The sequence below is a fragment of the Peromyscus maniculatus genome, chromosome X (genome assembly GCF_049852395.1).
Source record: "Peromyscus maniculatus bairdii isolate BWxNUB_F1_BW_parent chromosome X, HU_Pman_BW_mat_3.1, whole genome shotgun sequence".
In the NCBI taxonomy this organism is placed as follows: domain Eukaryota; kingdom Metazoa; phylum Chordata; class Mammalia; order Rodentia; family Cricetidae; genus Peromyscus; species Peromyscus maniculatus.
The window spans coordinates 57,586,484-57,728,021 of record NC_134875.1 but is presented as its reverse complement, the minus strand read 5'-3'; the positions used below and the strand labels follow the sequence as shown (position 1 = coordinate 57,728,021).

At 43.4% G+C, this 141,538-nt stretch overlaps 5 protein-coding genes and 1 non-coding gene across 10 annotated transcripts; 2 read left to right on the top strand and 4 right to left on the bottom strand.

Moving 5' to 3' along the window:
- Positions 1-41,393: 41,393 nt before the first annotated feature.
- On the bottom strand, positions 41,394-44,462 carry Timm8a (translocase of inner mitochondrial membrane 8A). Its single transcript, XM_006986430.4, has 2 exons — positions 44,235-44,462; positions 41,394-41,720 (listed from the first exon to the last, which is right to left on the bottom strand). Exons 1-2 carry the CDS (start codon positions 44,364-44,366, stop codon positions 41,559-41,561), a joined length of 294 nt encoding a protein of 97 aa, XP_006986492.1. The 5' UTR covers positions 44,367-44,462; the 3' UTR covers positions 41,394-41,558.
- A 754-nt stretch (positions 44,463-45,216) lies between these two features.
- On the bottom strand, positions 45,217-87,429 carry Btk (Bruton tyrosine kinase). 3 transcript variants are annotated; one of them, XM_076561848.1, is made up of 19 exons: positions 87,410-87,429; positions 79,920-80,089; positions 78,606-78,704; positions 73,650-73,718; positions 69,937-70,018; positions 60,540-60,668; positions 60,065-60,132; positions 57,931-58,118; positions 57,470-57,532; positions 56,300-56,354; positions 55,962-56,041; positions 55,660-55,787; positions 54,080-54,154; positions 53,212-53,383; positions 52,308-52,524; positions 50,308-50,372; positions 47,979-48,097; positions 46,852-47,009; positions 45,217-45,700 (listed from the first exon to the last, which is right to left on the bottom strand). In XM_076561848.1, exons 2-19 carry the CDS (start codon positions 80,058-80,060, stop codon positions 45,629-45,631), a joined length of 1,980 nt encoding a protein of 659 aa, XP_076417963.1. In that variant the 5' UTR covers positions 80,061-80,089; positions 87,410-87,429; the 3' UTR covers positions 45,217-45,628. The 3 variants fall into 3 exon arrangements, with proteins under 3 accessions (XP_076417963.1, XP_006986493.1, XP_015860496.1); XM_006986431.2 differs by lacking the exon at positions 87,410-87,429 and adding an exon at positions 87,081-87,218; XM_016005010.3 differs by lacking the exon at positions 87,410-87,429 and adding an exon at positions 87,070-87,196.
- A 4,210-nt stretch (positions 87,430-91,639) lies between these two features.
- Rpl36a (ribosomal protein L36a) lies at positions 91,640-94,772 on the top strand. Its single transcript, XM_006986432.3, has 5 exons — positions 91,640-91,775; positions 92,136-92,241; positions 92,582-92,649; positions 93,805-93,927; positions 94,656-94,772. Exons 1-5 carry the CDS (start codon positions 91,665-91,667, stop codon positions 94,674-94,676), a joined length of 429 nt encoding a protein of 142 aa, XP_006986494.1. The 5' UTR covers positions 91,640-91,664; the 3' UTR covers positions 94,677-94,772.
- Positions 94,773-96,746: 1,974 nt separating this feature from the next.
- Positions 96,747-108,488, bottom strand: Gla (galactosidase alpha). The gene is made up of 7 exons (XM_006986433.4): positions 108,227-108,488; positions 102,781-102,955; positions 101,666-101,843; positions 100,831-100,922; positions 99,321-99,482; positions 98,094-98,291; positions 96,747-97,292 (listed from the first exon to the last, which is right to left on the bottom strand). The coding sequence occupies exons 1-7, from the start codon at positions 108,418-108,420 to the stop codon at positions 97,032-97,034; spliced, it is 1,260 nt and encodes a 419-aa protein (XP_006986495.1). The 5' UTR covers positions 108,421-108,488; the 3' UTR covers positions 96,747-97,031.
- Positions 108,489-108,662: 174 nt separating this feature from the next.
- Hnrnph2 (heterogeneous nuclear ribonucleoprotein H2) lies at positions 108,663-114,905 on the top strand. Of its 3 annotated transcripts, XM_042269686.2 has the most exons (4): positions 108,710-108,832; positions 110,155-110,224; positions 110,386-110,430; positions 112,711-114,905. In XM_042269686.2, exon 4 carries the CDS (start codon positions 112,764-112,766, stop codon positions 114,111-114,113), a length of 1,350 nt encoding a protein of 449 aa, XP_042125620.1. In that variant the 5' UTR covers positions 108,710-108,832; positions 110,155-110,224; positions 110,386-110,430; positions 112,711-112,763; the 3' UTR covers positions 114,114-114,905. The 3 variants fall into 3 exon arrangements, with proteins under 3 accessions (XP_006986496.1, XP_042125620.1, XP_076417962.1); XM_006986434.4 differs by lacking the exon at positions 110,386-110,430 and having other exon boundaries at positions 108,663-108,832; XM_076561847.1 differs by lacking the exons at positions 110,155-110,224; positions 110,386-110,430 and having other exon boundaries at positions 108,734-108,832.
- On the bottom strand, positions 111,727-111,829 carry LOC121825955 (small nucleolar RNA U13). The gene has a single exon (XR_006068316.1). It is a non-coding gene; the product is annotated as a small nucleolar RNA U13 (small nucleolar RNA).
- Positions 114,906-141,538: the final 26,633 nt, after the last annotated feature.

Below are 141,538 nucleotides of genomic sequence, written 5' to 3'. Positions count from 1 at the left end.
TCCAGGTCCTGGCTATTACAAATAATGCTGCTATGAACATAGTTGATCAAGTGTCCTTGTGTTATGACTGAGCATCCTTGAGTACATGCCCAAGATTGGTATTGCTGGGTCTTGAGGTAGATTGATTCCCATATTTCTGAGAAACCGCCATGGTGATGTCCAAAGAGGCTATACAAGTTTACACTCCCACCAGCAGTAGAGGAATGTTCCCCTAGCTCCACATCCTCTCCAACATAAGTTGTCATCACTGTTCTTGATCTTAGCCATTCTGACAGGTGTAAAATGGTATCTCAGAGTCGTTTTGATTTGCATTTCCTTGATTACTAAGGATGTTGAACAATTCTTTAAGTGTATTTCAGCCATTTGAGATTCTTCTGTTGAGAATTCTCTGTTTAGATCTGTACCCCATTTTTAATTGGATTGTTTAACATTTTGATGTCTAGTTTGACTTCTTTATATTTATTTTTTGAGATCAGCCCTCTGTCAGATGTGGGGATGGTGAAGATCTTTTCCCATTCTGTAGGCTGATGTTTCGTCTTATAGTGTCCTTTGCCTTACAGAAGCTTCTCAGTTTCAGGAGGTCTCATTTATTAATTGTCAATCTCAGTGTCTGTGCTACTGGTGTTGTATTCAGGAAGTGGTCTCCTGTACCAATGAGTTCAAGGCTACTCCACACTTTCTCTTCTATCAGGTTCAGTGTAACTGGATTTCTGTTGAGGTCTTGGATCCACTTGGACCTGAGTTTTAGTCAAGGCAATAGATATGGATCTATTTACATTCTTCCACATGTCAACATCTGGTTGTGCTAGCACCATTTGTTGAAGATGCTTTATTTTTTCCACTGTACAATTTTGGCTTCTTTGCCAAAAATGAGGTGTTTATAGGTGTGTGGATTTATGTCAGGGTCTTTGATACAATTCCATTGATCCACATGTCTGTTTTTATGCCAATACCACGCTGGTATCTTACTGTCTGTAAAAATGTCTGTCCTGGACTTTCTGGCCTTCAGAGTCTCCACTGAGAACTCTGGTGTAACTCTGGTAGGTACACCTTTATATGCTACTTGGCCTTTTTCCTTTGCAGCTATTAATATTCTTTCTTTATTCTGTACATTTAGTGTTATTACTATGTGGCAAGGGGATTTTTTTTTCTGGTCCAATCTATTTGGTGTTCTATAAACTTCTTGTATCTTCATAGGCATGTCATTCTTTAGGGTGGGAAAGTTTTCTTCTATGATTTTGTTGAATATATTTTTTGTGTCTTTGAACTGGAATTCTCCTTCTATACCTATTATTATTAGGTTTGGTCTTTTCATGGTGTCTCAGATTTCCTGGATGTTTTGTGTTAAAAATTTGTTGGATTTACGTTTTCTTTGACCGATGAATCTATTTCCTCTATGGTATCTTCAGCAACTGAAGATGGTATCTTTCTTCCATTTCTTGTATTCTGTTGGTTAGGCCTGCATCTGTAGTTCCTGTTCATTTACCCAAATTTTTTCCTCTCCAGAATTCCCTTGGTTTGTGTTTCCTTTATTGCCTCTATTTCAATTTTCAAGTCTTGAACTGATTACTTCACCTGTTTTTTTTTTCTTGGATTTTGTGGCTTTCTTTAAGGGATTTATTGATTTCTTCCAATGTTTTTGTTTGTCTTTTCCTTGATTTCTTTAAGGGAATTTTTCATTTCCTCTTTAAGGGCCTCTATCATCTTCATAAAGTTATTTTTAAGGTCATTTTCTTCTGCTTCATCAGTGTTGGGATGTTCAGGTCTTGCTCTTGTAGGACCATTGAGTTCTGGTGGTGCCACATTGCCCTTTACATTGTTGAATATATTCTTACACTGGTGTTTACCCATCTGTTCTTCCAACTGGTGTAGATGGTGCTTGTGCCCATAGGGGCTGCTGTACTTCCAATTGGTGTGAGTGGCACTTGTGCCTATAGAGTCTGCTGATGGTGAGGGAGAGGGCTGTCTGAGGGGAGGATGCTGGGGTAGGTGTGGTTGGGCGATGAGTGGGTTTTGTAGGAACAGAGTCCAGGTGGTGGCAGCCGCGGTGGTGCAGCCTACCTGCAGGTCTCTCACCTGCTGGCTGGCTGCTGGGGACTGCACCAGAGCAGTGGAGTTCCACCAGAGTTGGAGGCAGGGCCCAGCTGCCTTGCGATGGGAGAGGGAGGGGCCCAGGATGTGCCTTGAGGGTTAGATCCTAGAGATTGAAGCAGTTTATCTAGGAGACCAGTCTCTCACCTGTTCTTCCAAATGGTGTAGGTGGTGCTTGTGCCTATAGGGGCTCCTGTTATGGGGATGGTTGGCCAAGGGGATGATGATGGGGTCTGTGGGGCTGCTGTTATGGGGATGGTTGGCCAAGGGGATGATGATGGGGTCTGTGGGACTGCTGTTATGGGGATGGTTGGCCAAGGGGATGATGATGGGGTCTGTGGGACTGCTGTTATGGGGATGGTTGGCCAAGAGGATGATGATGGGGTCTGTGGGGCTACTGTTATGGGGATGGTTGGCCAAGAGGATGATGATGGGGTCTGTGGGGCTGCTGTTATGGGATGGTTGGCCAAGAGGATGATGATGGGGTCTGTGGGGCTGCTGTTATGGGGATGGTTGGCCAAGGGGATGATGATGGGGTCTGTGGGGCTGCTGTTATGGGGATGGTTGGCCAAGGGGATGATGATGGGGTCTGTGGGGCTGCTGTTATGGGGATGGTTGGCCAAGGGGATGATGATGGGGTCTGTGGGGCTGCTGTTATGGGGATGGTTGGCCAAGGGGATGATGATGGGGTCTGTGGGTTTGGGCAGTGGAGAGGGTCTTATAGGAACAGAGTCCAGTGCGTTCCAACGGTGGTAGTGAGGCCTACCAGCAGGTCTCTCACCTGATTGCTGGCTGGCCATTTTCTTTCAAACCACCACAGTAAGAGTTGTTGTGATCCTGCCGGGCGGTGGTGGCGCACGCCTTTAATCCCAGCACTCGGGAGGCAGAGGCAGGCGGATCTCTGTGAGTTCGAGGCCAGCCTGGGCTACCAAGTGAGTTCCAGGAAAGGCGCAAAGCTATACAGAGAAACCCTGTCTCGAAAAACCAAAAAAAAAAAAAAAAAAAAAAGAGTTGTTGTGATCCAACTCCAGAGAGGCTAGCTAACAAGGAAAGACCCTAGAAGGGACACATGGATGACCATGTGAAGGAGAAGTGGAGGAGATCTACAGGAGTGGACTGGGTGTGTGTGGGGGCTGATAGAGGGCGAGGAGTGGGAGATGAGAACATAGGGAAATGGGAGGGTCGAGCTGGAACAGGGACAGAGTGGGGGGGGCAGGGAGGAAGATACCATGATAGATGAGGACATCATGGGAATAGGAAGAGACAGGGTGCTGGGGAGGCTCTCAGGAATCCACAAGGTTGACCCCACCTTGGTCTGCTGGCAGTGGTCCAGAAGGTACTGGGACCAGTCTACTCTGGTGACCAGCCTAGCAAATAACCTAGCTGTCATCATAGAGCCTTTGTCCAGTGACTGATGGAGGCAGATACAGAGATCCACAGCCAGGCACCAGGCTGAGCTCCGGGAATCCAATTGATGAGAGAGAGGAGAGATACTGCAGGCGAGGGACGTGGAGATCATGATGGGAGGACGTGCAGAGATGACTGGCCACACTAGTGGAAGCCCATGAACTGTGGACTGGTGGCTGTGGAGTCCCCATGGGACTGGACTAGACCCTCTAGATATGAAAGACGTTGTTTGGCTCAAACTGTTTGGGGAGCACCCAGGCAGGGGGATTGGGATCTGTCCCTGGTCTATGGATAGGCTTCTGGAACCCGGTGTGACACCTTGCACAGCCTTGGTGCAGTGGGAAGGGGCTTGGACCTGCCTAGGCTCAGTGTACTGGGCTCTGCTGACTCCCCATGGGAGACCTCGATTTGGGGGATGTGGGGATGCGGAGTGGCTTGGAAAAGAGGGCTGGGGGTTGGAGGAGGGAGGAGGGGGATCTGTGAATAGTATGTGGAGTGAGTAAAAAAATTCTTAATAAAGAAAAAAAAGAGTTGTTGTGATTTTGGTGTCTATTCACAGCAATAAAACCCTAACTAAGACAGCCCCTAAATATTTAATATCCAATTTTTATCCTACAATACTAATTTTATTCTTCTCAATTTTTTCTTTTTCATATTATTATCCAACTGAATACAATACAGTTTACTCATACCCTATTATATTCTTCCTTTATTTTCTATGGTATCCTTTATTGTCTATGTCCCATAAAAGAAAGAAAAAAGTGCTAAGAGCACTGTAGACTATGGAGGCTCAGCTCAAGAGATGGCAATAATATTCGCAATTGAGTTTGAGGCCGTTCTTGTGATATTTTGGCTAAGAATGTGGCTGGGTTTTCTTGTTTGCTTGCTTTCCCTGGCATTTCTCTTAGAGTCTGCCTGAGGCTAAAAATGGAAGAGCTTCTGAACTAATTTTGTGGGCAGAGGAAATTTCAAGAAGGCCTCATATTGACTGTATTGTGTGGTTATTAGTGATCACTCTTACGCAGATTTACAATGAAAAAGAACAAGCAAGGCAGAAAGAAATATAAAGTGTACAATTGCAGATAAAAAAGAACACCAGGGAATTTAATGCCGAAGCCAAGTCTTGTGCTCAAAGAGATGAAAAGTTTTAATAAAGGTCTGATAGGAAATGAAATAAAGGAAGTGCTACCCCGAGAGCAAGACCCCCCACCGAGCTGAGCTTCCAACTTGTAAAAAGGAAATGTGAAAGGAATCTTCTGCTCCAAAAGCAAATGAAAACTGAATTCAACGGAGGACAGAATCAATAAATCAAAGCTTATACAAATGTAGTTCAAGGAACGGGGCCTTTTACATCCAAATCAGGCCCTAGAACTTGGCAGCATTGGTCATGTCATTCTACCTTTAGAGTCCCGAAGGATACAGAAGTAAAGGATTGTAGAATCTTCCTCTGAAGTTAAAAAAGCTGCTGAGGCCAGATATGTGTGGCAGGGACTGTAGCTGAAGTTTTCTCCAGTCCTGCCCAGCCCCATGGACCCAGCAACCGCTTATAAAATAATCACTTAGAGGCTTATATTAATTAAACTGCTTGGCCATTAGCTCAGGCCTACCACTAGCTCTTACACTTAAACTCAGCCAATTTTTGTTAATCTATATGTCTCCATGTGTTCCATGGCTTTACTTGTTGCCTTTACATGTTGCTCCCTGGACAGCAGGCTAGTGTCTCTCTCCCAGCCTTCCTATTCCCACAGTTCTCTTCTCTGCTTGTCCTGCCTATATTTCCTACCTGGCTACTGGCCAATCAGCATTTTATTTATACAGAGCGATATCTACAGCAAGGGACATCCTTGAATGGAGACCTGAAGAGACCATTATGTGAAGCTGTGAAGGTAAAAGTTGGGTTGTGTTTGAGACCCAAAGATGTTGCTGATTCCAGAGCCATGAGATTTCTGCCAGGGGAAGCTGGAATGGATCCAGCCCAAGAGAGAGGTGTTTAGTGGTTAGAAAAGCTGGAAGTGTGGAAGCATCTAAGTACTTTAACATCAGACATGGTGTTACAGGCTCTGGAGTTTGTCTTGGTGGGTTTTGGTCTTGCTTTGGTCCAGCATTTCCTTACTATGGCCTATTCCTCCCTTTTGGAATGGTAATAGATAGTCTGTTATTGTACGTTGGAAGTATGTAATTTATGTTTTTTAATAGAAAATTACATTTAAGAGATTACCTTGATTCTCAGAAGAAATTTTGGACTTTAGACTTTTAAACAGTCTGGAGATGACATCTTTGTTTAGATTTGAGAATTTTTCTTCTATGCTTTTGTTGAAAATACTTTCTGTGCCTTGACCACGGTTTCTTCTCCTTCCTTTATAATACTATTCAGAGGTATTATCTTTTCATAGTGTCCCAGATTTCCTGATTGTTTTGTTCTGTTTTTTTTTATTTAAAAAAACATTTTTCTTTGATTAAATAATGGATTTTTTCTACCCTGTCTTGAGACCTGATATATTTTCCTTTCCTCTTCATCCAATCTGTTGGTTAGGCTTTCTGGACTTTTTGCTCGACTTTCTAAATTTTTGAATTTTATTTCAGGTTGGGCTTTCTTCTAAGTTTCTATCTCTTTATTACATTTTTTTCATGTTGAATTTTTTCATTATCTTATTTAAATGTTTGTATTTTCATGTTCTTTATTCAGGCATTTTTTCATAACTCCTTTGAATTTCTTGAACACGCTGATAATTGCTGTTTTGAAATTCTTACGTATCAGCTAAGTTGCTTTTTTTCAGGGAATATTATATTGGGAAGTTCTGGTTTCTGGAAAATGCATATTGTCTTGGCTGTTCATGTAGTTTGTGTTTTGCAATGGAATCTGGACATCTAGAGTTAGGATGTTTATGGTAGTTCTTGGTCTGTATGTCTAGTTTCATCCTTGTTGAGTGTGTTTGGATATTTGTTGTTACTCCACTTGTCAGGTTGTGGACCAGCTGAATGATCCTTGGTTTTCATTCTTGGGGTGCTCTGGGGTTCTAGTGTCATGACGACTACAAGTGATTCCAGCTTTGTGTGGTGTATAGGTCTGTGTATAACTTACTTTTCTACTGCTTTGATAAAACACTATGACCATACAACTTATAAAAACTTTATTTGGGCTTATGGTTCCAGAGGGACAAGAGTGGAGGCATGGGATCTGGAGGTGCGAGCTGAGAGTTCACATCTTCACCTGCAAGCATGAAACCGCGTGAACTTTAAATAGTGCATATCCTTAAACTCATAAAGCCTGACTCCAGTGACTCCTCTAATGAGGCTCCACCCACTAAGTCTCCCAAAAACATTATCATCAACTTGGGACCAAGTGTTTAAGAGTACAGAAGACATTTCTCATTCACCCTAATAGGTAAGCAGGGGAAGAGAGAGAAGAGTGGCGTTGAGTGTCTCTAACTGAGGTTCTGGGTTGGGCTCCATGCAGTCCCAAGGCCCAGACACTGCCGAGAGTCAGGTATACTGGTAAGCTGGATCTGGGTTTCTTCCTGGAATTTGACTTTGGACCCCATGTCCATACTTCAAGTTGTCCCAGATCAGCATGCTGAGTGGAGTGGTTGACAGTTTTGGAAAGGAGTATACTGACTGGCTCTTGGCTTCTGACCTGAAGTTTTAGTTCAGATTCTGGGTCTGACTCCAAGCTGTTTTATCTAAGCTTGGTGAGGTAAATGAGGTGGCTGACAGGTAACCAGGTGGGGAAGAGGGAACTTGACTCAAGGGTCTCTATCTGTAGTTCTGGCCAAGGTCTATCAATGGTAGTTGGGTGAGAGCTGGGCAGGTCAAAGTGGTTAAGGGGTCTTGAAGTAGGATTCTTGATCTAGCTCTATTTGTGAGGCCCTGTGGTAGATGATGTGGATGACAGGGGCAGGTGAACTGGCTCTGGGAGTTCCAACCCAAAGTTCTGGTTCAAACTCTGTGTTCAGACTCCAAGCAGTCCCAAAGTGGCATGTTGGGTGGGGTGGTAGGTAGAGGACCAGGAGCAAATTTTCATATCTTTTAAGTTTCACATACAAATTGAATAAAATTTCAAGTTATTATATCTTTTTAGGAATCTATGGTACATATGGAGCCACAGGGAGAGGATGAGGATGAGCTTATGACAGAACCCTATAGAATCTTCTTATTTTGACTGATATTTCTGTATCCACTGACTCTGTAACTAAAGATTGGAGGTTAAATTTGCCCCCACTACACTGATAAGGAATATAATGGAAAGGATCCCACACAGTTACCAACACCTAAGATATCCCAAGATACCTATGTGTTCCTTTCTGTTAGATCTTCCATTCTCGAAAATGCCAAATGTCTTTTGGGAGTTTGGAACCCAGTCCATTCCCAAGGTCCCAGTGAACTTTCGAGTCAGTTATAGCTATGTTTGTATCTCACTATTTGCAGGCTGACTCTACTGTGCACCCACCTAAATTAGAATCCCTGTCAGCAGTCAGACAGGTTCAAAAGTACACAAAAGAGCCAAGGAAGTTTGTGCTTATTGAAGAAGGTGTTTCACTGACAGGGATCCAGGTACCTGTTGAAGAGAACTGGCTATCACACATTTCATAATGATTATAACCTGAATGGGATTACAATCACATTTTCTATGCAGAGTTATAGATAAGAGATTGAGACTCAGGAGAGAAGAGCAGGCTGGAAAACTACCAAATCTTGCAAGCAAAGGACAACCTGGATATGCTGTAGTACAAAACATCATTTGGTTAATGATGGTTAACAGAAATAAGGTTCAGATAAGAACTCTGGCCTCAATTCCTTGCCATGTAGTTCTCTCTAAGGGCTACTTGAATATTCATACAATGTTATCAGCTAGCTTTATCCAGAACACGTGGGGAAGAGAAGATTGAAGGAAGCCATAGTGCCTTCACTGAGTAGTACATAGCCATCTTGAAATAATAATTTTTTTTTTTTTTTGGTTTTTCGAGACAGGGTTTCTCTTGTGTAGCTTTGCGCCTTTCCTGGAACTCACTTGGTAGCCCAGGCTGGCCTCGAACTCACAGAGATCCGCCTGGCTCTGCCTCCCGAGTGCTGGGATCAAAGGCGTGCGCCACCACCGCCCGGCTTTGAAATAATAATTTTAATTGGTATCTTAGAGTTCTATTGAGTGAAGAGACAGCATGACTATGGCAACTCTTACAAAGCATTTTAATTGGTTACAGTTTCAGAAGTTGAGTCCACTGTCATTGTGGTGGGGAGCACTGACTGCGTGCAGGCAGACATGCTGCTGGAGAAGTGGCTGAGAGTTCTACATCTGGATCCACAGGCAGCAGGGAGAGACACTGGGACTGGCTTGGGCTTTTGAAAGCCCAAAGTTCACCCCCATTGACACACTTCCTCCAAGAAGCCTAATCCCATTCAAGTAGTGCCACTCCCTGATAACCAAGCATTCAAATACATGAGCTTATGGGAGCCATTCTTTTTCAAACCATCACAATTGATAAATCATACATTTTGTAAAACATTTTTGACTGTTTCATTTACTTACTTACTTACTTACTTACTTACTTACTTACTTACTTATTTGTAATTATTATAATAGGGCCCCAGACCTTACGAAAGTCACCTGGTCTGTCACCTCTGGAGGTAAGTCTGATTAAGGCACCTTCTGTTTGGACACATAGGAGAGGTCAGATGCAGCCGCTGATTCAGTCACCAGGATCCATTTGAAACATCACAAGATTCATCCTGTCTCCTTCAGGTGCATGAATGTGTGGTGGGCATCCCTGGTTGTCTTTACCGTGTGTCTTTCTATGTGTTGTTCTATGTATTTCTGTCGGTTCTGTTTCCCTGTATTGACCAATGGCTTTCTCTGGTGGAAGACACACCCCCTACCCTCAGCTTTAGACCTGTGTCATTCCTGTTGGGAATCTGAATCCTTTTGGCTCTTCCAGGTCACCCAGAGAAACCAAACCCAGACTCCAACCAAAATAACAAAAACCTCCAGCTGTCTGACTCTGGAGCTCTTGGTTGTTTTGTGTCTTGACTCCCACTCATGGTCCAGGTCCTGTGTGGAGTTGGGGAGGGGCCAAGCCTCTCATTCAGGGCCTTATAACCTCTAAGCAAACTGCACACAGGGAGGGGAACATAGTTCCCCAAGGTGTGCATTTCCCTGGCTTGTCCCAAGCAGCCCCAGGGAAGGGGAAAGTTTCCCTTGGCTGTGCCTGGGAGGAAAAGACGTTTTACTCATTCCTCTTTCATGATTTATGCCTACTTTTCAACTATGATCCATAAAACTGAAAAAAAAATCAAAACCCACCATTCTCTGAAAAGAAGTAGAATCCCAGCACTCAGGAGGCAGAGCCAGGCAGATCTCTGTGAGTTCGAGGCCAGCTTGGTCTCCAGAGTGAGATCCAGGACAGACTCCAAAACTACACAGAGAAACCCTGACTTGAAAAAACAAAAACAAACAAACAAACAAAAAACCTGCTGCTGTGCTGGGCAGATGAATGGCTGACAGACAATGCAGCCTGGAGAGAATGAATTTCCCTTCGGTCCAACACTGACCAAAAGGACTTTAAACAATCTTTACTAGGTCCTTCTTAGAAGGATCAAAGACAGCTGCTAAAAAGATTTCTTTTGTCACACAGATGGCTCTAGATATTAGGGAAAAGTTATAAAAGGTTTAATTTTTTTTAATTAAAGGTATAAGTGCATCCCAGTTACTGGAGGTTGCTTAAAAGATATTTAACAACCAAATACTGATTGAGAGACAAGAACTTTTTCATAAACTGAAAGCCACCATCACTTTCTCTGATAACAGGTATCCAGCAAGTTTTGGTGTCTTGCCCTCTGTCAGAAGAATATCTCCTAGCTGAAAATCCTGCCCCTAATCAAAAGGTACAGTTGGACTACAGAACAGATTCCCAGGGGAATGGGCAGAAAACACTCCCCCCCAAGACTTCCCCAACACCAAGTTCTTATAATTGTTCAACTAACCTGTTCAGCTGCCTCTATCTAGATTAAACAATACCCAACGACCCTGGAAACAAAACGGGAAATTACAGTTCACATTGCCTGGCTTAGAGAGACAGTCATCCTGGTACCATGCCAATCATCCTGTGTCTTAGTTAGGTTTCTATTGCTGTGAAGAGACATGACCATGACAACGCTTATAAGGGAAAACATTTCATTGGGGCTGGCTTGCAGTTCAGAGGTTTAGTCCATTATTGTCATGGCAGGAAGCAGGGTAGCATGCAGGCAGACATGTTGCCAGAGAGGCAGCTGAGAATTCTACATCTGGATCTGCAGGCAGCAGGAAGTGACAGTGACACACTGCCCAGGCTTGAGATCCTGAGACCTCAAAGTCCACCCCATAGTGACACACCACCTCCTCCAACAAAACCCCACCTACTCCAACAAGGCCACATCTCCTTAGGGGCACTCACTATGGGCCTATGGGGATCATTAGGCTTCTAACCACCACACCCTGGAATATACCTCTCCTGCCTGTGAAGAAATCTGGGACCTCTGATTCTCACGAGTCTGATTCCTCCAGAGAAACAGGTGTCTTGAACCAGAAAGATGCCTTTTTCAGCCTCCCATTGGCAGAGGTGAGGCAACCCATATTTATTTGCCTTTGAATAGACAGACCTAGAGGGAGGTTACAATGGGTAGCATACCTGGGCCAGGTTGCCCCAGGATTTAAAAATTCTCCAACTCTGTTTGATAAGACACTAAATGCTGATCTCCTACCCTTCTGTCAGAGGTTTCCTGGGACCATGCACTTACCATAGGTAAATGACCTCCTCCTACCCTCTAAAACTAAAACAAATTGTAAAAGGGCCCCTGAGAGAACACTGCAAGAGCTACAGACCTTGGGCTACAGAATATCAGCTAAAAAAGCCCAACTTTGTCCATCAGAGGCTACCCATCTTGGCTACCAGCTGAGAGGAGGCAAAAACGAGCCTGTTTTAGATTAGGACTGCTACCATCCTAATGCTTCAGATCCCAACTCCAAAGACTAAGAACAGATTCCAGAGTTCCTAGCTGCCTCTGGATACCAGAGTTTGTGGAAATAGAAAGCCCTCTATAGATAAGCACAGGGGAGGGGCACTGAGCCCCTAATCTAGACTGAGACTAACTAAACAAAAGACATTTGAGGCTTTAAAAACAGCTCTAATTTGGCTTTAGCCCTAGCACTTCCAGATACCTCCAAACCTTTTCGTCTGTTTGCCCATGAAACAAAAGACATTACCAAGGGTTTTTTTTTTTTTTTTGGTTTTGGTTTTGGTTTCTTCAAGACAGGGTTCCTTTGTGTAGTTTTGGTGCCTGTTCTGGATCTCTCTCTCTCTCTCTGTAGACCAGGCTCACAGAGATCCGCCTGGTTCTGCCTCCCGAAGCTGGGATTAAAGGCGTGTGCCACCACTGCCCAGACACAAAGGGGGCAGTTTTAACCAAAACTTTGGGGCCATGGAAATACCATGTGACATACCTGTCCAAACAATTGAACCCTGCAGCCACAGGATGGCCCACCTACCTAAGAGCTATGGTGGCTACTGCTAGTCTAATGAAAAAACCCATGTTGTGGTTGAGGTCCTCCAAGGAACACCAATGTTGGCTGTCTAATGCCTGCGTGCCCAGTATCAGGCCCTACTCCTGGACCACCCTCCAGTCAGATGAGATAAACTCACCGCCATCAAACCTGCTACGCTCTTGCATGATGATGACCTGCAGGTGCTCATCCATGGCCATCACAAGATGAAAGATGAAACCGGGTAGCTGGAAGCTGCACTAGTTACTTTAACTGGAACGCTTTGGGCCCACGCCAGGTTCCTCAGCTCAGAGAGCAGAACTGATCGATCTAACCCAGGCTCTGAGATGGGGAAAAGGGAAGTTCACCACCATTCACACGGACAGTCGCTGTGCCTTTACTACTGTGCATGTCCACAGTGTGACTGATAAAGAGGGCCTCTGACCAATGGGGAAGAGGACATTAAAAACAAATGAAACAAAAAAAATCTTGACCCTTCTAAAGTCCATTTGGCTTCCCCTACAATACTCCACTTTGAGGACATCAAAAAGGTGACTACCCTGAGGCAAGACATAACTTGACCACTGTCCTGGCAAATGGCCCTAAGACCAGTGGGGCCTGTTGTATTCTGAGGACATACCCTGACCTGGTTGCCGGAGATTCCATGGTATAACCAAGAAGAAATAGAAGATGCAAAAAGAAAAAAAATACACAGCTTGAACCTATAGGCTGATAGAGAATACTAGAGGAAAAGATCATTCTCCCAGAAACAACTGGCAGGTAGGTCTCTGGGAACTGATCTTTATCAGGCCTCATCTGGGGTCCACAAAACTTTCTCAGTTGCTTAGACAAAGGTATGTTATACCTAGACTAGACAGCCTTGTTCAAGATGCCAGGTTTGTGTTCAAGTAAATCCAAACAAAGAGCCCTTACCCAGGTGTGGTGGTTTGAAAGAAAATGGCCCCCAAACGGAGTGGCATTATTAGGAGGTGTGGCCTTGTTGGAGTAGGTATGGCCTCATTGGAGGAAGTATGTCACTTTTGAAGGTGGGCTTTGAGGTCTGTTTCTCAAGCGTCATTCAGTGTGACAGTCAGTTGACTTCTTGTTGCCTGCAAGATGCAGCGCTCTCAGCTCCAGCACCACCTCTGCCTGCACGCTGCCATGCTCCCCACCATGATGATAATGGGCTGAAACTCTGAAACTGTAAATGAGCCACCCTAATTAAATGTTTTCTTTATAAGAGTTACTGTGTTCATGGTGTCTCTTCACATCAATAAAAACCCTAAACTAAGACACCAGGGATCTGGCACTGGCCTCTGTGGGTATACACGCAAACAAATGTACTTGCCACCCCTTCCCACACACACACACAGGGACACAGATGCACAAAGAAAGATCATGCTATCTCTAAGATATGGCAATTAGTTCTATGAAATCCTTCTGAAATGCCAGCATGAGGACACTACTTTGTCCATCACAAATGTCATCAGGCTATTTTGCACCAAGAGCCAGTTTATGGGGAGAGGATACAAGTACTTGCTAGTTTTTAAAGATAACCATTTCTGAACAGATGGAAGTGCTCTGCATTCAGACTGAAACTGCTCAAATAGTAGCTTAAAAGCTCTTCCAGGAACTGGTCCCCTGGTTTGGCCTCCCCCTAGCAATGGAATCTAACAATGGCCTGGATTTTATAGCCAAAATCTGTAGCTGGAGTTATCTCCTGTCCTACTCAGGCCCAAAGCCACTCAGACCCAAGTAAACACACAGAGACTAATATTACTTATAAACTGTATGGCCATGGCAGGTTTCTTCCTATCTAGTTCTTATATCTTAAATTAACCCATTTCTATTAATCTATAAGTTGCCACGTGGCTTGTGGCTTACTGGTACTTTACATCTTACTTCTCATGGTGGCAGCAGCTTGCAGGGTCCCCTGACTCAGCCTTCCACTTCCCAGAATTCTCCTCTCTGCTCATCCCACCTATTCTATACTTCCTGCCTGGCTACTGGCCAATCAGCATTTTATTTATCATTCAATCAGAGCAGCACATTCACAGCATACACAAAGACATCCCCAACAAAAATCTCTCAATTAATAACCATGTTTAAAAAAGAAATTCTTAACAAAACTCTCATTAGAGTCCAGCAAAGGATAGATAGGCCTCATTCCTTTGCTTTGCTTTGGGCTCTCTGTACCCCATATAGGGAGAGATTTACCCCCCTATGGGATTATGTTTGGAAGACCTTCCCCACTGCTTCCCAGGCTCAGAGGCCAGTAGTTGGAAACCTCTCTAAACATTCCTTTCTCAAGTCACTACAGGCCCTCCATTCCTTCATAGAGGCTAAACATTGGACTATCCAAGAGACCCAGCTAACCTCTGGAGAACCACCACCAGTTTCCCCTTGTTCAAGCCCAGTGATATTGTCTGGATCAAGCAGGTAGCTAAAGGGGTGATGGAACCAACTTAGAAATGACCCTACATGGTGATTCTCTCTAATGCTATGGCATGAAGGTAGCTGGATTCACCATACCCAAGTCAAGAAAGCAGAAACCACACAGAACAATGCCAAACAGATTGTCTCCAAGACAGACTATGGAGCTATTAAAACTCAGGTTTCATTGGGCCTTGGTCCCTTCCATTCACCTCCCCTCTACCTCTTCCTGAGTCTTATGTTTGGTATAAATACAGGGTTATGGTCCAATGCCCACCACCCTCAGGCCTGGATCTAGAAACTGAGGAAGACAGATACAGGGCAAGTATTAGCTAGTGTGACTACAGACCAGCAAACCCATATTCATCTTGACCTTTTCTCACTTATGCCCACTTCCAATGTCTGTTTATATTGAAAAAAAAAGAAAAGATATGGGAGCTTACCCTTTGAGTTAAAAATACAGAGTTTATACATGCTCTGTGGCTGGGCCCCCTAGTTGGGCATCATTTCCAGACAGAAATAGACCAGGACTGATGGTTGTTTAGACCTCTGGTCCCCATACTACATAGAGATAGGAACTAACCAGACTGTCAGCCCATTGATTGACAAAACTTAATGTGACTTCGGTGAAGCACAAAATCAATGCTAGAGGACTTACAAGGAACTGAAACTTGTCTACTATCCAAAACCTTTAACCTAGGCACTTCCCCCTATTCTGACACTACTATTCTGCTTTGTAGGTTAATTCATCTGGATAACATCAATATTACCAAGCCCCTGAGCCTACTTGGCAGACATGTACTAATGGTTTAACTAAATATGCCTCTTCTGATGGTTTCCAAACTGAGAAATCCATTTTATACATCTTTGTACATATTTGTCTCTGGTATACCTATTGTTTTAGTGAGGATTTTATTGCTGTGAAGAGACACCATGACCATAGCAACTCCTATGAAGGAAAACATTTAATTGGGGCTGGCTTACAAGTTCAAAGGCTGAGTCCATTTTCACCATAGTGGGGAGCATAGCAGCGTGCAGGCAGACATGTGTTGGAAAAGGAGCTGAGAGTTCTACATCCAGATCTGCAGGCAGCAGGAAGAGAGAGCAATGCTGGGCCTGGCTTGAGCATTTGAAACTTCAAAGCCCACCCAGAGTGACACTCTTCCTCCAATAAGGCCACACCTCCTAATCCTTTCAAATAGCACCACTCCCTATGAGCCTGTGGGAGCCATTTTCATTCAAACTACCACACCTATATAATTGGAAAGAAGGAAAAGTACATTTCAATATGGACCCTGGACTACAAAAAAAAAAAGAAAGGGAGCTAGTTGGAACAGGCACAGCTAGCTCACAACAGTCACAGGCACATCAACCTTTAACATAGGAAATAAAAAATTTTAAGAAACTAAGGTTGATCAGAACCTAGAGGTAATGAGTTTCCATTTCTAAATTAAAACAACAGTTAGGTTTCTTTACAGAAATGGTCCTACAAAATCAGAGGGCCTTAGACTTACTTGTCATGGGAATCAGGGGACTATGTATGGCTTTGAGAAAAACCTGTTGTTTCTATGCTAATTGATTAGGTGTAATTAGAGAAAAATCTCACCATGGTTGGGGAAAACTACAAAAACAGAAAGAGACAAAGACATAAATCAAAATTGGTGCCAGTCTCTGTTTTCTTGATCCCCCTGGCTAACTACTCTGCTGTCAGAAGTGGCTGGATCTTTAATTCTCATTCTAATTGGATTAATTGTGGGGTCCTGCATCTTAAATTAGATGGCCAGTTCTGTAGAATTCAGTAAAATTAATGGTCCTTAGGACTAACTACCCTCGTTATGGCAGGATCAGTCCATGATTTGACTCATTCACTAAGACCTGTGGGGAATGTAACAGGGCCCCAGACCTTGGTAGGCCCACAGACCTCAGCACAACTGACTCCATGGTGGAAGTACCATTCAGGCTGTGGAACTAGGCACGTGGACAGCACCACGTGACAAAACTAAAACAAAGACCTAATCCATCAAAGTCCATCGTTCTGGGAATGTCTCTAAGTGTATTAACCTTGCTTTTTGGCTTCTATAGTTCTGCTTCTGGCTAACCATTCTTATTAACTGAAGAATGTCAACCCAGAACATTGCTTTTGTGCTTAAAAGCTCACCCTGAGAAAGGGTGGGGGCTACGCTGGGATCCTGAACACCCAGTATAATCACCGGCCAGCTAATAAAGACTTTCTATTGGCTTAAACCTATGTCCAAGCAGTCTTCTCGGGTGGATACCCCACAATAAGCCTTGGTTGACAGAGTTAGTTCCAGGAGAGCCAGGGCTATTTAGAGCCCTGGGTTCTATGAGCCCAGTGCAGCCATGCTCATTCAAACCACCACAACCACGTTTGTGCCCACTGCCAAAGGAGACCAGAAGAAGGCATCAGACACCCTGGAACTGGTACGGAATTTGGGTGGTCAGTAAGGCAGCAAGTGCTCGCTCTTAACCACTGAGCCATCGCCCTGGCCCCTCGTAAACTGTCACACTTCTTGACTTATCTAAGCCAGTTAAAGTCACTGCCCTAAAGAGCTCATTTGACACCCCCATGTTTGTAATCCCAATACTTGAGGGGCTGAGACAGGGTACATTTGAGTTCCAGGGGAGCCGGAATTCCTGTCTCCATTAATTCATTTGAAGTTCACATAATATTTTGTGTACAAAGATACTCTTCACTGGGTCATTTGGGGATTTTTTTGTTTTGTTTTGTTTGATTTGGTGTGTGTGTGTGTGTGTGTGTGTGTGTGTGTGTGTGTGTGTGTGTGTGTGTTTGGATTTTCGAGACAGGGTTTCTTTGTGTAGCCCTGGCTGTCCTGGAACTCACTCTGTAGAACAGCCTGGCCTTGAACTCACAGAGATACGCCTGCCTCCACCTCGTGAGTGCTGGGACTAAAGGTGTGTGCCACCACCTCCTGGGTCATTTGTAATATGAATAAACGGAAAAGATCTGAATTGCAACAACTGAGAAATATCATTTTGCTTCATGAATTTTGTATATTACTAAGACATTACAATTATATAGATTGACAATGGGGCAGAGTGGCACATGCCTTTAATCCCAACATTTAGGAGGTAGAGCCAGGTAGATGGATCTCTGTGAGTTTGAGGCCAGCTTGATCCATATATACATTGGCTGGAAAGATGGTTCAGTGCTTAAGAGCTGTCCTGGGGTTCAATTTCTAGCATGCACATGGCAGCTCACAGTCATCTGTAAATCCAGTCCCAGGAGATCAGATGCCACATTCTGGCCCTCCATGAACACCGAGCATGTATAAGGTACAGACATATGTGCAGACAAAACACTCATACACATAAAATAAATAATTTTTAATTATATATATATTGTTGTAACATAACAATAATAGCATTAAGCTTCAATTAATCAATTTGTTTGTTTCTTTATTTATCCTTGAAACAAGCCCTTACTTACAAGCCCTAGGTTAGTCTAGAACTTGCTATACAGCCCAGGCTGTCCTAAAACTTGTTATACATCGCAGGCTGGTCTAGAACTTGAAGTCCTCACACTTCTGCCTCGTAAGTGCTGGAATAATGGGTGTGCTCTATCACGCCCAGCAATGACATAGATTTTAGAGACAGATCTGAAATCAAGAGCATTGCTGAGGCCTAACAATCTTTCTAAGACCCGTAGAATAAAGGCAAGAACAGTTTGTTCTTGGGGTTCTATGACAATAAAATGAAATTATATGTGTATTTAGCACAGGGCAAAAGAGATCTTTTTGTAAACAGTGACTCACAATAACTCTAGGATGGAGCTGCTTACTATTGAGGAAATGGAATCAGAGTGAGGGTAAGTCACTTGTCCAGTTCTATACATCTGGGACGTCGTGGGCTGGGATTCAAACCAAGTTCAATACAAAATTCCAAGCTCATAATCAATAAGCTGTTAGCTGTTACTTACACTTTCGCTACTGCTCCTGCTGAATATCATGAGGGAAATTCTTCTAGTTAAAATGAGGAGTCAAGATAAAAGGAAGGCACAGGATTGTGTATAATGCTATTCTGCTTTTGTGTTCAAGTTTTTGTGCTGCACATAAAATTAAAGATAAATATACTTTCAAAAATCATTGTTTTGGCTGGTGACTTGACTCAGTAGCTGAAAGCACTTGCCACACAAGTCTGCCAACCTGGCTTTGAATCCTGGAACCCAGAAGTGAAGGGAAGATCTGAGTCCCAAAAGTTGTTCTCTGACCTCCATACACACCATGATACATCTACTGTCATACACACACACACACACACACACACACACACACACACACAAATAATAATAACAACAATAACAAATTTGAATCACTATTTTTGAGTAATGGCACATATCAAATGTTAATTATTGTCATAATAATAACAACTTATTTTGATGCTTTGAATACTCATCAGTTTCCCAAATGTGAATTTAGTTGTATTTTCCATGCTCAGGAGTCATACTTGAATTTGAATATTTGAATTGTGAATGCAATACTTCTGGGGCACCCTCAGCTGTCACTTCTTTCTGTATCTCATGTGGCCTCTCTCATTTGTCTCTTTACCTTTCCTTCAATTGATTTTTATTTTCCCCACTGTCCACGCTGCATTGTGTCTGGTTAGCCATGCTTGCTATGTGGTTTACTATAGCCATTGAGTTTGTAGTGGGTTTTTGTGTATTGTTATTTTTTTTAAGGTCTCACAATGTAACCCCAGTTAGTCTGGAACTTGTTATATACAACTCAGGGTGGCTCTGGGTTTGCAATCCTCCTGCTTCATCCTCTAGTTTGGTAGGATTAAGGCATCAGTGCCAAAGAACCAGCTTCAGCAGGTCAGAAAAACTGGAGAGGAGGCGTGGAGTAGGCGAATAGTAAACACACACACACACACACACACACACACACACACACACACACACACATAGGAGGCTTATCTGAGGGGCAAGGCTTAATTGTTCATTTTATTTCCACCCCTCCTATTTGTGGTGATATTTTATTTGTACTGAAATGTGATTTTAATTTTATGTTAATAAATAAAGTTGCCCTGGGGTCAGAGCTATTAGAGCCATAGCAAGAGCATGGTAGTTAGAAGAGCTAGGTAGATTTCTGTGTGTTCAGGGATACAGCCAGTATTGGAGACATATGCCTTTAAGACCTGGAGGGCGGTACTTACAGGCAGTGATGAGGCAGTCATGTGGTTGGGTTTACAACCAATGAAAAGACAGAACAGAAAGATTATTTAAACAGAAACACAGGAAGTACCTCCCTCTCTCGGGGAAGCTAGGAGCACTGCAGGAGGTAAGATTTTATCTCTGAGCTCTGACCTCTCGGCTTTCTCTTTTACCTTGGCTCTGTGTTTCTTATTTTAATAAGACGATTGGTTACTTCTACACCTATTTCTTATTATTTTTCTCTTATCCCTTTTATACCACCTAAGACAAAAACCTCTACATAAGAAGGAAATCACCTCACAACCATAAGTTACGTATTTTCCAAGAACAAACAAAAATCTTTACAGAGGAAGAAATCACATTATGATCATGTTGCATGTTTTTCTTAGAAGCCCACAGAAGTTAAACATTTTTCTTGGTATTAATTTACCCAATATAACATCTTCACCCCAAAGCAATGATTCTTTTATTATTGATTAACTAAGTTTTAAGCAGGCCAAGTCTATTTCAGACGGTCCTTTTGTGCTGGCGGGAGGCTGTCTGCGGTTTCAGTGTAGCAGATTCCTAGCCGATTTCTATTCTAGGAAACCTTAAACAAGTGGTCAGCTAGCCATCTATTTTTCTTTTTTCTTTACACACAACGGAGTCATTTCATTTCCTTTCACAGCTTTGTTTTTTCAAGGTGCCTACAGAAACCTGTGATTAATTCTGTAAACTACATGACCGAAGAATTCAGCCCTAACCTTGGGTGGAGGAACATAATTGCATTCTTTGCCCATCAGCCTGTTTTTCCCCAGGCAGAATTCATGGGTCTATAAGGCATGAAACTTCCATGCTCTTGTTTTCCATCCTCCGCAAGTCTCAAATCTAGCAAAAGGAGGGTGACTCTAATCTTATTTCTGTCTTTTGCATGCCTCATTGGAGTGATTGACAGAGCAGCCTATAAACCATTTCCCTAGTCATCTTTACTAAGGGTCCCAGCTACCTGCATCTTTAAATCATTGAACCAACTAAGCGTCATTGATCTATAAAAATCATCTTCATTATGATCTGCAAGTGAATTGCCCAGTGAGGAGTAGAATTTTCCCATGAAACACCACACCATACTACATACAGTGGGATCCTTTCACACAGTAACCACACTATGCAGGGCAGCAGCAGACAGCAGGAAGCAGGGCAGAAGCCATGGGATTTCTGGAGGCAATCTCCCTGCGGCTCTACCTCTCCGGGCTTCACCCGTCATAGTTTTGTTATCTGGTGGGTTGTATTCCGAAAGCTCCATTGCTGACTGCAGCTCTTCCGGCATTGGCCACTGGCACATAGGCCACCATACCTCATGAGTTTGTCGTTTTAAAACTTTGTTTCCATTTGCAGAATTAGGGTTTTTTTTTTTTGAGATAGGATTTCATCTAACCCAGGCTGACCCCAAACTCATTATGTGCCCAAAGATGGCCTTGAATGTCTGATTCTCCTTCCTCTACATTCCAGTAATATAGTATGACAACTATATGTGTGTCATATGGATTTTAGTATTTTCAGAGGATAAGAGACAATCTTCCATGAACACAGAGGGACAACTGTACATCATATTTTGAGATTGTCTTATTAATTACATAAAAAGAATGTTATATTTTCTTCGTAATATAACCATCATTTTTAAAAACAAATGTTCCCCTTAGTTCATTTTAATCCTTAATGAAATTTTGCCGTCTAAAATTGATAATGGAAACTGAACAATGACTGATTTATTTCATTTCTAGGAAATGAATGCATAATACAATATGGAAAAGAGCAGGTTGTACATGATGAATTTTCAGTGATTTGTTTCTTCTTACTACTTACATTTAGTCTTGAGAACCTACCCTATGTATCTGGAAATTTTACCACTACCTTAAAAGTCTACCAGGAGACCAGTGAGATGGTTCAGTGGGTAAAATTCTTGCCAGCGAAGCAGATGACCTGTTGGATCCCTGGAACTCATGTGGAGGTGGAAAGAGAGAAGTGAACTCAGCAGGTTATCCTCTGACCTCCACATGAGTACAGTGGCCTGCCCCCGACACATACAAAATAAATAAACATTAAAACAAATCTTAATCTACAAGATCTCTGCTGGATCTTCAAGTTTTGTCCTTTTTCAGTGCTTAGTACCCATATAATTATAATCTTCCTAAAATACACAAATAAAATACTTTGAAGGTTGCTTTCCTATCATCTTAAAAAAAAAATCCAGGGCCTGGAGAGATGGCTCAGAGGTTAAGAGCACTGGCTGCTCTTCCAGGGGTCCTGAGTTCAATTCCCAGCCACTTCATGGTGGTTCACAACCATCTATAATTTGATCTGGGGCCCTCTTTTGGCATATAGGTAGAACACTGTTGTTGCACGAATTCTAACATGGGTCTTTTTGTCTTTCTGAATCTGGGTTACCTCACTCAGGATGATTTTTTCTAGATCCATCTATTTGCCTGCAAACCTCATGATGCCATTGTTTTTCTCTGCTGAGTAGACAAATATGGTATGTACTCACTCATAGGAGGATACTAGATGTGGAACAAGGATGACTAGACTGCTACTCACATCACCAGTGAGGCTACCTGGAAAACAGGACCCCAAGAAAGACACGGGGATCATCCAATGACGGAGAAATGGATGAGATCTACATGAACAGCCTGGACATGAGTGGGAGCAATGAACGGCGAGGGTGGAGGGAAAGAGAGCGGGAGATCCCACCTGGATCAAGAACAGAGAGGGAGAACAAGGAATAGGAGACCATGGTAAATGAAGACCACATGAGAAAAGGAAGAAACAAAGTGCTAAAGAGGCCCACAGAAATCCACAAAGATACCCCCACAAAAGACTGCTGGCAATGGTCGAGAGACAGCCGGGACTGACCTACTCTGGTGATGGGATGGCCAAACACCCTAATAGTTGTGCCAGAAACCCCATCCAAGGACTGAGGAATCTGGATGCAGAGATCCAAGGCTAGGCCCCGGGTGGAGCGCCAGGAGTCTAATTAGCAAGAAAGAGGAGAGTTTATATGAGCGAGAATTATTGAAACCAAGGTTGGATAAAGCACAGGGACAAATAGCCAAACGAATGGAAACACATGAACTATGAACCAAAGGCTGAGGGGCCCCCAACTGGATCAGGCCCTCTGAATCTGAAGGTGAGACAGTTGATTGGCTTGATCTGTTTGGGAGGCATCTAGGCAGTGGTACCAGGTCCTGGGCTCATTGCATGAGTTAGCTGTTTGAAACGTGGGACTTATGCAGGGATGCTTGGCTCAGTCTGGGAGGAAGGGACTGGACCTGCCTGGACTGAGTCTACCAGGTCGATCTCAGTCCTCGGGGGAGGCCCTGCTCTGGAGGAAATGGGAATGGGGAGTGGGCTGGGGGGAGGGGGAGGGACAGGAAGGGGGAGAACAAGGGAATCTGTGGCTGTTATGTAGAACTGAATAGTATTGTAAAATAAAAAATAAAAATAAAAATAAAATGGGTCTTTTAATAAAAAAAACCCGGAGCCAGATAGTGGGATAAATGCTGAAAGGTCAGAGACAAAGGAACAAGTCACTGCCATGTCTTACCTTTAGGACTCCTCACCCTGAAAAGCTTCCTCAGCCAAAAAGCCTTTAGTTCCTGTCTCCTTACATCTTACACACCTTTTTCTGCCCAGCTATACCACTTCCTTCTTAGTGCTAGGATTAATGGCATATGATTCTCCTGGCTCTGTTTCTCTCCTAGACTGAGTCAATCTCTTTTAGTCCAGGGCAGCTTTGAACTCACAGAGATCCAGATGGATCTCTGCTTACCGAGTGCTGAGATTAAAGGTGTGTGCCACCAGTGCCTGGCATGTATGTTTAATCTTTTGGCTTATTCTATTCTCTGATCTACTGACAAATTTTATTGGGGTACACAATATATCACCACTGTATGTGTGTGTGTGTGTGTGTGTGTGTGTGTGTGTGTGTATAATAAATCTTTTAAAAAATAAAATCCAGGATAGAATCCAGAGGTTCAACTGCTAGCATTGCAAAAAAAAAAAAAAAAAAAAAAAAAGTCCAAATTCCTTAACACAACATGATAGTATCACACATGTCTACATGCCTCTATTTGCTCTCCATGTTCTGTTTTTCACAGACAGAGTCTCTCACTAAACCTGGTGCTTCCCATTTCAGCTAGGCTGGCCAGCTGGCTAGTGACTAGTGAGCTCCAGGGACCTGCCTGTTTCTGCCCACCCCCTACCCACATCTCGTGATTCTCAAGATTCTCTGGAGTTTATCTTGCATTAAAATTGTACCAGACTGGGTATGGTTGAACACACCTTTAACCCAACATCTCAGAGGCAGAGGCCAGCAGATTTCTGTGTATTCAAGGCCAGCCTGGTATAGATAGCAGCTCCAGGCCAACCAGAGCTACATAGCAAGACCTTGTTTCAAAACGAAGAAAGGAGGAAGAAGAAAGAGGAGGAGGGAGAGGAGGAGGATGAAAGGAGGAGGGGGAGAAAAAGTTGTAGTAGTAGTAATAGTAGTAGTAGTAGTAATAGTAGTAGTAGTAGTAGTAGTTGTTGTTGTTGTTGTTGAGGTGGCCGTGCTGGAAAGATGGCCCAGCAGTGAAGAGCCCTGGCTGCTCTTGCAGAGAAACTGTTCAATTCCCAGCACCCATAGGGTGGCTCACAGCCATCTGCAACCCCTGATCCAAGGGATATGTTGCCCTCTTCTGGCCTCTGCAAGCATTAGGCATCCACATGATGTACATACATGAAAATAAAACCCTCATACACATAAAAAATAAAAAATTATTTTTAAATTGCACCAGAGTTCTGGAATTTATCCTGAATTCTACACAGACCTAAGTTTTTATATTAATAAAATATATTTGATGTGTGTGTACTCCCATTCAAGTCAGGAAATCAATGCTTAGTAAATTCCAAAGCAGGCATGATGGTGCATATCTATAATCTCAGTACTTGGGAGGTGGATGTGAGAGAATCAAGAGTTTGAGGCCAACCTAGGCTATGTGAGAGTGAGATCTTGTCTCAAAAATAAGTAAACAAACAAATAATAAAAAATGTCCAGCTTAGTTATAATTGACCTTCTAAAATGTAATTTCATTTAGATGTAATTTTAATTATTTTTGTTTTATTTTTAATTAAAATATAATCTGTCATTTCCCCTTCTTCTCCTTTATCCAACCCCTCTCCATCCTTCTCTCTTCTGCTCAAATTCATGACCTGTTTTTAATTATTATTGTTACACACACACACACACACACACACACACACACACACACACACACACAATGTATAACTACAACCTACTGAGTCTACATGTATGTATATGCTTTTAGGGCTGACTTATGTTAAAACTTGCAGAATTTAATTTGAAAACAAGTCACATAGTGAAAGATCCTAACCCTTCAGGCTTACACACACCCCCAAGCCCCAGGAGAATGAGGAACTAAAAATCTAGTTCCAAGGGCAAACTGACTCAGCCATTACTCAACTACCCCTGCCACGATGTAACAAAGTAAAGAGATTTCTGTTAAGAGATGCACTCAACTGGGACTGAGATAATTGCAAGTGTTCCAGGAAAGACCACTGTAACCTTTGTGTAACTCTCACTCCCACCCTGATACCCCCCTTGAGGTTTCAGAAAGAATGTGCATGCGGATGTGAATGTACCCACCCTGTGATCAGGCTATGATCTTGTGAAATTAGCCTCTAGACATAAATCAATCGAAACGAAATTGTATAGGAATTATAATCTTTATGGCTTTTGTGGGTTTTTCCTTTAAAAGTACCCATGTGGCTGAAGTAGGCGGGACTCTTGCTCTTGGGAGGAGAGTAGCCCAACTGTACAGCCGCATCAATAAACCTCTTGCTGTTTGTTCAACTGGATCCAAGTCTGGGTTCTTGGGGTGCCCACCCGAGAAGGTAGTACCCTGGGTCTGGGGTCTATCAATAGTTGATAATAATTGAAATGCTTTAAAGTTAAATTCTGTTAGTCTTAATATGTCTATTTTTCAATATTTTTCAACTGCTTTTTTTCCCTGGGAATAAATTATTTACTTGTTTATCATAAGTAAGACCACATAACCATAATACACAGCAGACACTTTATCATTAAACAGACCAATACACACAGCAAGTCTGGACTTCTACATATAGTCTGAACACAAGTACTTAGCTTGTTCCATGCACATGCTTGTAATGCACAGAAGTCCTGTAACCAAACTGGGATAAAGCACACAAAACTGGTTTTTATTTTAACACAGCATTCAGAAGCATATGATTTTTTGTGATTTTATTTACATAAATATTGTTTTTAAAACTGCTTTAATGGCCTGGCATGCTATCTCTCACCTTTAACTGCAGTACTCAGGAGGTAGAGGCAGTTGGATCCCTTATCTTCTGAGACATGAGTCTCTCACTGAACCCAGTGCCTACCAATTGACTAATGGTCTCCAGGGATCCACATGCCTCCTCCCAGCCTTGTTAGGGCTATAGATACACATGACTACCCCTGGGTTTTTATGGGGGTGCCAAGAACTGCAACTCAGCTCTTCATGCTGACACAGTAGGTACTGAGTCAAACCCCAGACCAAATTCATACATTTTTGATGGTCTTGGGGTGAGCTTAGTGGTCAATGTGTTCTTGGAATGGTGATCCCTGGGTTTAATCCCAGTACCACAAATAATGATAATAAAAATATTATTTTGAATATGTAATTCAATCATATTCTTAAAGAACCTGAAGCATAACAAAAACCATATAGGAAAAGTGTCCTTCACATTGCTACCCTCAACCAGGTAGACTTCTTTCCCCACATGGAACCAATATTAATAATATCCTTCAACAGATCATTTATGGGGGCTGGGGAGATGGCTCATTAGTTGAGAGCACTGGCTGCTCTTCCAGATGACCTGGATTCAATTTCCAGCACCCACATGGCAGTTCACAACTTCCAGGGGATCTACTAACTTCACAGACATACATGTAGGCAAAAGAACAATGCACATAAAATTAAAAAAAAATAGATCTAAAAAAGAGATCATTTATGATTATTCATGAAAATAGGTATATATTGTAATTTTCATTTTTACACAAAATAGTAGCTGTATCAAGACTGATTCTTAGAATTTTGATTTAACAACATATACTGGTATACTGGAGCTCATTATTTATTAATATATCAAGAGGTGCTTCATTATGTTTATTGCTGCATAGTATTTCAATATTTCAATACAGGATTGTCCTGGTTGGTTTTTGTCAACTTGACACAAGCTAGATTCATCTAAGAACAGGGAATCTTTTTTTTTTTTTTTTTTTTTTTTGGTTTTTCGAGACAGGGTTTCTCTGCGTAGCTTTGCGCCTTTCCTGGAGCTCACTTGGTAGCCCAGGCTGGCCTCGAACTCACAGAGATCCGCCTGGCTCTGCCTCCCGAGTGCTGGGATTAAAGGCGTGCGCCACCACCGCCCGGCAAGAACAGGGAATCTTAATTAAGACAATGCCCCCATCAGATTGGCCTGTAAGCAAGGCAACAATTTCTTGATTAATGATTGATATGGAAGGGCCCAACCCACGATGGGTGGTGATATCATTTGGCAGGTGGTCCTGGGGTACATAACAAAACAAACAGCAAGCCATGGAGAGCAAGCCAATAAGAAGCATTTCTCCACTGATTCTGCTCTAGGTTCTGTCTTTGAATTTCTGTCTTGGCATCCCTCAATGGACCATGACTAAAGATAGGTAAGCCAAATAAAACCTTCTCTACTGAAGTTTCTTTTGTTCAGGGTCTTTATCACAGCCATAGAGAGCAAACTAACACAAGGATTATTCAATTCCTACCTTATTGAGAGTCCAATGGGTAGGCTACAGTTCCTCTTTATTACAAACTTTCCTGTGTGTCAGTCTTTACACATGGGTACATTCACAGGATGAATTCCTAGAGGTCAGATTCTGGAATGGAAACTGTGTACATTTGCAACCTGTCAAATGCTGTTAATATGCTGTCCGTGGATATAGTACCAATTTACAATCCCACCAGTATGGTGATATTTTATTTGTACTGAAATGTGATTTATTTGTATGTTAATAAATAAAGTTGCCTGGGGGTCAGAGCTAATAGCAAGCCATAGCAGAAGCCGAGCGGTGGTGGCACACACCTTTAATCCAGATCACATGAGAGACAGATAGATCTCTGTGTGTTCAAGGATACAGCCAGCATGGAGACACATGCCTTTAATCTCAATACCAACCATAGAAGACCTGGAGGTCTCTATAGACAGGCAGTGATGAGGAGGTCATGTGGTTGGGTTTACAACCAATGAGAAGGCAGAACAGAAAGTCAATAAAAAGACAGATACACAGGAAGTAGGTCTCTTTCTGAAGGAAAGGACAGAAGGGTAAGAAGGCGATTTTAAGTCTCAGCTCTCAGCTACTGCTCTGACCTCTTGGGCTTTTAACTCTGCATTTGGCTCTGTGTTTCTTATTTAATAAGACTGTTCATCTACACACTGGTAGTAGGAAAAAGTATCTGTTTCCTCACACCCACACATCACAGGATGGTATCAGATTTTTGATTGTATGTTCTAAATATACAACCAAAAATTTAAAAACCAAAAGAATAAAAAGTGACATATCTCTGTGGCAATTTTTAAATTTCTTTTAGACATAAAGGACTTTTCTCTTTGTTGTGGGAAAAGGAGTGGGAAACGCCACACCCAGAACATGCACCAAGGACTGGGGGGAGAATTGAAGCAAAGTATTCACTCTGACAGGGACTCAGGAGAGGAACTTCCAAAAACTTGAGCACATGGTCCACAGTGTCTTGGACTAGGTTAGCCAGCATAATTTCTGACTTCTTTTGTCATTGGTGGGTTCAAATCATAGCCTATTTGACTGAGGACCATGCATGAGAACTTAGCCTAGATGACTGAGGATGAAGAATGGGAAATTCCAGAAGGAAGCATGTTTACAGCAACGGAAAGAGGGGCAGATGGGGCAGGTCTTTTACAAGCAGCTGCAGATCTGAGATAAAGCCCTGTGCTTTATCTTCCTGACTCCAGTCTTTTTTCAGTGGTCAAGAGTCATTTCCATTTCCATATATTTGAATTGTTTCATCTGTTAATGGTTGATTGTATGTTGACTTGAGTAGGTTAAGGAGTACCCTGAGAGTTTGGAAACACTATTTCTGGATGTGTCTGTCAAAAGCGCTTCCTAAAGAGATAACATTAGAACCAGTAGATGGAGCCAAGAAGACCCATGTTTATCAGAATGAGCAGAAATTCTCTCTGTTTCTGAATTTTGTGTTTAGTGGGAAAGTCTGATTGAAACCCACTCAAATTAAAAGACTGAGAAGGATTGGGCTTCCTGTTGTTTTGCTTTGGTTTTAAAATCATTTTTATTACTGTAAGGGGCATCATGCCAGAATGTGCACTTGGTGGTCAGAGGAAGAATTTGTGGTGTCGGTTCTCTCTTTTCACCAATAAGTAGGATTCAGGGATTGAACTCTGGTTGTCACGCCTGGCATCACAAGTGCCTTTGTCCACTAAACCATTAGCCTTACCTGCTTTTATTTTAGAGACTCGGCAGGCTGGCCTTGAATTCATGATCTTCTTGCCTCAGCCTCCTGAGTGCTTAGATTTCAGTGCTTGGTTCCTGAGAAAGATCCATATCAGTGAGGAACTGAATATGAATGGAGGTTGTCTATTAAAAATGTATGTACAACCTTGGAGATTTCCCTTATGAAGGAAAATGGACTTGGAATTAAAATACTAAGAACCACTGACTGGGGATAAAAGTCAAAGGGAAGAAGAACCCTAAAGTGTTGGCAGCGTTGAAGAAAAGCAAATGTCCTTAAGACCTGCCTGAGAGAAAGACAAATCAGACAGCACATGGAAATAGAAATCAGCCCTTAAAGACACAGTGTGTCCTTCTACACAAGGATGGCAAAGAAGAGCTTTTCCGAAGATAATTAGGCAGTGTTGATAATCTTTGCTTGGTAGCAACAATGTTAGGTCATATTAGATTAAATTAGAACAAGAGTGCCTTAGTAAATCAAGCCAGTCATATTATGTAGCAAGTGGTCTAACCCTTAAAGAAACAGTAACTGCAGACTGAAACACAACCTAACAAATAACTGCTGAGTCCCTGAGGCAAGATACCTCAAATACAGCCTGCTAAAGACAACACGATGCAGGTTGAACATACCTAATTCAAACTGGGAGACTCTGAAGTACTCTGAAACTTTCTGTGTGTTGCGCTGAGACCCAAACCCAGGGTCCCATGCATGCTAAGAACTGTTTCTTTACTTTTTGTCCTATTCTTTCTTCCTTTTTTATCAAAATAAAAATGCTAAAAGTTGTAGTAATGCTGGCCTGCAGTCTGAACACTTAAGCAGACAAGGCAGGAGGATTAGGAATTCAAGATTTTCCTTGGCCAGCTTGGGTCATATGAGATGCTGTCTCAAAACCAAACAAAAATCAAATGATTGATAGTTCTACCTTTTTTGTTCTTGGCTTGCTTCTTAGATTTTCTGTTAAAATTTTATAGACTATTGTGAGTTACCTTTTAAGTACTTCTGAATGTAGGTGTTTGCATCTGTTCCTTGAGTTGTAGGAGGCACTAAATGACTTCAGGGCTTAGCCGACTGTGAGACTGACTCCATGTGGCCCACTCATCTCGATTAGCTGTACCACCCTCCTTTCTAGGCACGTTAGTTTTCATTCTCACTGGCACATTCCTCTCCAACTTATCTCTTCCTCTGCTTTTTTTTTTACAGCAGTAAGGATTGAACCCAGGGCTGTGTTCATGCAAGGCAAGTGTTTTACCACTGAGCTACATCCACAGTCCCTTTTAAATCCTTTATTTGGAACCAGGGTCTTGTTATATTGCTCAGGCTGACCTTGAACACGCAACCTTCCTGTTTCAGTCTCCAGAGTGGCTGGGATTACTTCCCAGCTCCTACTCCTTTTCTATACCGCCTGCCATACTACCTCACTCCAAATTTCTCTCTCATAGCTTCTTTCTATTCCTAGTACTGCTCCCTCTTCTTCATCCCCACTTCTACCTTAAGCCTTCCCTGTTTGCTCTTCTCTCAACTAGTGAAATATTCTTATTACTATTTTCTCTTTCTCCACCCCAATCTATGTACTGCTGCTAAAGTGATCTTTCTAAATGGACATGTAAGGGCAAGTGGAGGACTTTCATTTACTTCAAGTAATTCTATATAGTTCTTGAAAGTTTGAAAGCATGCATGGAGCCAGGCATGGTGGCACACACCTGTAATCCCAGCACTTGAGAGATGAAGGCAGGAGGATCCAGAATTCATGATCAGCGTAGAGTTACAGAGCAACTTTCTGATCAGGCTGGAACGACATGAGAACATATCGAAAAATAAATAAATAAAACAACAAAAACAAACAAACCAAAGGAACTGATTACATCTGTCATTAATGGTTTCTTATGCCCCAGTGGATGGCCTCATACCCATGCTCATATGATCAGCACACATTAGAATAATAATAATAATGAAAAAAGAGGTCATGAAGTTGGAAGCAGGCTTGGGGGGAGGAGGGGATTGATAAAATAAAAATACATTGTATATATGTATGACATTTTTAACAATAATTAAAAATATTATTCAAAATGCAAATATTATTACTCCACTGTCTAAAATCTCCCAATATCTTTCCATCGATTGTAGGGAAAACTCCAAAGTGTATACATTTTATGTGTATGGATGTTTTGTCTGCATGTATGTTTGTGCACTACTGGTGTACCTGGTGCCCACCAAGGGTGTCAGATCTGGAACTGGAATTATGGCTGGTTGTGAGTTACCATGCGGGTGCTGGGAATTGAATTCAGGTCCTCTCTGTAAGAATAACAAGGGGTCTTAACAACTGAGAAATCTCTCCAGCATCTCAAGATCCCCTTTTTAAAGGTTTCTCTTGGCTCACAGTTCCAGGAGAATTGGTCCATCACTGCAGAAAAAGCAGGAAAGAGCTGGTCACATTGCATCCACAATCAGGAAGCAGAAATCAGACTCTAAACTCAAATTCTTAACAGAATTTTCCATGGTTAAAAGGCTTCCTGCTCTTCCAGAGGGCCTGAGTTCAGTTCTCAGCACTCACATCAGGGGACTGTGACTCCAGCTCCAGAGGCTTGTATACCTTCTTCTGACCTCTACAGGCACACACCCACATGTAGCATGCAGACACACAAATGTAGCTGGAGTTTTTCTGGTCCTGCCTGGATCACAGTCAGGACAATCAGTGTTTTATTTATTAACCAATCAGAGCAACACATTTGACATACAGAACATCCCACAGCACTTGCCCTTTTTTTCAAAAAGGAAGGTTTTAACTTTCATATAGTAAAATTACAGATTACAAAACAATTATCAAGCAAGAATTACAGTTATAATATCTAGTCTATTTATAATAACTAGTCTATTTGTCAAAATTAAAGAAGATATCCCATCTATCTTATATTTGTGAGTCTAAGGTTTCATATCTAACTTATCTTTTATCATAACTAAGGAAAATTATAACTCTAGTCTTCAACTACATCAGACACCCCAGAAGGATATACTATTACCTGAGAAACGGGAGAAGGATGCAAGCAGCTTTCAGGAGTCTTGCAAGAGTAGATAGAGACAGCTGGCAGCCTGGGCAGTCATCCAAAGTTCTTTTGTAAAGCTGGGGCATCTGTCTTCAGCCCACAGGCCTAGACTCTCTCAGTCACTTTTCTCAGTGTCCTGTAGAATATCTGGCAGTTTCCTCTATGACTGCAGGAAAGGTCTGAACTGGATTTGCTGTGGGGGCCGCCTGAGGTCCCTCTGGGAGTTTCCCAAAGACCAAGGCAAAGTATTACCTTGCCTGTCCCTTGTTGACCTACATTCGTTGGTCCAGTGTTTTCCTTTACCACACCTTCTACATACTCCAGAAGGAAGGGGCATTCTGTTGCCATTGTTCCTTGAAGAAACATTGTTTCTAGGAATGCCCTGCTTATAGTCCCTTTTCAAATATCCTTGCTTTCCACATCCAAAACATATGACATTCCTCAAACCTCCTGAAATTGCTTCTCCTACCCACATATCATCATGGTCATGAGCCTCAACATTAAACGTGTATCTAATCCAATCTTCCAAGGGTGCAGATCTTGCCTTTAATGGCCTGATTATTCTCTTGCACGCTGCATTCGAGTTCTCAAAGGCCAAATATTCGATTATTAAGATAGAAGAACTAGGTAACAAGAAGCCTGCCATGGCCATACAGTTTGTAAGCAATATAAGTCTCTGTGTGTTTACTTGGTTGGGTCTGAGCAACTTCAGGACTGGCGGGTGAGAGAGATTTGTCCTGACTGTGGGCCAGGCAGGACTGGAGAAAACTCTAGCTAATAATGGCGCCCAACAGGTTGGGAGGAGTTTCCACCTAAAACCTAAGAAAAAAGATTATAAAACGGAGCTAAAAACAGCTTCCTAGTTGTCTCTCTCAAGTTAGTGGCAGCCTGCAGATTTGAGTTGCTATGGTGGGTTCCTGGTGTTTGCACTTGACCTGCAGTATGGCGGGAATGAGGCATCTACAAGCCACACATTATGCTGCTGCATGGTGGATTTAGCCTTTGCTAGTTAAAAAAAAAAAAAGGTTTCTGGGCTACACACTGCTTTGATAAAAGCATAGACCCACTGTTTCCAAGAGTTGATGGCTCCCAGAGCTGGTGGTAAATGTACCACTGCCATGTTGGGAAGCTGAGGTGGGCGGAGCCAGCAGCCATAGTGCCCTTTCAGTCTTAGAATGCTGCAGTTAAAGCAATAGGTTCACAATAAGACAGATTCAGATGGAATAGTTTACAATGTGTGTAAAATATACATAGGCTTGAAAGAGACAAAAAAAGGAATATATACAGTTATATAAAGAAATACATAGTTTTAAAAAGTAAAGTCTTTAAAGAGACAGTAATGGTAGTATAAAAAAATAAGCCACATAAAGATGGATATTACACAGAAAATCTGGATTGTGTTGTCTTTGGGATTTTTAACTGCAGAAAAACATTTGATCATAAAAGCTGTTGAATTAAACCAATATGTATATTTTAAAGATACCTTGACTTCAAAATTTGGATGTAAGCATATATTGCTTTGGAAAGGAGGCTCTGCCTTTGTTTCCACAGAAAGCAAAAGGCTATGGATTTGTTCCAGATTAAGATACATCAGGTTTGACCAGCCAAGACCCCCTGAAAGGTCTCCGATGACACCAAGGCCCAGATGATCCAACATCCAGATCCGTTTCAAGGCAACTGGCTCAGATGATGCATCCTCATGGACTACTCCATAATCCTAAAATTTTCTTTGTGTCCCCATAAGATACAGTGCCCCCCTCCAGCAGGAAGTAGTAAGAGAAGTTATACCTAAATTCCCAAATATACCAAGCAGGCTTTGGAGATGGAATTGGCTCACTCCTTCTCTAAACCCAAGCATATTCCTAAAATAAAAGGTTAAGAGATTCTTTTGTCCCATATCAGAAGAGCCCTCTGGAGTGGGACAGAGTAAAACCAACATTTTTATTTAAAACAGGTTGATTATAAATGAGATCTCTTTCTAAAGAAGAAAAGGGGATATGATATAGATATATAGGATATAGAGATGATAGGATGAAAGGGTAGATTAATGAACCTACTTTTAAGAGCAACAACTTGTTTAAAAATGTTTTACATTGCTATGAATTTTAGTTTATTGATACAAATTTAGAGTTGATTTTGTTATACTGTATATATATTTTTACTCTCATTTGAGGTATTATGTTTATGTATCTCATTTAGATTGTGATGGATAATTAAGAAATACAGATTAACAATTAGTCTTCGATGATAGTCAAACTTATAGTCATGTTAAGTTTTCTAGGTATACATAGATATAATTCAATTAGGTAGGTAATCTTCAAACACTTCAAAGGCCTACAGAATATGGCATTTAAAATATTTTAAAAATTTAGACTTTCTGGACAGTGAGACATGTCTGCTCCTGGCAGCACCGATTTACTTCAGAGAGGAGGATGAGCATCGAAGACACTCCATATGGAGTTTATCTTCTTCTTGGCAAAAATAGCCATTTGGGCAAGAAACTGTTCTTGCCTGGACTGCTTGATCAACTGGACATGCAGGACCCATGGAAAGGTGACTACTGAACTTTGCTTGGTGAAATGGTCCTTCAGGTTCCTGCTTCACAGAGGAGACGCTGCCAGCCACCACCATGAGTACCAACATGTAAGATACTGGTAAGCCATGAGCCATGTGGCAAGGTATAGATTTATAGAAATGGGTTAATTTAGGATAGAAGAACTAGATAACAAGAAGCCTGCCATGGCCATACAGTTTGTAAACAATATAAGTCTCTGTGTGTTTACTTGGTTGGGTCTGAGCAACTGGGGGACTGTCGGGTGAGAGAGATTTGTCCTGACCGTGGGCCAGGCAGGACTGGAGAAAACTCTAGCTACACACAGACACAGACACATAGGTAAAAATAGAAAATAAAATTGTTCTAAAAACGTTAAGATATGCCCTCATGTAGCCTCACACTCACTATGTAGCCAAGGACAAATCCAAACTTCTCATTCTTCTTTGTCCATCTATTGAATGTGGGGATTGGCGCCACATGCTCCCAACACCAGGCTTTAAAGTGACGACTTCTTTTTTTTCTCCTTTTCTCCCAAGCAATCACTTTGCCCGCATTATCAAAGACACTCAGTTCTGGGAAAATGCTACAATGGGCTTTCAATCAAATTTGTTCTTGAGCCAGTGAGACCGATGAGCTTACTGCCAAATCTGACGTGAGTTCAACCCCTGGGACCTACATGGTGGAAGAAGAGAAATGAATTTTGGGTCCTCTGATCTAAACACACACACACACACACACACACACACACACACACACACACCTCCACATATACAATAAATAAATAAATTTAAGATGCTCAGTTCTAAGCAACAGTAATAACAATAATCAGCCAGCATTTACATACAGCATGCCAAGTGCTTTTCATGTTATCTCATTTTACAACCCTGTGAAGTAGATATAACTATCTCAGTTTAACAGATGAAGAAATTGGTGATAAAGAGGGCTGGGAGATAACTCAGTGGGTAAACTGCTTGCTGCACAACCATGAGGACCTGAGTTTGGATCCCTAGTAGCATGGAGGTATGTGCCTGTTACCCCAAAGCTTGGGAAATGAGACATGCAGATCCCAGGGACTTGATAGCCTGCCAATCTAGCCAATATGGTGCTCCGGGTTCAGTGAGAGACTCTGTCTCTAAAAATAAGGTAGAGAATGATACAGAAAGATAATCTCTGGACTCCATGTGGTCAGAGGCAAGGGCACCTGCATACACACACACAAACACACACACACACACACACACACACAGAGAGAGAGAGAGAGAGAGAGAGAGAGAGAGAGAGAGAGAGAGAGAGAGAGAGAGAGAGAGAGAGAGTTGGGCTAATGATGTAGTTCAGTTGTTAGAATGCTTGCCTAGCATACAGAAAGTTCTGGATTCCATCTCTAACACCATATGAGCCAGCTTTCATTTGTGCGTTTTTAAAAATTATTATTTTATTAATGGTAGTAGTAGTAATGATAGTAGTAGTAGTAGGTGTGTGTGTGTGTGAGAGAGAGAGAGAGAGACAGACAGACAGACAGACAGACAGACAGAGTGCAGGTACACATGTGCTATGGTATTTTGGTCAGTGTTCTATTACTGTGAAAAGATACCATGACCATGGCAACTCTTATAAAATGAAGCATTTCATTGGGAGTTGCTTAGTTTCAGAGGGTTAGTCCATTATCATCATGGCTGGGAGCATGGCAGCAGGCAGACATGGTGCTGGAGAAGTAGCTGAAAGTTCTCTAACAGGATCTGCAGATAGCAGGAAGAAGGAGACTCTGGGTTTGCAATGGGCTTTTTAAAACCTCAAAGTTCACACACCCAGTGACACACTTCCAAGAAGGCCACACCTCCTAATCCTTTCAAATAGTGCCACTTACTAGTGACCAAGTATTCAATCTATGAGCCTCTGAGGGCCATTCTCATCCAACCCACCACACATGGTATATGTGTGAAATTCTGAGGACAACATTTGGGAGTTTGTTCTCTCTTTCCACCATGTAGGTCCTAGGGATCAAATTTGGGTCGCTAGGATTGGTGGCAAGCAATTTTACCTGCTGCGTCATCTCAGACGGTATTTGGGGTTCTTGACCAGTATTTCAGAACTCGGTTTGCCATATCCTATTGTTCCTCCAATAAATTTCTGTGCAGCAGAGACTGCCACGATTATGCTGCATAGGCTTTCCATTTGTAAGACTGATTTATGCTAGATGTAGGTTTAGATACACAAGTATTTTTTTAAACCAGTTCATACATGAATTGTCCAAGTGTTCAAATGATGCTCATTGATTAAGGTGCTAAGTAATCTACCAAACTACTTAGGCTTTCTTATTTAAGAATTAAAACAGCAATTCAATCCCTGTATCACAGGAGTCATCTTTTTGGCCCTGGGTGTAGTAGTCGGTTCTGCTTTACTTGTCCTTAGTGAAACCTTCCTATGGCCAGGGTCACTAACCTAATCCCTTTGGATATACTTATCTGCTTTAAGAGGGCCCACTTCATGCTAGGTGTCAGAAAGTTGGGCATCATCTTGAAAGTGCCCGCTATTTAGGAAAGCTAATTAGCAGCACAGGCCCTATCCTGGATGTGCTCGATTTGTCATGTGATCGTTGTAACCATTTAAATGAACTGTCTAAACCATGGCTTGGATATGGTCAGTACATCTGCAGTCCTTCCTATGGCGTTCTTTTCCTAACTCAAGCAATAGCAACCTATGCTATTAGAAATGTCATTGGTACTTACTACCTGTGGTGTCCTTTACATATTTTTAGCTTTTTTTTTTTTCTATGCCTTTGGATATGTTCCTTTTAGTCCAAACCTGTTGCATTTTGATAATACAGTAATCTGGGCTTTTTTGTTTTGTTTTTTGAGAGGGTTTCTCTGTGTGACCTTGGCTGTCCTAGAACTAGCTCTGTAGCCCAGGCTGGCCTCGTACTCACAGAGCTCCACTTGCCTCTGCCTCCCGAGTGCTGGGATTAAGGGTGTAGGCCACCACCGCCTGGCTTGATAATAATGTTTTTTATTGCTCTAATAAAATGCCCCTAGCTGGCTAACTCTGTAAAGAATGAGATGCATTTAAAGTTTTGGAATCTGAGTGTCCAAACACAACCCTGGCTGTGGCAGGGGCTCCCCTTCAAGCTGTCACTCCATGGCAGGTGGCAAAAGTGGGAGCACGGCTGGGGTGAAGAGATGACAAGGACAAATAAGAAGGCAAATAGCAATCTGGGTCGGGCTTGTTCTAGTAACTCACTCTCTGAAGACCTCAGTGGCCTCTGAAAGGTACCTTAACCCTACCCAGGGTCAGCTTCGTCAGTGACTTAATGACCTGCCCTCAGCTCCAACCTCTATTGCTGTTCTCTTTGTTTTTGTATGAGTGTTTTGTCTACATGTATGTCTAAGAGTGCCTGGTGCCCACAAAGGCCAGAGGAGGGAGCTGGATCCTCCGGAACTGGAGTTATAAACAGTGTAAACCACCGTGTGGGTGCTGGGAACTGAACCCAGGGCCTCTTCAAGGGCAGCAAATGCTCTTCACCGCTGAGCCATCTCTCCAGCCTGAAGGTCCCACCTCTTAGATGGCCCTTCCATTATCACCACACTGGGCCCAGGCTTCAATACATGAACCCACGGAATACATTCAAATATATCTAAACCGTATACCTGAGATGGATGAATCAGAATAATACCCACATGCCTACATAGATGAAAGACGTAGAATACAGGACATTCCTCCATCAGCCTTTGATTCGATTACGTGCCAATAAACACAAGCCTGAAAGGAAGTTTTAAGAGATCTGTCCCAGTGCATAATCTTTGAAATAACTGCTCCCTACTCCAAGATTGTTTCAGTATTTTATCCGAAAAAGTTTGGTGTTACAATTTTTGTTGTTTTTGTTTTGGTTAAAGAAAGGGCTATCAATTGTTTCCTTTGTCTCTTGTAAAAACTTTACATGGGTTGGCTTGCTACATTTTAGACTTCAAACTCCTTATAAAGATGCTTATTGTCCTCATTTTGAAGTCCTTGTTTCCCTTCTATCTATCTTTGCTAATTAATATTAGTTCATGGACTCAGCAGTGGGGACTTCAGAGACAGGCAGGATGCTTGGGAAATCTTTAGGGCCTCTAAGACAATGTCTTAGGCTCCGGTCAATATACGGGCAGACGAGGCATCAGGGGAGCTTCCAGGTAAGTAGTACCTTCCACAGCAGAGCAGCTTGGCCTCTTATTACAGATTAGGCTTCTAAGATTTCAGTTCAGATTTTCCTTTCATTTCAGTCCTGAGTTTTCTAATGTAAACATATTTGAAATCAAGGTTTGGAATGGCAGGACTGACAGTACGCCTCTTTTAATCAAGGTATGAAAACACATTCCTGAGATTGCCAAAACCCCAATGGTTGCAAATTACTGGAAGCAGGGGCATATGTTACAGTTTTTTTTTTCTCCATTATCTTGTACCTAACAGTGCTGAACACAGCAATGGTGCCAAAGCATAAAGTCCGAACATAACATACTCTTCCTTGTTCTATTAGCCGATTATGTGATAACACTATAAAGTGAAAGCATTTCACTTTGTGCGCACATACAATGAGACACAGTATTTTAAGAATGAAGAATAATCCCAGGCATAGTGGTACATACATGGTTTTAATCCCAGCACTTGGGAGGCACAGGCAGGAGGATCTCTTTGAGTTTGAGACCAGCCTGGTCTATCTAGTGAGCTGCTCCAGGACAGCTGAGACAAAGAGAAACTCTTGTCTCAAAACAAACAATAAAAATAGAAAAAATAAACTCGGTGCCATCTTTTACCTTGACACATATAAAAGATTTGTGTGTCAGATACCTACCCTCAGTGTTTAAACTCTGCTCCACATGAAAATGGCATTGTTACTAGTACTACACCAAGCAGGAAGCTATGACATCACACACCTGCTTAAAAACCCACTCACACGGCTTTCCACTATGCCAGGTAAAAGCCAAGAGGCCTCACACTGTCCTGCCTTCTCAATCTTGTCCCATGCTACTGGACTTTGTGTTTTATCTCATGGCATGTGGTGTCTACCCCGAGGCACTTGGATTGTTATCTCTGACAAACAGTTTTCCTTGGCACTAAAGCTTGGTCCCTCGGTCCTCTCAAGTCTCAGCTCTTCGTTAGAAAATAGCAAAGCTCCACAAACATCTCCTAACACCCTGATCATACTTTTTCTTCCAATTCTTTTTAGATGTAATTTTATGTGCATGAAGACGTGCACATGTGCACGTGTATCATGTATGCCTGGTGCCAGGAAAGCCAGATGGCCTTGGATGCCCTGGAACTAGTTAGGATGGCGGTGAACTATCGTAAGGATGAGAACTGAACCCAAGTCCTCTGCAAGTGCTCTCTAAACCACTGAGCAATGTCTCCAGTCCCGTGCTGTTTCTTAATGAATCTTACTACACTGAAACCTTTATGTCTCCCTTGGCTAGAACTAATCTCTTCAGCCTTCCGGCTGCTTCTATTGAATCCCTCTTACCAAGCAGCGAGGCTGGCTTGGAAAAGGCACTTTAGTTTGTTGACTTACATTTTCATCACAATTGCAAAAATTTCCCTGTGGTGCCTATGAGGAAATGCTAGAAGCAGGTAATTGCCCACATTCATGGATTTGTATTAAGCAGTTTTCCTTTAGGTCTACACTCCAGTCCATGAGGATTTAAAAACAAGAGGGGAATTCGATATAAGCTCTTCTATCAGAGACCTAAGTGTTAGCACAGAAGTTGTTTTCCCTTCTCATCTCATCTGAAAGTACTTTCTTCTCACAAAACGTCAGGGACCTCTAGGAGAGACTAACTACATTTCTGTCTTGAAATGCGCCCACATGAAATCTGAGTTGCAGATAAAAACCCAAAATAGAAAGCCTCACCATCACAAGTTGATCTTGCAGAGCTTTTATTTCAGTGACCGAAAGAAAGAATACAGTAATGGAATTTATGACTGACATCAGGCATGCACCTCTACCTGAAACTGTTGTTAGTTTCTGACTGGCCTAAATCATTAGCATCTCTTTAGGCACATCTGTGAAGGTTTTGTATCCTGATATACAGAGTAGGTGAACTTCCTCCTGTGGCAGTCTAGTAGTACGAATTATGCTCATGAGCTAGATTCCTTTATAACTATCTAAAGCCCTCTAGATTTTCAGGCTGCCCGTTCTACCTTGAGACCATATCTTCAATTTGATATTTAAGTAAATCACAGTATAGGGGAGAAAGACAACCTAAAAGGCTGGATTATATCAACACCCATAATTTTTTCAGCTCTGACAGCCGAACTTTTAAAGATAAGAAAGCTCATGGTTCAACAGTGCCAGGTTATTTCCCCACTGTTACTCTTTCTGATGCAAAGATCTCCCTAAAAAATCAGAAATGAATCCATACAAATAGAGATTTACCCTACGTGGTCCCACTATCACATTATAGAAAGCACTTCCACTATCAAAATCATATAAAGCAGTTAAGGGACCTTGAGAAAGCCTAGTCCCATATACAGTAATATGCATCTCATAATTTCATTTATCTGTCAATTATTTTCACACGATTAGCTTTAAAAACACAACCAAATACACATGACTCTCAACTCCCATACATAAAAATTGGTCTTTGTTCGTTCTCAGGTGACAAGACGTCCCAAGATGATAAAGAAAATTGGGAGCCAATCCCCCCGCCCCGTAGCCATTTCTTCAACCATCCCATCAACAGCTCTTCATTTCTTGAACTACTTCTCCAAAGAGGTAATGCTGAGATCAGTCAGAAAGGCTTTCTGAGAAGACTGGTTTGGACTTCTGGGTCTGTTCCAGTCGATTTAAGATGAATTGGCTCGTGTCAATGAAGCGTTCAACACAGTTCACAAAACAGGCCTCAGCCCGACTGTCCAACTTTGGCCCAGGCTTATCCATGCACTTCTCCTGTTCAGAATAAGACACAGAATCACAAAGGGAACTTGCAAACAAGAGCCTTTTGCTTACAGGAGTAATTTCACCTAAAGCATCTGATTTGCTAATACATTTGGACCTGTGTTTTCTCTTACCCAGAACACCTAGACTTAAAATTGCATAGCATGTGTGTATCTATACATATGTGATGTAACTAGAAGACTGAGGAGAAAAAGAGATTGTAAGGGAGGCAAGAAATCCACGTTAAGAACACATATGCCATGATGAAGCCCCTGCCTTTTTACTAAAAAATTAATAAAAAATTTTCACATTTAGCATCTTACCAATTGTCAAACAATTAGACACAGGTTTACATTACATTTTGCAACAAGTCAATGGAAAACACCATTATCAATCCTCATTTTTACCAGTGGAAACTCTGGCAGAGTATGCTCAAAGTCAATGGGCCAGAAAATGGCACACCTTGGATATAACAGAGTGAGAAAAGAGGCGGGGGAAAAAAAATACAAGTGAAATAACCTTTTTCAGGCAGTGGTGGCGGCACACACCTTATCTCAGCACCTGAGAGGCAGAGGGATCTGAGTTTGAGGCCGGCCATGGAGAAACTGTTTGGAAAAACAAAACAACTAGTTAGATATCCTAAAACCAATCAACAAAGAAAATCTATGAAGCAACACTCTTTAAGCCTATTTCTTTAAGACAGAGTAGTTTGTCATGTGAGACAGGGTCTCACTATGTAGGCCTAGGTGGCTGGAACTCTCTGTGTAGGCCAAGCAGGCCGGGAACTTCCCGGGAACTTCAGATCCTTTTGTCTTTGCTTCCCAAGTTCTGGGACTGTACCATCCTACCCAACATGTACCAAAGGTTCTTGTATGCCCCCAGGAGGAGTGGGAAACTGGAGTTCACAGATTTACAAAACACACTGACAATTTCATACATGTGAAATGCATGTATATGATACAATTTGATCACATTTCCCATTTACCCTCTCAATCCCCTCTACTTCCCAACAAGTCATCTCCCTAGTGTACACCCTTTCTTTATGATCCACTGAGTTTTGGGTTGCTTGCATGAGCACACAAGGTTCTTCTATGGGAGCATGAGAAACTTCAGTTGGCTGTACCACTGGAAGAAAATGAATTCTTCCTCTCCTAGTTCATTATTCTTAAAGCAGTCATTAACCACACTACTTCCCACCCAAACATGACCAGAGACTTTTTTAAAAAAGAAAAAGAGGCTGGGCACAGTGGCACACGCCTTTGATCCCAGCACTCTAGAGGCAGAGGCAGGAGGATCTCTGTGACCGGGACAGCCAAGGCTGTCACACAGAGAAACATTGTTTCAAACACACACACACACAAAGAAAAAAAGAAAAAAGAAAAAGAAAGAATAAAGAAAAAGAACCTAGCATATTTTGGTGGTGAATACCTTTAATCCCACCAATCAGGAGGCAGAGGCAGGAAAAAGATCTCTATAAATTTCAGGCCAGCCAAAAGTAAATAGCAAAGCCCTATCTCAAAAGAAACTATTTTAAAAAAAAGAATAAAAAGCTGGAGGAGGCAGGAAAACCATTTTCAAGGTCACTTTCGGCTATTCTCAGCTATCCATTCAGTATGAGGCTAGCTTGGAATACTGGAAAACTTTTCTCAAAAACAAACAAACAAAAAAGTCAAAACAAAGAATTGAAGCCCTCTGATCCAAGGCAATCCAGAATTAATCCAAGCATTTCAAAAGAGCACAGTCCAGCAATCCATAAGTTTACAGGAAAAGGACCAAGTAAATCAATGTCTGTATTATAGTTAGAAACCTTTGTAATAAATTTCATTCATGACTCTCTGCTTTATACACAAGACTTAGAGTCTCTCTAATTCCAACGAATAATATCCCTGGCCTCTAAATTCTTTAAGTTTTTATGTCACAGGCGGGCAGTGTGCTTGTCCTTGGCAACCAGAACACTTTGATCTCAGCTACAAACAAATGCCTTCTGCCCTCTGCCAAAGTCCCCTCACTGAGCCGACTCAATTTCTCAACCTTCAGACCTTAATGTCTTGGTATTACACAACTCACCGTGATGGCAAGCAAATAAATGTGTATGTTGGGAGAGATTATGCCACTTTTATACTTAATGAGTTGGAGCCGCTTGTCTTTTCATCAGGAGGGGTTATAACTGGGTAAGCTAGATAAATCCCGAGGAGTCCAGAAATAAATCATGGGCTCTCTGGGATTCGGGCACCCTAAAATTCCAGGACTGGGGCTTCTGATCAGTCTTAAAGGCCAGCACAACAGCTTCAACCTCAGATGCCTCCGAGTGCTGGGTGGGACAGAGGTGTGAGCCTGTGAGTCCCAACCCTCTCTCTGCACCTACGGTCTTCCAGAGAAGTTCAGACTCGGCCTAAGGAATCTGAGAACCCAGAGTGCAGTCAAGACCACCCACTCTGAAGTTCCCGACATCCTAGCAAGTCCCATGGGGGCAAGGGCACAGGGAAAGTAGGCACAGCACCCAGATCCAAGCCCAGGGATCCTCACCCAGCAAAGTTCCGTCATCTGGTGCACCAGCTGCTGGAAGCGCTGCTTCTGCGTCTCCACCTCGATGAAATGCTGCAACTGCGGGTCCACGGCGCCCAAACCCGCGCCCGAAGACGACGAGGACGAATCCATCCCGGCGCGACCACGCGGGCCGAGGCGAGCACAGAACCGACTTGCCGACCTTCACGTGTCTGGGTGACGGAACCGGAACCACAACCTCCCTCCTCCACCCCCCAGCGCGCGCCGCCCTGCCCCGCCTTGGGGACCGCCCTGTGAGCTCACTGCGTCGGCGCGGGACAGGCGACCAGGCCGGCTCTGCCTGCTCCCCGCAGGCCACCGCGCTCCGCTGTCTCCGCGGGGGGTCGGGGGGGGGGGAGATCCGCTCCCCGCCGCACCCCAGCGGCAGCGCCCGGCCGTGGCCTGCAGCGCCGCGGCGCCGTGGAAGCGGAGATTCAAAAAGAAAAGACTAGTAGAAAGGAAAAGAGGAAGTTACTTCACACCACGTGGTCCAGTGGAGGGCCGGCCCTGCAACCCCGCCCTGCCCACTTCCAAATTGGCCCGCGCTTTCTCAGCGTTGACTTTGCCCCCAGCCAGAACTCTTCTGCGAATGAACTGGCTACCCTGGACCCCTGGGTCCAGTTCTTTGATGGGGTTTTTTTCTCTTGATGTAGAGAAATGAGGATCTGGCTGAGTTTGTCCCTAAGATCCAGTCAAATGATACTGTATGTCTACTGTGTGCCAAGCACGGTGGAAGGCTTGTGGGTTCCTCTACAATTAAGAGGCGGGCTTTAACAGGAGAAAGAGGGGTGAGATGTGGATTCGGTCGAGTTCTAGATTAGGAATACGCCAAACTAATAACACACGGTGTTCTGCAAGTCTCAAATAGATTAGGAATATGCCAAACTAATAACACACGATTTTCTGCAATTCTCAAACAGGGAGCTTCAGGGCGGCTGTGTAATGAATTAAAATAGGAGATAACTTCACTCTTTCCAATAATTTTATTTTTATCAAAACAATCCATCCCTCCCATTCTAATGGCACCATTTCAGTCTGTCCTGCCCCCACACTCTTAACACTTACCCAACAAGCTGTTAGACATCTAGTGGAGCTAATTTCATCTTTCCCTCCCCCAAAATGTTCCCATCCCAAATTCAGTCTGTTAGGAGTCTTGAAGTTACGGGCAATACCAGGCACAGAAATTCCTCGGCTTTTTCTCAGAAGCATTATGCCGGGGACTGAAAGAAGAAAGGCATTCCTCGATATACAGGGGCCTTTATGTATTCAGTAGGAGCATGGAAGGCTACAGAGCCCGTGAGCCTGGGAGCCCTCAGAAAAAGTGGAATTAGGACGTGTAGGAGAGAGGAGTAGGTCCACGAAGCTTATCAGCCAGTTCAGGATTCTTCATCCATGACATCTAGAATGTTACTCAAGAGAATTTTGAAACTAGGACGTTCATCTGCTTTCTAAAACCAAAGAAAACAGACAAGTGTTACAGTGTAGAAACCAGAATCCACAAAGAAGCCAGTAGTAAATTACAAAGTATTAGGCTTATTAACTATGTACTAAAAACCTAGCCACATATCTTCTTGATAACACACAAAGAAGAAAAATGAAAAAGCAGGTCTCCATAAAGTCCTTGTGTGCTTTTCATCTTTAGCAACTCAAGTTATTTTTTATAAATTTATTTTCATTTTATGTGCATTGGTGTTTTGCCTGCATGTATGTCTGTGTGAGGGTGTCGGGTCCTTGGAACTGGAGTTACAAACAGTTTTGAGCTGCTGTGTAGGTGCTGAGAATTGAACCCTGGTCCTCTGAAAGAACAGACAGTGCTCTTAACCACTGAGGCATCTCTCCAGCCCATAATGCTAGTAACTTTTGCCTTATCCCTTGCATCTCTTTCCATAAATCAGGCAAGGACTTCCTATCCCCACTTCCACCTGGCTGTTATACAAACTTTATTTTGAGGATTACTCTTTTTTTTATCTGTTTCTACATGGTGGCTCACAACTGTCCATAACTCCAGTTCCAGGGGACCTGATGCCTTCTTCTGGCTTCTACGGGCAGCAAGTATGAATGTGGTGCACAGATATGCATTCAAGCAAAATACCCATACACGAAGAAGAATCAATAATTTAAAAATATTTTAGAATCAAAACCCAAAAACCAAAGCAGACAAACAAAAACGACTTTAGGTCCCTTCTAAGCGACAGAGTTTTTAAAGCCTCATTTAAACCCTCAACCAGAAAAGGTTGGCAGCTAGGAAAGTGGAAGGGGAGCCCCCAGATAATGATTACAGACTTTGCAATGCCCGTTTACCTGCGTGCCTTTGAAGACCGTATGGTCCCACAACCCAACCACCACCACCCCGCCCCGCCCACTCTTAAAGCTGATATAGGTACTAGGGTCTGGTCTGCTAATGATACTCTATCGAAGAGTAGGGTGGGCGTGGAAAAGCCATCAGAGGATTCGGATTCAGGCCAGAGTAAGAAAGCACATGCAGCTGCAAGTCTGTGCCCAGCTGACAAGTGACCATGGAGAGAGGGGACTGGCCAGCTCAATGAGGAAGTAAGGAAATTCCAGGGAACAGTTTGAGAGCGACCACTGCAACACTCACCTCATGCCAGCAGCTGTACATGATGGTGTACACCCTCTCTGATGCCAGATGAGGCCTGTAGAGACGCAAGCCTTGAGCAATGTGTTCTGCCGTCTCACTGTTAGTAAATCTCTCATATGGCATCTTCCCCAGGGAGTAAATTTCCCACATTAAAACCCCTAGGAGATTAAAGAGAAAGAGAGAGAGAGAGAGAGAGAGAGAGAGAGAGAGAGAGAGAGAGAGAGAGAGAGGCGAGCATTCAGTCGTTTTTTGTTTGTTTTTTTTTAATACTTGGGGCCTAGTCCTTCCAGATGAAGCGTAAAGATTAGAAGAAGCTGATTTCTCCCCTGTGGATTTTGCATTTTGTTCAGACAACGGCCATGGTCCTGGCTGCACTGATGGTTATCAGAGCTGCACTATGCTGGACCATTAGTTCCCCTAGAAGAGACGCTGTGTCTTGTTTGTCTCGGTAGCTTTGGGGTCTGGCAGAATGCCTAGTACATGATCAGTATTCAGAAGCCATTGAATAATGAATGGTTTGTTTCCCAGGATATAGTGTAAGTTCTAAGAAAACACAGATTATGTCCAGTTTGCGCTGGCTGTCCTCAGAAACCCCTATGGTTCCTGACACATAAGAAGCCCCCAAGGATCAGATGAGTGATAATGGGAATGCAAATTTGAACTGTCCTGTTATGTTCTTCTCTGAGCTGTATAATCTATATTCTCTCTTCTCCTCACCAATGTGTGTGTGTGTGTGTGTGTGTGTGTGTGTGTGTGTGTGTGTGTGTGTGCTCATCTACACCACAGCATACAGTGGAGGTCAGATAACAACCATGGGTGTTGATCTACACCTTCCACCTTGTTGGAGACAGGGAGCTCCCTTGCTGTTTTTCGGGTAGATTCTACGGGCTATCTGGCCCTTGAGTTACTTGTGATCCTCCAGCCTCTGCCTCCTGTCGGCCGGCAGGGGCACAGTGGATTGCAGCTAACAGCTGTATTCACTACCGCTTCCAGTTTTTATGTGGTTCTGGGGATCTGAAGTGGGTTCTGGGGATCTGAACTCGAGTGGTAAGGCTTGCATGAGAAGCAGTTTGGCTTACCCACGGAGCCATCTCCGCACCCTAACCTGTATGTTGGCATCTACTTACCAAAAGCCCAAATGTCAGATTTGCTGCTGAACTTGCTGTACATAAGCACTTCCGGTGGAGACCATCGGACTGGGAATTTGGAGCCTACCGAGCTGGTGTATTCATCATCCAGGACATACCTGCAAGGGAGTCAAGACTTGTTGCCCTTAAGATTTAGACAGCTTGATATGTGCGCGGGTCTTCTCAGCCCACCCATGAGGGAGGGCTGCACAAAGACACATTTACATGCTTTCTCAAAAGTTTCTGCGGGCCAGCCAATGCAGTCTACAAATGTTACGTTTAACAAAACTTCCGTTTTGGTTTCTTTTTCTTTAGAAAAGTATTCATTTGTCCTCTGTGTGGTTGAACCCAGAGCCTTGCCTATACCAGGCTAGTACCCTACTAGTGATACTCACTTCTGGCCCTTTTTTGTACTTTTTTTTAAATGAATGAAACAATGTCTCACTAAATTACCCAAGCTGGCCATGAACTTTTTAATTTTTTTTTAATTTTTTTATTTTTGAGACAGGTTTCTCTGTGTTCCCTGGCTGTCCTGGAATTCACGCTGTAGACCAGGCTGATCTTGAACTCACAGAGCTCCACCTGCCTCTGCCCCCGAGTGCTGGGATTAAAGACATGCACCACCACTGCCCAGTTAACTGTGAGCTATAGGTGGAATCTGGGTTTGAACCCAGGTCCTCTAGAAGAGCAGCCAGTGATCTTAACCACTGAACCACCTCTCCAGCCCCTTGAACTTTCAATCACGACACTACTTGATCCTCCAGAGTAGCTGGGATTACAGGCCTGCACCATCAGGCTCTGCTTCCATCCAGACTTCTGATTTAGCTTTCCTGATCCACAATATGGTTACAGTCAAAATAAACAGAAAAAAAAAAACCTAATAAGGGCTTCTGTCCTCTTCTCTCCTCCACCTTTTTCTTTCTCTGCATTTCTTCTTCTCCTTTTCTTTCATTCTGCAGTAGCCAATAAGGGTTAGACCCAGAAAGGAGTAATGGAAGAAAGTCAGCAGGCTGAATAGCAAGCTAAGAAATTGGGGAAACAGGAGAAGGATGAAGAGGGGGAGGACGGTGGGGAGGAAGAAGAGGAAAGGAGAAGAGGGATACAACAGCGAAGGAAAGGATGAACGGGGGTATACGGGGGTAACAGTGCATGCCTGGAGTCCCAGGACTCCAGAGGTGGAGTCTGGTGGGGGCACCAAGGCCCTCACACCCACAGAGCACTACGGAAAACAGGAATGTTAAACACACAGGGGCCTCTTCTCAACCGAGGAGATAAAATACCCGTTTTTCTGTCCGGAAGGCTGGGAGTGGATTTTGTTAACAAACTGGAGACTTTGTTGCTATCTGTGGAGGCAGACCTCACCCACCTTTTGCTATAGAGGCAGACCTCATTCAAATCCCCCAGAATGATTATCCCAGACTCTTCCCTCCCTAGACCATGATCCATCCTTAGGGGGGATGTCACATGTACTTTATGAGCTGATGACCTCTATGCTATCAGTCAGAGACCACACGAGACTCGAGGCCTTTTAGCTATAGAACCCACCCTCATGGTCACACGTACTTTGTAAAGGAGTTTCTATGTAGCTTTATCGTGCACCTGGAACTGGACTGATGGTTTCCTGGAAGCCTTTACCCAAATTGTAGTGTTTTAAATATGTTGACAGTGGACTGCCGGGCATTAGACTCCCCAAAGTCTGATCCAGGCTGACAAAGTCAATCTGCACCAGGCTTTCAATCTCATCTCTTGGAGGGTTCACTTCCCTGCCCAGATACCTGCAGGGTGCCCCTCATGAGTCAAGACACTAAGGCAGGGTAATGTGGGAGGATAGCTGTGAGTTCCAGACCAGCCTGGGCTACACTAAAAAGATAAGAAATATAACAACCCCCCCAAAAAAAGAGAGAGAAAGAGAGAAATAAATGAACTAAATGATTCAGAATACCTAGAGGTTAGAAGACACTATATAGAGAACAGAAAGTCCAGGCATGATGGTGCATGCCTTTAACCCCACCTGGTCTACATAGTGAGCTCCAGGATAGCCAGACCTACATAGAGAGACCCTGTCTCAAAAACCAAAAACACAAAAAGGAGACCAGAACAAGAAAACAGAGATTAAAAATTATGCCGTGCCCCTCCCTGTTAGTTCTCTGTTGTTTTCCCATTTCAAGTGGATGAGAAAGTCAGATGTGGTAGCAATACCTGTAACCGCAGCAGTGCAGAAGCTGAGGCAAGATAGAATGCTCACGAGTTTGAGGCCACCATGGACTATATAGCACAGTCATTTTTCCAAAATAAATCATATATAGGAAGACAAAAAAGGCACACTCACCTCGACAGGCCGAAGTCGGACACTTTCACAACTCCTTGATCGTTTACCAAGCAGTTTCGAGCTGCCTGCAGTACAATAGACACCATTGAGACGACACCCTTGGCCCCCAGGCTAAAGACTCGAAGCTTCTGCCTAGCAGCAAAATGAAACTGGGAAAACTCGTGGCCTTCAGCTAAAGGCACTTTCCACTTAATAGGAGTTATTCGATGCTACAGAGGTGTGTGCGCCTGCGTGCATGCGTGCGTGCGTGTATGTGTGTGTATACACGTGCTGTGTGTGTGCATGTAGTTTTTATGTGTGTTCATGTGGAGGACAGAAATTGATATCAGGTGTCTTCCTTGATCACTTGCTACTTTATTTATTGAGACAATATCACTGAACCTAGAGCTCACTGATTGGGCTAGGCTGGCCAATGAGCTCCAGGCATCTGCCTGTCTCTGCCCAAAACCCTAGTGCTGGGATGACAGATGTGTGCTGCCATACCTGGCTTTTTTATATGGGTGCTAAGGATCTGAACTTGGCTCTTTTTTCTTACTCTGAAGGCACTTTACCAACAAAACTATCTCCCTTGCCCTTAATTTTGTGGGGTTTTTTTGTTTGTTTGTTTGTTTAGAGAGAGGATCCTATTCTGTACTCCAGGCTGACCTAGAACTCACTATGTAGCTCAGGCTGGTCTCAAACTCATGGAATCTTCCTGTTTCGGTCTCGAACGTGCTGAGATTATGAGGGTGAGGCAGCCTACTTGACTGATCCTGAGAAATTTTGCTGCATTTCCATCACATGGAGAGCAAGCAACCTGTTATGCATTCCTGAATAAAGCCTGCAGAACAATTTCATTCACTCGGACCACTCCACTTCATTGAACTGCTAAGAGAATCCAGAAGAAACACTGGGCAAGTTTGTTTTGTTTTTTTCCTTTCTAGCAGGGAGACAGGGCAATTTGAGTCTCCATCTGGCTAAAAGAAACAGATGTACAAACTGATGCCTCCAGGGGCTAAGAAAGCAAGCAAAGAGTGATGTGGAGTAGGTGGAGACGGCAGGAAGTGTTGCACACAGGCCTGCTATGAAGGGGAGAGTTGCATCCCAGCGCCAGGTAACTATTAGCATGGACAGTGAGATTGTGGGTCCTGACTTCTCAGGTGGTCTAGATTTTCAAGAGAAACTGGAAAGTACAGTTGTTTTGTAATGTAGAATGCTCCTCTTTAAGTATTATAGTATGTTAACTATAATAAAAGAGTCTTAAAAACCACAAGAGATGGCTGGAGAGATGGCTCAGCTGTTAAGAGCACTGACTGCTCCTCCAGAGGTCCTGAGTTCAATTCCCAGCAACCACGTGATGGCTCACAATCATCTGTGATGAGATCTGGTGCCCTCTTCTGGCAGCAGGCATAAATGCAGACAGAACACTACATAATAAATCTTTTAAAAAATGAGAGAGCAGGAGATGTGGTCAGTTGTTAGAATGCTAAGCACAAAGCCCTGGGTTCAATTCCCAGCACTGCATAAACCCGGTGTGGTGATGCACACCTATAATCCTAGTACTTGGGAGTGGAGAGAGAAAGTTCAGAAGTTGAAAGCCATCCTGGTCTACATGTAACCCTGTCTCAAAAATAAAATAGAATAGAATAGAAAGAAAAGAAAAGTGGATCAAAGTGGATCCATGGGTCCTGTTTGTGACTCTGATGTAAATGACTCAAATGGTGACTTTGTACCAGGAGCGGTCCCTCTGGGAAACACAGGATTGCTCCTCTTCTCAAGGTCTAGAATAGGTAGTGTTTGCTCATAAGTGACAGGGACTCAGGGTAAGTGGCAGGCCTGTTGAAATTGAGGCTGGAGACAACTGATGGGCTCAACCCTGGGGCAGATGCACACTTAATGTGTAATGTTTTCTAGAGAAAGTCTAAACGCTGGCCCTTGCCACCCTCCTCAACAGTGTATGTTATGTCTTCCGATGTTCATCCCACCCCTTGACCCCCACCCCAGTCCTTCTGAGGTCGCACCAGGTCTCGGTGAAGGAACTGCTTCGACTCCAAGTACTCCATTGCTTCACAGACATCTTTGCACATCTCCAGCAGCTGCTGAGTCTGGAAGCGGTGGCGCATCTCCCTCAGGTAGTTCAAAAGACAACCGTTAGCCATGTACTCAGTGATGATGAAGATGGGGCGCTGTTTGGTGCAGACTCCATACAACTGCACCAGCTTCTCATGGGAAAGATTCCTACAGGAGAGGCAAGGAGCTAGTCCTCCCGTCTTGCCCCCGCAGACCGCTCATAAAGGGGCAGGGGAGGAAAAGGATGGGCCTAGCATAGAACATCTGATAAGGTAACATAATAGCAAGGTTATTTTCTTCTTCCCATCACGAACCCCAAAGGTGCCTCAAAAGTGAGGGTGAGCAGGGATTTGGAGCCTACCAAATGGACAAGAAACAAGTCCAAGCTTAAAATAACAATAGATAAAACTAGAATCATCTTTTCTTTTGAAAGTTGAACATTGTACATCTACTCCAAAGTGCTACTGAGAGGGCCCATATACATGCCCAACACTATTCTCAACCAGTATCTAAATCAAAGAAATGGTTACCTTAGCAGTTTTTTTTTTTTGTGGGTTTTTTGTTTGTTTGTTTTTTGAGACATGGTTTTTCTGCGTAGCTTTGGAGCATGTTCTGGATCTCACTCTGTAGGCCAGGCTGGCCTTGAACTCACAGAGATCCACCTGGCTTTGCCTCCCGAATGCTGGGATTAAAGGCGTGCACCACCACCGCCCAGCACCTTAGCAGTTCTTTAAGACAACCCCTCAAAAGGCTAACCTCAGGGCCCTGATCCCAAGTTCCCCTCACTGGAAGTCATCTTAGAGCACAGTTCTTAGACTCCTTCCCTCTACAACTGCACTGTACGCCGTAACTCACATCATGACTTTGGCTTCTTCAATGAATTCATCCTCAGACATGGAGCCTTCTCTGATCATCTTGATGGCCACATCGTATTGGCCCCTCCATTTCCCATATTTCACTACACCAAATTGTCCAGTTCCAAGCTCCTTCAAGAAGGTCAGGTCCTTTGGATCAATTTCCCATGATCCTACCAACAAAGTCTTGTTGTGAATCTTTGAGGAGGCCTACACTATACAAGATTCCCTACTAGGGGATAAATAGGAAAAACAGTAAAGGGTGAATTCTCAGGAGTACTAATCTACCTTTCTTTACTCAGATAAATCTCAAACGGAGGGGATTACTGGTCAGAGGAATCTGGGGATTTTAGGTACAAATTGGCCAAAAGGCAATAAGATAAATGAAACCACCTTCCAAAACTCAGTTATGATTAGGCTAATAATGACAGTTAATAAACTCATGAATGATGTTGATTTTTTTTTACATGATAAAAGCTGGTCAGTTGGCTCTGTAGGTAAAGGTGCTTGCCACCAAACTTGAAAACCTGAGTTTGATCCCCTGAACCCACATTTTGGAAGGAGAGAGACAACTCTAAGTCCTTTTCTGACCTACATCTCTGTGCTAATGCACATTTGTGTGCACATGCACAAATAAATAAATGTAAAAAATTTAACCATCAGTAATAAATCCTTTTCTGAATCTGTTTTTGCAGTACCAGAAGGAACCACTAGGGGGAGAAAATTGTTAAATATCTTGGTTCTGTCTAGCCTTTCCTAGAGACAGCTGGCACAAAATGGTACATCTTAAGAACATTCCATAAGACAAGATCTACTGAGGTAATTCTTGTAACTCCAGCCCACCCAAATCTACAGAAAGAAGCCGTTACCATAGCCCAGGCCTGCAGTGGAAGGTGCATTTTTGTTTTGTTTAGACACAGGATATTTCAGCCTGGATATGAGTCCTGAAACAGAGAGGTTATGTCAGCATAGGGCATGGGAATTCCTTGCACATCTTAAATTCTTACAATTCTAGTGTGAATCTTTCTAAGTAATTTTGAATCCCAGATCTCCACCAATCAACATTGTTTGCTGAAGGTTTCTTTCCTCACAAGTTTTTCAGCACAAAAAAAAGGAAAATAATAATGGAAATAGATTCCTTATTGTCGGGTATGGTGGTTCACACCTGTAATCCCCTCAGTCGAGAGACTGAGGTAGAAGGATTGCTGTAAGTTTGAGGTCATCCTGGGCTACATGACAAGATAGCAAGACCTTATCTCAAAAGAAGACAAAAATAGAAACAACAATCTGAAAGAAATAAAAAAAGACAGAAAGAAATAGCCTTCTTACTCAGTGACAGAATGTATTCCCACATCCCAGCCTGGCCTTAGCTCACATCCTACTTTCTCAATGAAGCATCCCCAAGTGCTCGGGCCTCGCCAGGCTCCCCAGCTTTCATCTGTTGGTCTGGGGGTGCTTAGAAACTGTGCTCTGCTGTTGTCTAACCTGAATGTTCTTTCAGGCCGAGGATCTCAACTCGGAATTTTACTTGCTTCTAGAACCGAGTGAATTACCAGAGTCCATGGCAGGAAGATGAATAATTACTAGTGAATATTTCCCGATTCCTAGTCACTAGTCTCTTCATTATGTGTCCTTAGCACCAAACAGGAAGTTAGTCCTGGGCTGCAGAAGTGGCTCAGTGGTTAAGAGCACACACTGCTCTCGTAGAGGAACTGAATTCAGTGGCCAGCACACACAGAACTAGAGTGCCAGAGGATCCAATGTCTCTGGCCTCCACAGGCATCTGCTCTCATAGGCACACAACCATACACACACAGACACACACTCACAAACACACAAAAAATTTAAATAATAAAAATATGTTAAGAAGGAAGCAGAGAAATAGTCTTGCCAGGCCTGGTGAGGCCTGTACTCCCACCTCAGGAAGCTAAGGCAGGAGAGTCATGGATTCAAGGACAGCCTGAGCTGTAGATTAAGGTCCAGGTCAGCCTGAATAACATAGTGTGAGCTATGTGCAAATGAAAAAAGCTGGACACGGTGGTGCATGCCTTTAATCCCAGCACTAGGAGGCAGAGACAGGCGGATCTCTGTGAGTTCGAGGCCAGCCTGGTCTGCAAAGCAAATTCCAGGACAGCCAGAGCTACATAGAGAAACCCTGTCCCGAAAACCAAAAGAAGAAAAAAAAATAAAAACAAATAGGGCTGGGAAAATTGCTCAGTGAAAGAGCACTTGCCTAAAATGCTGAGTTCGAGTCCCTGGCACTACATTTAAAAAAAAAAAACAGTCAATCCCCTAGTGGTTATATCTTGACTAGAACTCTATCCAGCATCACAGGGATTAACTTTCATAACTAATTCTGACTGCCCCGTGTGACTACACTTCTCACCCTTCTGTCTTGAATGGTTTCTCCGGGTGTTTCTAACCCTTCTGGGCTGCCTCGGATACTCACCTGCAGAGTTATGTTGATGGTAGTTAATGAGTTCAGGGATGGTGCTGAAAAGGTGTTTCTCGGCCAGGTAATACTGGCTCTGCGGTGTGGAACACACAACGTAATGGCGTATCACCCCTTGAGGGTCCCTGAATAAACGATATTTAGTCGGTAACTTGGGGGCCAGACACGGGAGGACCCAGAGAGTGAAGTGAGATGAGTTTTGAGTTTAAGGCTGAGGAGGTGAGAGAGGTAAACCATCAGGAAGCGTAGAGAGGCCACCCTTGTCCTTTGACCCCAGCCTTTGGAACAGTAACACTTACCCTGTAGATTTGGCAAATACAGACACAGTGTATTTTCCGGCTTTGCTGGAGTCTCTGACAATGAAACCGCCTTCTTTTCCCTGAAGCAATAAAAAAGAAGTTCACTGTAAGAGGAAATGGTGTTTATGCCTGCATCCTGCCTGCCCAAACACTGGAGATAGAAAATAGAAGGCCCCTGATTTTCCCCTCAAGGTCCATGTTGGAGATACAACCTCCTTGCTTTTAATGAATTAAAAGGTTGAGGTGGGATTCCGGTTGAAGGAGGCCCCAATTCTTAGCTTATATTTCCTGTGTACAGAGAAGGTCTTTGGCTTGTGACCCCCTCCCCGCATACTCACCTCTTCCTTTAGCAGTTGCTCAGCTTGACTCCGAGTCATGTGCTTGGAATACCACCTGGGAAGAGAGAGCGCTTGATTGGCTTCTAGGCCATGTCCAAGCGTCTTGGAAGTTAGAGCATCCTCGGGGGCCCACTGCTTCTACGATTCCATCATTTCATTCTAACACTAGCAAGGATCTAGCAACAGAGCACACAGCACACTCCAGCCCTTCCAAAGCTCCAAGTGGCACTGAGGACTCATGGATACAGAGTGGAGAGGGCAAACAGGGAGCGGGATTTATGAGGAAAGTATTAGAGATGGCTCACTCAAGGACAATCCACTTCAATGATGAAGGAAGGAAGGACACCAGTTTAATTTTGGTGTTTTTGCAAATGTTTCCTGTGAGAGTTCTTTGAGTGAGATTCTTCTGTATTGCGAGTCTGAAAAATCCTCCAGCGCTCATCTGTATAGGGATTTGGGGTGGGCATATCCTAACAAGATACAGACACTAACGTGGTGGCATCATTTGACTGAGTTAATACTAATTTTGTTGTCAATCTTTAAATAAACAAAGCTCATTAAAAGGATATAAACTTATGCCAGGCGGCAGTGGCTCATGCCTAATCCCAGCACTCGGGAGGCAGAGGCAGCAGATCTCTGTGAGTTCGAGGCCACCTGGTCTACAGAGAAAGATCCAGGACAGGCACCAAAATTACACAGAAAAACCCTGTCTCGAAAAACCAAAAAAAAAAAGTATATAAACTTTAATCCCAGCACTCGAGAGGCAGAGGCAGGTGGATCTCTGTGAGTTCAAGGCTATCCTGGTCTACAGAACAAGTTCCTGAACAGAAAGGGCTACACAGAGAAAACCCTGTCTCGAAAAACAAAAAAAAAGTATAAAAAAATATATATATTGGGGGTTTAGGGAGATGGCTCAGCAGTTAAGAGCACTGGCTGCTCTTCCAGAGGACCTGAGTTCAATTCCCAGCTCCCACATGGCAGCTCACAACTGTATGCAACTCCAGTTCCAGGGGATCCGACACCCTCATACAGACATGCATGCTGGCAAAACACCAATGCACATAAAATAAAAATAAATACACCACTTTTAAATGTATCAAGTGTATAAAAAGTATATCCTGTACTTGGTTTCTCCCCACGTTTGTGCACTGAGAACATAAGCATACTCACTCGTACATCTCTATGGAGTCTTCTGCTTCCGTGACATAATTACTGGGGATGTAACCTTCCTGTCTGTAGAGTAAACAACATGGTCATGCAGTGCTTCTGCACCCTCCCCTAGACAGACTCCTGTATCCACTTCCCTGAGCTCAAAGCAAATAGAATACAGAGCCCTTAAAGAAGACTGGCTCTCTGATGCGTGGTGAAGCCAGTGAAGAGTGGAGCTTCTGAACTCGGACAATGCATTATGTGCATCGCCACAGATGTGCCTAGAGGGCATAGATGGTGCCTGGAGAGCTGTACACTGAGAAATACTTGAAGGGAGAGAGTATTCATTGCGTTGTGAGAAGAGTGAGCACTGATCCAGACCCAGGACAGGAGAAGTGTGTTGCAGCACTTGGTGTGCAGGTGGAGTGGGCAGGCAAAGGGGGGTGGAGGCGAGGGAGGGGAGGGGGGCTGCACACACTCACCCGTTTTTATCTCGTGCTCGCCACCACGGTAGGTTGCTTTCCTCCAGGATGAAGTACTCCTCGCCCTTTCGCAATTGTAAGTCATTTGCATTCATTGGCATATAATCATAAAGGGCCACAACCTTTTTCAGCTCATTCGTGGAGCCTGGTGCTGCTGTTGGCTCAGGGGGGAGTGGTTTTTTCAAGATCTGTGTGGTTAGGAGGAAAAGTAGTTGGGGAGAAGGATGCCTCGTCATCAGACGTGCCCCTCTCCTTCCTTCTAACTCTCCGGTTTACAGGAGAAAGAAACCATTCTAACTCACATCAGACATAATAAACATTTTAATCAACCTTCATTCCACAACCATTTAAGCCCCATGCAGGTGTTCCCAACTCGGTATGCATGAAGATCACCTAAGGAGCGTTATTTCCAGAAAGTTTCCAAAAGACCAACCATGTTAAATTTTCTGCTAACAGAACCCAAACATTAGCATTCTCTGTCTTTGACCAGGAAACCTGCTTGGTACTTAAGTAGGACATGGGTCTAGTAACTGATTTGGGACCTCAGATTCCTTCTTTGCAAAAATGATCATAATAAGACTTCCTAAAGTCAAAATGGAGCCCCAAATCAAGGTTTTATATTTATTCTCTCTCTCCCTCTCCCTTTTCCTCTCGCTTTCTCTCTCTCTCTCTCTCTCTCTCTCTCTCTCTCTCTCTCTCTCTCTCTCTCTCTCTCTCTCTGCGCGTGTGTGTATGTATTCATACAAGTGTGTCACAGTGTACATGTGGAAGTCAGAGTACAACTTATCTTTAACCATGTGTATCCCAGGGATCAAACTCAGGTTGTAAGACTTGGTGGAAATGGTCTTTACCTGAAAAGCCATCTCAACAGTGAAGTAAAATATTAGCCAGGGATGGTGAAGCATGGCTGTAATCCCAGCACTCCAGAGACAAAAGCAGGTGGATTAAGAGTTTGAGGTCATTCAAACATGGTACCACACATGCCAGCACTTGGGAGGGGGATGAAGGAAGATTAGCAGTTCAAGAACATCTTAAACTACGTATCAAGTTGGCTACCTAAGGTCATGCCCTCCCCCTACACCCTATCCAAAAAAAAAAAAAAGGAAAAGAGAGAGAGACTGAGGCCAGCTTGGATTACATAGTGAACTCCATCTCAAAATGCAAAAGAGAAAGCAAGAAAGAGGCAAATGGGAAATTGTAGTTGTAGAATCTAAAAGTGTTCAGTGCTAAATTCTTTTAACCTTACTGTATGTTTGAAAACACTTTTACTTAAAAAAAAAAAGCACTCGGGAGGCAGAGGCAGGCAGACCTCTGTGAGTTTGAGGTCAGCCTGTCTACAGGGTGAGTTCCAGGCCAGTCAGGGCTATATAATAAGATCCTGTCTTGTCTTAGTTAGGATTTCTATTGCTGTGAAGTGACACCATGACCACAGCAACTCTTATAAAGAAAAACATTTCATTTCAGAGGTTTAGTTTATTATCATCATGGCGGGAAACATAGTGGCGTGCAAGCAGACATGGGGCTGGAGAAGGAGCTGAGAGTTCTACATCCGGATCCAAAGGCAGCAGGAGGAGACTGAGCCACTAGGCTGCTTTGAGCTTCTGAGACCTCAGCGCCTACCCCCTAGTGACAGAGTTCCTCCAACAAAGCCACACCTACTATAAAAGCCACACCACCTAATAGTGCCATTCCCTATGAGCCTATGGGGCCCATTTTCTTTCAAATTACCACATGTCTCAAAAAAATGAGATTAAATAACTTAAGTAGGTGCCAAGAGCTACCTGATAGCCCTCTCCTCACTGAAGAGGGAGTGTAAGTAGATGGGCAAACCCTTTGGCTCAGTGTCAACATCAACAAATACTTCCAAGTTCCAGGCAAGTCTAAGACTCTGATGTGTGGTCAGCGACTGACAACGTTTTTGGTGTTCTTGTTGTTTTTGTTCTTGTGGTGGTGAGACAGGGCTTCTCGGTGTACCTTGGCTGGCCTGGAACTCGCTCTGTAGACCAGGTTGGCCTCAACTCAGAGATTCACCCGCCTCTGCCTCCCGAGTGCTGGGATTAGAAGTGTGTGCCACCATGCCTAATGACAACAAATTTTTATTTAGCCCACAGCTGTATGTAATTTCCCTTTATACCTGATCTTCCTCTGGGGTAGGGGGAAGAGGCTTTTTGGTTTTTCGATGAGAACTCCCAGGTTTTAAGCCTGTAAAACAAGAAGCCAGTGATAGTATAAAACGCATTTTAGGGTAAGGCCCAGAGACAGGTTTGGTTCTGGGCTTTGCTGTTGTCTACACTGCATTTGGCAAGTCAAAAAGAGATTCTAGGTGCCTAGTCACTCACCTTAGCATAATACCAGCTGGATTTCAGACCCCATTAACTAACCCCTCCCACCTGCAGTCCAAATGTGCAGATTTGTGCTGTGTCCTTGAATTTGACAGACCCTTGAGACCGTGATGGAAATAATGGCAAAGGAAGGAGAAATCAGGATGGGGATGCGGTTGTCTGAAGCCTTGGGTTTCATCCCCAGCAACACACACACACACACACACACACACACACACACACACACACACACACGGCGGAAGGGGGGGTGTTGATCAGATATCTTACTTCCATTCCTGTTCTCCAAAATTTGGCAGCCCATAGCATTTTTGGCTGTCTGAGAGCAGCAGAGATACTGTCCATCGATCCAGAAGCAAGGGTGGTATTTCTGTACCAGGTCACTGTTGTACCGGATTACTGTTGCGAGAGAGAAGAAAAATCACCCAGAATGTGCCAGAGAACATACCAGCTGCCTGCTTTCTTCTTTGCCAGAGGGAAGTGTTGAGCATCAAACAACTACTCTCTCTCCTTAATCATCCGGAAGGACACAGACAGCAAGCAGCCTGGTTGCTTCACAGAAGCAGCTTGGCCTTCCTGTTTGCACCGACTTGAATTATTTCCTGCACAGTTGTCTTTAGTGGTCTGTCATAATGGCTATTCTCCAATCAACACAATAGGACTAACTGATGGCTCCAGAACCCAATGATAAAGATATTGTTTGTGTTTTTCCAGCAAGGTAGTTGTTAATTGTGGTGTTTGTTTTTTCAGAGGAGAGAAGTAAATGTACCCAGGTCTAACTCATTCTATATATTAGCATACCAATTTTCAGGTTCCCACTTCCTGAGTCATCTTTTTATTATTTGTTTGTTGAGACAGAGTCTCACTTTGTAGCCCAGGCTGGACTAGAATTCACTATGTAGTCTGGGGTAGCTTTATCCTCAAAATAAATGACTGCCACCTCGGTCTCCATGTCTTGAGGTTCCAGGTGTGAGCTACTCTGCCTGGATCCTGAGTCATAATTTAGTGACACCCGCCTTAGGGAGAACGTGCAGCATTAGGCTTTCTGTGTGTAGAATAGTTAGCAGAACTGAGCTTGAGGGAATTGTGAGTCTGCCTTTAGGAAAAAACCAAACACACACACAAACCAAAAAACATCAAGATCCCAATCTTCCTTGGCCACTGACTAAGATAGGTATATTATTTATATGTATATATAATTATACACACACACACACACACACACACACACACACACACATATATATATATATATATATATATATATATATATAATCATCTTATTGCTAGCTGGGTGCTGGTGGCCGCATGCCTTTAATCCCAGCAATGCGGAGGCAGAGGCAGGAGGATCTCTGTGAGTTCGAGGCCAGCCTGGTCTACAGAGTGAGTTCCAGGAAAGGCACAAAGCTACACAGAGAAACCCTGTCTCAAAAAAAAATCATCATCTTATTGCCACAATAATCATTTTATTGCCAAAATACACGTGCAGTTCCATTTCCTTCACAGGGCTGGTAGGCAGGCTCAAAAATTCTTCTAGAAATCAAAGCAATTGATAAAGAGTGGTTTGCAGATAGGTATAATTACTGTTCATGATTCATTAGTTAAGTGGCATCTCAAGAACCTTACAATGAAGTCAATTTCAAAAGCATTTTTTTTGTCTTATTAGTTTTGTTTTGTTTTTCTTTTTCTTTTTTTTTTTAGGGAGAGAACATAAAGTTGGGTGGGTAGGGAGGTGAGGAGGATTATTCTAGATTCTAGGAGGGGCTGGGGGAGTGGAAAAACATGATCAAAATATATTGTATGAAAAACCGTTTTGTTTTTAAAAAGGATCCAGGCAGGGCAGCTAGACAGATGGAGAAAGTACTTATCCCTGAAGGCTGACAACCGGATTCCCAGACCCCACTTAAAAGCTAAATGTGATCTGCAAATCCCTAACTCCAGCCTTCCTACCGGGATGGATGTGAAAGAGAAGAAAATCACCGTGGGAGGTGGACACAGGGGAGTCCCATGGAAGCTTGAAAATGTAACACAGTGGCAGAAAAGAGATGTAAGGTGAGAAACAACCCCCCCACAAAGTTCGCTTTTGAACTCACACGTGGCCATGGCATGTGCACACCCACAGTTTCACACACACACACACACACACACACACACTAAGCCAATGCTTTAAAGGGCCTCTAGGGATTATGGTATCGGATAACTGAAAGAAGTGAGGAGCAGAAAGAGCTGACAACAGTAAGCCCTGGAACAAAGTCCCAGGCTGCTGCAAACGTGTGCACATTACTGCTACGAAGAACCTTTTATAAAATAAGAACAAAACCCAAATATTCCAGTGGAGAAAGTAACTGAAGTTCTTAAGAGCTTACTAGTCATACCGTGCTCGTTTAAAGCGGTGGGAAGAGGCCTAGAAGTCTGGAAGGCAAACAAGCTAAAAGAAACAGTTTTTTAAAAGTGTATGACTGGGGCTGGAGAAATAGCTCAGAGGTTAAGAGCACTGACTGCTCTTCCAGAGGTCCTGAGTTCAATTCCCAGCAACCACTCTTCCAGAGGTCCTGAGTTCAATTCCCAGCAACCACATGGTGGCTCACAACCATCTGTAATGAGATCGGGCGCCCTCTTCTGGCCTGCAGGCATACATGCTGTATACATCATAAATAAATCTTTCTTTTTATATAAATAAATAAATCTTTTTAAAAAAATGTATGACTGTAATCCCAGCACTTGGAAGGATGAGACCAGAGGATCAAAAGTTCAAGGATTGGCTGGGACACATACAAAATACAACACTGAAGATGTAGCTCACTTGACAGAGCACTAGCTTAGCATGCACAAGACCCTGGGTTCAATCCCTGGCACTTCATAAAACAGGTGTAATGAGCCGGTGTGCCGGCATGCGCCTTTAATCTCAGCAGAGCGATCTCTGAGTTGGAGGCCAGCTTGGTCTACAAAGCGAGTTCTAGGACAGCCAGGGCCCCACAGAGAAACCCTGTCTCACGGGGGTGGGGTGGTGGTGGTGGTGACACAGGTGTAGTGGCATACACTGGTAATCCCAGGACTCAGAAAGTAGAGGCAGAAGTTAAAGGCCATCTATCCTTAACTACACATCAAGTTTGAGGCCAGTCTGGGCTACATGAAACCCTTTCTCAAAAAACAAACAAGTAAAAGAACAACAGAAGGGTGCTTTTCACAACATGCATGGGGGAGGGGTGCTAGGGATTGAGCATGCTAGGCAAGTGCTGTCCACTGAGCAACATTCTCAATGCCTCATCATGACCTTTGAGACTTTTTTTAAAATTTATTTATTATGTATACAGAGTTCTGCCTGCATATATGCCTGCAGGCCAGAAGAGGGCACCAGATCTCACTACAGATGGTTGTGAGGCCACCATGTGGTAGCTGGGAACTCAGGACCTCTGGAAGAACAATCACTGCTTTTAACCTCTGAGCCACCTCTCCAGCCCCATTTTCCATCTCTCCAGGCCTGACCTTTGAGACTTTTACCCACTTTCCCCTGCCAACTTTTCTGTGTTCCTCTTCATCATTACCAAGCACAGGGTGGTGGTAGTTGCATCACCTATAGAAACTTTAAAAACAGTAATGTAAGCCGGGCGGTGGTGGCGCACGCCTTTAATCCCAGCAGTGGGGAGGCAGAGCCAGGCGGATCTCTGTGCATTAGAGGCCAGCCTGGGCTACCAAGTGAGGCAGATCTCTGTGAGTTCGAGGCCAGCATGCTTTACAGAGCAAGATCCCGAACAGGCACCAAAACTACACAGAGAAACTCTGTCTCGAAAAAACCAAAAAAAAAAATGTAATACAAGTGACCAAATGTTTATCTGCCTTTAATTAGTAGCAGGCACTGGTATTTCTAAATAATGCCACTGAAACCCCACCCTGTCTGAGCTAATTGCTCTGACCACAAGCGCTCTCTGCTTCTCCCACTGTGCTATTCCCTTCCCCCGGGGGTTTCAAGACCCCCAGTTCAGGCTGGAGAGATGGCTCAGCGGTTGAGAACATTGGCTGTTCTTCCAGAGGTCCTAAGTTCAATTCCCAGCACCCACATGGTGGCTCACAACCATTTGTAGTGAGATCTGGTGCCCTCCTCTGGCAGGCAGAACACTGTATACACAATAAATAAATAAATCTTTAAAAAAAGACCTCCAGTTCTTCTGTGCCTTCTTGAGGACAGGGCACCAATACACACTGCTAGAATACTTAACATCTAGCCACCCTGACAAACTAGTCTACGCTTATACGCTACTGGGTGGAAGCGTCCTGCTTTCTCCAATTTCAGTGTACTCCTTAAAGAATCCTCCTCGCCACTGGGTGTAGTGGGCCACACAGATCTCTAAGTTCCAGGCTAGCACTGTCTACAGAGCGAGTTCCAGGTCTTCCAAAGCTACATAGTGAGACCTTGTCTAAAAAAAGAAAAGAAGCTTGGTGGTGGTGGCGCATGCCTTTAATCTCAGCACTTGGGGGGCACAGGCAGGCGGATCTCTGTGAGTTCCAGGCCAGCCTGCTCTACAGAGTGAGATCCAGGACAGCCAAAGCTGCCAAAGAAACCTGTTTTGAAAAACAAAAAAAGAAAAGTCAAAAAAGAATTACCAGGACAGCCAAGGCTACACAGAGAGACCCTGTCTTAAAACAAAAACAACAAAAAAAGTAATTATAGGTCCACGTCTGTAATCCCAGCACTTGGGAGTCTCAGGCAGGAGGATTAGTAGTTCAAGGCCAAGCCGAGTTACAAAATAAGTTACAAGCCAGGCTGGGCTATGTGGTGATGAGACCCTAGCCCCAAAATAACGACAAAAAGGAACTGTTTACATTCCGAAATAGTGTCTGTTTCTTAAGAAGTCTCTCTGGGAGGGAGTGCTGGAGAGTGGACTCAGCTGTTAAGAGCACTTGTCGCTCTTGCAGAGGACCCGGGTTTGGTTCCCAGGCCCCACATAGTAGGTCACAACCATGTGTAACCCCAGTCCCAGGAGCTCCGATGTTGTCGTCCGACCTCTGCTGTCACCAAGCATGCATGAGGTGCACATACATACATGCAGGTAAATCAGTAACATACATAAAATGAAATAATAAAAGGAAGTCGCTTGGGGTTGCTAGCTCAATGGTGGAATAATTGCCTCGGCATTATGCCTGGGAAGTCTAAAGCAGGAGGTACCATGAGTACCGGGCCAGCCTTGGATGCACAAGGAATTTTAAGCTAGCTTGGTCTACATAGTGAGACCCTGTCTCAAAACAAACGAGACAAAGCAAAAACAGCGCCAGAACAAAACTGAAGACGGCATCCCTACTTATGTTGGCTATCTAGAGCTGTGTGTTTCCAGCGACTCGGAAGAGAATCAGAAAGGCAGGGTGTTCCATCGGGAGAAGGTAGCTAGGTGGCCTGTCAGGAATGCACAATGGTTGGTGCTTATCCTCTGAGTACTTGAAAGACTGGTCCACGGCCCCCATGCTACCAGGAGACTGTCTACAATTCTGTTTCAAACATGCATAATTCACTGCCCAGGGTCGTGGTTGAAGCTTTGCCTGTGCCTTTGTTCCGTTAATTTTGGGGAGGTCAGGACGCTTGCTGTATCTGAAGGCCAATTAGGATGGGCTTTGTTGAGCTTGACCAAACATACTCAAGGAGAAATGCGAGGCCCAAGTATGGAGTTGAGCAACAGAATAAGTGCTGAGCACAAACAAGGCTCTGGTTTTATGTACTAGCACTGAAGAGGAGGAGGAGGGATAGGAGAGAAATGCTTGTTGTTTTTATCCACTGTTGTGTTCGAGGAAATGAAATGAAAGTGCCCATGGCTAAGTCCTAGCAATAAGGCTATTTTATGGAAAGTCTCACTAAGAAAATTACTACAGACCAGGTGTGCTGATTCACACCTCTAATCCTAGCACTGAATCAGAAGGATGGCCCTAAGTTCAATATGGGCCTGGGCTACGGTGTGAGATATTGCCACAAACCAAATAAAACAAAAGTAGAAAAGGGGGCCAGTGAGATGGCTGCAGGTAAAGGCTCCTACCACCAAATCTGATCACCTGACTTCAGTCCCCAGGATCCACAGGAGGAGGAGACGAGCTGAATCCCACAAGGCAAGCTGTCCTCTGACCTCCAGACTTGTAGCATGGTACACAGGCTTGCACCCACATACATTCAAACTTAATAAAAAGGGGGAGGGATGGGAGAAGAGGAGGAGGAAAAGGAGGTGAAGGAGGAGGACGAGGAGGAAGGCAAATGGGAAGTGGATGAAAAGAAGAAGAAGAAGAAGAAGAAGAAGAAGAAAGAAGAAGAAGAAGAAGAAGAAGAAGAAGAAGAAGAAGAAGAAGAAGAAGAAGAAGAAGAAGAAGAAGAAGAAGAAGAAGAAGAAACGGGAAACAGAAAATACAGCGGCTGGATATTAGGTCCTGCTTTGAAAATTAAGGTCAACTTACGATAAATTACACAGACCTATGGTGTATAGCAAGTCACTTTCATAACTCATTGCTTAACCTCACTTAGATCTAATACTTCCGAAGGCTCCTCCATGCCTCTTTATGATTAACCCCCCTCCCTCAGTAATCAATACTCATGAAACCTTCTCCTTCGTGTGTTGGTGATTTCCACTTGATGCTTTTTAACCCAAGACAAGGATAGTATTAGTATAATGAGACTTGAAGGTTCCTAATAAAGTTTTTTCATTGAGGGTTTTTTTTTTTTTTGAGAAAGGGTCTCAAAATATGTAGCCCTGGCTGGCCTAGAACTCTCTGTGTAGACCAGGCTAGCCTGGGACTCACAAAGATCCTCCTGCCTCTGCATGCCAAGTGCTGTGCGCCACCACAGCAAGCAGGACAGCTCACTGTTTTTCATTATTAGTACCAAAGACTGTCCTGAGATTATTAGGACTTTCATCTAAATCTCTCAGCAACAATATTAACTGTTAGAAGATGCTCCTGCTTCGTCTCCTCAGAGTGACTCACGCAGCTGAAAGCCTAGTTGACTCTAAAAAGATGCCACTGTTAAGTGAGCTCTGAGCGCCATTTCCATGCAGGCTAGCAACACACCATCCTGGTCCTTTTGGGGGCCCTTGGCCCAACTTTAGCTCATGGAACTACTTCTACACTGAAGTTCTGCCTCTTTATTTTAATATGCTGGCTATCAAGGCCCAGGGCCTTGCATTTAGTAGGCAAGCCCTTTACCACTGAGATACATCTTGAGTCCTGTAGGGTTTGGGGGGGTGGAGAGGGAGAAAGAAAGAAGAAAGAGAGACCACAATTCGAAAACAGCAAGATATGAAACATGGTTTCTCATCCAACTCCTCTGTAACATTTGTGTGTGTGTGTGTGTGTGTGTGTGTGTGTGTGTGTGTGTGTGTGTGTGTGTGTGTGAAATATGTCCTGGGGATATCTAAAAATTATTGAGACCAGTAATAAAGCCCAGTAAACTTTTGAAGAAGAAAAGGAGGAGGAGGAGGAGGAGAAAAAAAGCAGCCCCTGCTTTGTCTCCTGTGGGATGTCCAAACAGGTTTGACAAGTCATACCAGATGCAAACCTGTACCTAGCCACACTGCCTACCGGCCATTAGCAATCCGGCTGAAGGGACAGTGTTTTTGTTGTCTTAGCATTATGAGTTGCCTATTGTAATTTTGGTTAATGAACTTGGTTTGGAAATTAGTGTTTGAAGTGTAAAAGAACTGCTAACTCACACATTTCTCCCTTGCTTCTCCTCAGATAGTCTGCCCATGGTTTCCTGTTTCCTAACTTGCTGCCAGCCATTATCGCAGAGCCTGCATTGATGGTGGGTACCTACTCCCACACAAAAATCCATTTGTGCATCTTTCTATGTGCAAGACATTGAATGCAACACTGTCAAGGGAACCAAAGAAGTACAAATATAGATGTCCTGCATGGCTCTTGTGTCAGTCTCTGGGACTAGCTCTCTGACTTGGAAATCGTGTGTTTGTTTTGAGAATGGAGTCTCAAGCCTGTAGTCGCCACTGATTATCTATGTGCTCATGAGCAGTTATGCCACTTCTTTGAGCCTCAATTCTTTCACCTGGAAATAGGAGAATGGTACATTATCAAACTGTTGTGAGGATTAAATGAGCTGATACATTTGAAGCACTTATCACAGACCCTGGTGCAGAGTAATTGCCTGTAAGGTGCTGGTTATTGTTGCTATTAGTCCAAGATGATTGCGAGAACGAAACACGCTAATATATAGAAGCTACTCAATAACTAAATGGTCCTTTCCTCCCTTCTCTCCTTCAGTTTGAAAGAACTGGTGATTGGAATTTGTACTGCTACTTCCAAGGGCGTGAACAAGGCAAACCACTGAGCACCGGCGTCTAAACGTTTGTGAAGACAAAGGACTGTGGTGCGATAACCCAACTGTGCCGTTATCGGGCTGCCCTCCTTCCTGTTTCTCTAGGCAGCCTTTCCTGATGTCAACTCAACCAGTTAATCTCTCAGTCACTTGACATGTAGCTATATATACACACACGAGAAGAGGCGCATGCATCCTGTGCTGCACGCATTTACAGTGAAACTTGTCTTTATCACCGGGTGGTGAAACACTGAGGAAATGTTCAAGTTTAGGTCTTCACAAAGCAATGGCTACAAAGTAGCTCCTTCGGAGATGGTTACCCACAATGAGGAGATGGCTGCCCCGTCTTATCTACTGCCTTATGGTTTTTCTCACACTTTCACATACGTTATTATTTGTTTGATTCGTAGGCGACTCTGGAGGTGGGTATGGCAGGCATTATCATCATTGCCATTTGGGAGAAAAAGCTGGACCACCAAGAAGCCCATGGCCTACTTGCCAAAAGTCAATAATGGAAAGTGGCTTGAAACCAAATTCTTTGTCCCTGACTTCAGAGCTAGGTGTTTCATATCCAGGACTTTAAATACTCTATGATCACTGAGCAACACACCACCTTTGTAAATGGTGCAGCATTCATATGATATTGTTATATAAAGCTTCATATAAATAAGAAAATAAAGGTGTCCATAATTACAAAACTGCATTATGCTGGGCGGTGGTGGCGCACGCCTTTAATCCCAGCACTCGGGAGGCAGAGGCAGGCAGATCTCTGTGAGTTTGAGGCCAGCCTGGTCTACAAAGTGAGTTCCAGGGCAGTCAGGGCTACACAGAGAAACCCTGTCTCGAAAAAAAAAAAAAAAAAAAAGAGATTCAAAACTGCATTAGAAAGGGCTGATGGGGTGGTTTTCTGGGCAATGGAGCTTTCCACGCAAGCCTAACAGCCCAAGCTTCATTCCTAGAACCCACAACAGGAGGAGAAAACCGATTACTGAAAGTATCTCCACAAACATGCTGTGGCGTGCAGGCACACACACACACACACACACACACACACACACACACACACACACTAATAAAAACATTTTAAACGCACAAAAATTGTGCTGGAGAGATGACGGAACTGGGTCACAACTCAGTCTAGTATATTATCTTGAATCCTATGATGGAGTAGTGATCGGTTGAGGCAAAACACTCTCACCGTCCTCTCTCCTTCCTCTATGAGCCCTTCCTCTTTCATTAATTCATTCTTCCTTCCTCTTTACTTCATGTCTCCATCTCTCTTTTTTCCTCTCTCCCACCTCTCCTCTCTTTGTTACAATTTCGTTCTTTTCCCTTCTAAAACTAGTTTGCTTTCAAAGGAATCCTCACCATTTTTGAGCTGGTGAATCCAACGCTTTCTCAGTTCTTCAGTTGGGGAGAAAACGTAAAGCGGTCCTTCATCATATACAACCTGGAGTGATGAACACAGCAAATTTCAAGGTTAGGATTCAGAGATTAGAAGAAACATCTCAGCGCAGTGAGGGAATCTTAAGGAACAGCACTGTATATCTGTTGTATAAAAGAAAGAAAGAAAACCGGAGTATTCAGTTAGCAGGGGTTCAGGGGTCAGGTAAACCAGTTGAAGAAGTCCTAAACTACTCATGTCCAGGGATGTCAGACTTCAAAGCTTGAGGCTGGAGAGATGGCTCAGAGGTTAAGAGCATTGGCTGCTCTTCCAGAGGACCTGGGTTCAATCCCTAGCAACTGTATGGTGGCTCACAACCATCTATAATGAGATCTGGTGTATACATAAAAAATAAGTAAATCTTTTTTAAAAACTTAAAAAAAAAGACTTCAAAGTTCTTAGCTTTTGAATACTCAAGTCCTCTTGGTGTATTTTTTAATTTATGTGCCTATTTAGTCCACAATGTCTCCCTTAGCATTTGGTAGAGGGTTTTTTTTTCTTTAACAAGGGATATTTTGTGATCTCAGTATTAAATTTTGGTTTATATGGAAGAAAACTGAAAGGATAATCTATATGACTTAAACTTTGATTATTATTTCTGTGTTTTTTGGCTTGGAAAAGAGGGAGTAAAATTTTAATTCATGACTATTACAACCCTTTCCAGCGGCCTTCTCTCATTAATATTTGCCAAAACAAACTTGAAACTACAAACTTATATCAAATTGGGTAAGTATATATCAGGGACTATCATCAACTCAGTATTTTTAAACACTTACCATGTTCGTTATGCATAAAATATAAAAGGTTTGGTTCTGATGTCAAGCATGGTAACTTATATCTATAATCCCATCACTCAGGAAGCTGAAGCAGGAGGATGGTAAATTTTAGGCTAGCCTGAGGTACATAGTGAAGTAGTGTCTCAAAAAAAAAGATCTGTATCTAACCCTTATAGAGTTAGCAGATATCATACAATGAATTCTAAAGTGAAATACAAGTTATTTTTGAATTACGAATTATTTTTATTTATACACTGCCATTCTTCATCATCTGCTCCTGCATCCAAACAAGATCATCATGTTCAAAGACAGTGGTAATAAAAACTACGTCATAAACACCCTTCTTTCACAAGTTAGCCATGAAAGAAATCGTTTTACAGTTTTCTTTGTGCTTGTTGGGCTTGCTTGTGCTCATACAGCCATGACAGAAAGCCCCTCCCCTGAGACTTTCCACTTCCTTTTCTGGCTTTCACTGCTGCTGAGGCTGCTATATTCACTGCGTGGGGCCTACACATTTCTCAGGATACGAGCAAGCCAGTTTGAAGTCCAGATCGCACTCTTTTCTATGGCTTACGCTGCATCTATCAAAAAGATGTTCTTCACCTGTTTCCGTCTAGACTGGACTGTCTGTTTTATGTCAATAAACCTTCCCCACACTGAACTTCCTAATACTCCCCCTTCCCTCCCCTTTTCTGTCTTTTCAGCCCACATGACCGCCATTAAATAGACCTTCAGAGCCAGAAGGAAGTGAGATGATCAGTCAACAAGCAGAGTGTCTTTCTCAATTCAGCCATCATAGAGAAGGCGTATCATAACAGGCCTGGTGTTCATTTATAATCTTTTTGAGGTGTAGATATGGAAAGAAACTGTGTTAGATGAGAAAAACACAAAAGCAAATATGCTTGTCAATCTCATATATTGTATTTAAATTTTTTTAATGTAAATAAAAATAAATAAATAAATAAGCCTTTGCTGGATGGCCAAGAGGCTTCTGCTGCATATTTACTAAATGAAGGGCTTCCAATAGTAAATATATCTCATTTGCAGCTCAGAAGCATCTTGTAAGGACCTGAGAGTCATTCTCATGAACATTAGCATTCAAAGACTAAGACCTCTGTCTCTAAAACTCCACGGAAGGTCAGAATCCTAACTTCCGTCTGTAGCATGAACCTTAAAGGGTCTTATTAATAAAAACAAACCCGGAGCCAGGTATTGAGGTGATCGCTGAAAGGTCAGAGAGACAGAACAAGCCACAGCTAACCTCGCCTTGCCAATTCCTCAGCTGATCTTGTTTCCTCAGACTGGAAGCCTCTGAGTCCTCAGTTTCTCTGATCACTCAGCGTTCACCCCAATACCTGGCTCTGGGTTTGTTTTTATTAATAAGGCCATTTAAGAGTAGTGCTGCATCCGTCTGTCGTTACTAGCCAAGAAACACAGCTGGCGGAATCATGTTTACACCAAGCTACGCTTTGTTTGCTTTTATCTGACTTCAAAAGAAATCATTAATCCTGCGAGTAACACAGCTGGGGTATGTAGTAGCCAGCCCTAGTTTTGCTGTCAATAAGACCTCTGACACAGAGTTAATTATAATAATAATGTTTGCCTAGTTACCTTTCTGAGACCTCCAAGGTCTCTTACCAACCAATATCACCAGTTCTGACTGGGTGTTGTAGCGCTAGTTAGTAATCCTGTTATCCCAGCAACTGGGCGGCTATGGAAGGAGAATTGGAAGTCTGAGACCTGCCTTGCACCTCATAGAGAGACCTCATCTTTTTAAAAATTGGAGGAGAGAGGAGGAGAAAGGTTAAGATGGAGAGTTTAGTAGAGAGAGGGTAAAGGCTAAAAGGGAGATGAGGGTTAGGAGAGAGAGGAAGAGGAGGGTTAGGACAAAGGGGGAGAAGATAGGGAGAGGGGGTTAGGAGGGAGAGAGAGAGAGGGAGAGAGAGAGACAGAGAGAGACAGAGAGAGAGAGAGAGAGAGAGAGAGAGAGAGAGAGAGAGAGAGAGAGAATTAGGATGGGTAGGGGTAGGATGTAGTGGGTGGCTGTCTGTGCCATGCCCTGAAGCCATGCCTCTAGGAAAGCAGCAGGTAGCTATTAGGTACCTGCCCCTGGGGCACAGCCTCCGGGAATCCTTAAGACCAGAGATGCGCTTATGGGTTGCTCTCTCTTCCTTGTGAATGTTGGATGCTGAGACAGACCAGGGCAGAGCTCTCCAGAGAACAGCGTTGGCACGAGCCTCACCTTTCCAGAATCCTGCTACAATCCCTATTACCTGTATTGTGAGTTTCCTGTATTGTGAGTTAACCCCCCAATAAATTCCTTTCATCATTAAGCTATTTCCATGGATTGATATCGATTTAATCGCATTAGTAGTATGGTAAGAGAGGGAATTAGGAGAAACCATTGACTCTTCACTTGGTCCTGTGCAGATTCTCAAGGAATGGTCTAGAACTGAAAACTCTACCCCCATATCACATCATTTTCTGAACATACGTCCCACAAAGAGCCATGACAATGACTTCACATTTGCTGACGACTGTTTATCTTTACCTGTCTCCATACCTTAAATTGCCCCACTTATTTTTCTGATAAATGTCCTTCAACCCTTTGAGGGAGGACAATCTGAGACTGGCATCTCCTACTTCCACAACTGTCTGCCTTGTAAATGAACTCTTTCTCTCTTGGAAACTCATCTCAGTGGCTGGCATATACTATACAGCGGGCCAAACTGGCCTGGTTTCCTAGCATGACTTCCTTGACTACTTCAATTTCTGCTCCCGGGGACCTAGTGTCCTTCACCTGATACCTAATGACTTCATTACAGAGGCCTTTCCAGAGTGGGTTAGAGAAAAGAACTCACCTGGAACGGGTACGGGAACCTTTCAATGATTGAAATCTGTTCCATCTCACCGGACTCCTCACCCCTCCTCTGTAATGAAAGAAGGAAGTACGGTTACCTGTGGATGTTGTGGTGGTGTGAATGAGAGTGGCCCCCACTGGCTAACATATATTTGAATACTTGGTCCCCAAGTGGTGGAACTTTGGGGGGGAAGGACTAGGGGGTGTGGTCTTGTTGGGGGCTTTGGGGTTTCAAAAGACTCATTCCCAGCCTCTCAGCTTCCAAGTTGTAAATCAAGATGTAAGCTCTCAGCTGTTCCTGTGGACATGCCTTTACTCTATCATCATGGACTCTGACCCGCTGGAACCATAAGCCCCAAATCCAACACTTTCTTCTATGAGTTGTTTTGGCCATAGTGTTCTATCACAGTAATCGAAAAATAAGTAAGACAGAAGTGCTGCTCTTTTCTGAATTTCTCTAGGTTTTGGGAATCTTCTACCGTGGATTTAGAAAACATTTGCAAAAAGTCAGTTCTTAGTTTTTAAAAAATATTGATTTTGTATTTATTTATATATACGTGAAACGTCCACAGATGCCAGAAAAAAGCATGGTATGCCTGCCTAGGAGCTGGAGTTATGGCGGTTGTGAGCCATCCACTCTGGGTGCTGGGAACGGTACTCATGGCCTCTGCAAGAGCAGCAATTGCTCTTAACTACTGAGCCAAATCTCTAGGCCCCAACAGGATTTCTTTTTTTCCAAAATAATTTCTCAATGATTACTCCCCATAGACCCATAGACATTTCAAATCAGTAGCAAAACCGTAGCTTCTCAATAATTGGTGCTAGGAATTGGATAGCTAGTTCACATCACCCCCCAGTGTAAAGTTCAGGCAGACTTAAGAGCATAAGATGAAAGTAGAACTGTTATGGGGTGGGGCTATAGTTCAGTGCTAGAGTGCTTGCCTTGTGTGCATGAAGTTCTGGGTTCAATTACCAGCATGGCCAAAAAAACGTATAAAGAACTTATGATCTGGGATCGATGCTCTGCACCTATGATCCCAGCGCTGGGAAGCTGGAGGCTACAAAGGGAGATCAAGCCAACCTGGGCTGCTGGGCTACAGAGTGAAAGTGTCAAAAACACGAACAGAAAAAGACAGAAACAAAAAGAAGAAAGAGCTGTGTGTGGTGACATATGCATTTCATTTTACCACCTGGGAGGCAGAGGCTGCTCTCTGTAAGTTCAAAGACAGCCTAGTCAGCCAGAAATACAGAGTGAGACCACTTCTGAGAGAGAGAGAGAGAGAGAGAGAGAGAGAGAGAGAGAGAAAGAGAGAGAGAGAAGATGGAAGGGGAAAATGAAGGAAGGAAAGAAACTGCTGTATGAGCAGAATAAAATAAACCAAAACCAAATTTGAAGATTAAAAAACTGGAAGAATATTTTCAACACACTAATATTAACAAAGGACTGATATTCTTATATCAAGATGTCTTTAAAAGCATTAGAAACATAGTAAATATCTCAATAAAAGTGGGCCAAAAGATGAACATGCAATTCACAAATGAAAAAATATAAATGAGCAGTAGACACATCGTTGTACAGTCTTATAAGTAAAGATAAGTCAGCAATGAAATATTATTTTTCTTCCCTGAAAAATTGACTAGTATTTAAAATATCTCATGTTAAAAGAAAATCTCATGTTATAAAGATGAAGAAAATACCACCTTACATAGTTTACCGGACTATAAGATACCATAACTCCCCTTCTAGAAACTGAAATGGAATAGAAACAAAATTAATAAACGCATTGGGGCTGGAGGGATGGCTCAGCGGCTAAGAGCACTGGCTGCTCTTGCACAGGAGTGGATTTAACTCTCAGGAGGCACACAAACACCTGTAACTTCAGGTCCAGTGAATGTGACCTCCTTTCGGGCCTCCTTTCGGACCAGGCATGCACACACTGCAGTTATATATATGCAGGCAAAATGCTCAAGCACTTTCAAAAATGTTTGGGGCTGAAGATTGCTCAGCAGTTAAAAGCACTTCCTGATCTTCAAAGGACCCGGATTTGGTTCCCAGTACCTACATGGAGGCTCACAATTGCCTATACCTTCAGTTCCATGGGATCCTACACTAGATCTGATACAGTGTTCTGGCCTCCAGTGGCACCAGGTGCTATACATGTATGTGGTGCACATACATGCAGGCAAACATTCACAAAATAATAAACCTTTAAAAAATAAGGGTGGGCCGGGCGGTGATGGCGCACGCCTTTAATCCCAGCACAGGTACAAGGCAAGAAGGTAGCACACAGACATACATACAGGCAAAACACCCCCACACATACAAATAATAAAATAATAATTATTGTGACATTAAAAAAATAGACTCTAATTTCATGCCTGTAATATCAGCACTTAGAAGGCTGAGGTAGAATTACAAAGAATTGAAGCCTGAACTGTATGGTGAGTTCCAGGCCAGCCTAGGGTACAGAGTGAAACTATGAATGAAGGAAGGAAGGAAGGAAGGAAGGAAGGAAGGAAGGAAGGAAGGAAGGAAGGAAGGAAGGAAGGAAGGAAGGAAGCTCTTTTAAAAATCTCCTGTGGATATCTGAATAGAGGGGGCTATTTTGGGGTTAGGGAGAAACTTGGTGCCAGGGAAACTCCCAGAAATCCACAAGAACGACCCCAGATTAGACTACCAGCAGTAGTGGAGAGGGTGCCTGAACTAGCTTACTCCAGTAATCAGATTGGTGACTACCCTAACTGTCATCATAGAACCTTCAACCAGTGACTGATGGAAGCAGATGCAGAGATCCACAGCCAAGCATTGGGCCATGCTCCGGGAGTCCATGAAGAGAGGGTGGAGGGATTGTACGAGCCAGGGGGGTCAAGATCATGGGGAAACCCAGAGAGATAGGTGACCCAGAGGGAGCTCACAGACTCTAAACTGATGGCTGTGGAGCCTGCATGGGACCGACCTAGGTCCCCTGCATGTGGGTGACAGTTGTGTAACTTGATCTGTTGGTGGAACTCCTCACAGTGGGAACAGGATCTGTCCCTGGAGCATGATTTGGCTTTTTGGAGTCCATTCCCTATGGTGGGATGCCTTGCTCAGCCTTGATGCAGCGGGGAGGATCTTGTCCTGCCTCATCTTGATAGGACATGCTTTGCTTACTTCCATGGGAGGCTTTCCCCTTTCTGAGGAGTGGATGGGGTGGGGGTTAGAAAAGAGGGAGGGAGGGAGGTAGAAAGGGGGAGGGAACGGGAGGAGAGGAGGGAGGGGGAACTGTGGTTGGTATGTAAAATAATTTTTTTTTTCGAGACAGGGTTTCTCTGCGTAGCTTTGCGCCTTTTCTGGGACTCACTTTGTAGTCCAGGCTGGCCTTGAACTCACAGAGATCTGCCTGCCTCTGCCTCCCGAGTGCTGGGATTAAAGGCGTGCGCCACCACCGCCCGGCATAAAATAAATTTTTAAAAGTTAATAAGAAGGGTTGGGGATTTAGCTCAGTGGTAGAGTGCTTGCCTAGCAAGTGCAAGGCCCTGGGTTCGATCCTCAGCTCTGGGGGAAAAAAAAAGTTAATAAGAAAAAAGTGTCAGCCCTGGGCATGGAGACTTACTCAAGTCATGCCTGTGGCACTGGTACCTGAAGGAGGAAAACTGGTTCTCTTTGCTCATTGTGAGAGGCCAGTACAGCAGTACTCTAAGTTGGGTGTTATAAAGTTTTCCAGGCTCAGTGTGTCTCTATCTGCTAAGAAGGAATGATGCTGACTTGGGATTATCAACTCGTGAAAGACTGAAGCCTTTTCAGGCTGGAAGGATGGCTCAGTGGATAAGAGCACATAACGGCTCTCCCAGAGGATCCAAGCTTGGTCCCGAGAAGCCGCATCCACTCACAACAGCCTGAAATTCTAACTCGGGGATCTGACACTGGCCTCTGTGGGCATATACACAAACACATCATTAAAAAGAAAAGACATTTTCAAAAAAAGCTAGCAAATTCTCTTTTGGTAAATTCTTTTGTAATCTCTCTCTCTCTCTCTCTCTCTCTCTCTCTCTCTCTCTCTCTCTCTCTCTCTCTCTCTCTCTCTGTGTGTGTGTGTGTGTGTGTGTGTGTGTGTGTGTGTGTGTGTGTGTTTGTACATATTTTCAGGAGCATGCTTGTGGAGGTCAGAGGACAGACAGCCTCAGGTGTGAGGCTCATCCTCCACCTTCTTTGAGACATGGTCACTTTTTCAGCTGTTGCATATGCCAGACTAGTTGAGCCTTGAGCTTCCAGGAATTCTCCGGCCTCCACCTCCCACCTTGCCATAGGAGTGTGAGATTACAGATGGACTAAAGGGTCTGACTTTAGGTGAGTTCTGGAGATTGGAGATTCTCGAATCCCCAGGCTTGTCTGGCAACCCCTTTACCACTGACCCATCTCCTAGCCTGAAGGAAAAAATTATTTTTCTTTCTTTCTTTTTTTTTCCGAGACAGGGTTTCTCCGTGTAGTTTTGGTGCTTGTCCTCGATCTTTCTCTGTAGACCAGGCTGGCCTTGAACCCACAGAGATCTGCCTGGCTTTGCCTCCCGAGTGCTGGGATTAAAATTGTGCTCCACCGCTGCCTAGCTGTTTTTTCTTTCTTTCTTACATTCTTGTTTTCTATGTGTTTCCGTGTGTGTGTGTGTGTGTGTGTGTGTGTGTGTGTGTGTGTCCATACGTGTCACAGTTTTCAGTGGAGGTGAGAGGACAATTTTCAGGAGTTGGCTCTCTCCTTCTACTATGTGATGTGTTCAGGGACAGAACTCAAGTCATTAGGCATGGCAGCAATTTCCCTTACCCTCTTGGTGATCGCCCTGGCTCCCAATGAAGAGTTTTCTAAAGAAACAAAACTGTTCTACAACACACGACACCACCACCATTCTATATGGAGTATTTGGAAGTTCCAAGTGCCCTACAATCCGTAGCTCCCCTCTCCTTGACTCTGGCAGCTTCTTACCGGAATCTGTCTTTCTGGTGGAGGATTTTTTTCAGGAACTACTGTTTCAACGCAGGTGATCTTCTCAACATCTATTGAACCTTTCTTGCTGCCTCTTCTCTGAAGGAATGAGGAAGAAAATGGAGAAAGATGAGGAGTGATCAAGCAACCAGACATTTACACATTGTTATCTAATCATCCTCCATGGTGAGATGGCACGCATAGCCTAACAGAACCTGGTTTCTGGTTTTTTGGGTTTTTTTTTTTTTTTTTTTTTTTTTTTTTTTTTTTTTTTTTTTTTTTTTTTGGTTTTTCGAGACAGGGTTTCTCTGCGTAGCTTTGTGCCTTTCCTGGAACTCGCTCTGTAGACCAGGCTGGCCTCGAACTCACAGAGATCCGCCTGGCTCTGCCTCCCGAGTGCTGGGATTAAAGGCGTGCGCCGCCACCGCCCGGCTTCTGTTTGATTTGAGATGGGGTCTCACTATGTAGCCCTGTCTGGCCTGGAACTCACTATGTAGACCCAACCGAGTGCTGGGATTAAAGGTGTGTGCCACTGTGTCGTACAGAACCTGTTTTTTTGTTTTGTTTTGTTTTTTGTTTTTTTGTAGACAGAGTTTCTCAGTTCAGCTTTGGAGCCTGTCCTGGAACTCGCTCTGTAGACCAGGCTGGTCTCAGACTCACAGAGATCCACCTGCCTCTGTCTCCCAAGTGCTGAGATTAAAGGCCTATGCCACCACTGCCCAGCTAGACCTGTTATTTTTAAAGTAAAAAATAATCCAACATCTATCTAACCTTTAAATACCAAATCAGAGGCAGATAACATGGAAGAATAAATGATTATATGCAATTTTGTCACAAGAAATAAAAAGGCAGTGTTGACTTCTTGGCTTTTTTTTTTTTTTTTTTTTTTTTTGGTTTTTTCGAGACAGGGTTTCTCTATGTAGCTTTGCGCCTTTCCTGGAACTCACTCTGTAGACCAGGCTGGCCTCGAAATCACAGAGATCTGCCTGCCTCTGCCTCCCGAGTGCTGGGATTAAACGCATGTGCCACCACCGCCCGGCGACTTCTTGGCTTTTATCCTTACAAGCATATAACGACTTCTTACCAACCACAAGATTCTGTGGTAAGACATCCTGCACAGCTTCTCACACCCTTGAATTTTTTCCTGGCATGTCTGTACCTACTCCTAGGCTAGGAAATATTTTTCAGAGTTTGATGTCTATTTTATTTCTACGCGCCCCACCCCATACACACTATGTAAGACCTATCTCCTGTCTCACAGAAGATGCAAGACTAAGTCCTTGAAATGGTAAAATTCACATTTGGGAAACTTACCCCACGTTCAAAGTCATACTCATAGTAGGAAAGTTTTTGCACAGTCAAGAGAAACAGGCGCTTCTTAAAGTTCAAAGGTGATGTTTTCTTTTTCTGTTGCGAGCGCTTCAGAAAGATGCTCTCCAGGATGACTGCAGCCATGGCTTCCTCTCTTGGAGCTCGCTTGTGTGCTGTGGATAACGAAAGGTTTTGAGGTTCTAGCACAGCCACCTCCATCCCTCCTGGTACCCCCTCATTCCTGCTACCTGTTTTAAATGAGCCGCACATTTCCAGCACTAGCAAGTAGCCTTATTTTTCTCCCTGATCGCCTTCTTCCACAGTCCCCGACTCTGTCAAGTTTCAGGTACAGTAAAGCCACACCAAACAAAGCCTGGTTTCTTATATAAGGGAACGCAGTGCTCTCGATAACCAACAACAAACACCAGCTGTTGGGTAATGTCTAGACATTGTCTTTTTATGACACATGGCCAGAATCCGTAAATGAACTGTTGACCCTGGTATTCTCAGAAGGGATAATCCAGGTACCAGAAACTTCACTAAGACAGACCCTGGGCTTTCAGTTCCCAGTTTCCTGAACAATAAATGTAATTTTTCCAAAGTTGACCCACTCAGGTCTGTAGCCAAAAGGACATTGGAGGGTTCACCTGTCCTTCTGAACATACAATAACTGCCATTCAACTGATTTAGCTCATGTCCTGCTGCCTGGGTTACAAAGGACAGAAGCCTTGTTTGCAGGTTGAGAACAGTTTTACTACAGAGGTTAGTGCTTTGGCCTCCCCCTTGCCTTTCCTTGGGTGGTTTCTTTTAGATGGCACCCGGTAATAGAGACACAACTATGGAGCAGAGGATAAGAGCACTTGTCGCTCCTGCATGCAGGCAGCATTCAGTTTCCAGCACCCATACGGTGGCTCACAACCACCTGGAACTCCAGTTCCAGGAGATTCAGTGCTTTCTTCTGACCTCCATGGGCACCAGGCATGCCAATGGTGCATATATGTACATGAAGGCAAAACACTCATAACCATGCAATAAAATTTAAAAAATAAATCGTCTTTTTTTCTGAAAAAAAAAAAAGTAATGTAACTATGTTGCTGTTAAGGATGCCATTTGTACTCATGTAGGAAAAACAATGTGCTTAGAATACTCCAGAAAATTCCATAAAACAATCAAAGAGTCTTGGTGGTGCTGAGGATGGAACACAGGGCCTTGCGTGAGCGAGACAGGGACTCAAGCACTAAGGCCCATCACTGGCCTCCAACTCCTTTGGTGGCCCAGGCACAGCTGTCTTGCTGCCTCAGCATCTGGAGTGCTATCTATATTATAGGCCTGCAGCACCAGGCACAGCTCACCAATGGCTTTTTCAGACAGACAGACAGACAGACAGACAGACACACACACACACACACACACACACACACACACACACACACATCAATTCACCTGAAGTTTATGCACAATTTTACCAATTATAAACTTTCATTAGAAACATAAATGAAAAGATGATAGTCATAAAAACGGACCACAGAGTAAAATGATTCATCAGATCTCCCCTGAGCTTTGTTGGAAGCAGGGGCTCCTTCCCTACAAGGAGTGTGAAGTTTTATTTTCACTAAATTCCTTTTGCTTTTGGGGACACGATGGAAATCAAATAAGTAAAGTCAGTATTTTACTTTTTTCTCTGAAAAGCTGTTTTTTTTTTCAAGTAGGGAGAGAAAGGGAGTGTCTTTTTTTTTTTGAAAGCCTGATGCTATTCACAGTTATTTTGCTCTTTCTTGTGGTATAGACAGTTCTATTATCATGAAGAGAAGACAAAAATGGATTCAAAGAGTGTCAGAATGTTGAGAATGATATTTGCCTTCTGTCTACTACCCAGCTGCTGCTTGCTGTCTTCTGGCAGTGGATTGGGTTAATGTTTTGTTGGTGCTCTTTAGAGAAAACTGATGCAGAAATGCAGACCTTTCCCTGCACCTTGCTACATAAGTCTCCATTCTTGGCCTCTGCCTAATATGGACTCCCACCAGAGTGACAAGCTGACAAGCTTATGAGCAATCAGTCCTACCTTCAGTTTCAGCTCAGACTCCAAAGAAGTTCCTCTTAACAGCACACTCCTCCATTTAGTGACAAGTAGTGGTAACAGAGCAACCATGCTCTAATCTTATTAACTGCTAAGTCATGAAGACCTTTGTAATACTATCACTCTTGCTCATGGAGAATCACAGAATCAAAGACCCACATTACAGAAGGCAAAATAAGACCTGAAGGAAACTGAGTAGCATCAGCAGTCAAGAAGATCAAAAGCATTCCCCTTTTTTTTCCTTTTCTTTGCAAACTCTCAGCTCTACATGTAGCAGCAGAATCCAGACAGAGGAAGCCTGTTAGTGAGAGCTCAGTCATCATACAAACTGCACTGTGCCAGGGAATTCATACAAATGGCACTTGAAGAGTTAATAAGTGAGAGCATCCCTGGCAATTCTCCTTGCTGTGATAAGAGAAAACACTGCTAGGGACAGACAGCACTAGAGCAATAGTCAGTGGAGGAGACAGACGCGAGTCACCAGACTTCAAACACCGACTGCACCAGAAGAGTCAGGAGGTACTGTTTTCTCATTGTGTCTCCTTTAAAGTTCTGGGCAACTGACCATGAAGCGCCTGGCCCTTTTGATTCTCTCTGAAGGGATATGGAAGAAAACTCCTGTTCCAGTGTCATTTACCTGCCAGGCACTTTGTACCATTTGACTATTTATGTATGTGGTGCTGGGAATGAAGCGCAGGGTCTTGGGCATGCTTGTCCAGAGCTCTACCACTGAGCCACGCATTCCAGCTTCTGGCCTACATCTTCTATGCGACATTCCATGTATTCTTCACAGCAAACATAAGGAAACTAATATTTGCAGACTGCATCACTTGTCCATCGTCATCCATCTCTAGCTCCTGTTGTATAGTTCTTGCAGTTTATGTACATGCCATTACTTCCCAGATTGATTTACGTTGAGTTTCCTTTTTTCTTTTTCTTTCTTTCTTTTTTTTTTTACCACAAGGTCCCATGTAGCCCAGGTTGTCATTAAACTTTCTATGAAGTCACGGATGACCTTGGCCTTCTGATACTCTCCTGCCTCTATCTCCTGAGTGTTAGGATTATATGGCTGTATCACCACACCTAGTTTATTTGGTAATATCAAACCCAGTGGCTTTTCCTTTTCTTTTCTTTGAGACAGGGTCTCACTATGTAGCCCTGGCTATCCTGGAACTCACTATGTAGACCAGGCTGGCCTTAAATTCATAGAGATCTTCTGCCTCTGCCTCCCAAGTTCTGGGATCAAAGGCATGCACCACCACACCCAGGCAGAAGAAAGGTCTTTAAAATGTCATCAAAGCAACCCAATTATTAGTGGTAAATTCCCAAGAAACAACTTTTTAGACTCTATTGAAACCTCCTTATTTTGTCAGCATTACAGGTGACCAAATTCATGGTAAAGACTAACACTATATCTGATTTATTTTTCAATTGAGTTTTTGTTTCCCTTTGGTTAAACATTTAGTTTTTCCCTATTATATCAAAATAACACAAATTCATTGTCGGAAATCTTTCAAGTTCAGGGATATTAAAAATAAAAAAATCAATTACAAACCTCACATATAGATATATTAGTATCTTGGCATCTTCATTTTTTCTGTGTGCATTTCTTATTGTATTTGGAATCATATTGCACATATCATGTATAATTTGCTTATATTTAAAATTATCCATCTATCCATTCATCCATCCATGCAACAATACTTTTTCCTAAAAAAACCTTTCTAAGATTCTTGCTTAACATTATTCCTAGCCAAGCCTGTGGAGTAGGCATGTTAATCCAGCACTCACGAGGCTGAGATAGGAGGATCACATAGTGAGTTCAAGGCCAGCCTGGGCTGCAGAGTGAAACCCTATCTCTAAGTCTAAACAACAAGAGCAATACTCAAAACAACACTAATTAATAATAATGATGAAGAAGAATTGGAGAGACGGCTCAGCAGTTAAGGAGAGTGCTTGCTGCTTTTCCAGAGGACCCAAGTTCGTTCCCAGCATCCATCCCAAGCTATTCACAATGGCCTGGAACTCCAGCTCGAGGGAATCCGACAGTCTCTGAAGGCATCAGCACACACTATTGCATACATACACACCACACACACCACACACACACCACACACAGACACATACACCATATACACACTGACATACACACACACATACACACACACAAATACACACAGACCCAGACACCACAGAGAAAGACATCCATACAGACACATACATACCACACACAATGCATAAAGAAATGTGAAAACGATGTGCACATTTTGCATTTTGATACATATTGCCAAAATACTTTCCAGAAATAGTATACCAACTTCTGCTCCAAAGAGCAGGTTTGGGGAGCCGAAGTCCCCTTTCCTCTACATCTTTACTTCATTTTTCACTTGACCTTCAGTCATTTTACACTCTGGTTTCATTGTACACTAACTTTTTCACTGAGTCGGTGACCTCAAACTCTAGTTTGTTTTAATCTCCCATTGTCAATTCCTCGTAACTCTCTAAATGCTCTTTCTGGTAGCGAGACGTTGTTTTCATTTTGGTAAGGGTCAGCAGTGAGAAAAGCTGAGGCTCAAATAAGTAACCAGTGTTACCCACAATTGTTGCCTTTTGTGGCTTATTTGAAGAGGGCGTTCCAAGACGGGAGACTGGGAAGGAATGCCTGGGATTGAACATTCTAGGTTGATAAAGTTCTCAGATCATACTCACTTACTGTATGTGAACCTCTGTAACAAACTGAAAGTTACACGTGGCCCAATTGTTTCAGGCTCCTCAGAGGCGTGTTCCCCTCCCCCGATGGCTTCATGCATAACCAAGCAGGTTTGGAGTAAAATAAGTCAGTCTCCTCCATAACAACAACTACTTCTTCCTCCTCCTCCCCTTCCCACCCTCCTCCTCCTTCTCCCCCTTTGTGAAACAACATCTTGCTCTGCAGTTCAGGTTGATCTGGAACTCCAGGTAATCCTCCTGCCTCAGCTTCCTGTGTGTGCCACCACACCCAGCTCCTCTTTAACTGTTTCTTGAGCTCTGTTACACTCAAAATTCTAGCCCTCCTTTATCTTCAGGAATTAGGTTCCGCTCTCAGCATTGCTGAGGGAAAAGTAGACATATAGACACAGATGACTCTTTGGAGAGCGCCCAAACTTTGCTTTTCAGCAGCCATATCTTCCCCCTCATCACCAAGTGACTTCCTGCTATGGCTCTAGACCACTGACAAGAAACTCTATAGGAAATTGGCTCAAATGGAACTAACAAATCATAGTGACTATTTAAATTGCATCAAGACCCTTCCTACAAGGAGATGGAAAATTACACTGGTTCTCCCCCATAAGGCATTTGCAAAGAGTCTGAACAAAATATCAACAGCCATAAGCAACAGGAATCTGGAGTTGTGCACAAGCAAATAGATTAAACAGTCTGAACAGAAACAGGCCAGGTATGGCAATGTCCACAAGCAATCTCAGTACACAGGAGAGTAAGGCAGAAGGACCGCAAGTTTGAGGCTAGTCCGGGCGACATAGCCTTGGCTAGGTAGGTAAGACCTTGTCTCCAAATAAAATAAATAAATAAAATCAAGCTAGAGTGGATGAGGCAAGCCTTAAGGGATACTGCATGAGTGTAATACTTTAGGTTTCTATGAGAATCTGCATTTTGCGGCGCATTTCAAATAATCGAGAAAGGCAATAGTACACTTGCTTCAGAAGTGTGGCATGCAAAATGAGGGAAGGAGCAGGGATAAAATGCACACCTAACAGCAAAGAGGACAGTCTCTGAGCTGCGTGGAGTGTCCCCCCCCCAACCTCCGACCTCTGGACTGCTGCTCCTCTGCCTCAGGAAATGCATGGCATGGGATAAACAGCCCCATCCCCCACCGCCACTTTGCTCTGGCAATGGACGGCATGGGATAAACCTTCCAGCCTTGAGAGCTGAGTAGTGAGGTAGATAAGATACCATTTGGAGGTCTGGCCACTCACTCCAGAATGTCTCGATCAGCTGGATCAGAGCAATCTGAGTCTGAATTTCACACCATTTGCCCCTAGACCAGCCCTATGGGCCACTGGCAGGGCTCAGGAGGAACCAAAGTAGCAATGACTGCTGAGAGACAGCGCTTACGCTTGCCAGGGGCCTGTCTTAACGACTTCACATTTATTTACACGTTAAGTCCCGGCAATAACTTCCAAACAGAGTAACAGGCAGGTGGGAAGCGGGAAGAGAAAGGGAAATAGCTTGAGGAGAAAGTGGCAAAATAAATGTGATGCGATTTAAAGGCTACTGCGTGCTGATTCTGGATCAGGGGATAGTGACCAGGAAAAGAAGAGGAAGGAGAGGGAGGGGAAAGGAAACGAGAGGAGAAATAATGAAGCCAAAAGAAAAGGCAGCCATGCACATGGTAGGCAATGGTAAGAGGAAAATCTTCCCAGAGACCTCAGGGGTTGGCCACACCGTCTCAGCTGGGGCGGAGGCTGCTTTCCGCTGGCTCTGTCTCCTACCCACTATTACCACGAGGTTGCCACAGCCTCCACACGGTCATTCCTATAAGCCAGCTTTCATCCTGGTAATATTTGGCCTGTTGAAGGCCAAACCAAGTTGCACCCGGCCCATGTAGCCCAGACCTTTCTCCAGTTAGCACTTTTGAGACACATGAGCTGTTTTAGAGTTTTTGCAGATTAAGCGGCCGCTTAGAATCCCTTCTTCTAAGGGTCTCATTGATACGAGGACGCATTCCAGGTCTTCAAGCAGTATTTGCTGAAAGTGGCTTGCTTTTACCCTACTACTGCATGAGGTATTTCTTTCCCACCAAGAGCTGCAGAGCTCCATGTCTAACACTGGCTACCTTTTCAGATGCTCAGATCACTCTTTCCTCGTCTTCTAACCAGCCCACCACACTGGCTGTCTTCAGAAGACCTTTACATTCCCCTCCATCATTGGAAGGGCATGCCAGGGTCTTCTGCTGCTGACCTCCCACTCTCCATGAGTCTCCTCCACCAGCAGATACATGGAACCAGCCATGTTTCCTGTCTGGCCTTTGAAGGTTCCAAGAGAAGTAGTTATGGCTGTGCCCAGGCTCTGCCTCACCTCAGACCCACCTCAGTTCTGACTTAATGCAGGTAGCTTCCCAGATGTAATGAGATGCCGGGACTTGGAAGGTGGGACTCGGTCTCTGAAGACACTGGCCCTGGAGACATATTCTTACAGTCCAGAGAGGAAGGACAGTCTGAACAAACCCCACCCTTTCACAGCCACTCAGTTCCCTTTTTTTGTTTCCTGACTTAAACCAATGCCTTTTTTTCTTCTTAACAATATGGTATCTGGTTCCGTGCTGCTGTCCCTGGTCTACCCCCGCCCCCAACTCTCCCCACCCTCATTCGCCTGGAACCTCTTCCACCAAGAGAGTCCAGCTCTGACAGAATCTTACCATTGCTGGGGTGGCTGAGTCCCCAAAGATGATGGGGCTGGACCGAACGAACAGGTCATCAGATTACCCTCCCTGGGGTAAAGGGATGACATACCTAAAGGATTGTGGGGGATGATCAGCCCAGGAAGAAAAGAGATGCCCAAGCTGGCAAGACCCAGAACAAAGCCAGTGTCTTTAAAGTCTCCTGTCCCCTCAGCAGGGGAGACTCAGGGTCACGCAGTTCAACTTGAAGGACAAAGAGGGCTCACTCAGAGACCCTGAGATACATGGCCTGACAGAGGTAGAGACAAGACTTCCCCTGCTGAGTCATTTTCTAAGAAAGCTTTTTTTTTCTACAGATAAATATGCCCGAGTGTAAGCCCACACAAAGACTTGTGCCCTTCCCCATTTTTTTGTGACTGTTCTTTTGTGAATATTCTCCCTTCAAGATTCAGCCTTATGACCTTAACCATGAGGAAACACATTTATAATTCAGCTACTAGGGCAATGGAAGTGGAAAGCCTGGACAACATAGGAAATTCTGTCTCAATTTTTTTCTCTCAAAGATAAATAATTTACACCATTTTCTTTGATTCTGTAAAGCAGTAAACAAGACTAGATGTGTTATTTGAAGCCTGAATGGTTCCTCGGCAAGTCCCTAGGTTGCATCCCAGCTCCTGTCTTTTCCCAGAGGATTCTCTAAAGAAATGCAGCCTGTATCTGCCACATGATGGTGGCAGAGCCCCTGGTGACTGATTTCTTCGTCCATCTTCACTCATGGGGCACTTTCATATTGCCTTACCCTGAGATGTTACACCCTAATACAGAAACATATCACTAATCCCCCAAATTGGTCAGAATTCCGAAAGCACCAATATTTTTTAAAAGCATTTATAGACTGGCAGATTGGTAAATCATTACATTGGTACAGATGGATGGGCACCAAGTGTTATAAGGCTCCCTACTTTATTGACCGGTATGTCCTTTCCCTGGTCACATGCAGTAACTGTTCCAATGGAGTGACCACAGACATTCACATCCCTCCCCCTTTCTTCAATCAGATGCTCCTTGTCACATGCTCCATCCTTTTTTTTTTTTTTTTGGTTTTGTTCGTGACAGGGTTTCTCTGTGTAGTTTTGCGCCTTTCCTGGAACTCCCTTTGTAGCCCAGGCTGGCCTCAAACTCACAGAGATACAGAGATCCACCTGCCTCTGCCTCCCGAGTGTGGGATTAAAGGTGTGTGCCACCACTGCCCGGCCGGCTCCCTCTTTTCTAAAGGTGGAATTGTGGTGTGAATTGCTAGTTAATAGGAGCACTGTGGGAAATTAGACAGGGAGGCAAAGGGGAAGGGCAGAATAAAGCTACTTCTTTACCTTTTTTTTTTCCAGAGCTGAGGACCGAACCCAGGACCTTGCACTTGCTAGGCAAGCGCTCTACCACTGAGCTAAATCCCCAACCCCAACTTCTTCACCTTTTGCACACAACCACTCATCCAGCACACTCATTCATACCGACAGGACTATGCCCAAACAGTGTGAATAAATACGCTTACAGAACAGACGCAAAAGGCTCCCAGTGGATGGACCGGCAAGATGGCCAGCCTAGTAGGAGAAAGCACTTGCTGCCAAGCCTGATGGCTTGTGTTCCATACCCATGCAAGGGAGAAGGTGGCAGCAGTGCTCCTGAAAATAGTACCTGGGCTTTGCTGATAGCAGCTAAGAGAAATGGCAAGTCAGAAACACGCATGGCTGAAAGAAAAGTCAAGATGACATTGGGCTTTTTTTTTTTTTTTAAATAGAAGCATAGTATCTAGAGGAAAGTGAATGTCTCATACACCGTGCAATGACAGACTATACCTAGAGTCTTGTCTTAAGTTCTAAGCGCTTCATTTTGGGGAAATCAATGAGCAGATACATGTAGAAAACAGAAAATATGGCTAAACAAATTTTGAACTGTAAGATGAATAATTTCTGGGGGTCTGATATGCATTGTGGAGACTGTATTAATATTCTATTGCTTATTTGAAGTTGGATAAGAGAGCAGACTTAAGTGTCTTCACCCCTACACACACACACACACACACACACACACACACACACACACACACACACACTCACAGGCAACAATGGATGGTGATGGATGTATTAATTTGACTCTGGCAGTTATTATACAAGATAAGTGTATATGATCACACTGTATACCTTAAACATATGCAATTTAGACAACTAAATATTTTAAAATAAAAAAATTCCCCAAACCAGCAGGGCGGTGGTGGCACACGCCTTTAATCCCAGCACTTGGGAGGCAGAGGCAGGCGGATCTCTGTGAGTTCGAGGCCAGCCTGGGCTACCAAGTGAGCTCCAGGAAAGGCGCAAAACTACATAGAGAAACCCTGTCTCGAAAAATCAAAAAAAAAAAAAAACCCAAACCACATCACATGGGGAATGATTAAAGGTGATTAAAGGAACAAAGTTTGATTAGATGAAGGCTAATTGTCTTTTTTTTTTTTTTTTTGAGCTAAGGATTGAACCCAGGGCTTGCAAGGCAAGCGCTCTACTACTGAGCTGAATCCCCAACCCTGGTCTTTCTATCTCCAGATTACTTACATGGAAAACAAAAACAAACAACAACAACAAAACCGTAGAAACTCCCTAAAGGCCAGTGAGATTTGTAAGAGTCCAGAGGAAGGAAAATACTGCTGGTCTTCAGGCTGGCAGCTTGGCAGAGAAATGTAGTAGGCTATGGTGTTGTTATTATCTTAGCCCCAGAGACCATGGAATAAAAATGTGGGTGAACAGAGTCAACTTATTTCTGGAGCATCATGCAAGCAGGATGCTCCAGGGGCCCCTAACATTAGCCCCTAGGCCACCGCTAATTCCGCCTGCATTCTAGCCCAAACATCTACCCTGCAGGGGCTTCTCTTTCCCTGTGTAATATACTGGGTAAGGGTAGACCTATGTACTGCTAAATGGCCTACGATTGAATTCCAACTTTAAAAACATCCATGTGTGACTTTGGATAAGTGAATGTAATGCCTCGTGTGCCTCGGTTCCCTCATTTGGTAAATACTAGTAATAGAAAACAGCTCCCGAAGATTGGCAGGATTAAAAGAGGCAGGCATCCAGACACGAGTGGCACATAGCACATACCTGTGACCCCAACATTCAGGAGAAGGATCAGAAGTTCCCCACCATCCTCAGCTACATAGGTGAGTTTTAGGCCAGCCTGGGGTTTGTGAGGCTCTCCCTGCCCCAAAGATAGCTGTTATAATGGGCAGGCTGTAATGGTAATGTTGTGTGATATAGTAATAGGAAACCAGGTTCTGGAGTCATCAGAACACATGGGGGTGGGGTGTGCATCCTGAATCCACGACTGTTAACACCGGACAAATAGATTCACATGCTACTGGATCCATGCCCTCCCCTGGAAAATGAAAGTAGCATTACCACCTTCCTCCTAGAATCACTCTGAGAATCAATGTTAAAACTCAGCCCCCCCCCCAAAAAAAAAAAAAGAAAAAAAGAATATGCTCTACAGGCTTACCTGCAGTCGTAACTTAAAAAAAAAAAAACAAAAAAAAAAACCATAAAACATGCAAAAAAAAACACCCTCAGCTCCCGTCAGCCTTTCTCTGTTGAACTATCTTGAAACTTCATACATGTCTTCTGCCAAGTGTTCAGGGAAGTGAAGTGCTGAGGTATTCTTGGTTGGTCCAACTATTTCAGAAGCCAGATAAATTCACTGTCAGTTTTCAGAACTAAGAGCAGCCAATTTACTTCCTCGGCTAAAAGGGTATTGCTTGCATTGTTCTTTTTCTTCAAAGTACTTAGCCTGGAATTGGACAGTGATGAGCATAATCAATTACTATGTCTTGCTCCTACAACAGTGTTTGAAACAGAACAGACATTAAATAAACTAAAGCAATTGGCTCCCCGCCCAGGGCTTTCTTGAGCCACAGTTTGCGGTGAAAGATCATTTCAGTCTCCTTGAAACAGAACGAGAATGTTAGGCTGGGAAGACCCCTCCACTTGATCCTGGTCCCTATTCTGCTTCAACACGGCAGATCGGAGTCTGGGAAGAGCATTGCTTTCGTCGCTTAAGCTGCTAAATTGCAATGTCCGCCAAAAGGGATGGAGTCAAGAAGTTGCGGGGCGCTGGGCGGGAGGAAGTGGAGAGTCCACAGACTAGGCGGAGCCTCGGCTGAAGCTCTTGTCCGCGGCTAAGATAAATCATCCCAGCCATCGGAGGGCGCTGCGCCGGGATCCTTACAGACTCTATGGTAGCTGTCTCCCACGGCTCCGAGGAAGTGCACTCAGGCACCTCCTATAAACTTCCGTTGCTGGCCCTGCCTCTTTCTTTCTGTGCCGATATCGCTCCCGCCAACATGGTATGGTCGTGTGTCCGGGTTTCGTAGTATCCAGCTTAATCCTTGCTCCCGGCGTAGACAGTACTGTCCCAGAGTACATCAAGGCTCTGGCAAGACCTCGATGTACCTAAGAAATCTAGCATTGCCGAGAGCGCCACACAGGGAGCCGAGTTATGGGCGGAAGAGTTGAAGCGATGGGTTGATTTAGCTGTGGGTGGATACACTGTTTGATGGCGCGTGTGACAGGACCGACTTTTAAATCTACACGGTCGTTGTGTTTTTAGTGAGTAGCTGTAGAGTTAATCACTTTCATGTCGATCCAGGGAGGGTGCGGGGCCACTGTGGTCTGGTAACTGCATGTTCTGAACACTTTTTTACTAGGTGAACGTTCCTAAGACCCGCCGGACGTTCTGCAAGAAATGTGGCAAGCACCAACCCCACAAAGTGACCCAGTACAAGAAGGGCAAGGATTCTTTGTATGCCCAGGGTAAGCTGTTTATATGTAATTTGGTGGTGGTGGCTAGGAGGCGGTGATGGGGAGTTTGTGGGAGATAAAGTCCAACTATGTAAAGCACGCTGGCCTGGAATAAGCAATCCTCCTGCCTCAACTTCTGAAGGGTTGGAGTTGTGCCTGTTTCTCGCCATGCCGGAGTAAATAACTTGGTTTTGATGTGACATTTATGAGACATAGTAACAAGTCCAGATATTTCCTCTCGGGTGCAACCAAAATTTCTTAATTCAGGGCGGCTCCAATTTAAACTTAAGACTTCCTTGTGTCTATTTTGACATATGATCTGTAGCATATCAAAACAAATTACTTTTTCTAGGAAAGCGGCGCTATGACAGGAAACAGAGCGGCTATGGTGGGCAGACTAAGCCTATTTTCCGCAAAAAGGTTAGTGATTACTAATTGACATGTTCCTTGATAATTGTGGGAAGGACCTTGCATTTGTCAACTCTTGTCTCCAAGCGTTACTAGTGTTAATTACAGCAAAGTTATCCCACTTGTGGCAGGGATGTTTCCAAGGCAGTGGAGCTGGGAGTCAACCCAGATCTGACTATAATCTAGACTATAGCATCTCAGTATTTACAGTACCCCCTAAAGAGGCAAAAATGAAGGAATATGCCCTACTTTCCTAAGAACTGAATTATGTGTCCACCAGCAAGACCTTTTATTCATTTATTGTCATGTCTGAATCCTCAGCTCTGTGTTGCTGGAGGCTCAGTGGTAGAGTGCTCGCCAAGTATGAGGCAGCCCAGGTTCAATTCCCTGTACTGCCATGGAAGAATATTTGGATTTCTCAAGTCTCATGAAGTCTTAAAATTTCTTACAGTATGTGTGTAGGCCTTCCACTGGCTGAATTCTGGATTCTCCAGTTTAATGAGGTTCCTTAAGGTTCAGCTACTTGGAACATAGCATTTCTTCGTTCATCTCTTTGTTCCTCTGCCAGCCTGCTTGTAGAAATTAAATAAGTGACTTCCTTTGGGTCCTGCATTGGATGTAGGGTAATGAGACTGCTTGTTCATTTAAATGTCCAGCCAGTTTGTTTGGAAGATGGCCATGTTTCAGCTTTCAGATTGCAAACTAGCAACAAAACTGGCCAAAATAGTGGACTTAAGAAGTTGATTATTAATGGGGTGTGAGTGTTAACTGATTTTAGGGCTAGCTGAAGTATTAAGAAAATTGATTGGTGAATTCCATACGTTGTATTTCATATTTGTGTGAATTTGGCCGGGCTTTTATTTGAATCAACCGGTAAACAGCACAAAAAGCCTGAAGGGCTACAAATTTAAAGTAGCTTTTTTTGGGTGTGTGTAGGGGGTGGCAATCCCATGTAGCCCAGGCTGGCCTCAAACTCATGTGGCTGCCGCTTGTCTCTACCTCCAGAGTGCTGGGAACACAGGCATGCACAACCACATAAGCTTCAGCTTTGTTATCTTAAGTTCTCCAAATCATTGGCTTCTGGGTTTTTGTTTTTCCTCCATAGCTAAATACAGATCGTGGCAAAAATGTAATTTTGTGAAGGATTTGACTTCATTTCTTTTGTAGGCTAAAACTACAAAGAAGATTGTGCTGAGACTTGAATGTGTTGAGCCCAACTGCAGATCGAAGAGGATGCTGGCTATTAAGAGATGCAAGCACTTTGAACTGGGAGGCGATAAGAAGAGAAAGGTACCCTTCTTTGAAATAACTGCTTTATCTGTAGGGGTAACTGTTCTGAGCTTACTATGCCATAGTGCACCCTCAAAGATAATTGTCCACAGCTGAAGGTACAAGTTACATATCCCATATCTGAAATGCTTGGGACCAGGAGCTTTTCATGTTTTTTGTTTTGTTTTCAACACTGTTTCCCTCTGTAGACCAGGCTGGCCTGGAAACTGAGAGATCCACCTGCCTCTGCCTCCCGGGTGCTAGGATTAAAGGTGTGTGCCACCACCACCCAGCAAGTATTTTATTTTTTGTTTTCAGATTTGTGGATTTTTCGTGTGCTTTATTAGCTGAAAAATCAAAAATCTTGAACACCAGTATATCTAAATGGCTTCAAGATTTCAGTGTATAGATTTTGCTGCAATTAGGGAAGGAAGAGGCAACATGGTCTCCTTAGAAGTGTTTTGTGGTCTTGGATTGAACCCAGGGCCATGGTAGGCAGGCACCCAACTAATAAGCTCTGTGTCGAGCCCATGGATAATGTAAGGTTCCGTAAAAACTACAAAGCAGGCCAGACAGTGGTGGCGCACGCCTTTAATCCCAGCACTCAGGAGGCAGAGGCAGGCAGATCTCTGAGTTCAAGGCCAGCCTGGTCTACAGAACGAGATCCAGGACAAGCTACAAAGAAACACTGTCTCAGGAAAAAAAGATACTACAAAACACAACACTTTGTTTTTCTGTTCTGTTTACAGGGCCAGGTGATCCAGTTCTAAGCTGATCTTGTTATGAAGACAATAAAATCATGAGCTTGTACTCACCTCTTACGATTGCAAGTTGGTTTTTGGGGAGGAAATAAACAAATTCTCTGAGTTTCTGCTTGGTGTCTGAGTACTACTTTAGGATTTAACTTTGAGCCGGTGTAAAATATGACTTATATCTTTGTTACTTAAGGAGATTTGGCTATGTTTTCTAGGCATCATAGTACATTCCAATGTACATTATTGGTTTTAGGTTATGTCCCTTTAAACATCTTGACTTAGAGCCACATACCTTTCAGGTGAGTTTTTTTTTTTAAGCTTTTAATGTAATTTACTATTTTTAGCATTCAGAAGGAGGCCCCTCTACCATTTTATTCTAGTGTGAGAGGAACACTGTAAATCCCAGCAGGAGCCAGATGAGGGAGGAGATACTGAGAGAAAACCCATGTCTTTAGAGTTAGGTACAGCAGTGGAGGACTGCAAGCATCGGGTGAGATTTTTACTGTGTTGAAATGCCCCCCAACAAACCCACCACCTTGTGGGTGCTAGGAATTAATCTGGGTCTACAGGAAGAGCAGCCACTGCTCTTAACCTGCTGCATTAGTTCTCTGGCCCATGTATGGGTTGAGCTTTTTTCTTTTGCATGAATGTGAATGCAGGGGGTCAGAAACTTTTGAAAGTTGATTCTCCTACCAAGGGTTCCAGGGTCAAACCCAGGTCAAATAGGCTTTTCTTGAAAATTATCTGCCCCCTTCAGTATTTCAGGTGGGTGCTTTTACACCAATTTGTATTCAGAATATTAGAGGTATATATTGCTTGCTCATGAATTTGTGTGTATGATTGAGATTTTTACATAGCCCTGGCTGGTCTCAATCTTGGCAAACCTGCTTCAGCTTTCTGAATGCTGTGATTACGTACTTGCACACCTCTTGGTGAGAAGAGTAGTTAAAAATGGGATAGCAGCCGGGAGGTGGTGGTGGTGGTGGTGGTGGTGCAGCACACCTTTGATCCCAGCAGAGCCGGGTGGATCTCTGAGTTCAAGGACAGCCTGGTCTACAGAGTGAGATCCAGGACAGGCACCAAAACTATACAGAGAGACCCTGTCTCAAAAAAATAAAAAAATAAAAAATACAAGCCTGGCGGTGGTGGCGCACGCCTTTAATCCCAGCACTGGGGAGGCAGAGGCAGGCGGATCTCTGTGAGTTCGAGGCCAGCCTGGTCTCCAAAGCGAGTTCCAGGAAAGGCGCAAAGCTACACAGAGAAACCCTGTCTTGAAAAACCAAAAAAAAAAAAAAAAAATACAAAAAATATGGGATAGCAAAGGGGCAGTTTTGAAACTTTGACCACAAGTTCGTTCTCACGGATTTGAATGTCGACTAATTTGCTTGAAGCTGCTTGAATACCCTAGTTTGTCACTAGGGCAGTTCATTTGGTGTCTTAGTTAACAGCACTGCCTCCCAAGTACTGGGATTAAAGGCATGCCACTAGGCCCAGCACATCACCTGGCATTTTCTCAATCCTTTAACCAAGGAAGCTGATTTCATTTTTCTTTGCACTAGACTGTAAGCAGCCCACACCAGGTGATCAGTGGTTGGCTTGGCTTTAAATCCTTGCTTTATGTGTTAGAGAGCTGGCTTAGTGATCCAAGAGCACTTGCTTCACATCCACTGCTGACTCCAGTTCCAGAGGATCCTATGCCCTCTTCTGACTTCTTTTTTTGACATTATTTTATTTTTTTCTATTACCAGATTGATACAGTACAAATTCTTATCCCAATAGTGAAATGTCTCACTGAAGCTTGCCCAGTGATGGAGTAAAAGCAAAACTTATGAGCCACCACAGCACTAGGCATGCATGTGGAAGACACACATCCATGTAGGCAAAACACTCAACACATAAAAATAAAAGTTTTGGTTTTTTTTTTTTTTTTTTTTTTTTTGATTTTCAAGACAGGGTTTCTCTGTGTAGCTTTGCGCCTTTCCTGGAACTCGCTTTGGAGACCAGGCTGGCCTCGAACTCACAGAGATCCGCCTGCCTCTGCCTCCCCAGTGCTGGGATTAAAGGCGTGCGCCACCACCGCCCGGCAAAAGTTTTGGTTTTTTAATCCTGGCCCTACAGATTCCAGTAGGTAGAACACCCGGCTCAGCATTATGAGGGCTAAAATGAACCAGTATACCTGAAGCATCTGTTACAGTGCCTGGCACAGGAGTACCCACTTTATTTCAAAAGCCTTTCCAAAAGCTTACCTTGAAGGAGCTTTTGAAGGCCATGACTTTGGGATACTTTATTTCAAGGGGAAACAGGAAAGAGTGAGGAAGTAGTTCTTAGTAGAACTGGCCATTTAATGTACATCTCTGCCGTTAGTCTGGTTTATCTCTCTAGCCTGAGCAAGACGGTGCCTGAAGGATTTATTCGAGATTTTAAGGTTAAAGTCCATCCATAGAAGCCTAGCTCTACTTTCACAGGGAGGACCTGTGTGATGATGCAGCCAGGATTGCAGGCCACTCCTTGACCTAGGGAAGCAACCTGGATGCTGTAAGAACGAGGTCCACCAATTTCCTGCAGGTTCCTCACAGCTACAGCCCAGGCTAAGTTTGAGAGTGGTCGTTCCCAAACCTCGATGTTGTCTTCCTAAAAAGCCAAGAAAAGAAGTGTGAGCATGTGGGAACCCCATTACTGGCCTTATTTGAAATTCAGCCTTATTGTCAGAACTATTATATACTTGGAAGAAAAATTAAAATTGGCCAGCAGCATATTTTAGAAATTAAAAAGTAATGTCTAGCTGTGCGTGGTGGCACACACCTTTAATCCCAGCACTCCAGATATAGAGGTGGATCTCTGAGTTTAAGGCTAGCCTGGTCTACAGAGGGTATTCCAGGATGGCCAGGGCTATACAAAAATCCTGTTTTGGAAAGCAAAAATAAAAAAAAAAAAATTAAAAAAACCACTGGGATCCTGAACACCTTTAATCCCAGCACTCGGTAGGCAGAGGTAAGAGGATCTCTGTGAGTCTGAGGCCAGCCTGGTCTACAGGAGTTCCAGGATAGCCAGAGCCACACAAAGAAAACTTGTCTTGAGAGAACCATAAAAAAAACTTTCTATTGGTTTAAACTCTTGTCAGAGTAGTTTTCTCTGGTGGATACCCTCTAACAAGCATGGTCAGCAGAGTGAGTTCTGGGACAGCCAGCTCTACACAGAGAAACCCTGTATTGAAAAACTAAACAAAACAAAACCCAGTAACAGTTCTGACAAGTCTTACTATTTAACTACACAGTTCTCAAGCTCAAGGGAAATATAACTGAGAAAAAAGCCAATCATTTCTTCATATAGCACAGTTAGGCATTCAAAGGCCATCACAAATACTGCAAATCATAAACTTTAAGGCAGGATAGTACACTCCTGGTCAGTTTTCTCCTAGGAAGCATTACTTACCTTTCTAAAACAGTACCCCTGCTTGCCCAAGGGGTCTTGGTTGATGGCAATTACATCCTCATTCTGAAGTAGAGCTTTGGCTTGGGGGCTGATTTGTCGGAGATCATTGGACATGAGTAGAGGAGCTGCCATGATAGCCCAAAGGGCCATCTGAGTTACCTGCTGGTCCCAACTGAGGCCAAAGTTGCCAATCACTAGCTATGACAAAGAGGGAAATAATTCAGATGAGAGAAGATTCAACTATTTGGGTTTTTGTTTGCTCAGGGTACAGAGGTCCCTGTACTCAGGGAGGCATTAAGGAAAGCCAGGAATGTTAAACACACAGGGGCCTTTTCACAACTAAGGAGATAAAATACCGGTTTTCCTGCCCAAAAGGCTGGGAGTGGATTTTGTTAACAAACTGGAGACTTTGTTGCTATCTGTGGAGACAGACCTCATCCACCTTTTGCTATAGAGGCAGACCTCATTCAAATCCCCCAGAATGATTATCCCAGACTCTTCCCTCCCTAGACCATGATCCATCCTTAGGGGAGATGTCACATGTGTTTTATGGCCTGATGGCCTCTATGCTATCAGAGACCACACGAGACTCTAGGCCCTTTAGCTATAGAACGGGTCACATGTACTGTGTAAAAGTTTCTATGCAGTCACACCTTAAGCTTTATTGTGCACCTGGAATTGGACTGATGGTTTCCTGGAAGCCTTTACCCAAATTGTAGTGTTTTAAACATGTTGACAGTGAACTGCCGGGCATTAGACTCCCCAAAGTGATCCAGGTTGACGAAGTCAATCTGCACTGGGTTTTCATTCTTATCTCTGCAGGTTCGTTTCTCTGACAGAATACCTGCAGGGGCCCCCTCAGTTTTTGTTTTTTTCTTTTCTTTTCTTTTTTGGAGATAGGGTCTTTACTATGTAGTCCAGGCTAACCTTTTGGCCTTGAATTTGGAACAACTCTCCTGCCTCAGCCTCTGGAGTGCTGAGACTCCATCCAAGCAGCTTACCTAATGCCTGCTGGAACAATTAAAAAATTCCCTAGATGGTCAACTGAGAGAACCCATTTTCCACAGCACTGTGATGTAAGTGCTCACTGAGAGCCTCTTCCCAGGGCTGGGTGTGTAGGTCAGTGCTAGAAACGTTGCTTGGTTTGTGCTAGGCCCTGCTTTCAGAGCTAGGCACCAACAGAAAGAAAGCGACCAGCTCTCAAATGAGGAGGGCTCAGGTCTTTACCATATCGGGGTCATTCCAACCCCCTGGTCCAGCGACTTCAACAATCTCCTTCTGGTTAAATGTTGTCCAGGCCAAGATACGCTTTATGCTTTCCCAGGAATCATAAACATCATCAAAGTTTCTCCAGTGATTGCAGTAATACTGGATATCTGTATAGTTGGGCTGTAAAGACAGAATGGTTTGCAGTCTTAACTTTACTGTGAGATGCACTGATGGCCTCTATAGTCTACAGATCAAAAGTCTAACAAATAACAAGGCCTGACCATCTTTTAGCGTTCTAAATGTAAGGGAGTTTCACTAGAAGATGTTCACTTTATAAATGGGCCATACAATTTTAAGTACCTGTTTAAAGTGACTTTAATATTATTTATGCTAGACATGCACTGAATTGTGATGTCTAGGTACTGGCATTATGAAAGAACTTTGTTTTTACTGGAATCTGTAAACTAGCCTAAAGTGGGCATGTTTCTGTAATGAAATTAAAATGATCTAAATGAGCAAAAATAAGGCTTATAAAATTATACAGGATGCCATCAAACATGATAAAATCTGAATCTGAGACATGTAATTTGTGGAATGAATCAGTTTGTAGATATGTAGGTGTGCTATCCAAGGGCTAAAATGCTGAGGAAAAAGACTATAGAAAGATTTAAAGAAAATAATAGGGACTCATTCCATAAATACTTACTCAAGTAATCATATGCTTGGGAAACAGTGAGAAAGACCTACCCTCCTGGATTTACATTCTAGTGGGGAGACGGGCAAACAAGTGAACAGTAAAGGAAAGCTCTCCCAGGGAAACCAAGCAGCTGAGGACTAGAGAGTGCATGGGCAGAAGGCTATTTTAAAGTAGAGAAGACCCAAGTTTGGAGCACCTGCTCAGATTTCAATGTTAAGTAGCCAGCCCTTTTAAAATCTTGGGGGCAGACTTGGCAGAAATAATAAGCAAATACATAATCATAGACGCATATGGAAATGTCTTTGTGTGGCCAAGTACCATGCACAGTGAATATACACCAGTGAGGTCCATATGGTATTTGATGGACAGAAAGAAAAAAGTGCGGTGAGCGAAAGAGCTGTTAGAGGATAGAAAGCAGGTAAGAGGCAGGGTAATGGAGTTTGATTTTACTCCAAGTGCAATGCAAAGCCAGTTAAGTTTTAAGGAGGTGACTGATGGGATGGATGCCCTCGACATTTCTCAGAAGACGGTTCTGCTGCTGCTTGGAAAACGGTGGGGGGTAGAGAAGCGAGCAGAAGTAGGGAGATCAGGCTGTCAGAGCAGGCTGGGTGAGAGATGAGAGTGGCCTGGAAGGCCGGTGGGGATGACAAGAGTTAGTAAATTCAAGGCAGATTTTGGAGCGAATACTGGCAGGACTGCCGGTGATAAGATATGAACAGTGAAATAAAAGGAAAGAAAAATCAAAGACGGTTTCCCAGTTAGTGGAAGCTTCGACTATAATTACAAGCATTCTGAAATTTAGATTCTGAAATTCTGGGCTCACTAGCTCACCTTATGAAAGGGTCTCATATAAAGAGGCCACTCACAGGAGTACACAATGCTTCTGCCAGTCCTATTCAAGGCCAAGGACATGTACTTATAACCTGTAGGAGAAAACAATAGGTAAAATAAAGGAAAGAAGTGAATTTCCAGGTAGTGCCCAACATTTGAAGAGGCCACTTGGAAGGTCCATGTTTATATTGTAAACCAGTGACAGGGAAAGTTTGCTCTCTGCTTAAATTGTGACTGCCAGGATTGCTCTGGGGAGGTGATGCAGAGATGATGCATATATAGAGGAAAGGCAGGGGTAAGATGCTACTTTATCTGTGACAGTCTGGACTCTCACAAACCATGTCAGATCTAGTTATCATTACTAATTATCATTCCTTTTCAGAGTCCTTGGCTTGAAAGTACACAGTATATGCCACATGCCATAGTTAGGCACGTATGAATCCCACATAGATGAATAAATGACTGAGATTAGTTCTTTGGAGGCTCGGCTTCCTCTGGCCTCAAAGCTCCTGTCTCTGTGGCTTGATCTTTCAGTTGATGTTAAGTAAAGACTGAGAAATGATTATGGCTTGTATTTCTTGAAGAAAATAAACTACTTGGGCTGGCAAGATGGTTCAGGCAGTACAGGTGTTCGCTGCCAAGCCTGATGACCTGAGTTTGATCCCTGGGACTCACATGGTAGTCACAGATGAAGAAAGAGAGAACCAAGTCCTGCAAGCTGTCCTCTGGCTTCGCAGCAGGCATCATAGCACATACACCAAAAATCATTTTATTTTGTTGATTGTAATGTAATTTTAAAAATAAATGTAATTTAAAAAAAAAAAAAAAACCATACCATCTGCCAAGGATACCACATTGTCGCAGTGACAACCATCAAATTTTAGCAGATCGACACCCCAGTCAGCAAATGTCTGGGCATCAATGTCATAGTATCCAAAACTCCCAGGGAAACCGGAACAGGTTTTATTCCCAACATCAGCATAAATCCCTAGCTTCAATCCTTTGCTGTGGACCTGAAATGAGAAGGATGGATCAGGAAGTAGTTAAAAACAGGAGGGGACTTCTTAAGGCTTAGAGCAGAGAGATGTGTGCTTCTCCGGGTCTTGGGGGCCTGCTTCCTTAAACCACTCGAGTTTTCCAGCTGAGTTTGTGGGAAGCAGAGAACAAATCCTCCAACTCTGCTAAGGTAGTTCTAACTATCCATGGTGAACTGTAGCACAGACGCGAGGAAAAAGCTATGACCACTTTAACATTCCTCATGGGATCCTCAACGGTCTCCTTCCAAAACGGTAACAGATCTGTCTTGAGAAAGGCTGGCTACACTTCAGTTAGGTCTCTCTGAATCTCCTCCTGTCTTGGCCTCCATGGTATCTGTCTGGGTGAGCTCACCATGGCAAGAATCCTGCTAAGTTATACCATCCCCTGACTTCAGGTTTCCTTTTGGCCATTTTCCATCTAGCAAACTCCCAGGATTGGCTCATTGGTTGTAGATTCTCACCTGTCCATCTGGATTGGAGCTTGACGCTTTTTCCTACAGTCCTGAATAAAATCTGCTTAACGGCCTTTAGCTAGTATCAGGGCGTCCTTTGCCTTCAGTAGTCTCTGGAGCGTGTGCTTTCATTTTTAGAATTCATGAATGGTATAACTGTGGTAACCTCCCACACTGCTATGGGGATATAAGCATGCTCCACACAACCAAGCTCTCCTTTTCTCCTAGACAATTCAGTGCTTTCCGGGGGGGAGGGGGGGAATGTGTCAACAAGACAGGCCTCAGGAGCTATTGCAAAATGTGTATAGGCTGATGTGATGATAATTCCACCTAGTAAGCATAATTTATTGTTTAGATAACAGCAACCATTCCATTTTTGAAGTATCACGTGGCCTGTTTCTCAATAAGCTTTTGTAAGTGATACAGACCCATGAAAAATAAACAAACAGCTTTAAACTCACATAATTAGCGAGGTGCTGGATCCCACTAGGAAAGCGCTGGGGATCTGCCTGAAGTCGGCCCTTGGAGTCCCTTTCTGGAGCCATCCAACAGTCATCTATGCAGAGGTATTCATAACCTGCGTCCTTCCAGCCATCAGAGACCATGAGATCTGCCATTTGCATGAACAGTTGCTCACTGAAAAAGGAATCCCAACACTCATTCCAATTCACTAGATGAATGCTTACATGCTCCCATTTTAAGGCACCTTGGGATTTCAGTTTCCAAAAATGCAGTGATACTGTGGTAGTAATCACAACCCATACGAGGTAAAATTAACTATCCTTCCTGTTTCTCCTCTCCCTTTCCTCCCACAATCTCTGCCCCAGAACTCACAGAAGGGGTGGGGCCATTCTTTCCCTAACCACAAAAGAAATAAACACGGGGGGTGGGGGGGGTGGGGGGTGCGGGGTGGCGGCGGCGGCGGCGGCGGCGGCGGCGGCGGCGGCGCACGCCTTTAATCCCAGTACTAGGAAGGCAGAGGCAGGTGGATCTCTGTGAGTTCAAGGCCAGCCTGGTCTACAGAGTGAGTTCCAGGACAGGCTCCAAAGCTACACAGAGAAACCCTGTCTTGAAAAACCAAAAAGAAAGACAAAAAAAAAAAAAAAAAGAAAAGAAAAGAAACCCAGTCTTACCCTGCCTTTAGATTGTCATAAAAAAAATTCCCTACCTTATTTTCGGGCGGTGGTGGCACACGCCTTTAATCCCAGCACTCGGGAGGCAGAGACAGATGGATCTCTGTGAGTTCGAGGCCAGCCTGGGCTACAGAGTGAGTTCCAGGAAAGGCGCAAAGCTACACAGAGAAACCCTGTCTCGAGAAAAAAAAAAAAAGAATATTTAGGAGCTGGAGAGATGGCTCAGCGGTTAAGAGCACTGAATGCTCTTCCAGAGGACCTGGGTTCGATTCCCAGCACCCACATGGTAGCTCACAACTGTCTGTAACTCCAGTTCCAGGGTACCTGACACCCTCACACAGATATACATACACTAATGCACATAAAATAAAAATAAATAAATTCTTAAAAAAGAAAACATATAAAAAAGAAATAAACAAAAACTGCAAATAATTAAAATAAGAATGAGATACATGACAAAATTGGAAAGTTATTGCCACTCAGAAGTTGTGGTGACACAGGTTTGTAATCCCAGCTATTGAGGAAACTGAAGCAGGATGATTTGCAGGTCCAAGGTCTGCCTGGCCTACGTACACCTAGAGGAACCCCAGCAGAGTAAGAGTTAGCATAATAGACAGCTTCTTCTGGTACCAGCTTTTCCTACGTCGAGCTAAACAATCTCATTCATAATAGTAACAGGAAAGCAGGAACAAAAAACCAAAAAGCTAAGATACCTAGACATTAATATATTTATCAATCATATGTTAAAACTATCCTGCTCCTCACTGGCTTAAATAAATGGAGAAACAATATCTTAGTCTTGGCTCAGAAAACCTTGAACAAACCCCAAAAAGACTTTTGAAGGAATTTGGCAAAAGATTTGAAAAGCTCACCTGAAAGATGAAATGCTTTGTGTCATGAAGAAAGGAAGCTACTGTAACATGGCATTATAATACAAAGATTACTGTAATTCAAGGCTTCAGAAAGAGATCCACTCATTTCATGCCATGAGTCTTCTAGCTTCCTCTAAGAATACAAGGTTTCACAATCACCTTCCCCTTTTTTTTTCCCTCTCGAGACAGGATTTCTCTGTGTAGCCTTGGCTGTCCTGGAACCAGCTCTATAGACCAGGCTGGCCTAAATCTCAAAGAGATCCACCTGCTTCTGCATCTGATTAAAGGCATTCACCACCACCACCTGGCTAACAATCCAATGACCTTATAAAAACCCAAGCTGGGCTGGAGAGATGGTTCAGAGGTTAAGAGCACTGACTGCTTTTCCAGAGTTCTGAGTTCAATTCCTAGCAACTACATGGTGGCTCACAACCATCTGTAATGAGATCTGGTGCCCTCTTCTGGTGTGTAGGGATGCATGCAAACAGAACACCGTATACGTAATAAATAAAAATAAAAACCCAAGCTCAGTGGTAGTGTATGCCTCTAATTCTAGCACTCAGGAGGCAGAGACAGGCGGATCACTGAGTTCAAGGCCAGCCTGGTCTACAGAGTGAGTTCCCCAAGCAGCCAGAGAAAACCCTGTCTTGAAAAAACAAAAAACAAAAACGAAACAAACAAAAAACTCAAGCTCACCTTCCCTCTGGAATGCTATTTCAGTGGAACTGAGTCTTTTTTTCCATTTGCAAATTTACTCTGCACCCAAATAAAATGCTCTTTACTTTTTGTCTTAACTTTTGACTTCTTGGCATAAGACTCTAAAGCCAAAAATAATGAAAGAATTGATATGTCACATTATATGAATATCAAAACAACTCAAAGTCAAGAACCACCTGTATTTGCAATATATACTAGACCCAAACCTGATGGAATAAAAAAAAATGCAGGTGATGTAGTTAAATAGGGTAGTGGCAAAAAGCAGGGGAGGGAGATCCATGGAGGAAACAGTTCAAGGAGTAGATTTAAAGTAGGAAAAGACATTCGGCCTCCTTAGTAATTAAATCAATGTACATTAAGAAGGGCTGGGGTATAGTTCAGTGGTATATTTCCTAACATGTTAGATCCTGGGTTCAAGTTCCACAGAGGCAGAAAAATACATAAAGAATAATACAAAGCAGATTTGCAAAAAATTTAAAAGAATGACAAAATTCAGGTTTGGATATATTGTTGAGAAATAGGCAATTCTTATACACTGTTGTGTACATGTATCTGCGAAATCTTTGGAAATGAATGATGTTATCAAAATGAGCATACCTTTGGGCCCTAGAATTAATGTTCTAAGAAAAGAATGGAGCTTGCCTGTCGTGGTGGGTATGACAGTGATCTCAACACTTGAGAGGATGAGGCATTAGAATTGCTTAGAGTTCCAGACCAGCCAGGCCTACAAAGTGAGACCTTTCTCATTAAGAGAGAGAGAGAGAGAGAGAGAGAGAGAGAGAGAGAGAGAGAGAGAGAAAGAGAATAGAAGAAAAGAAAAAAGAAATCAGGTAAGAATAGGATGCACAAAAATTGAAGAATCCAAGTAGCTATTAACAAAGGATTGCACACCAGGCAGTGGTGGTGCACGCCTTTAATCCCAGCACTCGGGAGGCAGAGGCAGGCGGATCTCTGTGAGTTCGAGGCCAGCCTGGGCTACAGAGTGAGTTCCAGGATAGGCTCCAAAAGCTACACGGAGAAAGCCTGTCTCGAAAAACTAAAAAAAAGAAAAGAAAAGAAAGAAAGAAAAAAGAAAACAAAGGACTACACAAATAAATTAGAGAATATACAGACATTTGCATTTATCAAGTTCTTACTCTGTACCAGGTACTATATATAGTCTGCACATTTTTTTTGAGGTCACTTGTATCCCAGGCTTCTGTAGCATAGGATGGACTTGAACTTTTGATATTTCTGCTTCCTTCCACCTCTTTAATACTGGAATTTAAATGTGCACCACCAGATGACGACGATCCAAGCCCATGGCTTTGTGCATGCTAGGCAAACACTGTACCAACTGAGCTACATCCCCAGCCCAATTTAGAAAAAAAATAATTAAACTGGACATGATCTTGCATGCCTGTAACCCCAGCAAATAGGAAGTGGTGACAAAAGGATCCCCAGTTCAAGACTAGCTTGATCCACGTAGGGTGACCATGTCCCCAAAATCCAAGTGCAAGGAATTAAGTCCAGTAATAGAGCACTTCCCTAGCATCTGCAAGGCTTGTGGCCATGTCCTCAAACCTCAAGAAAAACAAAACAAAATAAATGATTTGTCTCAAGGTACAATGAAGTAGAATTTAAGGGCACTGAGGTCTTGATGTTATCCACTTAAACATAAAGTGATACTATTTTTGTGGAAGTCAATTAGAAATCTGTGTATTCATTTACACAATAATTGTAAGGTTGTATATGGATGCTAACCATGATTATTTCTGGGTGATGAAATGAGGGGGAGTCTTAATTTCTATTATATTATTTTTACCATCTACATTGTTTGCAGTGACCATGCATTAGTTTTATAACAAACAAAAACAAACCCCAAAACAGCCACAATTAACAAAACAAAAAATATAAAAAGCCTGTATTGGCAAATTGCCACACATTTTATCTCAGGGATAGAACAGACTTAGTATGAAGATTAGAAAGCTAGTTTCTTTTATGATACGTGAGCAACACCCTGATTTTATCTTTACAGGCATTCAGAGAAATAGTTTGTGAACACTGCGCGGGAGCTGTGGCAGCTGCCTTGGGAGGCCGCTTTGCACCACTGGGTGATCTTACTATTTTTTCAATAATGTTTACAAGGCAGTCACTCAATATCTAATACTTGCTTCTTAATCATTTCTAGATCACAGATTCATTTAAGAATTCGAACAAAGGAAAACATCTTCTCTCTAGAAAAATGCCCATATATTTGTAAACTTACAATTCATTTCCTATACATGCCAGGATAGAGACATCTGTTTTATTTGCCTAATTGAGGGGTTCAGGGCATGAATGGTTGGTTTTTAAAATGGGTTTATTTAACTGAAAGTTCATCTGTGTGAGATAACCGTTTTACAGCTCTTTCTTTCTTTTTCTTTTCTTCCTTCCTTCCTTTCTTTCTTTTTGATAGTAAGCTCTTTCTTTTTGAGACAGGGTCTCACTATGCAGCACTGGTTGGCCTTGAATTTAGGAGATCTGCCTGCCTCTGTCTCTGGAGTGCTGGGATTAGTCCTGAGCCACCATGCCCAGCAATTTTACAGCTTTTTCTGTGTCAGCTCCTCGAGTTAAAAAAGATGTTACTCTGGTTTGTAAACTAGGATTGTGAGAATCAGATAGGTTCTACCCGGTCTCAACTCTCATCTTTGATGTGCAAAGTTCCTTCAGGTCAACTTTCCAGCCTGATGCCACACTCAAGGAAAAGGGGTTGAGGGCCAGCTCAGTAATCTCATGGTTTCTCTAACTCTTGCTTCAGTACAGCCAAAGAACCCGTGATCCAAAAAGGAAAAATGCCATTGGTCTTAGTCATCCTCCTTCCCATTCCAACCGTGCTTATGGCTTAGCTCAAGGCTAGCACTAAACAAGGGCAGAGTACAAACTCAAACGGTCTGCATGGAACCAAATGATATATGAAAAACTCCCAGTGTAGGAAGAGACAGAGCGGGAGCAACGCACTGGCTGCTGGCTATTTTCCATCTCAGGACAGCTCCCATTGATAACAGTTTAGGGACCGTCCAGGTCCCGGATAAATATTTTGTTGGGGATAAAAAAGCAATGATAGTAGGGGAATCTACCCCTCCAGCTCAAATGTTCCCATTTCTTCTACCAAATACACCCACACAAACACACGGAAAGGGAAAGGACCACTCAATATTTCATACCTGATGCAGGCATCAGGCTCTTCTTGGCAGTCGAGGTTGCACATGAACCTTTCCCAGTGCAGCCAGCCCATAGTAGGAGTCAGCGCCAAGCCATTGTCCAGTGCTTTGGCTCCAAGAATGCTCCAGAAAACTAAGGCCAGGGGAGGAAGCGCAAGCTCATAGACCAAACTCGGATCTCCACGCAAAAGCTCCATCCTCACAGGAATTTTTTGGTTCAGTTTCCTGCAGTTAACATGGGCTTTAAGTTTACCCTTGGGGCGGACCAATCATAGATGATCTATTCAGTAATGACATCACCGTTTCTCAGGCAACTGGACGGTTATCGCCAGAGGTGGACCAATGAACAATCACGTAAGACATACATGAACCAATCATATTGGCGCTCTCTTTACCTTGACCCACCCCATTTCCAAATGGGGAGGAAGTGCGGCACCTCAGTGATCCCGAGTTTAAGCCGAGAGTTGCTCACGTGACCGAGATCTCACATGACGTAGGCGCTCACGTGATCAATCGCTTACGTGAGCAGAAGTAGTTCTGGTCGTCGTCTATCGTCTCGCTATAGCCGTTTGAGGGAAGAAGGAGGATAATCCCCCGGTCTCGTTGGAGGTTGGTGTGTGGGTGGGAAATGGGGACCCCGGGTGGTGATAAGGAAGAGCAGAGCGGAGTTCGGGGTCGCCTCCGCCTTTTTCGTGCTCGGCTCCCCCCCCCCCCGCGTCCTCCTCCCCCCTCCCCCTCCCCGAGTGCCGGGAAGCGGCCTGCGCTGCGCCTGGTGGGGAAATGGTGGACGGTCGTGACTGCGTGCGTGTTTTTGTAAATCAGTTCGTGTGGCCGGATCTCGGGGGACCTTTCCCCTCTGCCTGCAAGAGGGAACCGTAAGGTGAAAAGCGTTTCAAAAACACGGCCGGAGTTAGGAGAGAGAAAAAAAACAAACATACTGAGACCCGCGGTCGAAGTACCGCTCCATCCATTCAGGCGCTCAAGTGTTCCAACTGCCCGATGGTCGCGAGGGGTCCCGAGTGCATTACACCTTTAGAGTATGCGCTGGGCAACTACTGCGTGCTCGAGGGGCGCCCAATAAATGCTTTTACTTAATTATTTGAACGTTTGTTTTTCTGCTTGTGACGATCTACGAGTTGAATTTTGGTCATTCGAAAAGTAATATATTCGTTTAAAAAGGACACAGTTCAGCACTACCCAACTCTATTGCAGCTACAAAAAGTGTGCTGTAACACAGGTATAAGTACACAGATTCTTAACTCACAAATCCTGGTTACTACGTTAGGTAACAGAGTCCTGGTGGCCTTCTCAGGAAATGTAAGGAAGCAAAACCTCCCAGCCACTAGGGAGGACCTATTGAGGCAGAGTGCTGTAGAAATCAACATAGTCCCTGGGATGTTTTGACAAATTATTATTATTTCAGCAGACCGTTAAGCCTGCACAGAAAAAAAATAATAAATGGGAAAAAAAAACATAAACTCAATCGTCACTGCTAACATTTGAGATCCAATCTCCATCAACGCACACAAAAAGTTCTTAAAATTTTTTTGTCATGTTTCCAATGCTTGTATTTTTTTTCTAAGATTACTTTTGTTCCAATACAGTGAGCTTAAAGGATTAAAACTATGAAAGTGTATGGTATTAAAAAGGGAAAGGCTACCTCCACTTCTTGCCCTCCATTTGTTCTTAAAGTTTATCTTACGTGAAGCTACTTTCACATTGTCTCACACACATTGTTTTTATGCTTGTATTTTAATAGAAGTAGGATTATATTATATGTATTCATTCATTCAGTGTGTTTTGGAAATCTTTCTGGGTAAGGGCAAATCTCTTTTATGAGGGGTTGCATAGAGCTCCATTTACAAAGTAGAAATATAATTCATCCATCTCTGTTGATGGCTATTTAGTTTTCTGATTTTCTACCTTTACAGTGCTGCAGCAAAAATTTTTAAGTATTTCTGTCGACCAGATTCCTGGAAGAAACTCTAGCAGGGTCAAAGGGTATGTGAATTTTTATTTCTACATGATTGAGATGAAAAAATATCTTTGATCTTGAATCATTTGAAATTTTATAACTATATTAAATGTATAATGTTCCAATTTTCTTCCTAAAATGCCTTTCAAACAATATATAGTTCAATAAGTCCTGCTCTTAATTTCAGATAATTCCTTAAGGCACATACCTGAAGTGAATTTTCTGTCAGAAGGTGTGGTAAATATTACCAATATATAATATATATATTTATATGTAATATATATTTATATATTATTTATTTATTTATTTATTTTTGGTTTTTTGAGACAGTTTCTCTGTAGTTTTGGTGCCTGTCCTGGATCTCACTCTTCACAGAGATCTGCCTGGCTCTGCCTCCCGAGTGCTGGGATTAAAGGCGTGTGCCACTGCTACCTAGCTGTTACCAAAATATTTGTCCAGAATAGTCATCAGTTTTCACTCTTCCAGGGAACTCTAGTTTGTGACTAATGTTGACTTATTATCACTGTTTGATCGCCGTTGTTTTTGATGGGTGTTAAAAATGTTTATTTTACTTTAAATTTCATTTCCAGTGATTGAAGTTTGAACATTTCCCAGACTTTTCGCCTGTATACTCCTCTTTTCTCTGTATTTAAATGGTTTTGAAGTTATAATATGATGACATCATTTTCCTCCCTCCAAACCATCCCATGTTTAAACACCTCCCCACCTTGTGCCCTTTCAAATTCCTGGCCTTTGTTCATAGTTGTTGCACATGTGCATATTCCCAAGTGTATAGCTACAAACTGCTCGGTCTGTAGAATGTTATCAGTATGCATGTGTTCAGGGCTGACCATTTGGTATTGGATAACCAGTCAGTGTGCCCTTCTCTAGGGAAGACTAGTTCTCCCACTATTAGCATTCCTAAGTTACCCGCAGTCCTAAATCTTTTGTTATTGTTTGTTTGGGGGATAGGGTCTCACTATGCAGCTCTGCATGGCTGGTCTGGAGCTTACTATGTAGATCAGGTTAGCCTTGAACTCACAGAAAGCCACCTGCCTCTGTCTCCTGTCATCCCACGTAGCAACCCATAATACCCATAATCTTTTTTATCAGGTCCTGCAGATTCCACTTTTTTATTTAGGCAAATTACATTTTTTCCTTACCTCTTTGCTGCTATTTTAGTGAATCTCTTGACATACCTCTAAGAGGTCATTTTTTTGTTTTGTTTTGTTTTTCAAGACAGGGTTTCTCTGTAGCTTTGCGCCTTTCCTGGAACTCACTTGGTAGCCCAGGCTGGCCTTGAACTCACAGAGATCCGCCTGGCTCTGCCTCCCGAGTGCTGGGATTAAAGGTGTGTGCCACCACCACCCTGCGAGGTCATTTTTTTAAATTTGCTCTTTTCAGCTAGCCCCCCTTCCTTCTGTTTGAATGTTCCAGTTGCCTGGGTGATGAGTCTGAAAGGGCTATAATGACATCACTCCTGTTTAAAATCCATAAAAGATGCTATATATTCCCTCTCCACACCCAGCATCAGAGCGGTAATGTCCCAGCGTCTTCAGGTTTGGGGGAGGCACATGTCACACAGTGGCATGACTACTGAATCATCATGCTTGTGAACCAAGCAAGAGGCTAGCCTCCTTGTGTTAAATCGAACCCTCAGGATCTGATCTCTTTCTTGCCAGCTCTGTCTTTGGATTTTTGAACTCTTCACTTTTTGCTCCATTGAAAATTTTTATAAATTGTTTCTGGATCCCTGAACAGGATCAGTTTAGTTTGTTTCAATTAACCCTTCTGCCTCCAACTGATAACACTTCATCAACCAATCCTTCCTTTATTCTATCTATTTGTACTTACCTTTGGTGAAGGCATATGTTTCTCCTGTAGGGACTATAAGCCCTTTCTGGACTCATTGATTCTTACATATCAGAACTGAGTACTGGACCTGGCATCTAAAAGATGCTTGAATATGTAAATTCCCGTTATTTTTCTTCTGTTTATCTCTTAGGCTTTAATAGTTCTGGATTTTATTGATTTGCTTGCATTGTTTATATTCTTAGGATATTAATGGACTTACATCTTCTCATGAGTTTTGTTTGTCTTTTGATTTAAAGAAATTTTTGATTTTTATATAATGAGATAGTTATATTTTATTTGCAGTCTTTGGTTTAATTTTCTCTCTATGATGTTAATACATTGGGTCAGTGAAGACAATTTAGAATGTTCAAAAATGTCTTAATATTTTCCATGTATATATCCATGGAAACAAGACCTATAGCACTGCTACCCAGAAATAATCACCATTAATTAATTATACCTGATATATAATAGAAATGGAATAAGTCATTGTTAAGTGAATGCATTAAAAATTTTATGCAGTCTTTTTGTTCATCTTTCATTTGGCTATCTTTTTAAAAAGTTACTGATGTGAACTTCTGTAACAGTAGTTTTCTTTGTTTCTCTTACTATAATTTGTACAGTTTTTCATGACAATGGTTTTCTAATTTTTTTAAAGCCACGTTGAAATTGTGTTGAGTCAAGCTTGCCACCAAGAGCCCAACAGTCACCATGATGCTGAGCACAGAGGGCAGGGAGGGCTTCGTGGTGAAGGTCAGGGGCCTACCCTGGTCCTGCTCAGCCGAGGAGGTGATGCGCTTCTTCTCTGATTGCAAAATCCAAAATGGCACATCGGGTGTTCGTTTCATCTACACCAGAGAAGGCAGACCAAGTGGCGAAGCGTTTGTCGAACTTGAATCTGAAGATGAAGTGAAATTGGCTTTAAAGAAAGACAGAGAAACCATGGGACACAGATATGTTGAAGTATTCAAGTCCAACAGTGTTGAAATGGATTGGGTGTTAAAGCATACAGGTCCGAATAGTCCTGATACTGCCAATGATGGCTTTGTACGGCTTAGAGGACTCCCATTTGGCTGTAGCAAGGAAGAAATTGTTCAGTTCTTTTCAGGGTTGGAAATTGTGCCAAATGGGATGACACTGCCGGTGGACTTTCAGGGGCGGAGCACAGGGGAGGCGTTTGTGCAGTTTGCTTCACAGGAGATAGCCGAAAAGGCCTTAAAGAAACACAAGGAAAGAATAGGGCACAGGTACATTGAAATCTTCAAGAGTAGCAGAGCTGAAGTCCGAACCCACTATGATCCCCCTCGAAAGCTCATGACTATGCAGCGCCCGGGTCCGTATGATAGGCCAGGGGCTGGAAGAGGGTATAATAGCATTGGCAGAGGAGCTGGGTTTGAACGAATGAGGCGAGGTGCCTATGGTGGAGGGTATGGAGGCTATGATGACTATGGAGGGTATAACGACGGGTATGGTTTTGGGTCTGATAGATTTGGAAGAGACCTAAACTATTGTTTCTCAGGAATGTCTGATCATAGATATGGAGATGGCGGGTCCAGTTTCCAGAGCACCACAGGGCACTGTGTACACATGAGGGGGTTACCATACAGAGCCACTGAGAATGATATTTACAATTTCTTCTCACCTCTTAATCCCATGAGAGTACACATTGAAATAGGACCGGATGGCAGAGTTACAGGGGAGGCAGATGTTGAGTTTGCTACTCATGAGGATGCTGTGGCAGCTATGGCAAAGGATAAAGCTAATATGCAGCACAGGTATGTGGAGCTCTTCCTGAATTCTACTGCAGGGACAAGTGGAGGAGCTTACGATCATAGCTATGTGGAACTCTTTTTGAATTCTACAGCGGGGGCCAGTGGGGGTGCTTACGGTAGCCAGATGATGGGAGGGATGGGTTTATCCAACCAGTCCAGTTATGGAGGGCCTGCTAGCCAGCAGCTGAGTGGTGGGTACGGCGGTGGGTATGGTGGTCAGAGCAGTATGAGTGGATATGACCAAGTTCTTCAGGAAAACTCAAGTGACTATCAGTCAAACCTTGCTTAGGGAGAGAAGGAACACCAAACAGCTCCAGGAATAAAAGCTGTGCATTTATAGGAACTGGATAGAATAGGAAGGATGTCCAACATATCCAGTATGATTGGTAAATGGGAAATACAATTGCTTCTGATCACTACTGGTCAGCTTCTTTCTTTCTTCTTTCTCCTTTTTTTTTTTAAGAACAAAATTTAAGTTTAACAGTTTCGCATTACAAGCTTGTGATTCATGCTTACTGTAAAGTGAAAGTTACGATTGTTTTCAAACTTTAAGCTCAGCAATTTTGAACACTGAAATATTCATCTAGGACGTAATAACAAGTTCAGTATTGACCATAACTGTTAAATCCACTTTCAGCTTTCCTCAAGTTAGTTATGTTGTAGGAGTGTACTTAAGCAGTAAGCATATTTAGGTTTAAAGCAGTTTCACTTCTGTTAAATGTTGCTCTTATACCACACAATACATCAGAACCTTCGGGTGCATGTTGAGAAACATGCTTTTCTGTAAAAATCAATATAGGAGCTGTGTCTATGATTCAAAGTGACAACATTTGGCATGTTTGTTAATTCTAGCTTTTTGGTTTAATATCCTGTAAGGCACGTGAGTGTACACTTTCACTTTTTTTTTAAAGATCTGGGACAATTTTGAGATGTAAAACCAATACTTTAGGAGTTTGGTCATGTTGTTTGTATGGAATTCTGAGGCTTTGATTTCAATCTTACCTTGTATTGTGAATTCCATTTAGATGTATTGTACTAAGTGAAACTTGTTAAATAAATCTTCCTTTTAAAAACTGGAAAAGTCTTGTATATTTTGAGTTTTTTTTAATTATGTTCTATTATATGGGTATACAGTATCTGACTTTTAAAGTTCTCTGCAGTTGAATGTAAATTTTCAGGTTTCTTTTTGAGATAAAGTCTCAAATATTCCAGGTTATGAATGACCTTTAAATTTTAATCCTCTTGCCTCTACCTCCTAAGTATTGTGATTTCAGTCACGTATGACTTACGTATGACTTTCCAGTTTATGCAGTGCTGGAGAGCAAACCCAGAACTTCTTGCATACAAGACAAGCACTATACCAACAGAGCTACATCCAAAGCCTAAATTTGTGTGTGTGTGTGTGTGTGTGTGTGTGTTTAAGTGCACGTGCACACACGTGTACACCATGAGTGTTGGTAGAGACCAGAGAAAAACATTGGGTACCCTGTTCTATTGCTCTCTGCCATATTGTCTTGTTAACAGGGCCTCTCACTGAGCCTGCAGCTAAGCTGGCAGCCAGTATGTTCCAGTGATCCTCTTGTCTGCTAACCACAGCGCTGGGGTGACGTGTGTATGACTAGGGCTGGCTTTTTGCATGGGTGCTGGAGATGAGAACTCGGGTCTGACCTGCTTGCACAGCAAGCATTCTCACCCATTAAGCTGTCTCTAGCCCGGCAATTTTTTTTTCATTTCTTTTTTTCTTTCTTCCCCCCTTTTTTTTAAAACAGGGTTACTCTATGTATCCTTGACTGTCCTGGAACTCAGTCTGTAGCCCAGGCTGGCCTTGAACTCGGAGCTCTGCCTGCCTCTGCCTCCCGAGTGCTGGGATTAAAGGTGTGTGCCACCACTGCTCAGTAATAAAAACCTTCAAACACCCTTTATTTTCGTGGTTTGCAGGACATCTCGTTGGTGAGCCACTTGTCCCCTGACACTGCGTGAGTGTCGTTGGAACATATTTAAGGTCTGATTGCTGCACCCCATCCTGAGACGGTTCTGAGATGGTGCCAAGTACTGCACTGAGATTACTCAAAAGCATGTTTTGAGACAGCTCACCATTCTCCCACTGCTAAAGTCTAATCCTAAAAGGAACTGTGAAGAAATGCCTTCGTGTATGATCATGCGGTCTCTCCCTCTTTTCATTGCACGTAGTTCAACATTTCTTTTGAAGTGCATGCCACGGTTGATTGTCTATTTACCGGAGCTTGCACCTCCCATGAGTAGTCTGCATCTGCAGCACTTCTGTCTGTGGTCTCACATCTCTGGATCATGGTGGTTAGGTGTTTCACCTCTCCCTGACCTTTAGTCCTGGACACCCTCAGATCAGTAACGACTGCACATGAACTACATATTCCTGGATATCTGACTGCCCAGAAACTGGATCTTCGAGTTGTCTATGCTTTAGCATCTATAGAAATACCCTGTGATATAGGATACAGATACCAAATTTATATTAATTGATCCTGTATTGGGGATACTTTATTAGGTACCATTTCTGGAAATTGAGAAAAGATGGCAGTGAGATCTGAGATTAACCGATGGTTTCTAATTTATATTTTTGGTTGATTGGTTGATTTTTTTCTTTAATGATTTCAAATTTCTATTTCAATTGACAGGAAACTAGGAAATCCATTTTGACTCGTACGCCATTGTGCCAAAATGGATTGGAATGATTGTCCTTTTCTCCAAAGCTCATTTGGAACCCTTTCTCAGAGGAGTAAATAAATTCAAAGTGGTTTTGCTTTCCATAGTGCTGAGTAATTTTTCCAGAAGTTTCTCAAAGTATGAGTGACAAAGCTCCAGTTAGCCACTAGATGTCACCAAGTTCCAGAAAAAAAAAGGAGAGCTGAATCCTGAGATGCTAGAATGCTCGTGGCTCCGTTGAAATTGGGCCAGCAAGATGGCTCGGCAGGTAAAGATCCTTCCTGCCATCCCTCATCAGAGTTTGATTCCTGGGGACCCACACCAGAGAACAGAGCCCAGAAAGTTGTCCTCTGAGCAATTTCCTCTCACAGGTGTGTCTCCCACCACAATAAATTAGTAGGAAAGCCAGGTTCTGGAGAACAGTCAAGGGAAAGAGCGTGGAGGATGGCAGTGGTCAGGACCAGAGGTGGCAAATTGACAGTACGTGCCAGGGCATTGACACTGATCCCTGTGTACTTCACATATCTATAGGTACACTCCACCACCACTAGTGAGCCAGCATAGAAGTTACCCAAGGTTAGAGGAGGTAAAGTGCATGTTCCACTCCATTGGGTCAAGGTACTTGGAAGTATCAGCAAAATGTTGTCCGCTACAATAATCATGGCCTAAAACTGTCCCCACAATAGCTTGTGTCCAATTCCAGTGTGGTTTGTGGAACAGCAGCATCAGCATCGAGGACTCCCTTAGGAATGTGGTATGTCACCCCAGATGGATTGAAATGATTGAAAAACTCAGGGGGTGAGGCCCAACGAGCTGTCTGTTGACGAGTACATAATGTATTCTGCTAATGTGCTTATAAATGTAAAACTCACCAATTCGTGCATTCATTCATTCCAGAATTCATTCATCTGACCTTAAAATGGATAACCAAATAGAGACAATCATATGTAACCATAAAGATTGTTGACTCATCCCCCAGGAAAATAATAAGAAAATGTGATGCCAAATTCATGTGTAAATCAAACAACACCTTTTTCATCAAGATGATTTCTAGTACTATGAGTAAAAATGACACCCCCCCCCCCCCCGCCCCGCAAGATGGGCCTTGAGGGCTATTGCCAGACAACTGGTGCTGGAGTGAGATTCCATTGGCTTTCCCAGTACCAGGCTGAGTGTCCTGAGAGCCCCTATACAACCTGCTCGCACACTGACTGCAGTTCAGTCTTGTGAATGCAAAGCAGGACGTGGCCACGGGGTCACCAGGTTAGTGGCTGCAAGAGTCCACTGAGGAGGGGAGAGGTTAGGTTGCACCTGTCTTGGAACCTTTTTATGGACCCCACCTTCCCTAGCATTGGCCAGGACAGATGTGCACAGATGTATGTGCTGCAGCCCTCTGATGGAAGTTAGGTTTCTGGAAGAAGAAATCGCTCCTGAGAGACAACAGCTGAGATTATAGTTTCTTAACTGCTTATCCCTTTTCTTTCCCTCCCTTCCTTCTTTTCTGCACATTAAAAAACTAGTTTATGCATATGGGTAGGTGTTTCTCCTGCATGTGTATCTGTGAACCCCTTGTGTACGTGGGACCAGTGGAAGCCGGAAGTGGGGGAACTCGAATGAGCCACCCTGTGGGTTCTGAGAACAGAATCTGCGTCCTCTAGGAGAAGCCAATGCCCTTAACCTACAGCTTGCTTTTTCACCCCCTACCCCTCAAGCTTGAGGACAGTTTAATCTAAAAGATCCCAGGGCAGCAAGCTGTAAATCTTGGTAGTTGCCAGGAGGAGGAAGATGGAGGAAACCCAAAAAGCCATGCTATTTGGATTAAAGAGGGAAGCCCAGAGTACTGGGGAAAGCACGCTTAGAAAAGAGAATCCCAGCACTTGGGAGGCAGAGCCAGGCGGATCTCTGTGAGTTCGAGGCCAGCCTGGGCTACAGAGTGAGTTCCAGGACAGGCTCCAAAGCTACACAGAAAAACCCTGTCTCGGAAAAAAAAAAAAAAAAAAAGGGAAAATTGAAACTTTTCTGAAAAGTGAGCAGACTAACTGCTGCTTCATTAAGTGAGTATCCCATTTGTCTTTTTTTTTTTTTTTTCAAGACAGGATTTCTCTGTGTAGCCCTGGCTGTCCTGGAATTCACTTTGTAGACCAGGCTGGCCTCTGTCTCCCAAGTGCTGGGATTAAAGGCATGCACCCCACACACACACACCATCTGGCTCCATTTATCTATTTCTAATGCGCTGTTTGACCAACTCTTATCTGTTATTTATGTATCTGTTTGTTTACAGGGCAAGGGAAGCTGGGGATTGAACCCAGGACCTTGCCTATGTCCAACACTACCACTGAGCTATCTACCTAACCCCTTTTAAGAAGGTCTAATTGAACATTGCCAGGACGTTTCCCAAAGTCCTTTTTACCCTCTTTCCTTCCTGTTATCCTTTGTACTTGACCTGCTTCTCCTATACATGATGCCATTAGGTTTCTTTGCCGTTCCCACTTTAGAGATGAGGAAACTGAGTCTCAGTCAACTATCTTAAGGAAAGAAACGTGCTGGAGGGAAGCAGGAAATAATGGGGATCGGGGATCGGGGAGTGAAGGACAAGTCTGGGATCGACGTGGGATTGTGTAGCCGTTCCTGGGAACCTGTGGGTGAGGGTATCTGTGAGCAGCGCGGGAACCCCTCTCAGTCGGCTTTCTGGTCTCATTCGGGAGCTCTCAGTAAGGGGAAGCGGGGGGGGGGGGGGGGGGGGGGGGGGGCTGGGGCTCAGCAGGGCGGAGAGAATTTGGCAGGAATCCATCTCGTCCTCTCTTTCCAGATTTCCGGAGGCCCTTCAACCAGCCGCTTCCCCCTCCCCTGGAATATTCCACTTTAGGGACAGGAGTTTGGAAGAGGCTGCCAGCAAATGGCGGCTAGAGCCTGGGCGGTGGGGTGGGGGTTGGCTCCGTGTCGCCGAAGCAAATGGGGGAGTGGTCAAGAGTGATGAATGGCAGATGGCCGCAAGGAAAGGAAGCCGCCTAAGGTGTTTGCAGAGCTAAGAGAAGGATAAATACCCCTTTTGTTAGCCATTTCCAGGCATCTGGAAAGCCCGGGCAATCTCTCCCGCCTTCTCAGACCTCTCTCTCTCTCTCTCCTTTTGGCCCTATGGAGCAAAGCGGGAAGCCTGGCCAAAATGTAGCATAGACAAAGATAAGGAAGTCTGGACAGCCACCCCACCCCCTAACTGCCAGTGTTATCACCGCCGGCCAGGGTTGTCAGAGGCTCGTTTGTCCCCCGACTCGGGGACTTTGCACCAAGGGCAGCTCGGGGAGCGGGTGGGAAGGGGCCCTGCGGCTATCTTCTCTAGAAGGTGTCGCATTACCCAGCACAGTACTCCTGGCTTGGCATGCGGGAAGCGGCAGAATACAAGTTTATTTTCAGTTGAGTGTTGATCCAATTTTTATGGCTTGTGATTAATCTTTTTCCTTCTGTTCTTGAATCTCCTATTGATGATGGGATCAAGGGCAAACAGCCACCAACTGTCACAACACCATATTGGAACTTTTAAAAGTTCTGAAAACATGCTGCGTGTTTTCTTTCTCTACCCATAGTACTTTCCTTTTCTTCTTTTTGATTTTCCCCCTATGCAGTAAAATCTCTAAAAATGTTTTTACCACTTTGCTGAACCTCTCCCTAGGTCACACTTACTTGTTCTCATTTTGCTTTGTTTTGTTTGAACTGGGTAGCCCAACCTGACCTCAAACACATAATCTCCTGCCTTCAACTTCCCTGTGCTGAGATTTCAGGCCTGAGCTACCATGCAGAGATAATTCACACTGATTCATAGTCTCTCAGTCTTTTTTTGAGCAAGTAAACTGAGCAGTCACTGTTTATCATTCTCTAATTTTTTCTATGTGTATGGTTTTTTTTTTTTTTTTTTTTTTTTTTTTTTTTTTTTTTTGGTTTTTTTTGGTTTTTTGAATTTTCCTGTTAAGCTGTACCTCTTACCCCTTTTGTGGTGTTGGGACTGGCACGTAGGGCTTTGCACAATCTAGGCATGTAGGGTTGTTTGTTTGTTTGTTGTTGTTGTTATTTTATTATTATTTTGGTTGAGCTACCACAGGCCATTCTTTTTAATCCTTACATGTGCTGACTTCCCCCAACTGCCTGTCAGGTGGAGACTGATGGATGGCTGCAAACAGACATGAAGCTTTTGAGAGATTTTAAGAATGTCCACAACTTTCATTGCAGTGATGGTTTGACTATTTTAGTAAGACTTCTCCTTCCCTTGATGTCTCTCTCAGTAGTCTCCAGCTAGAGACACCCTCACTCAGCTCCTTGGCTGTAAAGCTATGCTATCCTTGTTAAATTTGGGTTGAGGAGCTAAGAGGTGGTGGCGCACCCCTTTAATTCCAGCATTTGGGAGGCAGAGGCAGGCAGATCTTTGAGTTGGAGACCAGCCTGGTCTACAGAGTGAGTTCCAGGACAGCCAGGACTATGCAGAGAAACCCTGTCTCACACACAAACAAACTGACTAACAAGCAAACAAAAACAGCATATGGATGAGTTGTTCTATATTGAAACCTCTGTTCCTTTATTATAGGAGTATTACTAAAAAACCTATCTAGGGGCTAGAGAGATGGCTCAATGGTTAAAAGACCAAGTTGCTTTTCCAGAAGACTTGGGTTTAATTCCCAACACACATATGGCAGCTCACAAAGTAACTCAAAGGGATATGACGCCCTCTCCTGGCCTTGATGGGAACTGTTCACACATGGTACACAGACATACATGCAGGCAAAACATTCTTTACATATAAAACAATAAAATACCTTTAAAACCTATTTAAAAATTTATCTTTTCTACTTTTTTCTTTTTGTGTGGTATACACAATGTATGCATGTGTTGTGGGTGGTGGTGGGGGGGGGAATTGTGTACCCAAGAAGGACAGCGTGGGGTAGGTTCTCTTCTCCATTCTCCCCATTCTGCCACTGAACTTGGGGTTCATTATTTCTCTTCAGCTAGGTTGGCTTGCCAGCAAGTCATGCTGCCATGCCCGTCTTTTTCTTTTTTTAACATGGGTTCTGGGGATCCAAATTCAAGACCTCATGCCTGCACAGTAAGCACTCATACTCACGGAGCCATTTTTTCAGTTTATACCTTCACTACTTTTAACTAATACATAGCTCTCTTTCTTTTGGGAAAAAGACACTCTCGGACACAGCATTTATGGTAGTATATAGTAGTCTGGTTTCCTGGAGGACAATTATTTTTTAAAGATTTAGTTTAGCAGGGCATGATGGCACACACCCTGAGGACTAGTACTCGGGAAGCAGAGAAGGTGAATTCTCTGTGAATTTGAGGGTAGCCTGGTCTACATAGTGAGTCCCAGGTCAGCCAGAGTTACATAGTGAGACCCTGTCTCAAAACACCCACCTAAAACTTGCTAAATTATTTATTTTTATATATAATTGCCTGTATGTGAGGGAGATAGAAGCCAGAGGCATTGGATTCCGTGGAACTGAAGTTATAAGCTGTTGTGAGCCATCTGATGGGGGAACTAAGTTCATTTGGGTCATTTGCAAAAACAGTGTGTGTGGTTTCGTTTGTTTGTTTGCTTGCTTTGAAACAGGGTCCTACTATGTAGTCCTGACTGGCCTAGAACTCCCTGTGTAGATCAGGGTGGCCTTGAACTCACAGAGATGTACCTGCTTCTGTTTCCCAAGTTGTAGAGTTAAAGGCATATGCTGCCAGACATCTCTTGGGCTCCTGCAATTATTTTTCAAGAGCCCATGCTCGTTGCCAGGCACCGCATTGGGTGCGGAGGATGAGTGAGCAGAGCACCTCCAAAGCATCTGCCCTCAATGAGCCCACAGTCAAATGGGGAGCCAAACAATAAGAAAAAGCTATGCGTGTGTGTAATGGAGATGAGGGCAAGTGCTTGGTAGAAGAAGGTACATAGTGCTAAAAAACCCAGAAGGAAGAGATTGGAGAAATGGCACTTACTGCTGTTACAGAGGACCTGGGTTCGGTCCCCAGCACCTACGTGGTGGTAAATAAACATCCACAACTCCAGTTCCAGAGGATCCGATACCCTCTTCTAGGCTCTGCAGGAACTAGGCATGCATGTGTTATACATACACACACGGAGGCAAAACAATTATACACATAAAATATAATCTTTCAGATTTAAAGAAGGGCGATTGGACTAGTCCAGGTGGTCAGGAATCGTGCCCGCTCTAGGGCAGTGAATATCTACTTGACAGCTATAGGAAGAGTGGAGGCTAATTAGCTTGGGAAATAGATCCCAGGCTATATGTTTGCAGATAGAATGGAGAATAATAGAGTTGAAAACAATATGTATGGACTCTAAGAGGCAGTTGGGAGAGCATTAGCCTGGAGTTGAGGCTGTGCCAGTGTGGAGGGTCAGGACGGACAAGGCTTTAGAAACAAACTTTAGCTGTTTTTGCGAATATCCTAAGAGCTATTGGAAACCCTGTGGAGTGGGGGCAATGGATCAGATAGGATTTTTGAAAGTAATATCTTTGGCTACAATGTGAGCAAAGGATTGGAAAGGGATCAGAATGTATTGGAGAGTCATATCAGGGATTTTTGTTTGTTTGTTTGTTTGAGATATAGTCTTACTGCAGCTCTGATTGGCCTGGAACTCACTATGTAGACCAGGCTGAGCTCAAACTCTCAGAAATCCTCTTTCCTCTGACCCTATAAGAGTGGGATTAAAGGTATGTGCCATGGTGTCTGGCTCCTATTAGGAGTTACAGAGTACTACTGCATCAGGCTTTTTTATGGGCTCTGGGGATTCAAACTAAGGTCCTTATATAAGTGCAGCAAGCTCTTTGACCTACTGAACTATCTTCCCAACTCATGACCTCCTTTTTAAAATGAATGAACTATTGTTACTATTATTATTATTATTATTTTAATTGTATATATATGACTATGGGCTACATTATGATATTTTAATACTTGTATATAATGTGCATATGAAAGTAATTAATGTTCCTCATTTCCTTATTTATGTTTGGTGATTTCAAACTCCATTTCTCCAGTTTTTTACAAACTCTGTAATAAGTTATTGCATATACACTCACTACATTGTGCTATGGAACCCCAGAACCCATTACTTCTACCCCCTTTTATTGAAAATAGATTCTTTTTCCATATAATATATCCTGATTATAGTTTCCCCTCCCTCTACTTCTCCCAGTTCCTCCCTACATCTCCTCCAGTCTGGATCCATCCCATTTCTTTCTCTCATTAGGAGAAATAAAGGCTTCTAAGGGATAATAATAAAACATGATAGAACAAAACTAACATATTGGAGTAGAACAAAACAAACAGAAGAGCCCAGGAAAAGACACAAGAAACAGATATGGACAGGAGATCCACTTGTTCGCAAACTCAGAAATCCCATAAAAGCACTTAGCTGGAAGCAATAGTATATATGCAAAGGAGCTATACAGTAAAGAGGGCTATAGATAGATAGATAGATAGATAGATAGATAGATAGATAGATAGATAGATAGATAGATAGATAGATACATAGATAGATACATAGATAGATACATAGATAGATACATAGATAGACAGACAGACAGATAGATAGACAGAGAAATAGGGGGCTGACATGACATTATGAGGCAAGGAACCTCCAAAGATGCTGTTGAATTTGTTTTTTGTTGTCCATCTATTACTGGGTGTACAGTCTACCCTTAAGAGTAGTTTGTTTCCCCAGTGAGACTCCCTTAACTTTTTATTTGCAAGTAGTTATCAATTGGAGATAACTTCCAGTTTAGGGATGAAAGCATGTGTCCACTTCTTTCAGCTCTAGGACTCCATCTGGTGCAGATGCAGACCCCTGCATGCTGCCTCAGTCTCTGTGAGTTCATAGGATGTGTGTAGATCCTGTTGACTTAGAGGGCCTTGTTCTCCTGGTGTCCTCCATCACCTCTGGCTCTTACACTCTTTCCATTTCCTTTTCTGTAGGATACCCTGAACCCTGAGAGGAGGGATTTTATGGCGACATCCCCTTTAGGGATAAGTGTTCCAAGTACCAGGAATAGGTTAGATCTAATTGAGTTATTTGACAAAGGGGTCACATGGGAACCCCCAAACAACCCAGGTTGTTGTCAAGACTATAGCTTGGTTTCCGCAAACTGACAGCAATGCCCTATTGATGAAGATATCACCTACACAACTCACTGTACGTGGAGAAGCTGAGCTGGTGTCCACATAGAGCTTCACCCCTACATGCTAGCCTCTGTGGTACGGGAAGATACTCTGCACAATTACCAAAAGAGAAATGTAAACATCCACCCAGCCACGAACTCTTTGGTCTACAATGATGTTCTGCCTGCAAGATCTGCTAGTGCAATGGTGGCACAAAGCTTGTGGGAGTCACCAACCAAGATCTGATTTGACCCAAGGCCCGCTCCAGGAGATGAACTCCATACTCGATACTGCATAGGAGACCGAGAACCTGAGACTAGATAGCCCAGAGACCTAGGGTAAAACCAAATGGTACTGTTCTACTAAAAAAAACCCCATAACAATAGTGAGGCAGTGGTGGCGCACGCCTTTAATCCCAGCACTTGGGAGGCAGAGGCAGGCAGATCTCTGAGTCTGAGGTCAGCCTGGTCCACAGAGTTCCAGGACAGCCAAGGCTACAAAGAGAAACCCTGTCTCCTTACAAACAAACAAACAAACAAACAAAAAAAAACAGCCGGGTGGTGGTGGCATAGGCCTTTAATCCCAACACTTGGGAGACAGAGGTAGGCGGATCTCTGTGAGTTCCAGGCCAGCCTGGTCTACAGAGTGAGTTCCAGGACAGGCTCCAAAGCTACACAGAAAAACCCTGTCTCAAAAAAAACCAAACAAACAAATAAACAAATAAACAAACAAACAAAAAAACAAAAACAAACCCCCCCACCAAAAACAACAATAAAATTACTCCTAATGACTTTCTGCTCTACCCATAGATCAGTGCCTTTCTCAGCCATCATCAGAGAAGCTTCTTCCTGCAGCAGATGGGAACAAATACAGAGACCCAGACATTATGCAGAGTGGGAGAGTTCAGAACACCCATTACTTTCATCTACCTGTGTGTTGATACCCACCTAATGTTTTTCTTAAATACTCTACCTTTTTGTTGTTGTTGAGGCATGATTTATGTAGCCCAGTCTGGCCTCAGACTCTCTATAGGTAGCTGAGATTGTCTTTGAACCTTGGATCTCTCTGTTACTTCTCTTCCTTCCTTCCTTCCTTCCTTCCTTCCTTCCTTCCTTCCTTCCTTCCTTCCTTCCTTCCTTCCTTTTTTTTCTTTCTTTCTTTCTTTCTTTCTTTCTTTCTTTCTTTCTTTCTTTCTTTCTTTCTTTCTTTCTTTCTTTCTTTCTTTCTTTCTTCTCTCTCTCTCTCTCTCTCTCTCTCTCTCTCTCTCTTTCTTTCTTTCTTTCTTTCTTTCTTTCTTTCTTTCTTTCTTTGTTTTTTTGAGACAGGGTCTTTCTACATACCTCTGGCTGTCCTGGAACTCATTATTCATTGTAGACCAGGGTATCCTTGAACTCAGAGATCTACTTGCCTCTGTCTCCCAAGTGCTGGGATTAAGGGCATGTACCACAGCACCCTGCTCTTCTGCTACTTAATACTGTTAGAATGGCAGTTAAATTTCAACATAAGTTTTGGATAAGACAAATGGCAGTATTCACTCCTGTTTCCTGACACAACTCCTAAAACCCTTGGAATTGTTTAGAATGAATGTCTCCTGCTCCTATGAGGATGATTGGTATGTGGGGCTCCATAGTAGCTTCACAATGGGAGGCCTGCAAACCTGGCGACCTCAGTTTGAGCTCCAGAACCCACATAAAAGTTGGAAACAGAGAATTGACTCCACAGAGCTGTCCTCTGATCTTCAAATGTGCACTGTGACAACTGCCTACCCATAGTAGTAAATAAAATAAAATTTAAGACTAAGGTACAATAAGATGGTTGGAAGTTTCAGGCCCACCCCCAACCTCTGAGACGGGAAGAGGAGTTGAAGGTTAAGGTGATCTGGAGGGCCAAAGATGGTTGATCATACTTACATAATGAAATCTCTACAAAATTATGGCATCTGAGGTGTAGGGGAGGTGGGGGGATTCTTCTGAAACTGAACCCTCCCCCTGTGAGATCTGATCCTATTTTCAAAGTAGGAATTGTTAGAATTGTAGAGAAGACCCAGCTGATGCCTGCTGCAGTACTTGTTTATGCACGAGGGAGGCTTTGGCAGGTAGAGCCAAGATGCCTCCCCGCGGGTGAGAGACAGAGATGTCATGCAGACAGCACTCAGTGAACAGTTTTATTTGATGGAGGGGAGAGAGAAAGAGGGGAAGACAGATAGAAAGAGAGAAAGAGAGACAGGAGAGAGAGAGAGAGAGAGAGAGAGAGAGAGAGAGAGAGAGAGAGAGAGAGAGAGAGAGCGCACTTCGTGGGAATAGAGAGAAAGAAGGGGGAGGGGGAGTTTTCTTTTTTTAAAGGGAACTTTATGTCAGGACGCTGGACCGGTATCAAAGGGGCAGGTTGGAATACTAACATTACTGATGGTTTTTTTTTTTTTTTGAGACAGGGTTTCTCTGTTTAGTCCTTGCTGTCCTGGAACTCACTCTGTAGACCAGGCTGGCCTCAAACTCACAGAGATCCGCCTGCCACTGCCTCCCAAGTGCTGGGATTAAAGGCGTGCGCCACCACCCGGCTACTGATGGCTTTTTATGAAGAAATTGCTTATACTTGTGGAACTACAAAAAGATTCTGTCAACTAGAGAAGAAGAAAAAGATCACTTTGGTTTCTTCTCTCTATAACTTATAGGGAAAGTGAGGGGGTTAATAGGTTTTTCTGTTCCCCGATAATAGGTTTCTCCACCGAATACAATAAGTCAGATCAAGCCAAATTGAAAAAAAAAAATATGACAACAGGTTTATTTGAGCAAAGCAATGCCCCAGAGATGGAGGCCAGAGAAGCTGTATCTATAAATGAAAGCAGGGAGATTATATAGGTTGTAGGCGAGGGGTGATGATGTGTCTACCGCAAGCTGGTTTTGTGCCCAAGTATGGTTAAAAGCTGAACGCTTTAGGTGGGGACTTGGGCAGCTGGAAATTTCAGAGGACGAAGCTGCCAAAGCCACCAAGAATGTAGAAGTGGGCTTTTGGGGGCCTCCCCTTTGTTTGGAGATTCTCTGAGTGGGTGGGGTTTGGAGAGACAAGAATGGAGCTTCTCAGTGCAGGAGGGAGCTGGAGGTTCCTACTGAACATTGGTAAGGAGTCAAGGACAGTTTCTCAACGGGGCATGGAGATGCATGTCTCTAATTCTGCACTTGGTAGGGTGAGGCAGGAGGCTCAGAAACTCAAGGCTGTCCTTGCATATATAGTGAGTGTGGGAGGCCAGCTCCTACCTTTTCCAGGGTTCCTATGAGGAGGAGAGAGGGATAAGAAAATATTAGATAGAAAGAGAGATCTAGCTGATGAGAAAGACAGAAATACAGGATAGCTTCAGGAGGACCTGGGTCAATACCCAATGGCCTTTTCTGTTTATTCAAAAAGGCTTTTTATAACAATACCAAGGGGTGGGGCACAAAAGACTTCCCCCTTGCTAGATCAAAGCACACCACACAGCCAAGTGTAGACCCTTCCAAACACCTGGTAACCACACACATAGTCAAATCATCCCATTATGCTGCCCTGTTGGGTAAAGCTCAGATTCTTGGACCCTGACTAATTTGGGCCTCCACAAGTGAGTTTGAGGGAGCCTGGACTACATGAGACTCTTTCTGGAAGGAGGAGGAGGAGGAAAGAGAACTCAAAAAGGAAGGCAATTTCTTAGTTTCTTGTTTATACACCTGGATCTTTATTTGGTTTGAGGTACTGGTCAGAAAAATCGATACCAAATTCAGGGATGAAGAGTATGAGATTGGCCTTAGATATGTTGTATTGCAGGTGCCTTTGAATGTACCTAAGAGAAGCCATATGGATAGTTGCACAGACAGGTCTAGAGCTCAGGAGGAGTCTGTAGACTGGAGGTGTAAAGCGGGAGCTATTTGTATTCAGGTGGTGTTAACTGAAACCACAGGTTAAGTCAGCTAGTGACAGAGTGAGACTGTAGACGACAGATAGCCTTCAGAACTAGCAGCAACCCTTTTATGTGGAATAAAGGAGGACCTGCATACAAGGGAGACAGGGAAAGAGCACCTAGAAACTTCTTTTAAAAAAACAATATTAGGAGAGGCTTCAATCAGTGAAGCCACTGATAGGAGAAATAGGGGCTGGTGAATATGGAGGCCGTAAGGTCTGGCTTGTTTTTCTTTCTTTCTTTTCTTTCTTTCTTTCTTTCTTTCTTTCTTTCTTTCTTTCTTTCTTTCTTTCTTTCTTTCTTTCTTTCTTCTCTCTTTCTTTCCTTTTCTTTCTTTCTTTCTTTCTTTCTTTCTTTCTTTCTTTCTTTCTTTCTTTCTTTCTTTCTTTCTTTCTTTCTTTCCCTTTTTCTTTCTTTGAGAAAAGATCTTACTCCACAGTCAAAACTGGCTTGGAGCTCATTATGTAGCCCAGGTTTATCTGTATTTATGGCAATCCTCCTGTTCCAGCTTCTTGAGTGCTGGGATTATAGGCGTGAGGTACCATGCACAGTGCCAGATCTATTTTTGTGGGATGATGGGTAGAAATCTAGGTTGGAGTGAATTGAGGTATGGCTAGCTGATAGGAGTATCCAACAAACTAGAAAAAAATGATTATAGGCAACTATTTGAAACAGTTTGTTCGTAAAGAGAATGCAATAGTGTAACAGGAATTTGATGAGAGGTCAAGATATATCATCATCATCTTCATCATTGTGATGATGATGATGATGACGATGACAATGACTTTCATAGAGCTCAGGCTGACCTCAAACATATTAAATAGCCAGAGATGACCTGGAGCTCCAGATTGTCTTCCCCCACCTCCCAAGTGCTAGAGAGCAGCCCTTTTTAATAGGGAGAAATGTATGGCTGTGTAAAGATTACAAGTAAGCATCTGTTGGGAGTGAGTAGTCTAACAGAGAAAAGGATTACACTACAGTGTACACCTAAAAAGAGGAGGATCTGGGACCTAAAACGTAGGCAAGGGCATCGACTGTAACTGAGAGACTCCTCATAAGGCTGCTCGAGCATCTGTACCATTTTTGCTTGCTTTAGGGAAGATGAGAGGGAGCTCCTTTCTGACACTGCACAACCATTCTTTTTTATGCAAATGGCTGTGGTCACATGCACCTAGAGACAAAGGGAAGGCGAGCCATTGGAAGTTGGAAGAGAATGGAGAAGGTTCAGTGAGTGGAAGGGTGAGAGCAGGTTGTGGGACGACTGGAGAACTGACTGGGTAATTCTGATTGTCAGGTTGTCAATGGCAAATTTACTATAAGCCACATTTTACTTTTCCTAAGGGTTTTCTAAGTGGCATAGTGTTTTGTTTAATCTTCAAAGCTGCCTAATAAGTGGGAGATTATTTTTATCTCCTTTTCAAGATGACAAAATGGAGGTACAGCAAAGCTGTCTTTGTTTAAGGTTAGAAAGCTAGGTTTGCAGCCAAGCATCACATCCAGATTATCTTGTCCCAGCACCAATTATCTTGACCATTAAAGGAACCTATGTCCTAAAATTAGCTCCTGATCACACTTTACTATTGTTAACTATAGGATGACATAATCATATTTAATGACTGCATTGTATTCCTTTGTGTGAACACAGTACATGTTATAATGTGATCTATGCATTTTTTTTTCTCCCACTAGGTATACACTGAGTTGCCAGAGAAGAATAAATGCAGCACGCATTATGATGTGAGCTAAGCATTGTTCTCTTAATGGGCACAAGCTGAGTTGCCAGAGCAGAAGACTGTTGTGTTCCTTTGTCTCCTGTGCTGTGTGGGAAGAAAGCTCAGAAAGGCTGGCGGTTGTTTGCCTTTCTGGGCCTGATTAGAGGCTCTGGGTGAACTGAGCCTCAAAGTATGTGGAGCTCTGATTCTTCCATAGAGAGCATCTCCATGGATTTGCAAATTGATTTTATGCTTGACAGTCTGCTCGATTAATTTTCCAGAAAATCTCTAGCTAGGATTCTGCAGTCTCAAGACAGCCAGTAATCAACACCAAATCCCAAAAAGAAAAGAGAATTTTTTGAGCCCTGTTATAGGAGTATAGGAGTATTAATATTCTTCTTTTTTTTTTTGTATTTTCCCCCTTGGATTTTCTTCTCTCTCTCTCTCTCTCTCTCTCTCTCTCTCTCTCTCTCTCTCTCTCTCTCTCTCTCTCTCCTCTCTCTCTCTTTCTCTTGAGATGTCTCACATAGTCTCAGCTAGCTTTAACTCATAATGCACTTGGTAGTGATCCTCCTGTCTCTAATTCCCAAGAGCTAGGATTGATAGGTGTGTACCATCATGTCTGACTATTTATTTATTTAGAGACAGTATCTCACTATGTAATTCTGGCTGTCCTGGAGCTCACTATGTATACCAGATTGGCCTCAAATTTACAGAAATCTGCCTGCCTCTGCTTCCTGAGTTCTGCGATCAAAGGCATGCACTACCATGTCTGACTAACATTTTGTTTTGTAAACTTCTTATTGCCTTATTTATTGGAGGGACTGTGTACATACATGCCATGTCTGTTCTCTCCTTCCACCCTGTGGTTGTTTTCAAACACAGTACCACAGTCATCAGGCTTGGTGGCAAGTTCCTTTACAGGCTGGACCATCTCAAGCCCTTCCCCTGTTCCTTGTTTTTTTTTTTTTTTTTTTTTTGAGACAGGGTTTCATATGTAGCTCCAGCTGTCCTGGAACTCTGTAGCTGAGGTTGTACTCAAACTCATGACTTTTCTGCTTCAGCCACCTGTGTGCTAGAAATACAGGTTTGCACCACCATATCTGCATTGTATTTTCCAATGTCCTATAGATCTATAGAGCATGTATAGTTTCCATTTTGTGGAGAAATTTAATTTACCTAAAATCCAGGTAAGGCAGGAGACTGAAGGGTAAGACTCCACCGCCCCCCCCCCCAAACAGGGTTTCTCTGTTTAGTTTTGGTGCCTGTCCTGAATCTCGATCTGTAGACCAAGCTGGCCTTGAACTCACAGAGATCTGCCTGGCTCTGCCTCCCAAGTGCTGGGATTAAAGGCCTGTGCCACCACCGCCCAGCTAAGACTCCATTTTTTTTTTTTTAAAACAAGACCTCTCTATGGACCATGCTGGCCCGGAACTCATAGAGATCCACCTACCTCTCCCTCCCAAGTCCTGGGATAAAAGGTGTGAGCCACTACGCACACCCTAGCTGAAGACTCAATTCTTTAAAATCAGCTCTAGATAAACATATGTTTGTTCTATGATCCAACAGGACTATCTTCAGGGAAGGTAGATGAAAGCTTATGATACAAACACACACACACACACACACACAGAGAGAGAGAGAGAGAGAGAGAGAGAGAGAGAGAGAGAGAGAGAGAGAGCGCCTTTTATACTTATTGCCATTCGTAATTGTCCCAAACTGAAAACAACTGAAATGTGTATGTATAAGTGAGGGCAGAAGCAAACGGGCACATCCATACAATGCAATTGAACTTATTAAGAAAACATTGAGTTTTACATAAAGCTTTGGCCTCCTAGCGGTTCTGTGACTTCTGAAAGCTTTGGGAAAGGGTCAGCTTGATGATCAGTAAAGTTAGCATGCGGACTCTTCTTCACAGCAGGGGTGTGTAAGTTGAATGGGAAACCCTGGGTGAATGAATGAAGCACTTGAGACAGTGTCAAACACCAGTTTCCCTTGCGTTTCCTGCTTTTCTGCTTGCACTCAAATGTTTTTAATGACTAATCTCAGGTTGTTTGCCTAGCATGCAGGAGGCCCTGGGTCTGATCACCGGTCCAGCAATAAGTGAATGAATGAATGAATGAGTGATTGATTGAATGAATGAATGAAAAAAATGTGAGGTCTAGTGTAGCTTAGTGGTAGAGTGTATGTTGGTGGTAGTGCATGCTCAGCAGGTGTGAGGCCTTGGGTTCGAGCCTCAGCACCAAATTAAAAAAAATACTGTAATGTGAAATATTTTCTAAGGTGGATTCAAGTTTCACTTGGTGTCTGCCCCTGTAGTCCAAAGTCCATAGAGCAAGTGGGTTCCGAAGAAGTCTTCTTTCGGTGTCATGATTAATCAGCATTTCTCAGCTTTGTCCTGGTTTACCCATTCAATTCATATTCTTCACTTAAGTCATTTCTCAGGCAATCGTGAGACTTGTAGAGCACATCCCATACGTCAGCCACCAGCATGGATTTATTGGAATTTTCTCAGTTAATCAGAACAGTCCAAAAAAGTGGTACTTTATAGATCCATAAGGAAACTAGGGCCTCGAGAAATTAAATGTCTTTACTAAAAATGGTTTTAAAGGCCTCCTTATTGCATAGGGAGCCATTATAAAGGAACAGCTAGGGAGCCCTATTAGAGGCAGGGAACAGAGGGCAGGAGTGGTTAGAGGGGGTTTCCTGGCTAAGGTGCTGAACCTGCTTGTGGCAATAATTGGAAAAACATGCAAATTTAAAGGCAAATGTTCATGAAAAGTTAAGGTTACCATTGCTGTGATGAAATATCATGACCAAAAGCAAGTTGGGGAGGAAAGGGTTTATTTGGCTTACACTTCCACACCATAGTCCATCACTGCAGGAAGCCAGCACAGGAACTCAAACAGGGCAGGAACCTGGAGGCAGGAGCTGATGCAGGGGCCATGGAGGGGTGCTGCTTACTGGCTTGCTCCCTACAGCTCACTCAGCCTGCTTTCTTTTCTTTTTAAAAAATATTTATTATGTATAGGTGTTCTGCCTGCTGGCCAGAAGAGGGCGCCAGATCTCATTACAGATGGTTGTAAACCACCATGTGGTTGCTGGGAATTGAACTCAGGACCTCTGCAAGAGCAGCCAGGGCTCTTAATCACTGAGCCATCTCTCCAGCCCTCAGCCTGCTCTCTTATAGAACCCAGGACCAGCAGCCCAGGGATGACACCACCCACAATGGGCTGGGTCCTCCCCCATCAATAACTAATTAAGAAAACACTCCACAGCTTTGCCTGTAACCTGATCTTATGCAGACACTTTCGTTGTTGTTCATTCAAGACAGGGTCTTACTATGTAGCTCTGTATGTACTGGAACTCGCTTTTTAGACCAGGCTGGCCTCAAACTCACATAGATCCTCCTGGGATTAAAGTCTTGTGTTACTATGCCCTCAGGAGGCATCATTTCCTTATCTGAGGTTCCCTCCTCTCTGGTGACTTTAGCTTGTCTCAAGTTGACATTAAAACTAGTCAGCAGAAAAACACACAGGCTATAATGCCAGTTTTTGAAAGAGAGATTTAAGATCACGATTTTTTTTTTTACAAACTAGAGAAAACATGCCAAGACGTCAACAGCAATTTCCCCTAGTTCATTTTTATCTCTCTGTAGTCCTGTGTTTTCATAAACTGCTATAGAGCACAGTGATTTTAAAAGATCAGAACAATACAACCTCTTAATAAAGCCAGGAAAAATGGCTATCTCTCCATCTGCCTTAAAGGAATTTGCTATGTAAACTTTTCTAAGCCCAGATATGGGCAATTCCTCAACTGTTTATCAGTGGTTTGGGGAAGCCTTTGAACTTCTAGAAGTGTGGTGTGTAAAGCAGAGAAAAGACTGAATGCAGAGAAGACATTTCGAGAGACAATTGTGTGCAAAGCACATGTTTAACCTAGGTCATAATGGTTATTCATACTTGCTTCACTGTGCCTCGTGCTAGGAAGGGAGACCCAACCCTGAGGGCACCTCTGAAGTGGCAAGAAACTCAAGTCTGACCATCCCAGATGAACAAGCTATCCCTATAGCATGGGAGACAGGAAACAGACACCGCAAAGCACCTTTATCTAGATCCCATCATCACCATCTGGGGCATACAGAGGACGAGGAGAAGGGGACAAACCCAGGCCTTAGTCCCTCAGAGTCCCACCTCTGGGGAAGTCCCTACGATGCTTGCAGCTGAGAGTCCACAATCTCCTCAGCAGTTAATCAGTTTTCCCGGATCTCATGAATAGGATACAATCCATGTTCAATATATGCTTTTCTTCCTTCTGAAACTCTCCTCACTTTCTACCCCAACTATAAAACTGTTGACTTATAAGAGGTCCCGAAAGGGAACTTGCTTCATTTGCGCAAGATAAATCCTGTTCAACTCTGAGGTTCCTACACCTCAGCCCACATGATGCCTAGTATCTGGTCCAGGTGTCCATAAACCTCTATGAAATGAATGAACAAACAGATGTGTAGGTAGGTGGCTATGGGGTCATAGGGTGGTTTAGAGAGTATGAGCCTTTGGTGACTGATTACTTCTGTGGTTAAGCGGAACGGTTTTCAGTTGCAGGAAAACACCTCCGCTGTTGACTACAGTGGAACTGAGACAGGGAAAGACACGTCAGCATTAATACACAGAAAAGCCAGACAAAGCGGTGGCTGCCGATAGAGAGCACTGCTTTTGTCGCACAAGCAAGTGTCTGCCTAGAAATCAGTCCTCCCTTTTCAAGGCAACTTTCCTCAACTCCAAACGTCAATAGTGACTTTTGCTGTACAGCGTGCCTTCCAGTCTCTGTATGAAAACAAACCCTGGTCCCAAGTCTGACACAGAGCAGCCAGTTCTATTTCCCCTGAACCTCCTCTGGAGGAGACAATTCTGATGTCAACTAAATTGTACCGCATAAAATACTCTCAAAAATGGGTCAGCAAGGAGGAAACAAACAGGCCTTGTGTTCTGATTGACCCTGCCCATCATTTCTATGTGGTAGAAATGGGTCACCTGGGAAAGTCTGGAGGGGAGAGGAAAAACCACAAGACATTTTATTTACTAACGTTTCTGCACTGTCTTATTATACCTGTACACAGTAAGATAGACAGGCCAGGCCTGTCGCTTGCTCAGCTGAGAGCTTCAGGAAGCCAAAATGTCCTTCCTGTCTTCAATTTTGTAACAGAATAGCAACAAATAATGGTTTCAATCTGACCACCCAGGACTGCTTATTTAGGAAGAAATTGGCTTGCACCAGGCATCGTAATGCCTGTCTGCAATCCCTGTACTCAAGGGGTAAAAGTGGGACGATCAGGAGTTTGAGGTCATCTTTGGTTATGTGGGAAGTTCCAGGCCAGCCTGAGCTATATGAAACTCATCTCAAAAAAAGCAAAACAAAGAGAGGATGGAGGGAGAGAGAGAGGCAAAGAAGGAGGGAAGGTAGGAAGGAAAGAAGGGATGTGTGGTATGTACTGCCGAGAATGGCTATATAGGCCTGCAATCCCAGGACTTGAAGAGCAGAGGCATAAAGGGACACTAGCCCACTCGAGCTTGTGGCTCCCACAAGCCTTGCCCGTCTCCCCAATTCCCTCTGTCTGGCTATAACCGTTAGATTACATTTCTAAAGCTACCCATCAAGGTCTAGTCCCTTATTTGGCCACTTCTTCCCTCTCAGACTGACCACCAAGGTCCAGCTATCAAAGTACTGAAGTCCAGCAATCAGAAGCCCTCTTTGGCTCACCTAATTAACATGCCCAGGTAAAATTAAACACCTCGTCCTAACACCTTTATAAACCATCATTTGCCTATGGACCAAGCCTGTCTCCTCTCTATCCAAAGCCAGTCCTTTGTCCCTCCAGGACAAATACCCATGCCCCTCTCCCTTACCCCTTTTCTTCGTTCCCCCTTTTCTCTTCCCCTTCTCCCTCTTTCTCTATTTCCCGTCTTTGTTCCTTATCCCTGCTCTCTGTCCCTCTGGGGCAAATAAATCTCCTTTGTGCTGAGAACTTGGTCTTGGGGTCCTGATCCTCCTTTGAGTTTCCCTATTGGTAGGAGAATAAGAAGTTCAAGGACATCTTTAGCTACATAGGGAGTTTGGAGATCACATGGAATACATTAAAAACATGGTCTCAAAAACAAATAAAAATGATCTCAATGATAGATTTAAACATCACATTGCAAGTATAATTCTTCTTCTTACCTGCAGCAGTCAGTATAATAGCATTTTGTTGTCCAATGGAGAGCCAGATGTCACCAAAGATTAAAGGTTCTCAACCACCTAGGAAAATAAAAGAACCAATCAGAATAAAGTGGCTTCTCAGTAAACAAAGCTTTTTACTTATATTATATTGCTTAATTCTTTAAACAGCCAGGGAGGTAGCAATTGTAGTACTGGTGCTCTAAATAAGAAGTCTAAGGAGAGACTTGTAGCGGCACATGTCTTTAGTCCCACCACTCAGGAAATAGAGGCAGGCAGATCTCTGTGACTTCCAGGCCAGCCTGGGCCATAGCGCGAGAGATCTTGTCTCGAAAACTAAGCAACAACGGCAGCTAAGACAGAAGTTAAGTAGGTTTTTCAGTGTCAAGCAGTTAGTAAATGGCACAGCAGGAACTCAGATGAAAATCTTTCTGACCCCAAAGACCAGGTTGTAGAGAATTGCCACAAGAAAAGTGAGGGCCCAGCATCAAAGTGGAAGGAACAGGAATAAATATTCTCTCCGGGAGTCATCCTTTCACCCCAGACTTCTTTCATCTTATTTCCTGCAATAACTGTCCTCCACATTTTCATCATGAGGGCTATGTGAACACTGGATTTTCCAGGATTCCAGATAAAATCAGTATCAGTGCCTGGTATATCATTCCCCCCCAAAAAAAGAAAATACATAAGAAATAGAGAGAGGGATGGAGAAAGGAGCCTGCTGACCAGTTAGCTGGGTAGCTGGGCAAGGGCATGTGGATTGTAGAGACAATGAGGAAGACAGGAAAGAGTCGAGAGGACTGCCGGTCAATGCCAGACAGCCCTGAGTTTATTTCACAGTCAGCTTATATGCAGTTTTGAAGGACAGAGGTAGAACAATGCACAGCACAGGCATTCAGCCACTATCTATCCTGCCTTGCGTCAAGGAGCAGGCAGTTTCTTTTTCTATCTCAGTGTGCCTCCGGCTGGTATTAACAGCCTGGGTCTAGCTAGATAGTATGTTCCTTCCCATGGGCTAATCAGGACTTTCTCACAGCCCTTCAAGGAGACTTTGCAGGCTAATCAGGACTTTCTCACGGCTCTGGAGCAAGCAAGCTTGAACTCTATTGACTCAGAATAGGCTTCAGATTCAAACTGGGAAACTGAGTCAGTTGTGGGCTCCCACAGAACGGAAAGATGGAAGTCATCAAGGGGAAGATGAAAGGAACCGACAAAAGCAGTCCAGTGAGACAGATCTGATAGTACAAATCTGTAATACCAAACACTCAGGAAGCTGAAGCAAATGTGTCCCAAGTTCAAAGCCTGCCTTGGCTACAGAGTAAGCTCCAGGATACCACTGGCAATTTAGAGAAATTCTGTCTCAAGATGAAGAAACAAAGGCCAGGCATGATGGTACCCAAATACAACCCAAGCGCTTGGAAGGTGTAGACTGGATGGTGTAGGATCAGGAATGCAAGGTCATCCTTAGCTATGTAGTTCAAGGCTAGCATGGGCTACACGAGACCCTGTCTCAAAAAATTTTTTAAACAAAAACGTGAAAAAAGAATAAAAAAAAAAGAGGACTGGGGATACAGCTCAGTGGTAGAGCACTAGGTAAAATCCCCAGTCCTGGAAGAAAGGTATAATATTAAAATTTACACAATAATGTGCACTAATTTTAAATGTACAGACTGATGAACTTTCTGTGTTCATACGTACCAATGTACCCAATCAAAATATAAAACATTTCCTTCCCAGTTAATCTTCACCCCAGAAGAAACTGCTAATCTAATTATTCGAACCATATATTAATTTACAATTTATAGAACAGTGTACAGATGGAATAAAAAGTTGGGATTTTTATTTGTTTCGAGAGGGAGTAGCTTAGGCTGGCTTCAAACTCATGATCCTCATGCTTCAGTTTCCTACACATTTTGGGGCATGGTTTTGATTGAAAAGGGGTTCCACTCAGTAATCCAGGCAGGCCGGGAGCTCACTACATAGCCCAGGCTGGCTTCATAAAACTCCTCCTGGGTTGCTTCTATTAGGCCTGTACAAGACTGAGCTGTCATTAGTCAATCACGGACTGGGGAGGGGCTTACGGGGCACTCCCTCTCCCCGCTGAAATATTGGCTACTGGTTGATTCCTGGAGATAGGCAGCCATTGTCTCCAGTTCAGTCCCCATAGGTGAACCTGCCAGACTCCAATGGATAGTTCCAAACTCATGGTTACACAAATGGCCTAGTTAGACTCAGAGGGTCATAAAACAAAGCATGCAGTTAAGGGACTTGTAGGGAAGGAGAGGTTGACAGGGGAGGGAGGGAAATTAAAAAGGGCTGGGATGATAATAACCAGAATATATTCCTGATTTTCTCCACATAGTATAATCATTTTGAGAGTTTCCCAGGTTGGTGTATAAGAATGTATGCCTTTTCAGCTAGATGTGGTGACACACTCCTTTAATCCTAGCATTTATGTACTACTGGTTATGTTTCTCATAATTGAGACAAAATATCTGATAGAAGCAACTCAAGGAGGAAAAGATTTATTTTGACTCACAGCTTCAAAGTGTTCAGTCCATGGTCCCTTCTAGGTGTTTCTAGACCCTGGGTGTTCGCTCCATGATGGACAGGAAGCAGAAAGTGAGGAGGGGGCTGGGGACCAGGTAAAACCCTCAAAGACAAGCACCGCCCCCATGACCTTAAACAACCCATGATTCTCCCACCTCACCATGGTGAACTTGCTGAATGGCACAGAGAGACAAGCAACTAACCTTTCCTTCATTTCCATCAATCCCTGATTTCAAGAAAACAAAGGAGAGAGAACCTGGAAAGGGCCAGTGGTCAGCATTGGAGACCTGCAAAGGGTCAACAGTCCCTGCTAGAGCAAGAGCACAAATGTATACACAGTCCCCTCATCAGAGACATGACACTCCCAAATCTAATACCACCTAGGAAGGTTTGATGGCAGATAAAGTCGGCAGCCCACCCACATCCCTAGCTAATGAGTTTTGGATTGATTTTAATTTTTGTGTGGTGCTGAAGATTGAACACAGGCCAAGCAAGCACCCTCTCACTGACATAGGCCTTGAGCCCAGGAGGATTCACTTTAGAATGCACAGATGAGTTATTTGGCAGGATCAGATAGAGTGCTGGAAGGCACAATAACCATAGTCGTGTCCTGAGCTAGTTGTGGTATCCACCTATAACTGCAGCACTCCGCTGAATCTCAAGTTCCAGATCAGCCTGGGTTACATAGAAGACTTGGTTTCAAAAGGCCCCAAACAATAAAAACCAAAGCCTAGGGCTGTCTCCAGCAATGGCTTGCATCACTGGGTCTAAGTGTGGTTTATGAATCATTATCATCAACAGTAGCAGTAGCAGCTACAATCTTGTGACCTAGGGCTTCCTTAGGAATGTAAATTTTCACTTCAGATGGACTGATTTAGAAACCCTGAGAGATGGGCCCAAGCAGTTGTGTTTTGTCAAGTGTCTAGGGTAGTTCTGCTCCAAGTTTATTCTCAGTCTCTGCAATTTGATCCTTCTTTTATTTTGGAATTCATTCACCCTATCCTAAAGTAATCAAAACAAAGAGGATCCTGTGTGAAAGCATAGCATGCCTTTGACTCACCTCCCCCCGCAAATTGTTATGAAAATGCACGGCAAATTTGGCTATAAATCATTAAACCAAAAACTCATGAGACCAAGCGATTTCTAGAATAAAGGGGGTGTTTTAGTTAGGGTTTCTATTGTTGCAATTACCAAGCACCATGACCAACAAACAAGCTGGGGAGGAAAGGGTTTATTTAGCTTACACTTCCATATTGCTGTTCATCACTGAAGGAAGTCAGAACGGGAACTCAAACAGGACAGGAATCTGATGCAGAGGCAATGGAGGGGTACTGCTTACTGGCTTGCTTCCCATGACGTGCTCAGTCTGCTTTCTTGAAGAATCCAGAACCACCAGCCCAGGGGTGGCACCACCCACCATGGGCTGGGCCCTTCCCCATAGATCACTAGTTGAGAAAACGCTTTATAGCTGAATCTCATGAAGGCATTTATTCAACTGAGGCTCCTTCCTCTCTGATGACTCTAGTTTGTGTCAAGTTCACACACAAAACCAGCCAGTACAAGGGGCCACTTTAGAATCAACAAACAACCAGAAGCAAAAATTAGTAGCAATTGGGAAACTCTTTTAGACCCAGAGCTAAGAGTATTTGTGGCAGACCTTGGAGAGTGTGCTGGTTGATTTTTTGTCGACTCAACACACACCTAAACATTTCTGAGAAGAGGGAACCACAATGGAGAAGCTACTTCCATTGGCCTGTAGGCCACCCTGTGGGGCATTTTCTTAATTAGTGACTGATGGTAGAGGGCCTAGCCCGTTGTATATAAGGAAGCAGGCTGAGCAAGCCATGAAGAGCAAGCCAGTAAGCAACATTCCTCCATGGCCTCTACATCAGTTCCTGCCTTGAGTTCCTGTCTTGATGGACTGTAAGAGTGAACAGAAATAAACTCTATCCTCGTCTAGTTGCTTTTGGTCATGGTGTTTATCACAGCAATAGAAACCCTCACTAGAACAGGGAGAGGAGCCATCCTTTCCATCAGATATGTATTTACCATAGCTAAATCAGGGAGCAGTGGAATAGAAAGGCAGCCCGTACAGAGAACTATTACTGCTTTTTGAATGCTTTTCAAATAGCAGCCTCAAAAATTTCTGGATTCAATGGCCTTGATGGCCAGCTGTGATGGGACGTAGAGCAAATATTCCACATGAACAGTCTTTATGTTGATTTCACCTGTATCTATTAGATTATTAACTTCTCTCATCTCTCCTCCATCAATCTCAAACCCTTGTGTTCAAATTTAAGATGTCTCTGGAACTGTTTCTTTTTCTTTTTTTTTTTCTTCAAAACTGAGTTCTTTTACCTTTCAATATAGATGATTTCTACCTAAAGGGCAATACTCTCCAAGGTGAGCAAAAGGGATATTGTAAAAGCAGTTGCTGATGGGGTGAAATTCTGTCTGGCATCAGGC

Bases quoted from the DNA above. Each gene is read 5' to 3' on its own strand.
- Timm8a (XM_006986430.4), bottom strand. From the start codon at position 44,366: ATGGATTCGTCCTCGTCGTCTTCGGGCGCGGGTTTGGGCGCCGTGGAC. The intron at 41,721-44,234 runs GTGAGGATCCCT...TATTCTGAACAG, and splicing joins AGATGACGGAACTTTGCTGG to GAGAAGTGCATGGATAAGCC.
- Btk (XM_076561848.1), bottom strand. From the start codon at position 80,060: ATGGCTGCAGTCATCCTGGAGAGCATCTTTCTGAAGCGCTCGCAACAG. The intron at 55,788-55,961 runs GTAAGTGTTACT...TCGTTTATTCAG, and splicing joins GTATTTGCCAAATCTACAGG to GGACCCTCAAGGGGTGATAC. The intron at 47,010-47,978 runs GTAAGTAGATGC...TTAATCTCCTAG, and splicing joins ATCTGACATTTGGGCTTTTG to GGGTTTTAATGTGGGAAATT.
- Rpl36a (XM_006986432.3), top strand. From the start codon at position 91,665: ATGGTAGCTGTCTCCCACGGCTCCGAGGAAGTGCACTCAGGCACCTCC. The intron at 91,776-92,135 runs GTATGGTCGTGT...CTTTTTTACTAG, and splicing joins ATATCGCTCCCGCCAACATG to GTGAACGTTCCTAAGACCCG. The intron at 93,928-94,655 runs GTACCCTTCTTT...TTCTGTTTACAG, and splicing joins GAGGCGATAAGAAGAGAAAG to GGCCAGGTGATCCAGTTCTA.
- Gla (XM_006986433.4), bottom strand. From the start codon at position 108,420: ATGGAGCTTTTGCGTGGAGATCCGAGTTTGGTCTATGAGCTTGCGCTT. The intron at 102,956-108,226 runs GTATGAAATATT...TTCCTTTTTCAG, and splicing joins GAGCCTGATGCCTGCATCAG to TGAGCAACTGTTCATGCAAA. The intron at 100,923-101,665 runs GTATGGTTTTTT...TTTCTCCTACAG, and splicing joins TGTGGTATCCTTGGCAGATG to GTTATAAGTACATGTCCTTG.
- Hnrnph2 (XM_006986434.4), top strand. From the start codon at position 112,764: ATGATGCTGAGCACAGAGGGCAGGGAGGGCTTCGTGGTGAAGGTCAGG.